The sequence below is a fragment of the Canis lupus genome, chromosome 1 (genome assembly GCF_003254725.2).
Source record: "Canis lupus dingo isolate Sandy chromosome 1, ASM325472v2, whole genome shotgun sequence".
In the NCBI taxonomy this organism is placed as follows: domain Eukaryota; kingdom Metazoa; phylum Chordata; class Mammalia; order Carnivora; family Canidae; genus Canis; species Canis lupus.
In genome coordinates, this window is record NC_064243.1 from 25,660,580 (window position 1) to 25,804,758 (window position 144,179).

At 39.9% G+C, this 144,179-nt stretch overlaps 1 protein-coding gene, 3 non-coding genes and 1 pseudogene across 26 annotated transcripts; 4 read left to right on the forward strand and 1 right to left on the reverse strand.

Moving 5' to 3' along the window:
• The first annotated feature begins 39,746 nt into the window (after window positions 1–39,746).
• LOC112644136 (pantetheinase) lies at window positions 39,747–111,991 on the forward strand. 23 transcript variants are annotated; one of them, XM_049113754.1, is made up of 12 exons: window positions 39,747–39,927; window positions 46,022–46,161; window positions 46,576–46,630; window positions 51,495–51,677; window positions 51,861–51,998; window positions 55,313–55,561; window positions 57,088–57,218; window positions 100,507–100,699; window positions 101,382–101,673; window positions 102,115–102,476; window positions 108,142–108,312; window positions 109,262–111,991. In XM_049113754.1, exons 3-12 carry the CDS (start codon window positions 46,595–46,597, stop codon window positions 109,442–109,444), a joined length of 1,938 nt encoding a protein of 645 aa, XP_048969711.1. In that variant the 5' UTR covers window positions 39,747–39,927; window positions 46,022–46,161; window positions 46,576–46,594; the 3' UTR covers window positions 109,445–111,991. The 23 variants fall into 23 exon arrangements, with proteins under 23 accessions (XP_048969711.1, XP_048969774.1, XP_048969726.1 ...); XM_049113817.1 differs by lacking the exon at window positions 57,088–57,218 and adding an exon at window positions 91,111–91,241 and having other exon boundaries at window positions 51,861–51,950; XM_049113769.1 differs by lacking the exon at window positions 57,088–57,218 and adding an exon at window positions 91,111–91,241 and having other exon boundaries at window positions 39,748–39,927.
• LOC112645663 (U6 spliceosomal RNA) lies at window positions 59,511–59,614 on the forward strand. The gene has a single exon (XR_003127175.3). It is a non-coding gene; the product is annotated as a U6 spliceosomal RNA (small nuclear RNA).
• On the forward strand, window positions 75,756–75,860 carry LOC125752898 (U6 spliceosomal RNA). Its single transcript, XR_007403477.1, has one exon. It is a non-coding gene; the product is annotated as a U6 spliceosomal RNA (small nuclear RNA).
• On the forward strand, window positions 93,531–93,634 carry LOC125752883 (U6 spliceosomal RNA). Its single transcript, XR_007403450.1, has one exon. It is a non-coding gene; the product is annotated as a U6 spliceosomal RNA (small nuclear RNA).
• Window positions 111,992–117,446: 5,455 nt separating the features above from the next.
• On the reverse strand, window positions 117,447–133,661 carry LOC112643442 (vascular non-inflammatory molecule 3-like; annotated as a pseudogene).
• Between the last annotated feature and the right edge of the window lie 10,518 nt (window positions 133,662–144,179).

Consider the following 144,179-nt stretch of genomic DNA (forward strand, 5'->3'; position numbering starts at 1 on the left):
AAAATAGTGAAAGGGAATTAAGGGGAAAGAGAAAATTAGTGGGAAATATCAGAAAGGGAGACAGAACATGAGAGACTCTAACTCTGGGAAATGAACAAGGGGTGGTGGAAAGAGAGGTGGGCAGGGGGTGGGGGTGACTGGTTGACGGGCATTGAGGGGGGCACTTGATGGGATGAGCACTGGGTGATATGCTATATGTTGGCAAATTGAACTCCAATTTAAAAAAATAATTAAAATTTTTTAAAAAATGAATTAAATAAATAAATAAATATTAAAAACAATCAAAAGAAAAAAAAAGAAAAAAAAGGAAAAAGCCCGCATCAGATAAAGGACCACATAAGACCCCATGCCATAGGTTTGGCCAGATCAGACATTGGAGCAAGGAATGTCCAAATAAATGCTCTCTACAAGGACCACATCCAGTCCGTGAGAAAGATCATTGGAAGAGAGACTGTCCTCATCTCCAGAAAAAAAGGAAGAGAGGAACTTACTTCCCCAACTGAGAGCAGGAACCTGAGGAACTGATATGGCAGGCCCTAGGCTGGTCCAACTGCCTTTGATATCAAGATGACTGAGCCCCAAGTTACCCTGGATGTGCAAGGTAAGTTTATCAATTTCCTTATTGATACAGGAACCACTAACTCTGTTTTTTTTTTTTTAAGATTTTATTTATTTATTCATAAGAGACACAGAGAGGGGGGGGTGCAGAGACACAGGCAGAGGGAGAAGTAGGCTCAATGCAGGAAGCTCGACGTGGGACTCAATCCCAGGTCTCCAGGATCAGGCCCTGGGCCGAAGGCGGCACTAAACCACTGAGCCACTCGGGCTGCCCAACACTTTACTCTGTTCTTAGCACTCAGGCCCTTCTTGTCTTTCTAACCATAAAATTGTTGTCATAGAAGGGAAACTAAAACATGCTCTCAGACAGTGCCTCTAACTTGTAAACACAAAAGTCATTTGGTGGGGGTGCCTAGGTGGCTCAGTAGGCTGGGCATCTGCTTTTGGCTTAGGTCATGATCTCAGGGTCCTAGGATTGAGTTCTGTGTCAGTCTCCCTCCTCAGTGGGGAGCCTGCTTCTCACTTTTCTCCTGCCTCATGCTACCTCTCTCATTATCTCTGTCTCCCTCTCTCAAATAGATAAAATATTTTTTTAAAAAATCATTTGGTCACTCTTGTTTTTCTAGTCCCCTCATTGTGAATGAGACTTAATGTATAAACTAGGGAGCAGATTTGCTCTTACCAAAGCGAAGAATGGCTTATTTGCTTTAACACTTGGAGAATTAAAACTGTACCCTGATATCCTTTCCAAAATCTGGAAGGAAGTAAAAACAAAGGACTGGGATTGCAATGTCCCTGGAGGGGCTCTTAAGGCTCAGCCAGTTAAAGTGACTTTAAAGGACCCAACCCATATACTTCAAAAAAACAATATTCCTTAAAACCAGAGGCAAACACTAGGTTAATAATCATGTATTGATAAAATGTCTCAAGAATTCTTTTTTGACTGCTGTGCTCAATGATCCTGCATCAGGGACTGTGGCTTCAAAGTGCACTTCAAATATTGGGAATTATCCCACTTAGAGTAATCATAACTACCTCCCTGATGCATTATATTCTTTCAAAAGCTTTAAGCGCACCAGAACACCAGAAAAGGAACCAAGGATGACTGAGTTAAAGAATGTAAACCTGAATTCATAACCCATAAATGTCACAGAGACAAAGGGAAGAAATCGTGACCTATGAATGCCACACAAGGGATCAACAAAAGCTTCAGAGCAGTAGCTGACAGTGGCATTCATGCCTTACATTTTGATCATATCTCTCAGTTAAGCTAAGAGTCTGACCAAAAGGAGGGAAGTGGTTTTTTTTTCTTTTTAATATTTTACTTATTTATTCTTGAGAGGCACAGAGAGAGGCAGAGACATGGGCAGAGGGAGAAGCAGGCTCCCTACTGAGCAGGAGCGTGATGTGGAACTCGATACCAGGACCCCAGGATCACAAACTGAGCTGAAGGCAGATGCTAAACCACTGAGCCACCCAGGCATCCCAAAGGAGAGGATTCTTAAAAAGAAAACTACAGGCCCCAAATGGCATAATTTAGGTTAACATCCCAAATTAGTAAACCCAAGTTAATATCTAACCTAACTGCAGTTCCAATACCCAGAAATGTGACGTTTAACCAGTCAACATCAAATTTCCTGGTCAATTCTAGAAACTTGAATGATAGTCCCTACTACTCCACTTATTTATTTATTTGCCATAGGACTTAATAAACTTTTATTTTTTTAAAATATTGCCCCTAACCATTACTCTGTGGCTTGAACTAGCTCCCATAAAAAGAAAGTTACTTCTGCTCACCTGTGAAATACGAATTGAAGCCAGAATAATGACTTCCCTCTCCAAAGAAAGACTGCAGATGAGGAAGACACTGAGGATTGCATCTGTCAGAGCTCCTCATTTGTTAAGTCATGGTAAATAAAATTAGAAGGCTGGGGGAGACGGGTGGGCAAGAGATAAAAGAGGTCAAAGAAATAAAAAAGTATATAGTATTAAAAGATAAGGATCAAAACAGCTTCCAGAGAAACAGCTGGATTGTTTAGTCATGGTGACTAGTTACTGAGAAGCCCACAGGACCAGGTGATTGTGTAGTTCCTGGTGCTAGAGAGAGGTTGTTTATGTAGGATACGAGGTGATGAGGGATGGTGAGGAGGTTGAGGCCACCAGGTACTGATGCAGTCACCAGAAAACTGTCTAAGAGAGAGAGGAAAGAAGCCTAGAAAGAACCAGCATAAGACCATTAGGACTGGAGGTGCCCATGTCCCATACAAAGAGAGGAGTCTGCAGCACTGTTATGATCTTTGGATCTGAGTGTCATAGCCCTTAGAGAATCCAGACACGATCGCAGCACAGATAAGGGTACTGTCTGCTGCCCAGATTATCTCCAGCCTCTGGGAACTGTGTTGAATTAAATGGAATGGAAATAAACACCTGGGAAAAGTCTAAGAGGGGAATTGTCATATCTTTTGTGAGAAAAAGGTGTCCTCAATTCAGAGCTATCCTCAGCCACTTCCACATGAACCAGAGATCACCCCTGCTTTCATGTGTGTGTCTTCTCAGAGTTAATCAGTGACCAACAGAGAGAAAAAGAGCAAAGGGCCCCAGAGCTGAGATACCAAAGGTGACTAGGGGAAAGATGACAGGGAGGGCCTTTCTAACGAAGCTCTCAGCACAGACTGCAACAGATCTAAGTATCCAAGGGCCTTAACCATGGCTTGGATAAATTTTGCACAGAATAATTTCAGAAGGAAACAGGGTGTGGTCTGAAGGAGATTTTTTTTTCTTTTTTATTCCCATTCTAAGTATCTAATTTCCATACAAATAGAACCTAAGAGTAGAATAAAGAGATAATGGAACAATTCTAACTAGTTGAAAAGTCATTCCTAATTTTTTTTTTTAATTTTTATTTATTTATGATAGTCACACAGAGAGAAAGAGAGAGAGGCAGAGACACAGGCAGAGGGAGAAGCAGGCTCCATGCACTGGGAGCCCGATGTGGGATTCGATCCCGGGTCTCCAGGATCACGCCCTGGGCCAAAGTCAGGCGCCAAACCGCTGCGCCACCCAGGGATCCCCATTCCTAATTTTTTAAAAAATTGTTCATAATTACTTTGTTTTAGCTTCATGTATCTTAACCAACTAGGATCAACTACCTTCTGCATAGTACTTTCACCCTGTGTATCTCCAGATGACAGAAAAACATTTGTACACATTAGAGTAGTTAACACAGAATGAATTTTCTAACCCCCCCCTCCATTTAAATACATGTTCTACTCTACATACCCATACTGACACATACTTACATTGCATCTACATGGAGAATAAATGCAGGTCCCACAAATCAGTTTCTGCTATCTCAAATACATAAAATGTAAGACATGTAAAACACATCCACTGTTTTTTAAATCTTAAGTTTGTTGTTGCAGCCAATTTGTGACATCTCTTCTAAACAGACATGAAGCATATTTTTTTTCTCCCTTTCTTGCCGTGGCAATCCCGGAAGTGTGCCAGTGGTAGGGGATCATTATGATCTCCCAGGTCTTTACCCTAAATGCAGAGGGTCCTTCTCAAACACTCTTCCATACAGGGCCATAACTAAGACAGGCAGAGAGGCTCTGCTCTCGCTCCTCAGACAGCCATCTCTTGAAACCTGATCAAAGAAAGGAAAGGATTAACTCCAGTGCAGAGCTTTGCTTTCCAGCCCAGAGGCCTTCTCTGACAACCTCGCTCTAAAATAGTAACATGTGTACAGGATTTGGTGTCAGAAGATCCATGTGTCAGATCTAAAGGTCGAATAGGAGAGACATTTGGGTGAGAGTGCAGTGAGTAAACTATGGCACGGGTGGGTAAAACAATGATGTATAAAAACTTCTTTTAACTCATGAAATATTATCATTATTGGTCTTGTCATAACAACTTCTTAAAATAACATACCCACAAAATAAGCTGTAGATGTATTATTTAATATGTTTAATTTAATGTGTTCTACACCATGTAAATAAAGAGAACATCAGTTGCCATCATCCACAATCAGTATTTCTTTTTTAATGTTCCATAACCCTACCATGGCTGACGAAGATAGGTGGAAGACAGGCAGACAAAGGCCCCCCTCCCCAAGAGGAAACCACCCTTAAAAGGAATTTACAGCACCCTGGAAAGAGCCCTCCACCCCTTCCCATGCCATAGATAGATTGCAAAAACCAGACTGGGTGGCAGGCATACAGAGGATTAATCAGATTATTGTATTTATTTATTTATTTATTTATTTATTTATTTATTTATTTGCAGTTCAATTTGCCAACATATAGCATAACACCCAGTGCTCATCCCATCCAGTGCCCCCCTCAGTGCCCATCACCCAGTCCCCTCCACCCCCCGTCCACCTCCCTTTCTACCACCCCTTGTTCGTTTCCCAGAGTTAGGAGTCTCTCAAGTTCTGTCTCCCTTTCTGATATTTCCCACTCATTTTTTCTCCTTTCCCTTTTATTCCCTTTCACTATTTTTTATATTCCCCAAATGAATGAGACCATATAATGTTTGTCCTTCTCTGATTGACTTATTTCACTAGGCATAATACCCTCCAGTTCCATCCATGTCGAAGCAAATGGTGGGTTATTTGTCATTTCTAATGGCTGAGTAATATTCCATTGTATACATAAACCACAGCTTCTTTATCCATTCATCTTTCGATGGACACCGAGGCTCCTTCCACAGTTTGGCTATTGTGGACATAGCTGCTATAAACATTGGGGTGCAAGTGTCCTGGCATTTCAGTGCATCTGTATCTTTGGGGTAAATCCCCAACAGTGCAATTGCTGGGTCGTAGGGCAGATCTATTTTTAACTCTTTGGGAACCTCCACACAGTTTTCCAGAGTGGCTGCACCAGTTCACATTTCCACCAACAGTGTAACAGGGTTCCCCCTTCTCCACATCCTCTTCAACATTTGTTGTTTCCTGTCTTGTTAATTTTCCCCATTCTCACTGGTGTGAGGTGGTATCTCATTGTGGTTTTGATTTGTATTTCCCTGATGGCCAGTGATGCGGAGCATTTTCTCATGTGCATGTTGGCCATGTCTATGTCTTCCTCTGTGAAATTTCTGTTCATGTCTTTTGCCCATTTCATGATTGGATTGTTTCTTTGCTGTTGAGTTTAATAACTTCTTTATAGATCTTGGATACTAGTCTTTATCTGATATGTCATTTGCAAATATCTTCTCCCATTCTGTAGGTTGTCTTTGAGTTTTGTTGACTGTTTCTTTTGCTGTGCAGAAGCTTCTTATCATGATGAAGTCCCAATACTTCATTTTTGCTTTTGTTTCTCTTGCCTTCACGGAAGTATCCTGCAAGAAGTTACTGTAGCCAAGTTGAAAATGGGTGTTGCCTGTGTTATCCTCTAGGATTTTGATGGAATCTTGTCTCACACTTAGATCTTTCATCCATTTTGAGTCTATCTTTGTGTATGGTGCAAGAGAGTGGTCTAGTTTCATTCTTCTGCATGTGGATGTCCAATTTTCTCAGCACCATTTATTAAAGAGACTGTCTTTGTTCCAGCGGATCGTCTTTCCTGCTTTGTCAAATATTAGTTGACCATAGAGTTGAGGGTCCACTTCTGGATCCTCTGTTCTGTTCCATTGATCTATGTGTCTGTTTTTGTGCCAGCACCACACTGTCTTGAGGACCACAGCTTTGTAGTACAACCTGAAATCTGGCATTGTGATGCCCCCAGCTATGGTTTTCTTTTTCAATATTCCCCTGGCTATTCGGGGTCTTTTCTGATTCCACACAAATCTTAAGATGATTTGTTCCAACTCTCTGAAGAAAGTCCATGGTATTTTGATAGGGATTGCATTAAATATGTAAATTGCCCTGGGTAACATTGACATTTTCACGATATTAATTCTTCCAATCCACGAGCATGGAATATTTTTCCATCTCTTTGTGTCTTCCTCAATTTCTTTCAGAAGTGTTCTGTAGTTTTGAGGGTAGAGATCCTTTACCTCTTTGGTTAGGTTTATGCCTAGGTATCTTATGCTTTTGGGTGCAATTGTAAATGGGATTGACTCCTTAATTTCTCTTTCTTCAGTCTCATTGTTAGTGTATAGAAATGCCACTGACTTCTGGGCATTGGTTTTGTATCCTGCCAGACTGCCAAATTGCTGTATGAGTTCCTGTAATCTTGGGGTGGAGGCTTTTGGGTTTTCTATGTATAGTATCATGTCATCTGGGAAGAGGGAGAGTTTGACTTCCTCTTTGCCAATTTGCCTTTTATTTCGTTTTGTTGTCTGATTGCTGAGGCTAGGACTTCTAGTACTCTGTTCAATAGCAGTGGTGAGAGTGGACATCCCTGTCTTGTTCCTGATCTTAGGGGAAAGGCTCCCAGTATTTCCCCATTGAGAATGATATTTGCTGTGGGCTTTTCATAGATGGCTTTTAGGATGCTGAGGAATGTTCCCTCTATCCCTACACTCTGAAGAGTTTTGATCAGGAATGGAGGCTGTATTTTGTCAAATGCTTTCTCTGCATCTATTGAGAGGATCATATGGTTCTTGTTTTTCTCTTGCTGATATGATCAGTCACATGATTCTTTTACCAGTGTTGAACCAGCCTCGTGTCCCGGGGATAAATCCCACTTGGTCATGGTGAATAATCTTCTTAATGTATTGTTGGATCCTATTGGCTAGTATCATGTTGTGAATTTTTTGCCTCCATGTTCATCAGGGATATTGCTCTGTATATCTCCTTTTTGGTGGGGTCTTTGTGTGGTTTTGGAATTAAGGTGAATCTGGCCTCATAGAATGAGTTTGGAAGTATTCCATCTCTATCTTTCTGAGCAGCTTTAGGAGAACAGGTACGGTTTCTTCCTTGAACGTTTGATAGAATTCCCCAGGGAAGCCATCTGGCCCTGGACTCTTGTGTCTTGGGAGGTTTGTGATGACTGCTTCAATTTCCTCCCTGGTTATTGGCCTGTTCAGCTTTTCTATTGCTTCCTGTTCCAGTTTCGGTAGTTTGTGGCTTTCCAGGAATGCGTCCATTTCTTCTAGATTGCCTAATTTATTGGCCTCTAGCTGTTCATAATATGTTTTTAAAATCGTTTGTATTTCCTTGGTGTTGGTAGTGATCTCTCCTTTCTCATTCATGATTTTATTAATTTGAGTCTTCTCTCTCTTCTTTTTAATAAGGCTGGCTAGTGATTTAGCTATCTTATTAATTCTTTCAAAGAACCAACTCCTGGTTTTGTTGATCTGTTCCACAGTTCTTCTGGTCTCGATTTCGTTGAGTTCTGCTCGAATCTTAATTAACTCTCTTCCTCTGCTGGGTGTAGGATATATCTGCTGTTTTTTCTCTAGCTCCTTTATGTGTAAGGTTAGCTTTTGTATTTGAGTTCTTTCCAGTTTTTTATGGATGCTTGTATTGCGATGTATTTCCCCCTCAGGACTGCTTTTGCTGCATCCCAAAGATTTTGAATGGTTGTATCTTCATTCTCATTAGTTTCCATGAATCTTTTTAATTCTTCCTTAATTTCCTGGTTGACCCTTTCATCTTTTAGCAGGATGGTCCTTAACCTCCACGTGTTTGAGGTCCTTCCAAACTTCTTGTTGTGATTTAGTTCTAATTTCAAGGCATTATGGTCTGAGAATATGCAGGGGACGATCCCAATCTTTTGGTATCAGTTCAGACCCGATTTGTGACCCAGTATGTGGTCTATTCTGGAGAAAGTTCCATGTGCACTTGAGAAGAATGTGTATTCAGTTGAGTTTGGATGTAAAGTTCAGTAGAGATCTGTGAAATGCATCTGGACCAGTGTATCATTTAAAGCTCTCGTTTCTTTGGAGATGTTGTACTTAGAAGACCTATCAAGGGTAGAAAGAGCTAGATTGAAGTCACCAAGTATAAGTGTATTATTATCTAAGTATTTCTTCACTTTGCTTATTAATTGGTTTAAATATTTGGCACCTCCCACATTCGGGGCATATATATTGAGGATTGTTAAGCCCTCTTGTTGGATAGATCCTTTGAGTATGAGATAGTGTCCCTCTTCATCTCTCACTACAGTCTTCGGGGTAAATTTTAGTTTATCTGATATAAGGATGGCTACCCCTGCTTTCTTTTGAGGACCATTTGAATGGTAAATGGTTCTCCAACCTTTAATTTTCAGGCTGTAGGTGTCCTTCTGTCTAAAATGAGCCCCTTGTAGACAGCAAATAGATGGGTCCTGCTTTTTTATCCAGTCTGAAACCCTGCGCCTTTTGATGGGGTCATTAAGCCCATTCACGTTCAGAGTTACTATTGAGAGATAGGAGTTTAGTGTCATCATGGTATCTATTCAGTCCTTGTTTTTGTGGATTGTTCCACTGAACTTCTTCTTAAATGGGAATTTTAAGAGTCCCCCTTAAAATTTCTTGCAGAGCTGGTTTGGAGGTCACATATTCTTTCAGTTCCTGCCTGTCTTGGAAGCTCTTTATCTCTCCTTCCATTCTGAATGAGAGCCTTGCTGGATAAAGTTTCTTGGTTGCATGTTCTTCTCATTTAGGACCCTGAATATATCCTGCCAGCCCTTTCTGGCCTGCCAGGTCTCTGTGGAGGGGTCTGCTGTTACCCTAATACTCCTCCCCATAAAAGTCAGGGATTTCTTGTCTCTTGCTGCTTTAAGGATCTTCTCTTTATCTTTGGAATTTGCAAGCTTCACTATTAAATGTCGAGGTGTTGAACGGTTTTTTATTGATTTTAGGGGGGGATCTCTCTATTTCCTGGATCTGAATGCCTGTTTCCCTTCCCAGATTAGGAAAGTTTTCAGCTAGGATTTGTTCAAATACATATTCTGGCCCTCTGGCCCTTTCGGCGCCCTCGGGAACCCCAATTAAGTGTAGGTTTTTCTTCCTCAGGCTGTCGTTTTTTTCCCTTAATCTGTCTTCATGGTCTTTTAATTGTTTGTGTCTTTTTTCCTCAGTTTCCCTCTTTGCCATCAACTTGTCTTCTATGTCACTCACTTGTTCTTCCACCTCGTTAACCCTCGTCGTTAGGACTTCTAGTTTGGATTGCACCTCATTCAACTGATTTTTAATTTCTGCCTGATTGGATCTAAATTCTGCAGTCATGAAGTCTCTTGAGTCCTTCATGCTTTTTTCTAGAGCCACCAGTAGCTGTATAATAGTGCTTCTGAATTGGCTTTCTGACATTGAATTGTAATCCAGATTTTGTAACTCTGTGGGAGAGAGGACTGTTTCTGATTCTTTCTTTTGAGGTGAGGTTTTCCTTCTAGTCATTTTGCTCAGTACACAGTGGCCAAAAACAAGTTGTATTGGGCAAAGGAGAAAAAGAGAGGAGAGAAAGAAGGAAAGAAAAGAGAAAAAGAAAAAAGAAAAAAGGAAGAAAAAAGGAAAAAAGAAGAAAAAGAGAAATAAAAAGAAAGAAAGGGAAAAAAAGGGTGGGGGAAGCAATCAGAAATCAAAAAGAAAAAAAAAAAAACACGGGGGAGTATCTTCTGATTCTGTATACTTTAAGTCCCTTGACTTCCCCTGGAACTTGTCCGTCTAGCTGGTCTTCTGGGGGAGGGGCCTGTTGTGCTGATTTTCAGGTGTTAGCACTTGGGGGAGCTGCTCTCCCCCCTCCTGGTGCAGGGCTCAGTGGGGGTTGTTTACCCCGTGAGGCCCCAGGAGGAACAGCCCCAGTGGCGGGGCCAGCTCTGGAGCCCTGGAGTCAGCCCCCGCAGGAACTCCGGAGCTCTCCGTCTGCAGGGCCTGGAGGCTCCGGGGTGGGGCCGCTGATCTGCTCAGCTGGGGCAGGAGCGTCCTTGCTGTCCTGGGCCCTCCCGGCCTCTGCCTGTCCCCGGGGGAGGCCGGATCCTGGGCTGTGTCCCGGCGCCCTGTGCTCCGGGGCCTGCGCTGTTGGATTCGCGCTCCTGGAGCCGCGCAACCCCCTCCGCGGAGCAGCTGCCCGAGCCACTTCGAGCTGCTCCGGATCCCGCCGTGCGCGCTGCAGCCCTTAGGGAGCTCGGCGCACTCTCCCGGGGCGCAGGTGTCTGTTACTGTCCCGGGGAGCCCGAGGGCATCCCCGCCCTCCTGGGTCCTGCTCCAACTCCCTGCGAGCCCCTTTCCGCCCGGGAAGGTCGGTGCAGCTCCTGCTCCTCCGGGAAGGGGCTCTCCTGTCCTGGGGACACTCGCCCCGGCCTCAGCCCGGCTCCTCGCGGGCCCCTCCCCCTTGGAGGCCTTTGGTTTCTTTATTTCTTTTTCCCCGTCTTCCTACCTGATAGAAGCGCGAACTCTTCTCACTGTAGCGTTTCAGCTGTTCTCTCTTTAAATCTCAGGCCGAATTCGTAGGTTTTCAGGGTGATTTGAAGGTTATCTAGGTAATTTGGTGGGGACAGGTGACTTGGGGACCCTACTCTTCTGCCATCTTTTTTTTTTTTTTTTTTTTTTTTTTAAATTTTTATTTATTTATGATAGTCACACAGAGAGAAAGAGAGAGAGGCAGAGACACAGGCAGAGGGAGAAGCAGGCTCCATGCACCAGGAGCCCGATGTGGGATTCGATCCCAGGTCTCCAGGATCACGCCCTGGGCCAAAGGCAGGCGCCAAACCGCTGCGCCACCCAGGGATCCCCTCTTCTGCCATCTTGCCCCTCTTCCTCAGTCATGCATCTTGATTGCACTGCATTGTGATGTGAAATGAACTTTTTACTCTGGACTCCAGTTGAAGACAGTTTGAAAATAGTTGCTCTAAAGTAACCTGACACAAAACAAGAATGCATGGAAGTTGCAGTCTTTTAAAATTGACTCTGGCTGGCTGAGAACAAATCTATCCAGTTTATATTTTATTTTGCAGCCAAGAAAGCCGATTCTGATCTTGCTAAGACTAAACAAATAAAGCATTCTGGGGGAGATACCTCAGTGATAAATTAAGTGATAAATGAGGCTTTGGAATATTGGTGAGGTCTATAGCCGATGACCAAGAAAAAATGCTGCTGCCCCGCGCTTTAAGGAGTGGCTGATTATATACCTGGGAAGTGGAAGGGTTTTGAGGATAGTGTACTCTCTAAGGAATTTTGGAAGCAAGGTTTCCAGAACTCTGAGGGGGCTGGCTATTATTGGGAAAGGGTCACTTATTACCATCTAATAAAACCTGAGTCATGTGACCTTTCAGATGTATATCAGTGGGCCAGGTGCTTGGGGGATGATTGCCAACATGTATCTTGGGGGTTTATAGATAAAGGGAATTTTTAAAGGAATTTTTATATTTTAAAGTAGACTCACAGGGTCCTGGGGGTTGGACTAATATTGTCTTCTGCCCTTAGCAAAGTATGAACATCAAGGTGGTTGAGTCCTTAGAGGAAGGTCCCTCTGCCTGTTTCAAGGACTTGTCAATGGGCTTTGTCTTCAGTTGGTCCTCTGTTCCCCCATAGTTAATGTTATACCAACTAACTGAATCCAGCACAATTTTTAAAGAAATGCAGTAATGGGGCACCTGGGTGGCTCATGTCATGATCCCAGGATCCTGGGATGGAGCCCTGCATTGGGCTTGCTGCTCAGCTGAAAGCCTGCTTCTCCCTCTCCTACTGCCTCTGCTTGTGTACTCTCTCTCTTTCTCAAATAAAATCTTTATAAAAAATAAAAATAAATGTAGTGATGATCTAGTAAAAAAAAAACTAATTAAAACATCCATCTAATACATTGAAGCATTTTTTGCCTGTATGTAATATTGACCTTCTACTGTGTGCAGTACATCAAAAGCACCTAGGGCATATACTTGATCTGTTCGCTTCTCAGGCATTTTGTAAGTTAAGTGACCCCATAGATCTTTCTGGCAAACTGCATAATTTCCTGTGTTTCTCTTAAGCTCAATGAAGGAGAGTTCATCAAAATAAACCATTCCCAGAAAATTTGACTGCTCAGACAAGGTTGGCTTGACACTGCTGGCATAAGCACTCCAATTAACAACCACAGGATAGGTGGGTTCTCTTCAAGGCTGGGACTTCAATTCTGAGAGCATAAGCTGGCCACTCTCTGATTCCATGTCATAGTGATACACTTTGACCATTTCTAGTGTGCAGATTCCACTCCCTATGGAAGTAAACACAAAGTAACACAAGTATCGGTTCCAAATTTTGCATAATCATAAAACGATGGAATCCCATAAGAAATCCCATCCCCATAAAAATTAAATATAACTTTATCAAAGCATAAACACTTTCAGGACAGTGAAGGAGATAGCTTGTTATACTGGCATGGTTCCAACTTGACTCTGTGTCCTCCATAAGGTACTTGGACTGAAATTAGCAATTGACTTAGGCAGCTTCTCTTTTTTTATATAAGCTCCCCCCTTTTTTAAGGCAACTTAACAACAATGAGAAAATTCCCCAACACAAAGAATAATTTTAGCTTTCTACTGACCTGTCTAATTTATTTGTGCTTAAGTTTCTTCATCTGGATCAATGAATAATCAAGCAGTCAGGAGGGGAGCCTACATTAGCTTGACCATGGATGCTAGGAAGGATAAATTCTAAAGATCTGCTTAAGTCTCAAATGATTTTATCACCTCAAGAACAAGCTGTATTTCAATTTTACTAATGGACATTGGCTGCAAATTCTTTACATCTGGCTTTGGTTTTTGGTGGATTTGTTTTTGTTTATGTGACTTGACTTCTCTTTACCTCCCATTTCCCTCCTGTGAAGTTGAAATAAAAATGTTTTGTGGAGGCCAAGAAAATTAGGGACATTCAAGTTTAAGATTGGCACAAGACAGCCATTTTAGCTTCGGCAGCCATCTCAGGCCATCTGACCAGGCCACTGTGACGAGGTACTGAACTCTACCTTACCCCGGCTACAGAAAAAAACACAAAGCGTGCCCTTATCGGAAGAAGGAAGCAAGATCTTGTGAGACCTCTTTATTGGAGATTCTCACACCCCAACCCTTACTGAAAAACCCCACCTTACCCCTAGACCAGCCCATAAAAACCCAGCTGTAACCCCCCTCGGGGTCTAAGTCCCTGCTCTGCTGTGTCGGGTATACATGGACCCAAGCTCGAGCTTGTTAATAAACCCTCATGGACTTGCATCGGTGTCAGCTCCTTGGTGGTTTTCTCGGATTTGCCATCTTAGGCACAACATTTAGGGGCTCGTCTGGGATCCGAGAGGCCCCCAGGACCCCATCCAGAGGGTTCCATGCCTGGTGAGTACTGAACTGTTCCACCTTTTGCGCGCATATTCTCTGAGAGGTTTTTTTTTTTTTTTTTTTTTTTCTCTGAGAGCTCTAAAGTGTGTTTTTACTTGTAGGAATTCCAATCTGTATTAGGTCGACATTGGCTTAAGGCGGACGCTCTGGCGGGCCATCCACCGGGGGTCTTGGGAGATGGCCCTTGCTCCCGCCTGGAGGACGGGGTCCTCATCTGTAAGGAGGGCCACCTGCCAGCCCTTCGGTTTACTTTGTTTTGTCTCTGTGGCCGCACTGGAACGTTTGTCTGTGTTACTGTGTCTTTGTTAAGTGTCATAACTGTCTGTGCCTTGGTATGAACTAGGGACATAATGGGGCAGACACAAACCACCCCCCTGTCTCTTATGTTCTCCCACTTCTCCGACGTTCGGGAAAGAGCTCACAATCTGAGCACGACATAAGGAGAGGGAAATTTCAGACTTAATGCAAGGTACAATGGCCAACCTTTGATGCAGGATGGCCCCGAGAAAGAACTTTCCACCTACCTATTATCTTACAGGTTAAGGCCGTGATCTTCATGGATAAACCGGATGGCCACTCTGACCAGGTGCCCTACATCCTGGCCTGGCAGGACATGATCGAGAATCCCCCTCCTTGGCTAAAACCATTTTACCCCCCAAAGCAGGACCTACCAATACTCTAGCCCTGCCAAAGGCCGAGAAGGAGACTGACTCTAAGACCAAAAAACCCCTTTATCTGGTCTTGCAGGATTCCTCCCCGAAGGACCTGATTCTCCCACCGCCCTACCCGACACCCCCTTGCCCTCCCCCCCCCCCATCAGAGGCACCGGGGGCTGCAGAAGGGGCGCCACCCCTCCCTGACAAGGGAGTCCCTGTGCACGGGTTGCAGCGAAGACTCGCGGAGGGATCCACCGGACGGCCCCACCCCCTAATGCGGGGCCAGCCAACTCCACCGACCCTCCCCTCCTGCCCATGGGACCCCCGAGGAGACCGGTGGACAGCCAATGTTATATTGGCCGTTCTCCACCAGTGATTTATATAATTGGAAAACCCAGAATGCAAAGTTCTCTGATAACCTGAAAGATCTATCGGGCTTTTAGATACTGTTCTCTTTATCCACCAACCTACAGCTTTTGCAGGTTCTCTTCACCACCGAAGAGAAAGGACGAATTCAGGTGGAAGCCCGGAAGTCTGTCCTGGGAGAGGACAGACAGCCGACTCAAAACCCAGACCTCATAAACTGCTGCCTTCCCCTTATCCCACCCTACCTGGGACCACAACTCGGCTGAAGGTAAGGAGAGACTCCGGGTCCACCACCAGACTCTAGGGGCAGGTCTCCAGGCTGCCGCGCACAAACCGACCAATCTGGCCAAGGTATATGATGTGAGACAAGGTAAGGATGAGAGTCCAGCAGCCTTCTTAGAATCATAGAGGCTTTTAGGCAGTTCACCCCTATGAACACAGAAGCCCCAGAAACAAAGGCCGTGGTTATCGTGGCTTTTGTTAACCAGGCCGCTCCAGACATCAAAAGAAAACAAATGGGATTAAATTCTTTGGACATCTAGGTCTTTTCCAAACAGTAAAAAATGCTGAAACGTGCATTTGAATCTGTTGGTGATCATGCTTTGTACTTAACTGTTTCATAAATTTGCCATCTAAAGAATTCTGGTGTGACAGTTCAAAATCAGTTACTCCTTAGTTTTTACTGGAGACTAAGGTTTCTAAGAATGAAAAACTCTGCTAAAATAAGACTGATGACTGATAAAGGAAGCAACTCTGTATGTAGGAAAGGAGATGTGTAAGAAAGATATAAGGAATGGGAATATATTTTGTTCAAGGCAAAAGAAAGTAATTTTGTCCTAAATGAGACTGACTGAAAGAAATGGCTTGGGACAAATTCTGAATGCAAAGGAAGGTGTAGAAGGTTTGTGAAGGGAAATCCTTGGAAAGGAATTTTAGATATGGTCAGGACAGACTATCAGATATGCGGGGGCAGCGGTAACCACGGAAAGGGAGACCATCTGGTCAGAGCCGCTGGCAGCCGGAACATCAGCTCAACAGGCAGAACTGATCGCACTGGCCAAGGCACTGACCATGGGAGAAGGTAAACGAATAAACATCTACACCGACAGCAGGTACGCCTTCACCACTGCTCATATCCATGGAGCACTTTACAAAGAGAGAAGGCTTCTGACAGCAGAAGGAGAGACTGTTAAAAATAAAACAGAGATCCTTGAACTCCTGAGGGCCCTCTGGCTGTCCAAGGCACCAGCTATCATCCATTGTCCAGGACACCAAAAGGCAGACACACCAGTAGCCAGGGGAAACCGGCTAGCTGATTCGAAAGCAAAGGAGGTGGCCCTTTCGGTGACCCAGGTCTTAACAACCATGCTACCAGATCCAGGGGCACCGACCCTGCCTGACACCCTCAATTATACTGATGCTGACTTACACTGGATCAAACGCTTGCCTATGACCCAATGCTTGCGTGGCTGACGGAGGGCTGCCAGAGGAACTAGGACGACGAGTCTTATCCAAAATGCATCGGAGTACTCACATGGGAACAAGGAAGATGGAAGACCTCATACGACCTGCAAAAATCACTATTAAAGACTCTCGAGCAAGGATGGAGCAGATTGTGGCAAGCTACCATGCATGCCAATTAACTAATGGCACTGCCCATGGATCTAACCCGGGTACCCGGCTCCAGGGGCGAGTGCCCAGGAGCCTACTGGGAAGTGGACTTCACCGAATTAAAACCTGGAAAATACGGATACAGGTATTTACTAGTGTTTGTAGATACTTTTTCAGGATGGACAGAGGCATTTCCCACCAAACATGAAATGGCACAGATCGTGACCAAGAAACTGCTGGAAGACATTGTACCGAGGTATGGTTTTCCCATTAGAATTGGGTCAGACAACGGCCCAGGATTTGTCTCTAAGGTAACACAGGGAGGGGCACTAGAACTTGGGGCAGATTGGAAATTACATTGTGCATATAGGCCCCAGAGCTCAGGACCGGTAGAGAGGATGAACAGAACATTAAAGAAGACCTTAACTAAATTAGCCCCAGAGACTGGTGGGGACTGGGTGAATCTCCTCCCCTTCGCCCTTTATACAGAATGAAACTCCCCACATGGGGGAGGGGCAGGATGGTAGAAGAGTAGGGTCCCCAAATCACCTGTCCCCACGAAATTACCTAGATAACCTTAAAATTATCCTGAAAATCTACGAATTCGTCCTGAATTCCTCTAAGGACTCAACCACCTTGATGTTCATACTTTGCTAAGGGCAGAAGACAATATTAGTCCAACCCCCAGGACCCTGTGAGTCTACTTTAAAATATAAAAATTCCTTTAAAAATTCCCTTTATCTATAAACCCCCAAGATACATGTTGGCAATCATCCCCCAAGCACCTGGCCCACTGATATACATCTGAAAGGTCACATGACTCAGGTTTTATTAGATGGTAATAAGTGACCCTTTCCCAATAATAGCCAGCCCCCTCAGAGTTCTGGAAACCTTGCTTCCAAAATTCCTTAGAGAGTACACTATCCTCAAAACCCTTCCACTTCCCAGGTATATAATCAGCCACTCCTTAAAGCGCGGGGCAGCAGCATTTTTTCTTGGTCATCGGCTATAGACCTCACCAATATTCCAAAGCCTCATTTATCACTTAATTTATCACTGAGGTATCTCCCCCAGAATGCTTTATTTGTTTAGTCTTAGCAAGATCAGAATCGGCTTTCTTGGCTGCAAAATAAAATATAAACTGGATAGATTTGTTCTCAGCCAGCCAGAGTCAATTTTAAAAGACTGCAACTTCCATGCATTCTTGTTTTGTGTCAGGTTACTTTAGAGCAACTATTTTCAAACTGTCTTCAACTGGAGTCCAGAGTAAAAAGTTCATTTCACATCACAATGCAGTGCAATCAAGATGCATGACTGAGGAAGAGGGGCAAGATGGCAGAAGAGGGGATCCCTGGGTGGCGCAGCGGTTTGGCGCCTGCCTTTGGCCCAGGGCGTGATCCTGGAGACCTGGGATCGAATCCCACATCGGGCTCCTGGTGCATGGAGCCTGCTTCTCCCTCTGCCTGTGTCTCTGCCTCTCTCTCTTTCTCTCTGTGTGACTATCATAAATAAATAAAAATTTAAAAAAAAAAAAAAAAAAAAAAAAAAAGATGGCAGAAGAGTAGGGTCCCCAAGTCACCTGTCCCCACCAAATTACCTAGATAACCTTCAAATCACCCTGAAAACCTACGAATTCGGCCTGAGATTTAAAGAGAGAACAGCTGAAACGCTACAGTGAGAAGAGTTCGCGCTTCTATCAGGTAGGAAGACGGGGAAAAAGAAATAAAGAAACCAAAGGCCTCCAAGGGGGAGGGGCCCGCAAGGAGCCGGGCTGAGGCCGGGGCGAGTGTCCCCAGGACAGGAGAGCCCCTTCCCGGAGGAGCAGGAGCTGCACCGACCTTCCCGGGCGGAAAGGGGCTCGCAGGGAGTTGGAGCAGGACCCAGGAGGGCGGGGATGCCCTCGGGCTCCCCGGGACAGTAACAGACACCTGCGCCCCGGGAGAGTGCGCCGAGCTCCCTAAGGGCTGCAGCGCGCACGGCGGGATCCGGAGCAGCTCGAAGTGGCTCGGGCAGCTGCTCCGCGGAGGGGGTTGCGCGGCTCCAGGAGCGCGAATCCAACAGCGCAGGCCCCGGAGCACAGGGCGCCGGGACACAGCCCAGGATCCGGCCTCCCCCGGGGACAGGCAGAGGCCGGGAGGGCCCAGGACAGCAAGGACGCTCCTGCCCCAGCTGAGCAGATCAGCGGCCCCACCCCGGAGCCTCCAGGCCCTGCAGACGGAGAGCTCCGGAGTTCCTGCGGGGGCTGACTCCAGGGCTCCAGAGCTGGCCCCGCCACTGGGGCTGTTCCTCCTGGGGCCTCACGGGGTAAACAACCCCCACTGAGCCCTGCACCAGGCAGGGGGAGAGCAGCTCCCCCAAGTGCTAACACCTGAAAATCAGCACAACAGGCCCCTCCCCCAGAAGACCAGCTAGACGGACAAGTTCCAGGGGAAGTCAAGGGACTTAAAGTATACAGAATCAGAAGATACTCCCCCGTGTTTTTTTTTTTTCTTTTTGATTTCTGATTGCTTCCCCCACCCTTTTTTTCCCTTTCTTTCTTTTTATTTCTCTTTTTCTTCTTTTTTCCTTTTTTCTTCCTTTTTTCTTTTTTCTTTTTCTCTTTTCTTTCCTTCTTTCTCTCCTCTCTTTTTCTCCTTTGCCCAATACAACTTGTTTTTGGCCACTGTGTACTGAGCAAAATGACTAGAAGGAAAACCTCACCTCAAAAGAAAGAATCAGAAACAGTCCTCTCTCCCACAGAGTTACAAAATCTGGATTACAATTCAATGTCAGAAAGCCAATTCAGAAGCACTATTATACAGCTACTGGTGGCTCTAGAAAAAAGCATGAAGGACTCAAGAGACTTCATGACTGCAGAATTTAGATCCAATCAGGCAGAAATTAAAAATCAGTTGAATGAGGTGCAATCCAAACTAGAAGTCCTAACGACGAGGGTTAACGAGGTGGAAGAACAAGTGAGTGACATAGAAGACAAGTTGATGGCAAAGAGGGAAACTGAGGAAAAAAGACACAAACAATTAAAAGACCATGAAGACAGATTAAGGGAAAAAAACGACAGCCTGAGGAAGAAAAACCTACACTTAATTGGGGTTCCCGAGGGCGCGGAAAGGGCCAGAGGGCCAGAATATGTATTTGAACAAATCCTAGCTGAAAACTTTCCTAATCTGGGAAGGGAAACAGGCATTCAGATCCAGGAAATAGAGAGATTCCCCCCCTAAAATCAATAAAAACCGTTCAACACCTCGACATTTAATAGTGAAGCTTGCAAATTCCAAAGATAAAGAGAAGATCCTTAAAGCAGCAAGAGACAAGAAATCCCTGACTTTTATGGGGAGGAGTATTAGGGTAACAGCAGACCCCTCCACAGAGACCTGGCAGGCCAGAAAGGGCTGGCAGGATATATTCAGGGTCCTAAATGAGAAGAACATGCAACCAAGAAACTTTATCCAGCAAGGCTCTCATTCAGAATGGAAGGAGAGATAAAGAGCTTCCAAGACAGGCAGGAACTGAAAGAATATGTGACCTCCAAACCAGCTCTGCAAGAAATTTTAAGGGGGACTCTTAAAATTCCCATTTAAGAAGAAGTTCAGTGGAACAATCCACAAAAACAAGGACTGAATAGATACCATGATGACACTAAACTCCTATCTCTCAATAGTAACTCTGAACGTGAATGGGCTTAATGACCCCATCAAAAGGCGCAGGGTTTCAGACTGGATAAAAAAGCAGGACCCATCTATTTGCTGTCTACAAGGGGCTCATTTTAGACAGAAGGACACCTACAGCCTGAAAATTAAAGGTTGGAGAACCATTTACCATTCAAATGGTCCTCAAAAGAAAGCAGGGGTAGCCATCCTTATATCAGATAAACTAAAATTTACCCCGAAGACTGTAGTGAGAGATGAAGAGGGACACTATCTCATACTCAAAGGATCTATCCAACAAGAGGGCTTAACAATCCTCAATATATATGCCCCGAATGTGGGAGGTGCCAAATATTTAAACCAATTAATAAGCAAAGTGAAGAAATACTTAGATAATAATACACTTATACTTGGTGACTTCAATCTAGCTCTTTCTACCCTTGATAGGTCTTCTAAGTACAACATCTCCAAAGAAACGAGAGCTTTAAATGATACACTGGTCCAGATGGATTTCACAGATCTCTACTGAACTTTACATCCAAACTCAACTGAATACACATTCTTCTCAAGTGCACATGGAACTTTCTCCAGAATAGACCACATACTGGGTCACAAATCGGGTCTGAACTGATACCAAAAGATTGGGATCGTCCCCTGCATATTCTCAGACCATAATGCCTTGAAATTAGAACTAAATCACAACAAGAAGTTTGGAAGGACCTCAAACACGTGGAGGTTAAGGACCATCCTGCTAAAAGATGAAAGGGTCAACCAGGAAATTAAGGAAGAATTAAAAAGATTCATGGAAACTAATGAGAATGAAGATACAACCATTCAAAATCTTTGGGATGCAGCAAAAGCAGTCCTGAGGGGGAAATACATCGCAATACAAGCATCCATAAAAAACTGGAAAGAACTCAAATACAAAAGCTAACCTTACACATAAAGGAGCTAGAGAAAAAACAGCAGATATATCCTACACCCAGCAGAGGAAGAGAGTTAATTAAGATTCGAGCAGAACTCAACGAAATCGAGACCAGAAGAACTGTGGAACAGATCAACAAAACCAGGAGTTGGTTCTTTGAAAGAATTAATAAGATAGCTAAATCACTAGCCAGCCTTATTAAAAAGAAGAGAGAGAAGACTCAAATTAATAAAATCATGAATGAGAAAGGAGAGATCACTACCAACACCAAGGAAATACAAACGATTTTAAAAACATATTATGAACAGCTAGAGGCCAATAAATTAGGCAATCTAGAAGAAATGGACGCATTCCTGGAAAGCCACAAACTACCGAAACTGGAACAGGAAGCAATAGAAAAGCTGAACAGGCCAATAACCAGGGAGGAAATTGAAGCAGTCATCACAAACCTCCCAAGACACAAGAGTCCAGGGCCAGATGGCTTCCCTGGGGAATTCTATCAAACGTTCAAGGAAGAAACCGTACCTGTTCTCCTAAAGCTGCTCAGAAAGATAGAGATGGAATACTTCCAAACTCATTCTATGAGGCCAGATTCACCTTAATTCCAAAACCACACAAAGACCCCACCAAAAAGGAGATATACAGAGCAATATCCCTGATGAACATGGAGGCAAAAAATTCACAACATGATACTAGCCAATAGGATCCAACAATACATTAAGAAGATTATTCACCATGACCAAGTGGGATTTATCCCCGGGACACGAGGCTGGTTCAACACTGGTAAAAGAATCATGTGACTGATCATATCAGCAAGAGAAAAACAAGAACCATATGATCCTCTCAATAGATGCAGAGAAAGCATTTGACAAAATACAGCCTCCATTCCTGATCAAAACTCTTCAGAGTGTAGGGATAGAGGGAACATTCCTCAGCATCCTAAAAGCCATCTATGAAAAGCCCACAGCAAATATCATTCTCAATGGGGAAATACTGGGAGCCTTTCCCCTAAGATCAGGAACAAGACAGGGATGTCCACTCTCACCACTGCTATTGAACAGAGTACTAGAAGTCCTAGCCTCAGCAATCAGACAACAAAACGAAATAAAAGGCAAATTGGCAAAGAGGAAGTCAAACTCTCCCTCTTCCCAGATGACATGATACTATACATAGAAAACCCAAAAGCCTCCACCCCAAGATTACAGGAACTCATACAGCAATTTGGCAGTCTGGCAGGATACAAAACCAATGCCCAGAAGTCAGTGGCATTTCTATACACTAACAATGAGACTGAAGAAAGAGAAATTAAGGAGTCAATCCCATTTACAATTGCACCCAAAAGCATAAGATACCTAGGCATAAACCTAACCAAAGAGGTAAAGGATCTATACCCTCAAAACTACAGAACACTTCTGAAAGAAATTGAGGAAGACACAAAGAGATGGAAAAATATTCCATGCTCGTGGATTGGAAGAATTAATATCGTGAAAATGTCAATGTTACCCAGGGCAATTTACATATTTAATGCAATCCCTATCAAAATACCATGGACTTTCTTCAGAGAGTTGGAACAAATCATCTTAAGATTTGTGTGGAATCAGAAAAGACCCCGAATAGCCAGGGGAATATTGAAAAAGAAAACCATAGCTGGGGGCATCACAATGCCAGATTTCAGGTTGTACTACAAAGCTGTGGTCCTCAAGACAGTGTGGTGCTGGCACAAAAACAGACACATAGATCAATGGAACAGAACAGAGGATCCAGAAGTGGACCCTCAACTCTATGGTCAACTAATATTTGACAAAGCAGGAAAGACGATCCGCTGGAACAAAGTCTCTTTAATAAATGGTGCTGAGAAAATTGGACATCCACATGCAGAAGAATGAAACTAGACCACTCTCTTGCACCATACACAAAGATAGACTCAAAATGGATGAAAGATCTAAGTGTGAGACAAGATTCCATCAAAATCCTAGAGGATAACACAGGCAACACCCATTTTCAACTTGGCTACAGTAACTTCTTGCAGGATACTTCCGTGAAGGCAAGAGAAACAAAAGCAAAAATGAAGTATTGGGACTTCATCATGATAAGAAGCTTCTGCACAGCAAAAGAAACAGTCAACAAAACTCAAAGACAACCTACAGAATGGGAGAAGATATTTGCAAATGACATATCAGATAAAGACTAGTATCCAAGATCTATAAAGAAGTTATTAAACTCAACAGCAAAGAAACAATCCAATCATGAAATGGGCAAAAGACATGAACAGAAATTTCACAGAGGAAGACATAGACATGGCCAACATGCACATGAGAAAATGCTCCGCATCACTGGCCATCAGGGAAATACAAATCAAAACCACAATGAGATACCACCTCACACCAGTGAGAATGGGGAAAATTAACAAGACAGGAAACAACAAATGTTGAAGAGGATGTGGAGAAGGGGGAACCCTGTTACACTGTTGGTGGAAATGTGAACTGGTGCAGCCACTCTGGAAAACTGTGTGGAGGTTCCCAAAGAGTTAAAAATAGATCTGCCCTACGACCCAGCAATTGCACTGTTGGGGATTTACCCCAAAGATACAGATGCACTGAAATGCCAGGACACTTGCACCCCAATGTTTATAGCAGCGATGTCCACAATAGCCAAACTGTGGAAGGAGCCTCGGTGTCCATCGAAAGATGAATGGATAAAGAAGCTGTGGTTTATGTATACAATGGAATATTACTCAGCCATTAGAAATGACAAATAACCCACCATTTGCTTCGACATGGATGGAACTGGAGGGTATTATGCCTAGTGAAATAAGTCAATCAGAGAAGGACAAACATTATATGGTCTCATTCATTTGGGAAATATAAAAAATAGTGAAAGGGAATAAAAGGGAAAGGAGAAAAAATGAGTGGGAAATATCAGAAAGGGAGACAGAACTTGAGAGACTCCTAACTCTGGGAAACGAACAAGGGGTGGTAGAAAGGGAGGTGGACGGGGGGTGGAGGGGACTGGGTGATGGGCACTGAGGGGGGCACTGGATGGGATGAGCACTGGGTGTTATGCTATATGTTGGCAAATTGAACTGTAAATAAATAAATAAATAAATAAATAAATAAATAAATAAATAAAATAATCTGATTAATCCTCTGTATGCCTGCCACCCAGTCTGGTTTTTGCAATCTATCTATGGCATGGGAAGGGGTGGAGGGCTCTTTCCAGGGTGCTGTAAATTCCTTTTAAGGGTGGTTTCCTCTTGGGGAGGGGGGCCTTTGTCTGCCTGTCTTCCACCTATCTTCGTCAGCCATGGTAGGGTTATGGAACATTAAAAAAGAAATACTGATTGTGGATGATGGCAACTGATGTTCTCTTTATTTACATGGTGTAGAACACATTAAATTAAACATATTAAATAATACATCTACAGCTTATTTTGTGGGTATGTTATTTTAAGAAGTTGTTATGACAAGACCAATAATGATAATATTTCATGAGTTAAAAGAAGTTTTTATACATCATTGTTTTACCCACCCGTGCCATAGTTTACTCACTGCACTCTCACCCAAATGTCTCTCCTATTCGACCTTTAGATCTGACACATGGATCTTCTGACACCAAATCCTGTACACATGTTACTATTTTAGAGCGAGGTTGTCAGAGAAGGCCTCTGGGCTGGAAAGCAAAGCTCTGCACTGGAGTTAATCCTTTCCTTTCTTTGATCAGGTTTCAAGAGATGGCTGTCTGAGGAGCGAGAGCAGAGCCTCTCTGCCTGTCTTAGTTATGGCCCTGTATGGAAGAGTGTTTGAGAAGGACCCTCTGCATTTAGGGTAAAGACCTGGGAGATCATAATGATCCCCTACCACTGGCACACCTCCGGGATTGCCACGGCAAGAAAGGGAGAAAAAAAGTATGCTTCATGTCTGTTTAGAAGAGATGTCACAAATTGGCTGCAACAACAAACTTAAGATTTAAAAAACAGTGGATGTGTTTTACATGTCTTACATTTTATGTATTTGAGATAGCAGAAACTGATTTGTGGGACCTGCATTTATTCTCCATGTAGATGCAATGTAAGTATGTGTCAGTATGGGTATGTAGAGTAGAACATGTATTTAAATGGAGGGGGGGGTTAGAAAATTCATTCTGTGTTAACTACTCTAATGTGTACAAATGTTTTTCTGTCATCTGGAGATACACAGGGTGAAAGTACTATGCAGAAGGTAGTTGATCCTAGTTGGTTAAGATACATGAAGCTAAAACAAAGTAATTATGAACAATTTTTTAAAAAATTAGGAATGGGGATCCCTGGGTGGCGCAGCGGTTTGGCGCCTGCCTTTGGCCCAGGGCGTGATCCTGGAGACCCGGGATCGAATCCCACATCGGGCTCCCAGTGCATGGAGCCTGCTTCTCCCTCTGCCTGTGTCTCTGCCTCTCTCTCTTTCTCTCTGTGTGACTATCATAAATAAATAAAAATTAAAAAAAAAATTAGGAATGACTTTTCAACTAGTTAGAATTGTTCCATTATCTCTTTATTCTACTCTTAGGTTCTATTTGTATGGAAATTAGATACTTAGAATGGGAATAAAAAAGAAAAAAAAATCTCCTTCAGACCACACCCTGTTTCCTTCTGAAATTATTCTGTGCAAAATTTATCCAAGCCATGGTTAAGGCCCTTGGATACTTAGATCTGTTGCAGTCTGTGCTGAGAGCTTCGTTAGAAAGGCCCTCCCTGTCATCTTTCCCCTAGTCACCTTTGGTATCTCAGCTCTGGGGCCCTTTGCTCTTTTTCTCTCTGTTGGTCACTGATTAACTCTGAGAAGACACACACATGAAAGCAGGGGTGATCTCTGGTTCATGTGGAAGTGGCTGAGGATAGCTCTGAATTGAGGACACCTTTTTCTCACAAAAGATATGACAATTCCCCTCTTAGACTTTTCCCAGGTGTTTATTTCCATTCCATTTAATTCAACACAGTTCCCAGAGGCTGGAGATAATCTGGGCAGCAGACAGTACCCTTATCTGTGCTGCGATCGTGTCTGGATTCTCTAAGGGCTATGACACTCAGATCCAAAGATCATAACAGTGCTGCAGACTCCTCTCTTTGTATGGGACATGGGCACCTCCAGTCCTAATGGTCTTATGCTGGTTCTTTCTAGGCTTCTTTCCTCTCTCTCTTAGACAGTTTTCTGGTGACTGCATCAGTACCTGGTGGCCTCAACCTCCTCACCATCCCTCATCACCTCGTATCCTACATAAACAACCTCTCTCTAGCACCAGGAACTACACAATCACCTGGTCCTGTGGGCTTCTCAGTAACTAGTCACCATGACTAAACAATCCAGCTGTTTCTCTGGAAGCTGTTTTGATCCTTATCTTTTAATACTATATACTTTTTTATTTCTTTGACCTCTTTTATCTCTTGCCCACCCGTCTCCCCCAGCCTTCTAATTTTATTTACCATGACTTAACAAATGAGGAGCTCTGACAGATGCAATCCTCAGTGTCTTCCTCATCTGCAGTCTTTCTTTGGAGAGGGAAGTCATTATTCTGGCTTCAATTCGTATTTCACAGGTGAGCAGAAGTAACTTTCTTTTTATGGGAGCTAGTTCAAGCCACAGAGTAATGGTTAGGGGCAATATTTAAAAAAAATAAAAGTTTATTAAGTCCTATGGCAAATAAATAAATAAGTGGAGTAGTAGGGACTATCATTCAAGTTTCTAGAATTGACCAGGAAATTTGATGTTGACTGGTTAAACGTCACATTTCTGGGTATTGGAACTGCAGTTAGGTTAGATATTAACTTGGGTTTACTAATTTGGGATGTTAACCTAAATTATGCCATTTGGGGCCTGTAGTTTTCTTTTTAAGAATCCTCTCCTTTGGGATGCCTGGGTGGCTCAGTGGTTTAGCATCTGCCTTCAGCTCAGTTTGTGATCCTGGGGTCCTGGTATCGAGTTCCACATCACGCTCCTGCTCAGTAGGGAGCCTGCTTCTCCCTCTGCCCATGTCTCTGCCTCTCTCTGTGCCTCTCAAGAATAAATAAGTAAAATATTAAAAAAAAAAAAAAAAAAACCACTTCCCTCCTTTTGGTCAGACTCTTAGCTTAACTGAGAGATATGATCAAAATGTAAGGCATGAATGCCACTGTCAGCTACTGCTCTGAAGTTCTTGAAGCTTTTGTTGATCCCTTGTGTGGCATTCATAGGTCACGATTTCTTCCCTTTGTCTCTGTGACATTTATGGGTTATGAATTCAGGTTTACATTCTTTAACTCAGTCATCCTTGGTTCCTTTTCTGGTGTTCTGGTGCGCTTAAAGCTTTTGAAAGAATATAATGCATCAGGGAGGTAGTTATGATTACTCTAAGTGGGATAATTCCCAATATTTGAAGTGCACTTTGAAGCCACAGTCCCTGATGCAGGATCATTGAGCACAGCAGTCAAAAAAGAATTCTTGAGACATTTTATCAATACATGATTATTAACCTAGTGTTTGCCTCTGGTTTTAAGGAATATTGTTTTTTTGAAGTATATGGGTTGGGTCCTTTAAAGTCACTTTAACTGGCTGAGCCTTAAGAGCCCCTCCAGGGACATTGCAATCCCAGTCCTTTGTTTTTACTTCCTTCCAGATTTTGGAAAGGATATCAGGGTACAGTTTTAATTCTCCAAGTGTTAAAGCAAATAAGCCATTCTTCGCTTTGGTAAGAGCAAATCTGCTCCCTAGTTTATACATTAAGTCTCATTCACAATGAGGGGACTAGAAAAACAAGAGTGACCAAATGATTTTTTTAAAAAATATTTTATCTATTTGAGAGAGGGAGACAGAGATAATGAGAGAGGTAGCATGAGGCAGGAGAAAAGTGAGAAGCAGGCTCCCCACTGAGGAGGGAGACTGACACAGAACTCAATCCTAGGACCCTGAGATCATGACCTAAGCCAAAAGCAGATGCCCAGCCTACTGAGCCACCTAGGCACCCCCACCAAATGACTTTTGTGTTTACAAGTTAGAGGCACTGTCTGAGAGCATGTTTTAGTTTCCCTTCTATGACAACAATTTTATGGTTAGAAAGACAAGAAGGGCCTGAGTGCTAAGAACAGAGTAAAGTGTTGGGCAGCCCGAGTGGCTCAGTGGTTTAGTGCCGCCTTCGGCCCAGGGCCTGATCCTGGAGACCTGGGATTGAGTCCCACGTCGAGCTTCCTGCATTGAGCCTACTTCTCCCTCTGCCTGTGTCTCTGCCCTCCCCCTCTCTCTGTGTCTCTTATGAATAAATAAATAAAATCTTAAAAAAAAAAAACAGAGTTAGTGGTTCCTGTATCAATAAGGAAATTGATAAACTTACCTTGCACATCCAGGGTAACTTGGGGCTCAGTCATCTTGATATCAAAGGCAGTTGGACCAGCCTAGGGCCTGCCATATCAGTTCCTCAGGTTCCTGCTCTCAGTTGGGGAAGTAAGTTCCTCTCTTCCTTTTTTTCTGGAGATGAGGACAGTCTCTCTTCCAATGATCTTTCTCACGGACTGGATGTGGTCCTTGTAGAGAGCATTTATTTGGACATTCCTTGCTCCAATGTCTGATCTGGCCAAACCTATGGCATGGGGTCTTATGTGGTCCTTTATCTGATACGGGCTTTTTCCTTTTTTTTCTTTTTTTTTTTTTTTTTGATTGTTTTTAATATTTATTTATTTATTTAATTCATTTTTTAAAAAATTTTAATTATTTTTTTACATTGGAGTTCAATTTGCCAACATATAGCATATCACCCAGTGCTCATCCCATCAAGTGCCCCCCTCAATGCCCGTCAACCAGTCACCCCCACCCCCTGCCCACCTCTCTTTCCACCACCCCTTGTTCATTTCCCAGAGTTAGAGTCTCTCATGTTCTGTCTCCCTTTCTGATATTTCCCACTAATTTTCTCTTTCCCCTTAATTCCCTTTCACTATTTTTTATATTCCCCAAATGAATGAGACCATATAATGTGTGTCCTTCTCCAATTGACTTATTTCACTCAGCATAATATCCTCCAGTTCTATCCACAATGAAGCAAATGGTGGGTATTTGTTGTTTCTAATGGCTGAGTAATATTCCCTTGTATACATAAACCACATCTTCTTTATCCATTCATCTTTTGATGGACACCGAGGCTCCTTCCACAGTTTGACTATTGTGGACATTGCTGCTAGAAACATCGGGGTGCAGGTGTTCTGGCGTTTCACTGCATCTGCATCTTAATTGCTGGGTCATAGGGCAGATCTATTTTTAACACTTTGAGGAACCTCCAGACAGTTTTCCAGAATGGCTGCACCAGTACACATTCCAACTGACACTGCAAGAGTGTTGGCTCCCCTTTCTCCACATCCTCTCCAACATTTGTTGTTTCCTGTCTTGTTAATTTTCCCCATTCTTACTGGTGTGAGGTGGTATCTCATTGTGGTTTTGATTTGTATTTTCCTTTTTTTTTTTGTTTTTGCTTTTGGTTTTCTTTATTTGTATTCTCCTGATGGCAAGTGATGCAGAGCATTTTCTCTTGTGCTTGTTGGCCATGTGTATGTCTTCCTCTGTGAAGTTTCTGTTCATGTCTTTTGCCCATTTCATGATCGGGTTGTTTGTTTCTTTGCTGTTGCATTTAATAAGTTCTTTATAGATCTTGGAAACTAGCCCTTTACCTGATACGTCATTTGCAAATATCTTCTCCCATTCTGTAGGTTGTCTTTTAGTTTTGTTGACTGTATCCATTGCTGTGCAGAAGCTTTATATCATGATGAAGTCCCAATACTTCATTTTTGCTTTTATTTGCTTTGCCTTCATAGATGTATCTCGCAAGAGGTTGCTGTGGTCAAGTTCAAAAAGGGTGTTGCCTGTGTTCTCCTCTAGCATTTTAATGGATTCTTGTCTCACATTTAGATCTTTCATCCATTTTGAGTTTTATCTTTGTGTCTGATGTAAGAGAATGGGCTAGTTTCATTCTTCTGCACGTGGCTGTCCAATTTTCCCAGCACCATTTATTGAAGAAACTGTCCTTTTTCCAGTGGATCGTCTTTCCTGCTTTGTCAAATATTAGTTGACCATAGAGTTGAGGGTCCACTTCTGGATCCTCTGTTCTGTTCCATTGATCTATGTGTCTGTTTTTGTGCCAGCACCACACTGTCTTGAGGACCACAGCTTTGTAGTACAACCTGAAATCTGGCATTGTGATGCCCCCAGCTATGGTTTTCTTTTTCAATATTCCCCTGGCTATTCGGGGTCTTTTCTGATTCCACACAAATCTTAAGATGATTTGTTCCAACTCTCTGAAGAAAGTCCATGGTATTTTGATAGGGATTGCATTAAATATGTAAATTGCCCTGGGTAACATTGACATTTTCACGATATTAATTCTTCCAATCCACGAGCATGGAATATTTTTCCATCTCTTTGTGTCTTCCTCAATTTCTTTCAGAAGTGTTCTGTAGTTTTGAGGGTATAGATCCTTTACCTCTTTGGTTAGGTTTATGCCTAGGTATCTTATGCTTTTGGGTGCAATTGTAAATGGGATTGACTCCTTAATTTCTCTTTCTTCAGTCTCATTGTTAGTGTATAGAAATGCCACTGACTTCTGGGCATTGATTTTGTATCCTGCCACACTGCCGAATTGCTCTATGAGTTCTAGCAATCTTGGGATGGAGTCTTTTGGGTTTTCTATGTATAGTATCATGTCATCTGGGAAGAGGGAGAGTTTGACTTCCTCTTTGCCAATTTGAATGCCTTTTATTTCTTTTTGTCGTCTGATGGCTGAGGCTAGGACTTCTAGTGCATGTTGAATAGCAGTGTCGAGAGTGGACATCCCCGTCGTGTTCCTGATCTTAGGGGAAAGGCTCCCAGTGTTTCCCCATTGAGAATGATGTTTGCTGTGGGATTTTCATAGATGGCTTTTAAGATGCTGAGGAATGTTCCCTCTATCCCTACACTCTGAAGAGTTTTCATCAGAAATGGATGCTATATTTTGTCATATGCTTTCTCTGCATCTACACTTGATCTTAGCCAAAAGGTGGGAAATGATCCTTCTCTGCATCTATTGAGAGGATCATATGGTTCTTATTTTTTCTCTTGTTGCTATGATCTATCACGTTGATTGTTTTACAAGTGTTGAACCAACCTTGCATCCTGGGGATAAATCCCACTTGGTCATGGTGAATAATCTTTGTAATGTATTGTTGGATCCTATTGGCTAGCACCTTGTTGAGAATTTTTGCATCTGTGTTCATCAGGTATATTGGTCTATAATTCTCCTTTTTCATGGAGTCTTTGTCTGGTTTTGGAATTAAGGTGATGCTGGCCTCATAAAACGAGTTTGGAAATATTCCATCCCTTTCTATCTTTTGGAACAGCTTTAGTAGAATAGATATTATTTCTTCTTTAAACATTTGATAGTATTCCCCTGGGAAGCCATCTGGCCCTGGACTCTTGTGTCTTGGGAGGTTTTTGATGACTGCTTCAATTTCCTCCCTGGTTATTGGCCTGTTTAGGTTTTCGATTTCTTCCTGTTCCAGTTTTGGTAGTTTGTGGTTTTCCAGAAATTCGTCCATTTCTTCTAGATTGCCTAATTTATTAGTGTATAGCTGCCAGGTGCCCATCTCAGTGGGAGCTGGTGAGGCCCATGTTCTCTAGCGGCCCCACCCCTCCCAGGCACAGGGTGACACCAGGAGGAACAATAACACTGGCGGCGCCCAGCTCTTCAGCCCTGGAGTCAGCTCCCACAGTAACTCCCGCAGTCTCCCAGTCTGCACTGGCCTGGATGCTCCGGGGGCGGGGAGTGCTGACCTGCACAGCTCAGGGGCTCTCTGTAGCAGGAGAGTCTTGCTGTCCTGTGCCCTCCTGGGCTCCGCCTGTCCTGGGGGAGCACGGGATCCTGGGCTGTGTACCCTGGCGCCCTGCCGCTGGAATCAGGCTCCCGGGCCATGCAGCCCCCTCCGGCCGCACTCCAGCCCTTTATCACACTCGGCCCACAGTCTGTGGAGCGCTGTCCCTGGAATGCACCTCCTCTGTTAGTGACCCTGGAAACCTGGAGGCTCCACTGCCCTTCCTGGGATCCTGACCAAGTTCCCTGCGAGCACCTTTCCATCCAGGAAGATTTTTAAAGTTCCTGCTTCTCTGGGACTGGGCTTTCCTGTCCTGGAGGCTCTCCCTGCCTGGCCTGAGCCTGGCTCCTTGTGTGGCCCCTCCACCACTGGATTCTTTTTTATTTAATTTTTTCCCATCTTCCTACCTTGTTAGAAGTGGGAACGCTTCTCTCTGTAGCATTCCAGCTGTTCTCTTTAAATCTCAGGCCGAATTCATAGGTTTTCAGGATGATTTGAAAGTTACCTAGGTAAGTTGGTGGAGACAGGTGACTTGGGGACTCTACTCTTCCACAATCTTGCCCCCCTTCCCCCTTACTGGCTTTTTCTTTAGCACCAAGTTAGTCTGGCATTGAGGTGAATCCACAATGGCAGCAACCAATATCTGAGCCTGTAATTTAGCTCTCCATGTCTTTTCTTGTCTTAAAACCATCTCTTTTAAAAACTCCAGTAGCTACTACCTCTAGTAGGCACTGGATGGCGGGTTGAGGATCTAAAGTTGTTTTAGTCAATTTTCGGCAGATTTAAGGTGCCGACTGATTTATAAAATGCATGTTTAATATAGCTGTTCCCTCAGGTGAGGCTGGATCCAGATTTATACGCTCAGGGGTAGCTTCTACCAAATGACCCCGAAGTAGAACTGGATTTTCATCAGCTCCCTGAGTAATTTCCTGAATTTTAACAAAGCTTTAGAGAATCCTTTTTGCATTCCTACTATTAAATAAGTGATGGTTTTGAGTTTTCCTTCCCTGCATACCCTCTTGATAATTCCAGTGCAGTTCAGTATTTGGGACAGCAGCGATCCCTACCTTATAACAATCTATCTCTGGCTCTAGTTCATCAGCAAATTCTTGAGCCTCTCTGCCCAGATAAGGTTTTTTTACTCAGGGGTACAACCACGAGTTAATATGATATATATCTATATCTATCTATCTATCTATCTATCTATCTATCTATCTATCTATCATCTATCTATCATCTATCTATCTCTATATATCTATTTATCTATACACACACACATACCTTGCCAGATGAAATCGAACATAATGGATCATTGTTGAAAACCCTGAATAAATTGAGAAGGGTTTTCAGAATATTATCCAAATTGATGTTTTATCTGAGTTAAGTCTGCCGTAGAGAAGGAGACATGGACTCTAATAGTGCCCATTTCTCCATTAGCATCCTCCTTAAGGGGATGTAGTTGAGATTTAGGGGGAGTTCCCAGAAGATAGGGGGTCTTGAGGTTTGTAAGAAGGATGGATATAGTAACAGAGCCAATATCCCCTTTGTTTGAATTGGCCAGTGATTCCTCTGGTAGTCCAGGTTTGTTAGGAGGAGAGGGCCTATTTAGACAATCATTGTCCAATATGTCAAGAGGGGCTTTATTAACATGGGGCGTGGCTAGGCACATTCTGCAAGAAACCCTTAGGTCAAGATCTTGATTTAAGGCCAAGAAGGCCTGGACATAGGGCACTTTAGTCCATTTGCCTTATTTCCTGCAGAAAAGATATAATTAGTATATAATATTGAAGTTTATTATTCCATCATTGGGCCATTTTTCCTGTCTCCTAAGGAGTATTGAGACCATGCATTATTGCAGAAGATGAGTCTTTTCTTTTTCAAATCTTGAAATCCAGATTGTTTCCAATGGGTTAAGAGGTGCCCAAGGGGGAGTCTTTGGGGACTTAAGAGAAATATCTCGTGTTCCTATAAAAATGGAAAAGTCCATTATGGTAATTCCCCCTCCCCCAACTCCTGGGTAGTGTCCCATGTAGGAGAATGTCAAGGGTTCCTAGTTCAATACAACCAGAGGCATTTTGAACACTGACTTATTTACTGGAGTGATAGTGACATCCCTTCGCTTCCCTGTGGTTTTTCCTTGGACACAATAGATGCTGGTAGACCAAGAGAGCTTGTCATTTTAACCCATGAAGTCGTTAAGAATTTGCAGGAGGTATCTCCCCTCTACTTTAAGTAGTCAGTGGGGGACATAGATGAAGAATAATGAAGATAGAAATCCATCATGGTCTAAGGAACATTACAACCATGTAGTCTTTAAATCTGACTTCCCCAGGAAACAGTCTCCAGGAAACAGTCCCTGGTTTAGAAACAATACCTAAATTCATTCAGGTACTGGTTTCAGCCACCTCCAAGCAGAGATATTTTGACCAAAAGTGGCTAGGTCAGACATGTGGAGGGGATCATACTGGACCAATGAAGAGGAAAACTTACATGGGAGTCTTAAAATGGGCAACTGTCTTAGTGACTTACGTGGCAGTCCCGTGCCCAAGAAAGCTTTGTACAAGAATAGGACTAAAGAGAGGGCATAAAGTTTCTGAGTCTTATTACCATTCCCACTAAGGTACTAGCTTCCAGTCATAAGTCAGACTTTTGTTCTTTCCTGAACAGCAGCCACAGGCTAGATGACTGCAGTCTGAGCAATTGATGTGAAAGTAATCCAATAAGACCTTACTCCTTGAAAAGTCCCTGAAATGAATGTAAGAGGTGAAAAGGGAGTAACTCACCAAGTTTGCACCAAGGTTCAAAGTCCGGATGAAGGAAGATGCAGATCCCCACACACCTAGGTGATCAAAATTATGATGTGGGGTCATTGAGTGCAAAGATCAACAAAAAAATTCTTGAGGTGCTTTCGATGCAAAAATGTGCTTTATTAAAGCATGGGGACAGGGCCCATGGGCAGAAAGAATGCACTTGTGATTGTGAAGTGGGACGGATTATGTATTTTGGAGTTGGCTAGGGGGAAGGGAGGGTCAGGTATAGAGATAACTAGAAATCTCTAAAGGGTTTTCTGTATGTTAAAGAAGATTTACAGAATCCTGGAGGTCTGGCTATTGTCATGCTAAGGTTGCTTTTTTTTTTTAATAATAAATTTATTTTTTATTGGTGTTCAGTTTGATGCTAAGGTTGCTTTTAATCTCTGGCAAAGCATTAATACTAAGGCAGCTGTAAATTCACTGAGGAATGTCAGTCTCTGCATGTCTCAGGTATTTATAAATGGGCAAGTTATAAGAAAATTTAATTTTATCTGATTTCCCCTACCTTTCTTCTCCTTATCAGTCCCCAGGATCCAATCCAATCCAATGCAATCAAATAATAAAGACCCCCATGGAAGAAGTCATCTTTTTAAGCCAAATGGCTTGTTTTGTGACTTTATGTAATTGAGTTTTAACTTCACCAGAAGTGGTAATCCAATTATCTATTACAGCCAACAGATAATTGAGGGCTATTCTATTATCAAGAACACCTTTGGCCAGAGCGTCTAAGGATCTTTGGTGGGCAGCTATTGCTTTTGCAATGAATTCTACAACAATTTCAAGAATTAAGGAGAAGTTCCTGATCCCAGCTTCATTCATATTTATCCACGCCCAGAAGTAGGAGCCTGCCAAAAGGAGTGAATCCTGAATCATGAGAGCCTCCTGGTAGACCTTTTCTAACTTGATTATGTAAATTTATACAGGGGAGTCAACCAGTGAGATGTAGCTAGATTTCAGGTTCCAAGCCTGAAAAAAAGGTTGCTCTAAATTCCAGAGGTTACCCATCTTAGCAATGGCCTGGGAGGAAAGATGAGGGTATTTATGAGATAAAGATGAGATGGTCTTTCCAGACCAATGGCAGAGTGAAGGAAGGGAAAAGGAGAAGTGGTTTCATGTTCACTTAGAGTAGGAAGTCTTGATCTGGCCCCTTGGGTAGAAGCAGTCTACCTTAATATCAGCTACTTCTCTTCCCTGGCAGTTTGATTCAGAGGTCTCCAGTGTCTGCATGGGACCAGATTATCAGGTGGAGTCTTCTTTACCTGTGTAATGTTTATCCAAGACTTAATATCTTTAAATTAGTGTCAGTAGTCAGGAATACTTGGTAAGGTTCTTTCCAGTGGGGCTTGAGGTCTTCCTCTGATGATGCTTTCAGATACTTGATCACTAGGCCCTAAACTGTGACCAACAGGAGCCTTTGAATTGGGACCCAGGAAGGCTTCTTTAACCTGTTGATGACAGGCTTGAGCATAACGCATTAGAGACCTACTAGTAGTGATCATACTAGCATGAGACAGGGATCAACAGGAGGTTATATATCGATAGAATTCCAACTCTGCAAGGTTTTCATTAAGACTCATATGATTCAGTGAAGTGGGTGCCTTGATCACTGGAGATTATAGAAGGTATATTTTAAGTGGGAGACACATTTTTTTAGCATGTCCCTCCCACTGTGAGAGCATAGTCTTATGGTGGAGAAAGGCTTCAACCCATTTGGAAAACATGCATACAAAAACGAGGACATATTGATAACCCATACTAAGTGATAACTGAATGAAGTCTAACTGCAAGTGTTCAAAGGGTCTGTAGGAAGGAGGTCTGAGGACATTAGAGACAAAATCAGTTTTTTAGGGTTATGGGTCTGACCAGTTAGATATTATTGGTAGACTGTTTTTGCAATTTTATAGAAATTTCTCCACTAATGTTTATTTATAACTCCAGTCATCTTAAATGCATTAGAGGAAGGAATGCAAAAATCAGAAAATGGGGTTTATCAAGGAGCTGGGAAAAAGCAAGCAGCCATCTCAGGTTTCTCATAGCCCCGACTATTTACTTAATTTATAGCTATTGTTTACTCATCTCAATTTCTCTGATTCAAGAGCAAACTGTTGCCATGTTATAAGGATGTGAGGATGGCAAAAGCCTGGCCATTAGGAGCCATTTTTTGAGGAAGCAGAATGGACCTCATCCAGGTGTGTTACAATCATTATAGATTCTGTTTCTGCTGCCTTTGCATGGCATACCTTCTATAATCTCCAGTGATGGAGGAACTAAGATTTCTAAGATTTAAAAATTCTAATAAATTTAATATATTCAAAGTTTTTTCCAAAGATTCCTTTTACACAAACCTTCTACAACTTTCTTTTTACACTTAGATTTTGTCCTGTTTTCCCTTTTTATTTTTATTTTTCAAAAGATTTTATTTATTTATATATGAAAGACACAGAGAGAAAGAGAGGCAGAGAGGCAGAGAGACAGGAAGAGGGAGAAGCAGGCTCCATGCAGGGAGCCGTGATATGGGACTCGATCCTGGGATTCCAGGATAACACCCTGGGCCGAAGGCAGGCACCAAACCACTGAGCCACCCAGGGATCCCCAAGTTTTCCCTTTTTAAATAACCAGCCTTATTTTAGGACGAAATTACTTTATTTCTCCTCAACAAAAATGTGTCTTTATTCCTCATAATTTTTTCTTACCAAAAGCATGCATTTTCCTCCTAGAAATAGAAATATTATAGAAGCATAGACATAGAAAATATATTTTCCCTTATTATTTCCAGTGGCCTAATATATTAAATTTATTGGAATTTTTAAGCCTTAGAAATCTTAGTTTCTAGTGAAAATTAAATAATAGTGATCTGTCTCTTTTACTACAATTCTTTAGATTTTCAAATTCATAAATATTTCTCATGATTTTTAGAAGTTTATGTGTTTTTGGATTTTCCAGTGTAGCATGAACAGATCCAGATATCTTTTAGCTTCTCTGTAATTAGAAGCCAAAAATAAACCGATACTTGGTAATTAATGTTTTAGTATTTTGTTTTACTTGGAAGTAATCTAAATATTTAACAGATTTAACTTAATTCATCATTTGATCTAACTCGGCAAAACTTTAGGTTTTAGGTTACCAACAAGATTCGGGAAAACAATTTCAACACTTACCTAAAATTTTTCATTTTATTTAGGTCTATTTAATTTACTTGTTCTTAATAATTATGCTTAGATCACTCATAAAAACTTTGTGAGGCATCAAAGTCACTCATTCCATTCATCTTTCGATGGATAAAGAAGATGTGGTTTATGTATACAATGGAATATTACTCAGCCATTAGAAATGACGAATACCATTTGCTTCGACGTGGATGGAACTGGAGGGTATTATGCTGAGTGAAATAAGTCAATCGCAGACGGACAAACATTATAAGGGAGTAGAGGGGAAGAGAGAAGAAATGGGTAGGAAATATCAGAAAGGGAGACAGAACATGGAAGACTCCTAACTCTGGGAAACGAACTAGGGGTGGTGGAAGGGGAGGAGGGCGGAGGGGGGGGGTGACTGGGTGGCGGGCACTGAGGGAGGCACTTGACGGGATGAGCACTGGGTGTTATTCTGTATGCTGGCAAATTGAACACCAATAAAAAATAAATTTATTATTAAAAAAAAGTCACTCATTCTTCCAAGCTACTTTCTTTTAAATATTCTGCAACAGAGATAACATTGACCTATCTGACTTTAAGTAAACCCCAGTAGCCTACAAATCTTAATTTTGTTGCTGATATCTCTAAAGACACGTCTATTTTAATCAAACCAACAATCTTAAACAAGCTCTCATGTGGACATGAACTTGAAAAGACATTTTGGTTAGTTTCTATCTTTTTGATAGGTTTAGAATGATCAATCCTTTTTTGCACTTGTCTTCAAACCACCTAACTAGGGCTCTTTTGGAAATTAATTTTAGCGATGCCATCCAGAGGTATTTATAACATACCCACAAACACATGTGTGCGAAGACTGTGTAGTTACCAATACTTGTGAAGATTTTTAAGATTTGAACTTGTCCGTAGAGTTGAAAGCTGTGCTAGAGTCTGGGCATGAGCCCTTTAGCAGTTTTTTATTTTATTTTATTTTATTTTATTTTATTTTATTTTATTTTATTATTTATTTATTTATTTATCTTTTTTTTTTTTTAGCAGTTTATTTTAAAAATACTTCTCTTTCTCCCCCTTCAGTCCCCGGTAATTGTGAGCTGTGTTTACACTGCAGAGGCATGATAAAGTGTGTAACTTTAAGGGGAAGAAAAAAAAGTAAGTTCTTCCAAGAAGGACTTTGATTTTCTAAGGCCAATAATTTACAGGGCTTTTCAGATAAACAACGGAAGTTCATTTGGTAAAAGAATAGGTAAATATTGAATTACCGGTATACTGATTTTTGTTTTATAAAATAAGGATAGTGTTTTTAATTCCTCAAAGAATTGGACAATAACTTAAATGACATCATATGTTCATTCACCTATCCTACTACATTATCCTCAATTTGTTGTTTTCCCTCTGGGTACATAGTTTTGTTGTTTTTTTAATTCCAGTATAATTAGCATACAATGTTATATTAGTTTCCGGTATGCAGTATGGTGATACAACAATTCTATAGTTGCTTGGTGCTTATCATGATATAAGTGTGCTCTTAATCCCTTTCACCTATTTCACCTATCCTCCCACTCCCCTCCCCTCTGATAACCATCAGTTTATACTCTATATTTAAGAGTGGGGTTTTTTTGTCTCTTTTTTTCTTTGTTCATTTGTTTTGTTTCTTAAATTCCACATGAGTGAAATCACATTGTATTTGTCTTTCTCTGACTGGCTTATTTCACTTCACATTATACTCTCTAGATTTATCCATTTGCTGCAAATGTCAAGATTACATTCGTTTTTATGGGTGAGCAACATTTATTGTATATATACATATATTACTTTTTGTCAATTCATCTATTGACAGACACAGGTTACTTCCATAATTTGGCTATTGTAAATAATGCTGCATGGGTACATAGTTTTAAGTATTTCTGGCAGCGTTGTGTAACCCCTTGGATGTCTGACAGGTCGCCAAAGACAGTCCAAAGGATACTGGATTCCACAAATCTAAAGTCACTCCCATAGGTAGCTAAAAGAAACAATTTGCATATACCAGGCAGGCTGAAAGCCAAGCCTAGTTATCCAAAACAGGACAAGCAAAAAGGCAGTTGCTATACCTAGGAGAGAAAAGAAAAATCCACAATGGGCTTGAATTTGGAAATGAAGGGACAACAGTGAGATTATATTTTCCTTTCCAGACAGAGCACCACAGACAGAGGTTCAGAAGAACTGATTCTGGTAAGAATTTTCATTCTTCACTGGCTTTTGACAGTTTGTCCAGGATCCCATACACAAGCTCTGGTATCCACCAGAGTTTTCCCTTAGCTATTTAAGGGAATAATGTAGCAGTTTACCAGAAAACTCCTCACTTGCAACTCTGGGAGGGGGCCCTCTCTGGGTGCCTTTCTTTGAAGGTAGATATGGGAGTGTCTGTAAAACCATTAACTTAGCAGACTTTTGCTTACAATGATGTAGCCTTTCCAGAGTGAAGAACAATTCAGATAGACAAGTAGTAGAACGAGTACTCAAAGGGAAATTAGAGATGAATTGTAGGAGCTACATCAGTCTAATAATCTTTTGTTGTAGGCATGTTGGGGAGCAAGACTTCCCTGTCCCTTTCAAGGCCCATCTAGGTGGATTGGGAATCAAATTGATTGAGAAGTTAAGGAGAAATCAAATTTAATTTCATACATATGGGGAATTCACATGCATATGGAAATTCCAAAGGCAGGCAAAAATGAGGTACATATGTCATTCTGAAGTAAGAAGAGGAGGGTAAGGGATCTGGGACTTCAAAGGAAAGGAATGTAATTCACAGAAAAAAGTAAACAAATGTTTACTAGGCCACTGGGAGGGGGTGAGAAGGGGCCCTGGGGGACTTTGATCAAACAGGTCTTGTGAGATTCCTCTCTGTCTGCCACACCTTGTTCAAGTCTTCACAAAGTCATAGTTATCTATGGTGATAGCTCTCTTCCTGGAGCAGATCCTCTATCTAAATTCTCCTTAGGCAGTTTTGGGTGAGGTAAAGAGCTGTTACTCAATCTGCTGACTTGATTACTTTTTTAACTCAAACTAACCTTCCTGCCAAGTGGCCCATCCTGGGGCAGCCAACCTTTTGCCCCTACAGTTCCTTCCTCTGAAACTTCTCTGAAGTTTCACACACTGAAATTGAGTTGGTAGATTGTTTCATCTTGTTGTACCAGTCTCTTAGTCCTCACAATCGGTCAGTTTAGTTAAACTCATTTCTAGAGGCAGTGATGCAGGTGTGTTCTCAAGGGTAGGCCTATGGTTCAAGCAATCAGGTAGTAAATAAGAGACATTTTTATGGAAACAGAAGAAAAGCAATGTTAATGATTAGATCAAATTATAAACCAATTTTTGAGTTTTAAGGGTAGCCAGTAGAGAAGATTTCTATATGTCAGGCTATTGTCAGGTTTAATCTGATCGGTAGTGAAATGAAATAGACCAGGCAAAAGTTGGTCGAAACAGATTTTTAATGGGACGCGCTCTCTGGCGAGGTTCTGCGGCCGCAGGGGAGGGAGAGAGTGGGCAAGTCGTGGGCGCAGGGGAGGGCAACGGGCTTTTAAAGAGGGAGGGAGTAAGGGCTTGAGTTCTGTATGGTGTGATAGGTATTAGGCTTATTACTGGTGAAATTGGCCTGGGGCAATAACTGCCCATGCCCTTATATGGGGTCTGGGTAAAGTACCGTTCAGGTTTCCTGCATAGGTCCAGGCTCCCCCTGATGACACGTCCTCGGGAGGTCTGCTGGTGATGGGAAAGTTCTGAGGTGGGGGCAACAAGGTGGGGGGTCCGCCAACATTTTGTTGGTGCTTCCCGATCCCCCTTGATCCCACCGGCCCAACAGCTATCTTACGGAGTGACCCACAGAGCAAGAGGCACAAAGATGGTTTACACCTGAGCTGCTGTGATTTCTCAGAAACTTATATCAAATTGTTTATATTCAGTTTGTAGAGCTTCAGGAGAAAGGGAAGTTTTTGTTTTTAAACGATTCCAAGTCAGAAAAGTGAGAGAACAATTTAACAATGCTAATTTGGATAGTTGTAGCCAGCCATTGGAGGACACTAGAACTCAGGATCTATTCCAACTTTTAATATTCCAGCATTAAAATCTAATATTTATAAAGGTGTGTTGAGGAGGAGAATTTCTTCTGCTATTCAAGTCCTTCAATTTCCTCTAGAAATTGACATGAGACAGATGAACAGGTGAAAATCCAATTTAATTTCATACGTACAGGGATCCACAGGGTCATGAAATTCCAAAGACTTATATGAAGCTTCTGGGAGCTAAGAAGAGGGGGAGGGGCCTGAAGATACAAAAGGGAGAGGGATCATCAGCACGAAGTTGAGATGCTTGGAAAACAACACTTGCCGTTTTATGCAGATAGATTTATTAGGTAAAGAGAAATCTCCATTAATACCTGTTTTCATAGTAGCGGGAGGCAGTTGAGGAAGGAGGGGGAGAGTTTGGATCTGCTGGGTTTTGATTGCTCTTAAGTCAAAATAATGTTCATGCCAAAGTGGTGCATTTTAGGGCAGCCTGCCCTCGGTCCCTACAAGTACCTCAGATATATATTTAATTTTGCACTAGCTTTTTGCAATGGATCTTTCAAAGACAATGTTTTGGAATTTTGAAGCTTTTTGGAGGCTTCTGCTTGCCAATTAAAACAGGTATCCCATTTCATTGACCTTGGCAACCCTTGCTTTCAAGTGCATTCCTTAGAGGACCTTATCTAACTGAAACATTCTCCATTATGGCCATGATAATTCTGTGTTTTTTAGTAAAATTTTTACCATTTCTGTAGACCGTCACAGCTCCTGGCACCGTAGTTTTGTTTTTAGATATGAAAAAGCAAGTGTGCCGGAAGGTGGTTACACTTGACTTCTGATTTTAAGGATCCCATTAGCTGAGCCTTTGTTTACTCAAAACAAGACAAGCTCAATGCAACAGCAGTAACCACAAGTTGTCACTGTGGACTGGCCAAGAGAAGGCTGTGCCCAATACCAGCAATTCCCAGTGTGGGCCAAACCAGCAAAATCCACTACGGAGACTTGCAGACTAGAACTGGGGAAAGGGGGAAACCTGCAAACCACACTGAATGGGGACCACAGGTTGGAAATGAAGAAGAAATTCCAGCATTGAATTGTGGACTGAGCCAAGGGCTAAGGAGTGGCGCTCCCTTAGAATCTCCCGTTAGTGTAGACAGATATGTTAACCCTGGACTAGAAAGCCAATTAGGTCAGGAGCTGGAATGCAAAAAAAGAGCAGAGCTTAACTGAGTGACTTGCCAATGGCTTTTAGAAACAGCCATAAAGACAGTGAACTTAGGTGGTCACAGAGCACCACACTTGTGTTTCTCCCTGTTTCCAAACGCAGTCAGAATCTTGCTTCAGACACTGATGCTGCCATGAAATCGGTTAAAAACGAAATGAAACAAAAGTACCCAAGTAAACTTGAAGGTCTCATTGGCTTTATTAAATGATTCACAAATCAGGCAGCATCTCATCTAGCAAATAGAGGGGAGCTCCCCTGAGCTAAGTAAGAGACAGGTTTTCTAAGTGAACCACTGCAGGTTTGTGCCTTGGTTAGTTAGAAACTGCATCAGGTTGAAATGTCACACAAAGAAAGGTTTCCAGCAAATAAGGAGATGATGAGGGATGGCTTCCAAAGCTGTGACTCTCTGAGCTAAAGGTGAATGGATTCTCCTTACTTAGGGTTAAAATGAATATTTAGAGTAGGAGGCCTGTTCATCTTATGTAAAAGTAGGCATAAGGTAGCACATGTGCCTTAAGGAAACATGCCTATCCATACATTACCTGTTATGTAAATGAGGTTTGTGCTGCTTCTTGAGATTTTAGTATTATAATGAGCAAAGGTAGTTGGTGGCCCATTGAGTCTGGGTCCTGTAGCTGTGAGTCAGGGATTAGGTTCTAACTGGTCTTGTTGGTCTGGGCTGGCTGGAGATCTTCCCAGGGCAGTCACTATTGCCTGAGGGGTAGTTTTGGTTTCTATTTGCCTGAGTTAAGATAAGGTGGAAAGAAGAGCTTAAGGAAGAATGTGGGACAAAGGTTGGCGAATACAAGCAGGTGAGCAATAAAGGTGATGTCCTGAGGCGTAGCTGGTGACAGTTTTTAAAGGCAGAGATATGGCATTAAAAAAAAAGAAAAAAGGAATTTATTAGCGAGGATGCATTGTTTAGGCAAGGTTACCTACCAGTAAATTTTCTAGAATTGACCAGGAATTTTTTTCTTTTTTTAAGATTTTATTTATTTTTTCATGAGAGACAGAGAGAGAGAGAGAGAGAGAGAGAGAGAGGCAGAGACACAAACAGGCCCCATGCAGGGAGCCCAACTCGGGACTCGATAACGGGTCTCCAGGATCCCGCCCTGGGCTGAAGGGGGCGCTAAACCACTCAGCCACCCGGGCTGCCCTTGACCAGGAATTTCTGTGTTGATTGGTAGTGAATTCTTGGGGTGTTGAAATTACAGACAGGTGAGGCATTAAGTCTTGGGGCCCTTTACTGACTTGGGGCCCTAAGTGATGTTATCATGGGCCTATAGTTTTCTTCTTAACATCATTTTAATTAAAAAGAATATAACTCAGGACCAGTCAGATGGAAGGGATGCACAGGGCAAGGGAAGGGGCCCAGAGCCCCATGCCCTCTTCAAGCGCACCACTCTCCCCAGATATCCACTTGTTCGCCAACTCAGAAGTACTCCCAACCCCTTCATCATATAGGCACACTTGATTAAGTTATTGGCCATTGGCTCTTGATTCAATTTCCAGGCCCTGTCTCCTCCCCTGAGGTCAGGGTTGGGACTGAAATTCCAAACCTGTAATTCCATGATTGGTTTTCTGGCACTGACTTCCCTTGAATCAGAGAGCATCAACTGGATCAACTGGGTTAGCTGGATGATTGAGGAGATAAGGGAAGTAAAGTCTCCAAAGTCCTCTGGCAAGTGAGTGGTGTTGTGCCCAAGATTTCGAATCCGAGAAACCACCAAGGAGCCGACACCGATGCAAACACACGAGGGTTTATTTACAAGCTCGAGCTTGGGTCCAAGTGTACCCGACACAGTGGAGCAGGGACTTGGACACCGAGACCTAGAGGCGCAGCAGCTTTATAGGGGCCAGTGGCCAATGGGATACGCAGAAAGTTGCACAGGCATGTCGGTCCCCACGCAGGTGGCCAATTGAATTACACCTTCCCCTATAGTATCCACTTGAGCGGGCCTATTACTCTGGTCAGAATCGGGGCGGAGTTTTGGCAGGGCACAAGGCGGGGTGACATTGTTATGAGCCCATTTCCGATTAGGGTGTGCCCAGCGGCTGGACTGGGGGGGGGCAGCGCCTTAAGCAATAAGCAGGTCATGTGGGGGTCACACAGGAGGTGGCGGGTGCAGCAGAAAATGGAGTTAGTCCTGCTCTGCTTGTCCAGGGGCAGGGGATTTTTGTTAAATTTCCTGGGTCCCACAAGTGGCAGTCCTAGGCAAAATTCCTTAAGTGATGCCTTGGGTCTTTTGAGTACCAGGCACTCTGCTAGGTACTGGGGTCAGAGAAGTGCAAGAGGCAGCACCCATCCTATTTAGTCTTTGTTCTTCCCTATTTCTGGTTCTTTCCCCTGGGGGTGGGGCACAAATCCCTGTGGAGTTCCTTCTGGGGCCTGCTGCCTCTGGGGTGCTATCCGTGAATGTCCCAACACGGTGGGTTTCTTTCCTACTCCGGCAGTGGGATGTCCCCTTCTCCCTCTAGAGAGGCAATCCTCTGCATCCTTGCAGAGTCCGGTGGTATTAATCAAGGCTCCTTTCCACAGAACAGTTTTGTTGGGCTCCAAGGCAGGCCACTCAGAACTGTGCCACTTTGGCATATTGATTATTTTAAATAAAAGTTCCTTAAGAAACAGCCAGTGCAAGAAAACACTGACTTCTCCTTGTCTTCAGAAGACAAGAAATAAATATCTTCTGTAAAAGGTGGCCTCTCTGCACCAGGAGGTAAAGAGATTCTTCTTGTCATGCATGGGAAATTTGTCGTCAAAAAGGCTGTATAAACAACCCTTGTTACCTTTTATTGATTTACTACCAGGCCGAAATTCTGTCCAGAATTCCTTACTAATTGAAGCTCTCCAAGTCGTTTTCTTTGTCCTGTCAATTCTTCACAGATTTATTGCCTCTTTGTCTAAGAAGTATAAAAACTGCCTGCCTTTGGTCATTTAGGTCTCCATGTCATTACTGGACCTCTGTGTGTGTGTCATAAAACTACCCCCCCCCCCCCCCCCCCATTAATCTGGCTCATGTCCCTTACATTCTTCTATCAGCTGGAGATCCTTGACAGCAGAGGAAGTGGTTCCTCCCCTGCAGTTGGGCGTAGCCAGCTGGGTCAGCTTCCGCTGGATATTTGCTCTGAAGGGTCTGCAGTTTTGAGATCTCGGGAAATCTGACGTACAGCCAGCGGAAGGTAAGATTTCTTACCCTTTCAGTCTCCTGGAATCTCTGTCTGTGGGGTCTGGTGGAGGGAGAGTGATGACATTCTTTTTCTCTTTCTCTCAAATTAGCAGGAGAAAATATTTGTAGAACTAATTCCTTAGTTAGCGACTCTTGGTAAAAATTTGGTAGAGTACTGTTTGGTTAGTGATCCATTTCCTCCCAGATGGCTTTTGTTTTCCTTTGTGGTGTCTTTTGTGTTGTTTGTCTTAAAGGGGATTACCATAAATCAGAAGGCAGGCATAGGCCCTCTCAGCTGTTCAAGTGGGCCTCACACAGTGCTGGGTTCATGCTTCTCATCAGGCAGTGTCTGTTTAGACATACTTTGCTGTGGGTCCCTTGTAAAAACTGGATGAAGTTTTTCTTTTTGTCTTGTTCTATGTCCTAGGAACTTGGCTTTGTGACCAATGAGGATATTCTCTTTGGTTTCTGCCATCTGGAGGGTATGTTTACTGGGGTGCATTTACTGGGGTACACTAAGGTAGCCAGTTGAATAGACTGGGGATCGGAGACATCCATTTATAGGCAGCATTTTCTTTGTCCAGTTGTGCCAGCTCTCAGGGGAGTTTGTCCTAAGAGCTCCTAGACTGTAAGAGCCTTTGTCATCTCAACCTTCATTGCTTCATTGCTTGCTTTATCGAGCACTAACAAAGTGCTCGAAAAATCCCATTCCAGTAGCACCTGCCCACTGTCACAGATTGGCGGGTCTGGGACTGGAAGCTTCACCCTTTTATGGGAGACTGGAGACACCTGATACACCACATCATTCTTCCCACCTGGCCCTGAAGGTCTTTGCTTTCTTGGACTATTCTTGGGAGTAGACTTTTGGATCATGGGGTTTTCATCAAACTAGATCCCTCTCTAGGGATGCCCTCTTGTATCTTTGGTCAAAGCATAAAAAGGTTTATTGGTTTGAGTCACTATTAATTGATAATTAAATAGTAAGAACCATGGTAAGATCAATGGCCGAAAGATGAATCCTTTAAATTGGCTAAATTAAAAAAAAGTCTTTATGGTGAGCTTTTAATTGTTTTATTAGTATAAAGCTAGCTTTAAAAGGATTCCTTTGACAAGATAAAGAACAGAAATTAGACTTAAGGCAAAAATTAATGTCTATATCCATTGCAAATTTCCCTTCTTAAAATCTGACCCGATCTGTCAGTTTTAACTTCCCTTTCCTTATAAGATTTATTTTAGACAGCAGTCCAGCTTAATCTCAAGCTCAAAGTATACAGGCTATTCTAAATGCTGGAAGCCAAGAAGTAAATTTGGCAGAAGTACCTGGGACAGGGAGTAGGGCTTGCTTTGCTGTAATCAGGGTCTGCCAGCTTTAGGCATTTCTATGCAATGACCTTGGCAGATGGATCTTAGAACTATGCATCTCCCCCCCCACCTCCCCGCCCGCCACCCCCCCCCCCACAGAATTCATCATGTCTCTTGAACAGCAACAGATCTTTTAAATTATAAAGCCCCTTTTCCTCCACTTTCAAAAGATCCTACCAAATTTAGAGGATTTAGAAATGTTAATGGCTGTTCGAAACCCCAATCACAGAGAACTTGGCTGCTAAGGAAAGTTTCTTTCAGCTCCTGATTATATTATGATTATTAGGCAAACCAGAAGGCCCCCTGGAGCCCAGCCCCCCTTCACAGAGGAAACAGATCACCAAAATTTCTCCTAAGCCCTCTTGCAATTAATCAGTGGAAGGATGATTCTCAGGGCCTAATAATAATAAAAAGCCCAAGGTTAAATTACATACTTAGAAAAAAACTTTTACTAAAATGCTTTATACAGAATTTATGAAGGCATAAAACTTTTGATCTCCATTTTAGTTAAACATCTCATATTAGTAAAAAAGGCAGGTCAATCCCTTGATATTCAGGCTACAATCCAAATCTTTAGGGGGAATTAAAGACAATTGTCTTTGTGTTACAAATCTCTATACAACTAGAAATGCAACTCTAAAAACAAGTCAAAACCCACCTATTTTTACTGATCTCAAAATCTTGCCTATTCCTCTCAATGCTTTATAGACATAAAAGATCAGGATATTGGAACAAAATTGTTCTGTACCTAAGAAAATAAATATTTTTTAAAATCGCAATTATCCCAAATTTCTTAAAACAAAAAACAAAAAACAACTTGCATGCTTTCTCTGTCCTTTCGAGTTATAAGTTTTATCATGTCTTTGACATGTAAACACAATCCACAATTGCTTGAGACTGAAGAAAAAAGGGAGGGGAAGAGGCCTTTTAAAAATATAAATTGCTTTTAGCTAGCTTCCAGACTCTTGATCCTCAGCTTAGGTCTGGATCTCAGGGGTCAGCTTTGGACTCTTGATCTCAGCTCAGGTCTGGATCTCAGGGTTGTGAGTTCAAGCCCTGAGATGGGCTCCACACAGGGCAGGGAACTTACTTAAAAAAAAGATATAAGTTGCTAAAAGGACTTTTATGCCCAGGCTCTAGTATCTCTGCTAAGAGGACAATATGTCCCAAAAGTACAAATTGGAGAAAACTTGGGTACTCTCTTTGTGCCTTTGTGGTATCAATTTTCTCCCCCCTCTTCCCTAGGACCTAAGGGCCATTCTTTGAAATATAAACTTCAAGAAAACGTTTTTCACCAGAAGGAAAAAAGAGAGGAAGAAAAGGTCTATAAAAATCAGGCCTATAATGTTCTCTCCACAAAACAAATTCTGTAAGATCTTTGTTTACATCTGAAGTATGTTTGTATGTATGTTCACATTGTTAAATAACAAAAATCCAACAAAGTAAATTTTAAAGATCTAATTGGCTTTATTAATCAATTTATGAATTGGGCAGCATCTCCTCTATCAATTAGAAAGGAACTCCCAAAGGGCTACAGAAAAGGAACTGTTTTTAAAGGTAGAGATGGAGTGGAAAAAGACAGTTATTAGCAAGGAATCCATTGTTGTAGGCAGTTTGCCCTTCTAAGGGAAATGGAAGGGGTCTATCAATAAACTTTTTGTGTTGACCAGGAAATTTCAACACTTTTTGTGTTGCCAGATTAAAGGTTACATTCTTGGGGAGTTGAAACAGCAGTTAGTTTAGGTACTAAGTCTTGGTTTATTGGCTTGGAGTCTTAACCAAAGTAATGCCATATTGGGCCTGTGGTTTTCTTTTTTAACAATATATATGTTGTAAGTGTGAGATATTTTTATACATCTGGATGGTATTACTAAAATTAATTTGTAAAAGAGCCCTGTTTATGTTTAATTGGTTTAAAAGCGAGCGCTTATTTTCAAGTTCCCATGATCTGGGAAAATATTCAGTGTTTAAGTGAATTTAAGGTGGCTGGTTTCATTAAAATAGGCACATCTTTAAAAGTCAAGCTGATACTATCTCTGTTTTTAAAAAATCTATAATTAGCTTGGGAGGATAACTGATTTTGCTGTCTCATATAGTTTTTGGTAATCTAAGCATAATTGTTAAGAAGTAAATGGAATAGATATAATTTTAAAAAGATTTTTAGAAAAAAAAAAAAGATTTTTAGGTAAACGTTTAAAATAGTTTCCCCAAATCTTTTTGGCAACTTGAAACCTTGAAGGTTTGCTAAGTGATAAGTGATAAGGTTAAGTTCACTGAATATCTAGGTCATTTTCAAATAACATGAAATAATAAACATTAAATGCTGAACATACATTTATCTACTTGTGGTTTCCTTATTACTCTAGAGAAACTAAAAATTTGGGTCTGCTAGTAAAGATGTTCTGTTCTTTTTTAATAAAAGATTGTACTATGAAGAAACACGTTTCTAGAAATTATGAAATATAGTCATAAATTTGCCAATCTAAAAAATGCTGGGAAAACACAATTCACTGTTGCTTACTACTTAGTTTTCACTAGAAATTAAAGTTCCTAAGGATTAAAAGTTGTAATTAACATATTTGACTAAAGCTGCTAAAAATTATAAGGGAAACAACCCTGTGAGATAGATGTTTTTGGTAAGAAACAGTATGACAAATGGCAATACATTTTTGTTGAGGGCAAAAATAATTCTTCCTGAAGTGAATCTAGTTATTTAGAAAGGGAAAACTTAAAAACCAAGTATAAAAAATAAAAAATAAATATTACAACATGATTTATGAAAAAAAACTCCTTTGAAAAAAATTTTATATATAGCTAAGGTTAGGATAAGTATATTTAAGAGTTAGTTTTTTTTTTTTTTTTTAAGATTTTATTTATTTATTCATGAGAGACACAGAGAGAGAGAGAGGCAGAGACACAGGCAGAGGGAGAAGCAGGCTCCACGCAGGGAGCCCGACATGGGACTCGACTTGAGGACTGGATCCTGGGTCTCCAGGAACACGCCCTGGGCCGAAGGCAGGTGCTAAACCGCTGAGCCACCCAGGGATCCCCCCAAGATTTATTTTTAAGTAATCTCCACACCCAACAGTGGGGCTCAAACTGGGAGGACAGGAGTCACATGCTCTACTGACTGAGCCAGCCGGGGTGCTCCTACCCACTGAGACTTTAACAAGCTGTTTCAACCCATCTGGAAATCGTTTTGGTTTTCTGCCATCAGCAGGCATAATTATTTTATTTATTTATTTATTTATTTTAAACTTTCAGACTCACACATTTTTTTTTTTCTTAATAAACTCCACACCCAATGTGAGGCTCACATTCATGAGGCCGAGATCAGGAGTTGTATGATCTACTGATTGAGCCAGCCAAGAGCCTCTGCATTATTATTTTAAAAATGAAATACAGAAACACTACTTCTTAGTCCTTTAAAGTCCTACTGCACATACCATTTCTTCGTGGGGTTATTAGAAAGCTTAGTCCTGAGACATGATATGTAACAGTATCTGCTTTATAGTACCTGCTGCATTCTACTGATTTTGTAAAGATTAAATATTTAAAAGCTTATATAAAGCTTTCAAGAAAAATGTGCCAGGCAATATGCCAAGCAGGAAATAAAACAAAAAATTTAAGGTACGTGCCCTAAAACCAACTGGGTGAGGCAGACAGGTAAACAAATCCCACAATACACTGTTAAGAGTCGCCAGAGGCTTAAGGAACCAGGGCCCAGCCTCTAAACTCAGCGCGGGGTCCACAGAGCCGTTTCCTAACAGCGGATGGTGCTGGGGATGGTGCTGGCCGGCAGAAGAGGAAGGGTGGGCTGCTCACAGGACACAGCTGTCTGCCGAGGCAGGGAGTTCCGAGTGGCAGATCCCAGAGCTGCAAGTGTGTGGCCTGGAGGATGGGTCTTCAGACGCCTCTAAGCCGGTCCACATCAGGCAAGTTCTTGAAGCAAAGGGCCTAATTCTTCTGTTCTCCCTGACTCAGGAACTCAGCATAAATTTCAGAGTTTACCAAGTTGCAGTGCCCCGGCCTCCAGCGCAGACGCAGACGCCTGCGGCCCCAAACCTCAGTGCCCCAGGCCAACTTTTCCTTCACCCACAAGTCACTTCCCAAGTTTCTACTCTGCTCCAAGCACTCACCCAAGGAGGACACTCAGGGTTTACAAAGGTAACCTGCTCATCAAGCTTCCTCAAGTGGAACTCCATCGTTTAGGTCATTTCAGGTTATTTGGTCCTGGCCCGACAGGCAGATTCTGGCCCTCATCTGCCTTTCCTTTTTCTCTTTTCCGTGTGTGTGTGTGTGTGTGTGTGTGTGTGTGTGTGTGTGTGTGTCTTCTGTTTTCTCTTACAGTCGAAACCCGCAACAGCTCCTCCGAGGCAGCATCTTAAAACTGCGACAAGAAACCAGAGTGTTCGCCCCCGCGATCCGCGGACGCCCGGGGTGGGTGTTGGCCCGTCGGCCGAGACCCGGGGCACCAGAGGAGCCTTGGTGAGGCCGGAGGCTTCGCGGCGGTGCCAGCCGGCGGGAGGAGGTGCGGGCGCCGGCCGGGGCGGGGGCGGGGGCGGGGGCGCGCACCCCTCCTCAGCGGACTCACAGGCTTTGAGGCCCCGCCTCCTCCGGGCCCAGCTCGGCTCCGCCCCCGAGGGCCCGGCCCGGCCGCAGGGCCCGCCCCCTCCGCCCCGAGCCCCGGAGAGCCCCGGAGAGCCCCGGAGAGCGCAGCGGCGGCGGGAGGCCAAGAGTTAGTTTGAATATCAAAAGAATATTGCTGGAAAATTAGAATTTGATTTTTCTCTGTTAAAAAAGCTTTCTTAGATGATTGGTTTGCTTTTTATTAGAAATCATAAACAAAATTTTCTTATGTAATCTGCCTAGAAAAAGATTTTATGCTGTTTTCATAATCAAATCTTTGCTCATTCAATAAGATAGTCCTTAATATTAAAAGAGCTAAGATTTTTTACAATTATGTAACCTTCTCTATTTACCTTTAAAATCTTTTATTGTCACTTTGTCTAAATAAATCCATAGTTTTATAATGATCTGTGATCCTTCTTTAATTAAATGCTTGAAGCTTTTGATATTTTTTGACAAATTTCCCAAAATCAAGTTATTATTATTATTTTAAGATTTTATGTTTAAGTAATCTCTACATCCGACGGGGCTTGAATTCATCACCTCAAGATCAAGAGTCAGTCTGACAGAGCCAGCCAAGTGCCCCCCAAAATCAAGTTCTAAAATAACATCTTTTGACTACAGTCTAACATTTCAATGATTTTGTTTCTCATCATGAAACAGAGGCATTAAACTAATTGCACTTATTACATGGGAAGTATTGTCAAGTAATACTAAACATTCCAGGTAAAGAATGCCACTTCTTGGCAGGTACAGGAACCTCAGAATGTTTTGCAGACCTCAACAAGAGAGGAACTCACCCAAATATATAAGTATTACATGCAGTCTGGTGGCAAATATTTGGCTTGGCTTCTGGCCTCAAGAGGCTGTTAAAAGTTCAATGTAGAGATTCCTTGTAAAAAGTTCCAACAAGGCCGATTTAAGAGTCTAAAATGATCAATTGCTATTCTTGCTGAACTCCTATATAGAATCAGGCCAAGGTTGCTCCCCCCACCCCCCGCCATATTTATTTTATAAATTAATCAGTCTTAATTTGGCTACCTTTGGTCATAAAATGAGAGTGTTTATAAAGAGAAAAATTATATTTAAGTAACATACCTTTATGGATATCAGATTCTAGATCTGATGAGACTAGATCCTGTTTTTTCCTAGTTTCCTTCAATGTCTGGTCACAACTCCTAATTAACATTTCCAATTTTTTCCTGTAATTTTGACATGGAATCACTTCATAAGTAAAAATTCCTCTTTCTTGGAGCTCTGCAAACTAAATATACACAGCTTTATGTAAACTTGAGAGAAATCACCATAACAACTCATATATAGATCATCTTCATGCCTGTTGTCACTCAGGTCACCAGACACACTTGACCTACAAACCAAAAGAGTCTGCCGGATTGCCACTGCCTGCCCTCACCCTATTTGAAGATGCTTAGCCTGATAACTAGAAATCTTCTAAACTAGCTACTCTCAGAACTCAGAAACCAGTTTTATAATTTATCTAATCTTAACCATTGCTTTTCTTTTGTTTTCATAAAAATACCTCTTCTTTATTGCATGATTAATTGAACCACAGGCTTAACTTTGAAAATACATAAGCTGGGGCACCTGGATGGCCCTGTCCATTTGTCTTGTCAATTCGTCCCAGATTTATTGGCTCTTTACCTAAAAAGTAGTCTGAACCTTGTTGTTGTCTGAAAATGCCTGCCTTGGTTGTTTCTTTAGGTCTCAATTTCATTTTGGGGCTTCCATGCACACTCAATAAAACTTTATTTTTTTCTCCTGTTAGTATGTCTCATGTCAATTTAATCTCCATACCAGCCGGAAGATGTTGAAAGGGTAGAAGTAAATTGTTTCTTCCCCCCAGAGACAATTTCCCCATGTTTTCTCCTTTGTATGAGCAGAAAGGCCACATTTGGGTAGCTTGGCACTCAGTTGGTGGCTTAGCAAAGCTAATGTAGTGACAGTAGTGATCAGAGGACGCAGCTCAGGCACCAGAGTGGAAGTTGTTGGTCCCCATCCAGTCGCAGTTTCAGCCAATGGCATTCTACCTCAAATCTTGCAGGTGTTCATCTGAAGACCTTCTCTTGACTAGTACATGCTAAGTAGGCCACAATTACAGACTGATGAGATGGTATGACATGTGAGGACAGGAGAAGGGTTATAAAGTCAGTGATTAAGTTTCTATCTTGTCTTGAGCCTGGGCCCCTGTGCTGTAACCTTTGCTAGGGTTTCTCAACTTTTTTCTTTTCCCCTAAGTTGAAACAGGAAGGCTTGGAGGGCTACAGTTGCAGTTTTCCCTTTGCCCAGGCTAATTATGCTTTGGTAAATGGTTTCCCTTGAGGACAGCCTTTGGTTGAGGAGAACAAAATGTTTTGGGCTTATTTCAAAGTTGGGAATATTTTTCTTCCCACTGTAGGAAGTATGAGGCAGAGGGATTTTTGTCTCCATTGTTCTCCCAGAGGATCTGGTGGGGTTCCTAGAGGGAAATCTCACAAAAGTCTGAGGGCCTCTCTGACACTAGGACCTCCCTAAGATTTTAACTCTTAAGCTTGTCCACACAGAGTGTCTTGGCAATTAGTTAATGACAGTTAATATGATCATACCTATTCTGGTTCCAACCACCTGTACCCTTAGAATGTGACCTCACTTGGAAATAAGATTGTTTCAGATAGAAGTTAAAATGAGGTCATTCTGGAGGAAGATAGGCAGTAAATCCAATGACTGGTGTCCTTGTAAGAAGGGGGAATTTGGACTCAGATATGCACACAGTGAGAACACCATGTGCAGACACAGGGAGAAGACAGAGATCTATGCAGAGAGAGGGGGCTTGAAAAGATCCTTCCCTTGCAGTCCCTCAGGAGGAACGACTTCGCCGACACTTTCCTCTGAAACTTCTTGCCTCAAGAACCGTGAGATAATAAATTTCTGTTGTTTAAACTGCCCAGTTTGGGGTACTTTGGGATGACAACCCTAGCAAACTAAAACATACATTTCCTTTTTAGATCCTCATAAATCCCTGCAATAAGGGTCCTTTGTTATATAAGATTTGTTTACATCTATGTCTATCGTGCAAAACCATAAGGCTTGCTTTGAGTAGATTTGATAATTTATTTTAAGGTGCTAACTCTTGGGAATCACATGATTAATTGTGTTTTCTCTCTCTACATATCAAGACTTGCTCTCTTTATCAGCAGTCATCTGACTTCAGCATGATTACCTCTCGGTTACTGGTTTATGTGGCAGTTTTGGTTCTCTGTGTCATAAAAGTCAGCTCCCGGGATACATTTATTGCAGCTGTTTATGAACATGCAGTGAAATTGCCTAATGCCACCCTAGTACCAGTGTCCCATGAAGAGGCATTGGCAGTAATGAACCAAAATCTGGACCTGTTGGAGGCAGCAATCACTTCAGCAGCAAACCAGGTACCTTCTCTCAAGCACTCTGGATTCCACCAAGAGAAAGATGGGGTCTTAGGAGACAGGGTCCCTGTCAAGTTCAATTATACTTTTGGAAAACATGTATGTTACGTAGCCAACAACTTTGTTGTACTCCTACCTCTTACCTCCTTCTCAAAATTGTTACAGCAAGGATACTGTTCTACTTCCCTAATTGTGAGATAAAATTAAGAAAATAATAGCTTCATCATCATTAAGGGGCAGTAGATCTTTGAGGAACTTGCTATATGCTCAGCAGCTCTGCTGCTCTCTTTCACTATACGTAGAGAGTGGAGGATAAGTGGATCAGGACCAGGTACTGTGCAGTGAGTATTAGTAGCCTTGGTATACTTTTGTGCTCTTAGCCTTGTGTGGGTTTTTGGATTAGTTTATAACACCAAAATAAAGTTAAGTTGCAAATTACTTAACAACATGTATTATGTACTTCATATTTCATTCTAATTACAAGATAAACTATATATGTTAATGTGTAGTGAGTTCTTGGGTTGAATGAAGGGTTAAGTATAAAGGTCTGGTTTGAATGGATATGATTTTTTTTTAAGATTTATTCATGAGAGACAGCGAGAGAGAGAGAGAAGAGAGAGAGAGGGGCAGAGACACAGGTAGAGGGAGAAGCAGGCTCCATGCAGGGACCCCGATGGGGTACTCAATCCCAGATCCCAGGATCACGCCCTGAGCTGAAGGCAGATGCTCAACCACTGAGCCACCCAGGCGTCCCTGAATGGATATGATTTAAACAAGATATTTGTAGGTCAGGTATAGAGGGAGATTATGTGAAGTGTGATGAGTCATGAATACATACATGTAACTCCTATCTACCAATATACATTCTTATACAATACAAACATTTTAAATACTATGAAGAATTCTGAGGTCCTTTTTCATCCTTAGTCCAACTATTTTCTTAAAAGCTGCAGCAGCTTTCAGGGTGACTCTCCCATCTGAAGGGGCCCCAGTGAGCTCATGGTGTACCTCTGGGCTTGGCACCCTTTGGGGAATCCGTGTCTGAGTGCTCTCCTTCTGAGAAGCCAGAATCACTTTTACAGAGTGATTTGGAGAGCAGGGAAGGTTGGAGCAGAGGAGGAAGTAAAATGGAGAATTTGAGTATAAATCAATCCTGTAATACAACACCCGACTGAAGTGGGCGGGGGGGGGGGGGGGGAGGGGGAGGGGGGGTTGGGGGGGAATGGGGGGAGCGATTTTGAGAAGAATTGGTTTTATGCTTAACAACCGCAGTGGATAGCAAACCTTTCAATAAGCTATTGATGTTTAAGAAAGAATGAAAATGTTATAGAGAAAAGGTGGTGGGATTAGACTATGCAATTGTGAAAAAAAATTATAAAAATACAGAACACAAAAAATTAAGATTGAAAGAAAGAAAAGGCCTGGATGGCTGTTGCTAATCCATTCAGTTTCTCAGGTTCCTTTACAGACCCTCTCTTGGATTGTTTTCTTACCTGAGAAATATTTTAATTGAGCTACATTTTTAACAGGGTGCACATATTATTGTGACTCCAGAAGATGGTATTTATGGCTGGAACTTTAGCAGGGAAACTATCTACCCATACTTGGAGGATATCCCAGACCCTGGAGTGAACTGGATCCCTTGTAATAATCCTAAAAGGTAAGGAAATAGGTGGTGGACAATTCAATCATGAACATGAACTTCCTTTATCTGGAAGGACTTTGTAGAAGATCACTGTGTAAGATCCACTGTCAACTCTAAGTTCAAGACCATTTTATTATTTTTCATCTCCTGTGGATACATTTATTAGGAAAGTGAATATGAGTTGTGAAATCACAGAAAATCAGTCCAGGAAGGTAACACAGAAATCATCAAATTCAATGTGAATATATTTCCATTGAGAAAAGGAACCTGGAGAGAGAATAGCATAACTTGCTTAGGGATACAGGGGTAGTGGTGAGTCAAAGATGACTAAAGGTGACTAAACAATCAAACTTTAGTTTTCTGACTTCTTACCAGTGAACAGAAAATTGTTGTCCCGTGTTTCCATAATTTGGAAACTGTGTGAGAAAATGGCAAAATAGAGCCACGTGTTAGTTCCGGATTTAAAATTTTCCTTCTTACGTCAATAAGATAGCTGAATGAGGTTAATGTGTATGAAGTCCTAAGAGCTTAAAGTGATGATGTAGCAGAACTGCGGAAGTGGTTTAAGCCAGGTCTAGACTTTATTTTTAAGATCGTATTTATTTATTAATGAGAGACACAGGGAGAGAGGCAGAGACACAGGCAGAGGGAGAAGCAGGTTCCACGCAGGGAGTCCGATGTGGGACTTGATCCCAGGATCCTGGGATCACACCCTGGGCTGAAGGCAGGCGCTAAACCTGAGCCACCCAGGTGTTCCTTTTTTTTTTTTTTTTTTTTAAGATTTTAGGGTGTGTGTTCTAAGAAAGCATTTTGTAGTCTTTATTGGATATAGCAAACAGTCTGAAAGATACAGTTTAAATGTGCATATATTTGGATATATGATGGACTTTCAAGATTAATAGAGACAGAAGGGAAATATGTTATCAGGACTGTTTAAAAAAATCTCAAACACCAGAATTCTATTTAATGTACTTATTCTACCAGTTGTGGTGATCTGAAAAGACTTCGGCTAAATGTTTCAAGTGATGTGATGTATTGTGTTTAATACCTAGGTATTTCAGACATTAATTGAAGCAAACGAGAGAGAAGAATTGTCAAATACTCATTCTTTATATATAATGCATTAAGATAATTTTTTAGATGTGGTTTCTCATCCTTCTTGGTCTTTTTCAAGGATATGTTTTTGTTGATAATTGGTATGGTTTTGCTTATATTAATTGTACCAATTTGTAGATCTATCTAATGGTCTCGGTTTGATACTCAAAGAAAGCTTTTACTACTATTGCCAGGAGATAGCGCTAAATTTCCATTCATTTAACTGTTATTTTACACTTCTCAGCTCTTCTTCAATAACCTACCTCCTATTAACCATCTATTATTTAAAGATTGTGCCAAGAGAGAATAAATATGGCTACATGTTACATGTAGTAGGGTCTCACTTTTGAAGATTGCTTTTTAAATTACTTACTGGGACAACTACTGGTAACCTGATAAGAATAAAGAAATCAGGGGCACCTGGGTGGCTCAGATGGTTAAGCATCTGTCTGCCTTCTGCTCAGGTCATGATCCCAGAGTCCTGGAATTGAGCCCCAAGCTCCCTGCTCATAGGGGTGTCTGCTTTTCCCTATTCCTCTCCACCCTGCTCGTGTGTGTTCTCTCTCTCTCTGTTTCTCTCTCAAATGAGTAAATGAAATCTTTAAAAAAAAAAAAAAAAAAAAGAATAAAGAAAACATTAACAAGCATTCCAGTATTTCCATTTTTCCATACTGTCTGGTAGTGCCCTAGGTCAATCCTTGTTTCCTTTAATCTGAGCTATTGCAACAGCTTTCTAATGATTCCCTGTATTTAGTCTCTTATCATTCTAATACATTCTATACCCTAATGGCCTATTATCTTAAGGAAAATTCAGATCATGTGACTTCTGTCCTCAAAACCTTTTGTCTATTAAATTTGAAGTAAGTTTTTAGCTTTTTGTGCTGAGCTCTTTTATGATCCCAAATGCATCTTTTAAATTCCCCTTTCCCTTTTCTATCCCTAATGATGCCTCTGCTCCAACCAGATTGACTACTTCCCTGAACAAGATTTCCCTTTTCTTAACCTCCAAGGGTCTCTTTTTTCCTAATTTTTTTTTATTGTGGTAAAATATATAGAGCATAAGGTTTACTATCTTAACCATTTAAAATGTACAGTCAGTAGTATTAAGTATATTCGTATTGTTATTCCACCATCACTATCACCCACCTCCAGAACCCTTTTTATCTAGCAAAACTCAAACTCTATACCCATTAAACAATAATTTTGCTTGCGGTCATTTTGGCAGCACCTATACTAAAATTGGAGCAATACAGAGAATATTAGCATGGCTCTTGCACAAGGATGACATGCAAATTCCTGAAGCACTCCATATTTTTAGAAAAGAAAGAGGAGACATTATAGTGATACCACAGAAATACAAAAGATTATGAGAAGAGGCTACTATGAATAAGTATATGACAACAAATTGGACAACGTAAGATAAATCCATGGATTTCTAGAAATAGGGAACCTAACAAGACCAATAATGATTAAGGAGATTGGATCAGTAATCAAAAAATTCCCAGCAAAGGAAAGCTTGAACCAAATGAATTACAGATAAATTCTACAAATATTTAAGGAAGAGTTAATGCCAGTCCCTCTTAAACTCATCTAAAATATTTAAGAGGAGGGAACATTCCCAAATTCACTTAATGGAGCCAGGGTTACCTTGATGCCAGTTAGATAAGGATACCACAAGGTAAAAAAAAAAGAAACCACTACAGGCCAATATCCCTGATGAATACAGACATAGAAGTTCTTAACAAAATACTAGGAAACCAAATTCAATAGCATATTAAAAGGATAAGAGACCATGATTAAATGGAATTTGTCCTGGCATGCAAGAATTTTTCAACATAAGTAATACAAAAATGTGATACACCATATTAATAGAATGAAATATGAAAATCATAAAATCACTTCAATAGATGCAGAAAAAGCATTTGACAAAATTCCACATACTTTCATTATAGAAACGATCAAGAAAGTCAATATAAAAGGGACACATCTCAACATAATGAAGGCCATATATGGCAAGCCTGCAGCTAAAAGCATACTGATAGAAATTTGAAGAATCCCTCTAAGATCAGGGAAAAGACAAGGGTGTCCACTCTCCATACTCCTATTCAATGTACTACTAGAAGTCTTAGCCAGAGCAATTAGTCAAGCGAAGAAATAAATGGCATCCAAATTGGAAAGGAAGAACTAAAATTGTTTCCATTTGCTGCTGCTGTGTCTTGTATAAAGAAAATCCTAAGGACTTCACCAAAAAACTATGAAACCCAAAGCTAAATAACCCAGTTAAGAAATGGGCAGAAGATATGAATAGACATTACTCCACAGAAGACATTCAGATGGCTAACAGACACATGAAAAAATGCTCAACATCACTCATCATCAGGGAAATACAAATCAAAATCATGGTGAGATACCACCTCACACCTGTCAGAATGGCTAAAAAATAATAACACAGGAAGCAACAGATGTTGGTGAGGATGTGGAGACAGGGGAATCCTCTTACACAGTTGGTAAGAATGCAAACTGGTGTAGCCACTCTAGAAAACGGTATGGAAATTCCTCAAAAGCTAAAAATAGAACTACCTTCTAACTCAGGATGTATACTACTAGGTACTTACCCACAGGATACAAAAATACAGATTTGAAGGGGCACATCCATCCCGATATTTATAGCAGCATTATCAACAATAGCTAAGCTATGCAAAGAGCTTAAATGTCCATTCACTAATTGATAAAGGTGTAGTATAGGGATACTTGGGGGGCTCAGTTGGTTAAGCATCTGCCTTCAGCTCAGGTCATGATTTTGAGGTCCTGAGATTGAGCTCCACATTGGGCTCTCTGCTCAGTGGGAAGTCTGCTTCTCCCTCTCCCTCTTTCTCTGTCCTTCCCCCCTCCCTACTCATGCTCTCTCTCTTCTCACAAATAAATTTTTAAAGAAGATGTAGTGTACACACACACACACACACACACACACACACACACGGAATGTTACTCAGCTATCAAAAAGGATGAGCTCTTGCCATGTGCAACAACATGGATGGAGCTAGAGTATATTATGCTAAGTGACATAAGTCAGAGGAAGACAAATCCCATATGATTTCACTCATATGTGGAATTTAAGAAACAAAACAGATGAATATATGGGAAGGAAAAAAAAAGAGGGAGGCAAACCATAAGAGACTCTTAATTCTATAGCTAGAGTTCTCTATAGAACAAAGATTGATGGAGGGAGATGGGTGGGGAAATGGGCTAGATGAATAATGAATATTAATGAGAGCACTTACTGTGATGGGCAGTAGATGTTATTGATAAATGATAAATCACTAAATTCTATACCTGGAGCCAATTAATTAGAATTCAAATAAAAATTGGAAAAAAAAAGTGAATTCAGGAAAGTTGCAGGATACAAAATCAATATATTAAAGTCAGTTCTATTTCTGTATACTAATGATGAACCATTAAAAAATAATCTCATTTACAAAGTACCAAAAATAATAAAATACTTAGGAATAAATTTAACAAAAGAAGGGAAGGGAAAGATCTGTACACCAAAAATAATCAGACATTAAGGGAAGAAATTGAAGAAAACATAAATAAATGAAAAGATCCTGTGTTCTTGGATTGGAAGAGTTAATAGTGTTAAAATATTCATACTACCCAAACCATCTACAGATTCAGTGCTATGCTTATCAAAATTAAAATTGTATCTTCATAGAAATAGAAAAAAAATAGATCCTCAAATTTGTATGGAGCTACTGAAGATTCCAAATAGCCAAAGCAATCTTGAGAAAGAACAAAGCCAGAAGCATCACACTTCCGGATTTCACTCTATATTAGAAAGCTATAGTAATCAAAACTTACTGTGCTATTTTATTGGCATAAAAACAAACACATAGACCAGTAGAACAGACTCCAAAGCCCAGAAGTAAATCATGTGTATATAGTCAACTAATATTTGACAAAGCAGCCTTGAATATACAATGGAAAGAGGATAGTCTCCTCAATAACTGGTATTGGGAAAACTGTATATTCATATGCAAAAGAGCAAAATTGAACCTTTATCTTACACCATTCACAAAAATTAACTCAATGTATTAAAGATTTAAACATAAGACCTGAAAACCGTAAAACAGTTGAAGAAAACAGGGAAACATCTTGACATTGGAGTTGGTAAGGACTTTTTAGATATGACACCAGAAGCATAAAACAAAAAAAGCAAAGATCAACAAATAGAACTACCTCAAGGTAAAAGCTCAGCACAGCCAAGGAACAAATGAAAGGGCAACCTATAGAATGAGAGAAAATATTTGCAAATCTTATATCTGATAAGGGCTTAATATCCAAAGATATGTAAGGAATTCACACAACTCAATAGTTAAAAAGGGAGAGAAAGGGACAATGGATCTAAATAGACATTTCCCCCAAACATTGACTAATCAAGTAAATGCAAGAAAAAGCAAATCAAACCCACTGTATGATATCTCACGCTCACTGGAAATCTCCTGGAATTATCAAAAAGATAAGGGATAACAATTGCTGAAGAGAATACAAAGAAAACCTTTCTACTGTTGGTGGGAATATAAAGGGGTGCAGTCACTGTCGAAAACAGTATGGAGTTTCCTCAAGATATAACTACCGTATGATCCACAAGGAAGTGAAATCGTTATTTCCAAAAGATATCTGCACCTCTATGTTTATTGCAGCATTTTCTACAATAGCCAAGACATAGAAACAATGAAGTGACCTTTAACAGATGAATGGATAAAGAAATGTGTTATATACATATATTCAATGGAATATTATTCAGCCATGAAAAAAAATATTGCCATTTGCAACAACATGGATGAACCCCGAGAACATTCTGCTAAGTGAACTAAGCCAGGCAGAGGACAAAAAACTGCATGATCTCACTTATAAGTAGAGTCTAAAAATGCCAAACTTATAGAAGCAGAGAGAATATAGTTGCTAGGGGCTGATGGTGGGAGAAATGAGACAAAAGTTAGGCAAAGGATACAAACTTCTAGTTATAAGAGGGAATAAGTTCCAGAGATCTAATGTATATCATGGTGACTATAGTTAACAATACTCTATTGTTTGCTTGAAAGTTGCAAGTGGAGTGAATATTAAATGCTCTCACCGTATTAACAATCAAACAGTAATTATACTAAAGAATGTGTTAACCTAATTGTGGTAAACATTAATATATACATGTATCAAATCACATTTTATATTTTGATCTCACACAATGTTAAATATCAACTATATGTCAGTAAAGCTGGAGAAAGAACACAATAACTCCCTATTTCCCCATCTCTGTAGCCCCTGGCAGTCATCACTTTACTTTCTATATTGATGAATTTGGCTACTCTGACTATGCTAGCTACCTATATATTACCTTTTTGTGATTGACTTATTTCACTTAGCACAATGTTTTCAAAGTTCATTCGTGTTATAAGCACGTGTCAGAATTTCCTTCCTTTTTAGGCTGAATATATTCTACTGTGTATGTATAACCACATTTTACTACCTTTCATCCATTGATGGACACTTGAGTTACTTCCACCTTTAGGTATTGTGAATACGTTGCACTGAACATAAGTATACAGATGTATCTTCAAGACCCTGCTCTCAATTTTTTGGAAATTATATCCTGAAGTGTAACTGCCAAATCATATGCTGGTTCTATTTTTAATTTTTTGAGGGACTACCAAACTGGTTTCCTGGCAGTTCTTTTCCTAATCAGTGTCATTTTTACATTTTCACCAACAGCGCCTTTGTGTTCCAATTTCTCCACATCCTCAGAAACCCTTGTTATTTTCCTTTTTTTTTTTTTTTTTTTAAGTAGTAGACATTCTAAAGGGTGTGAGGTGACATTTCATTGTGGTTTTGATTTGCATTTTCCTAGTGATTAGTGAGGTTGAGCATCTTTTCACATGCTTATAGGCCATTTGCATGGCTGGTTCTTTTGTTTGTTTGTTTTTGTTTTTGTTTTTTAAGAAAAGACTATTCAAGTCTTTTGCCCATTTTAAATCAGATTGTTGTTGAATTTTAAGAGTTCTCTTGTATTGTGAATATGAATATAAATTGTTCTTCTTTGTCTCTTGTAATCTTTTTTTTAAAATCTATTTTACCTGATATTAGCATAGAGTGTCTTAATTTCTCCCTCACATTTGAACAGTATTGCTGGATACCAGATTCTTATTTGACATTTTTTTCTTCCAACTCTAAATATATTGGCCCACCTTTCTTCTCTAAAGTGTCTGATCAAAAACTGCTAATAATTTCACTGGGGATTCCTTGTATGTATAATCACTTATGTGGCTTTCAAAATCCTTATTTTGTTTGGCTTCTGACAATTTGATTACAACATGTCTTGGTATGGGTGTCTTTGAGTTCATCCTTCCTGGAGATCATTGAACTTGGTTATTTATATTCATGTCTTTAATTAAATTTGGGAAGTTCTTAGATATGATTTCTTCAAATAATCTCTGTCTCTCTCACTCTTGGACTCATATAATCTGTGTATTAGTCCACTTTGTGGTGTCCCACAGCTCCCTTAGGCCTTGTTCACTTCATTTTTCCCACCTGGCCCTGAAGGTCTTTGCTTCTTGGACTATTCTTGGGAGTAGACTTTGGATCATGGGGTTTTCATCAAACTCAGATCCCTCTCTAGGGATGCCCTCTGTATCTTTTGGTCAAAGCATAAAAAGGTTTATTGGTTTGAGTCACTATTAATTGATAATTAAATAGTAAGAACATGGTAAGATCAATGGCCGAAAGATGAATCCTTTTAAATTGGCTAAATTAAAAAAAGTCTTTATGGTGAGCTTTTAATTGTTTTATTAGTATAAAGCTAGCTTTAAAAGGATTCCTTTGACAAGATAAAGAACAGAAATTAGACTTAAGGCAAAAAATTAATGTCTATATCCATTGCAAATTTCCTTCTTAAAATCTGACCCGATCTGTCAGTTTTAACTTCCCTTTCCTTATAAGATTTATTTTAGACAGCAGTCCAGCTTAATCTCAAAGCTCAAAGTATACAGGCTATTCTAAATGCTGGAAGCCAAGAAGTAAATTTGGCAGAAGTACCTGGGACAGGGAGTAGGGCTTGCTTTGCTGTAATCCGGGTCTGCCAGCTTTAGGCATTTTATGCAATGACCTTGGCAGATGGATCTAGAACTATGCATCTCCCCCCCCCCCACCCCCACAGAATTCATCATGTCTCTTGAACAGCAACAGATCTTTTAAATTATAAAGCCCCTTTTCCTCCACTTTCAAAAGATCCTACAAATTTAGAGGATTTAGAAATGTTAATGGCTGTTCAAACCCCAATCACAGAGAACTTGGCTGCTAGGAAAGTTTCTTTCAGCTCCTGATTATATTATGATTATTAGGCAAACCAGAAGGCCCCCTGGAGCCCAGCCCCCTTCACAGAGGAAACAGATCACCAAAATTTCTCCTAAGCCCTCCTGCAATTAATCAGTGGAAGGATGATTCTCAGGGCCTAATAATAATAAAAAGCCCAAGGTTAAATTACATACTTAGAAAAAAACTTTTACTAAAATGCTTTTATACAGAATTTATGAAGGCATAAAACTTTTGATCTCCATTTTAGTTAAACATCTCCCTATATATATTAGTAAAAAAGGCAGGTCAATCCCTTGATATTCAGGCTACAATCCCAAATCTTTAGGGGGAATTAAAGACAATTGTCTTGTGTTACAAATCTCTATACAACTAGAAATGCAACTCTAAAAACAAGTCAAAACCCACCTATTTTTACTGATCTCAAAATCTTGCCTATTCCTCTCAATGCTTTATAGACATAAAAGATCAGGATATTGGAACAAAATTGTTCTGTACCTAAAATAGTTTCCCAAATCTTTTTGGCAACTTGAAACCTTGAAGGTTTGCTAAGTGATAAGTGATAAGGTTAAGTTCACTGAATATCTAGGTCATTTCAAATAACATGAAATAATAAACATTAAATGCTGAACATACATTTATCTACTGGTGGTTTCCTTATTACTCTAGAGAAACTAAAAATTTGGGTCTGCTAGTAAAGATGTTCTGTTCTTTTTAATAAAAGATTGTACTATGAAGAAACACATGTTTCTAGAAATTATGAAATATAGTCATAAATTTGCCAATCTAAAAAATGCTGGGAAAACAGACAATTCACTGTTGCTTACTACTTAGTTTTCACTAGAAATTAAAATTTCTAAGGATTAAAAAGTTGTAATTAACATATTTGACTAAAGCTGCTAAAAATTATAAGGGAAACAACCCTGTGAGATAGAGTTTTTGGTAAGAAACAGTATGACGAATGGCAATACATTTTTGTTGAGGGCAAAAATAATTCTTCCTGAAGTGAATCTAGTTATTTAGAAAGGGAAAACTTAAAAACCAAGTAAAAAATAAAAAAATAAATATTACAAACATGATTTATGAAAAAAAACTCCTTTGAAAAAAATTTTATATATAGCTAAGGTTAGGATAAGTATATTTAAGAGTTAGTTTTTTGTTTTTTTTTTTAAGATTTTATTTATTTATTCAGAGAGACACAAGAGAGAGAGAGAGAGGCAGAGACACAGGCAGAGGGAGAAGCAGGCTCCACGCAGGGAGCCCGACATGGGACTCGACTTGAGGACTCGATCCCGGGTCTCCAGGAACACGCCCTGGGCCGAAGGCAGGTGCTAAACCGCTGAGCCACCCAGGGATCCCCCCAAGATTTATTTTAAGTAATCTCCACACCCAACAGTGGGGCTCAAACTGGGAGGACAGAGTCACATGCTCTACTGACTAGCCAGCCGGGTGCTCCTACCCACTGAGACTTTAACAAGCTGTTTCAACCATCTGGAAATCGTTTTGGTTTTCTGCCATCAGCAGGCATTATATTATTTTATTTATTTATTTATTTATTTATTTTAAACTTTCAGACTCACACATTTTTTTTTCTTAATAAACTCCACACCCAATGTGAGGCTCACATTCATGAGGCCGAGATCAGGAGTTGTATGATCTACTGATTGAGCCAGCCAAGAGCCTCTGCATTATTTTAAAAATGAAATACAGAAACACTACTTCTTAGTCCTTTAAAGTCCTACTGCACATACCATTTCTTCGTGGGGTTATTAGAAAGCTTAGTCCTGAGACATGATATGTAACAGTATCTGCTTTATAGTACCTGCTGCATCTACTGATTTGTAAAGATTGAATATTTAAAAGCTTTATAAAGCTTTCAAGAAAAATGTGCCAGGCAATATGCCAAGCAGGAAAAAAAACAAAAAATTTAAGGTACGTGCCCTAAAACCAACTGGGTGAGGCAGACAGGTAAACAAATCCCACAATACACTGTTAAGAGTCGCCAGAGGCTTAAGGAACCAGGGCCCAGCCTCTAAACTCAGCGGGGTCCACAGAGCCGTTTCCTAACAGCGGATGGTGCTGGGGATGGTGCTGGCCGGCAGAAGAGGAAGGGTGGGCTGCTCACAGGACACAGCTGTCTGCCGAGGCAGGGAGTTCCAGGCAGATCCCAGAGCTGCAAGTGTGTGGCCTGGAGGATGGGTCTTCAGACGCCTCTAAGCCGGTCCACATCAGGCAAGTTCTGAAGCAAAGGGCCTAATTCTTCTGTTCTCCCTGACTCAGGAATCAGCATAAATTTCAGAGTTTACCAAGTTGCAGTGCCCCGCCTCCAGCGCAGACGCAGACGCCTGCGGCCCCAAACCTCAGTGCCCCAGGCCAACTTTTCCTTCACCCACAAGTCACTTCCGTTTCTCTGCTCCAAGCACTCACCCAAGGAGGACACTCAGGGTTTACAAAGGTAACTGTCATCAAGCTTCCTCAAGTGGAACTCCATCGTTTAGGTCATTTCAGGTTATTTGGTCCTGGCCCGACAGGCAGATTCTGGCCCTCATCTGCCTTTCCTTTTTCTCTTTTCCGTGTGTGTGTGTGTGTGTGTGTGTGTGTGTGTGTGTGTGTGTGTGTTCTGTTTTCTCTACAGTCGAAACCCGCAACAGCTCCTCCGAGGCAGCATCTTAAAACTGCGACAAGAAACAGAGTGTTGCCCCCGCGATCCGCGGACGCCCGGGGTGGTGTTGGCCCGTCGGCCGAGACCCGGCACCAGAGGAGCCTTGTGAGGCCGAGGCTTCGCGGCGTGCCGCCGGAAGCCGGCGGGGGAGGTGGGCGGGCGCCGGCGGGGCGGGGCGGGGGCGGGGGCGCGCACCCCTCCTCGGCGGACTCACAGGCTTTGAGGCCCCGCCTCCTCCGGGCCCAGCTCGGCTCCGCCCCGAGGGGGCCGGCCTGCCAGGGCCCTCTCCCCCCCGAGCCCGGAGAGCCGGAGACAGCGGCGGCGGAGGCCAAGAGTTAGTTTGAATATCAAAAGAATATTGCTGGAAAATTAGAATGATTTTTCTCTGTTAAAGCTTTTTTAGATGATTGGTTTGCTTTTATTAGAAATTATAAACAAAATTTTCTTATGTAATCTGCCTAGAAAAAGATTTTATGCTGTTTTCATCAAATCTTTGCTCATTCAAAAGATAGTCCTTAATATTAAAAGAGCTAAGATTTTTACAATTATGTAACTCTTCTCATTTACCTTTAAAATCTTTTATTGTCACTTTGTCTAAATAAATCCATAGTTTTATAATGATCTGTGATCCTTCTTTAATTAAATGCTTGAAGCTTTTGATATTTTTTGACAAATTTCCCAAAATCAAATTATTATTATTATTTTAAGATTTTATGTTTAAGTAATCTCTAACCCGACGGGCTTGAATTCACACCTCAAGATCAAAGAGTCAGTCTGACAGAGCCAGCCAAGTGCCCCCAAAATCAAGTTCTAAAATAACATCTTTGACTACAGTCTAACATTCAATGATTTTGTTTCTCATCATGAAACAGAGGATTAAACTAATTGCACTTATTACATGGGAAGTATTGTCAAGTAATACTAAACATTCCAGGTAAAGAATGCCACTTCTTGGCAGGTACAGGAACCTCAGAATGTTTTGCAGACTCAACAAGAGAGGAACTCACCCAAATATATAAGTATTACATGCAGTCTGGTGGCAAATATTTGGCTTGGCTTCTGGCCTCAAGAGGCTGTTAAAAGTTCAATGTAGAGATTCCTTATAAAAGTTCCAACAAGGCCGATTTAAGAGTCTAAAATGATCAATTGCTATTCTTGCTGAACTCTATATAGAATCAGGCCAAGGTTGCCCCCACACGCCATATTTATTTTATAAATTAATCAGTCTTAATTTGGCTACCTTTGGTCATAAAATGAGAGTGTTTATAAAGAGAAAAATTATATTTAAGTAACATACCTTTATGGATATCAGATTCAGATCTGATGAGACTAGATCCTGTTTTTTTCTAGTTTCCTTCAATGTCTGGTCACAACTCCTAATTAACATTTCCAATTTTTTCTGTAATTTTGACATGGAATCACTTTCAAGTAAAAATTCCTCTTTTCTTGGAGCTCTGCAAACTAAATATACACAGCTTTATGTAAACTTGAGAGAAATCACCATAACAACTCATATATAGATCATCTTCATGCCTGTTGTCACTCGGTCACCAGACACACTTGACCTACAAACCAAAAGAGTCTGCCGGATGCACACTGCCTGCCCTCACCCTATTTGAAGATGCTTAGCCTGATAACTAGAAATCTTCTAAACTAGCTACTCTCAGAACTCAGAAACCAGTTTTATAATTTATCTAATCTTAACCATTGCTTTTCTTTTGTTTTCATAAAAATACCTCTTCTTTATTGCATGATTAATTGAACCACAGGCTTAACTTTGAAAATACATAAGCTGGGGCACCTGGATGGCCCTGTCCATTTGTCTTGTTAATTCGTCCCCAGATTTATTGGCTCTTTACCTAAAAAGTAGTCTGAACCTTGTTGTTGTCTGAAAATGCCTGCCTTGGTTGTTTCTTTAGGTCTCAATTCATTTTGGGGCTTCCATGCACACTACTAAAACTTTATTTTTTCTCCTGTTAGTATGTCTCATGTCAATTTAATCTCCATACCAGCCGGAAGATGTTGAAAGGGTAGAAGTAAATTGTTTCTTCCCCCAGAGACAATTTCCCCATGTTTTCTCCTTTGTATGAGCAGAAAGGCACATTTGGGTAGCTTATCAGTTGGTGGCTTAGCAAAGCTAATGTAGTGACAGTAGTGATCAGAGGACGCAGCTCAGGCACCAGAGTGGAAGTTGTTGGTCCCCATCCGTCGCAGTTTCAGCCAATGGCATTCTACCTCAAATCTTGCAGGTGTTCATCTGAAGACCTCTCTCTTGACTAGTACATGCTAAGTAGGCCACAATTACAGACTGATGAGATGGTATGACATGTGAGGACAGGAGAAGGGTTATAAAGTCAGTGATTAAGTTCTATCTTGTCTTGAGCCTGGGCCCCTGTGCTGTAACCTTTGCTAGGGTTTCTCAACTTTTTCTTTTCCTAAGTTGAAACAGGAAGGCTTGGAGGGCTACAGTGCAGTTTTCCCTTTGCCCAGGCTAATTATGCTTTGGTAAATGGTTTCCCTTGAGGACAGCCTTTGGTTGAGGAGAACAAAATGTTTTGGGCTTATTTCAAAGTTGGGAATATTTTTCTTCCCACTGTAGGAAGTATGAGGCAGAGGGATTTTTGTCTCCATTGTTCTCCCAGAGGATCTGGTGGGGTTCCTAGAGGGAAATCTCACAAAAGTCTGAGGGCCTCTCTGACACTAGGACCTCCCTAAGATTTTAACTCTTAAGCTTGTCCACACAGAGTGTCTTGGCAATTAGTTAATGACAGTTAATATGATCATACCTATTCTGGTTCCAACCACCTGTACCCTTAGAATGTGACCTCACTTGGAAATAAGATTGTTTCAGATAGAAGTTAAAATGAGGTCATTCTGGAGGAAGATAGGCAGTAAATCCAATGACTGGTGTCCTTGTAAGAAGGGGGAATTTGGACTCAGATATGCACACAGTGAGAACACCATGTGCAGACACAGGGAGAAGACAGAGATCTATGCAGAGAGAGGGGGCTTGAAAAGATCCTTCCCTTGCAGTCCCTCAGAGGAACGACTCGCCGACACTTTCCTCTGAAACTTCTTGCCTCAAGAACCGTGAGATAATAAATTTCTGTTGTTTAAACTGCCCAGTTTGGGGTACTTTGGAAGACAACCTAGCAAACTAAAACATACATTTCCTTTTAGATCCTCATAAATCCCTGCAATAAGGGTCCTTTGTTATATAAGATTTGTTTAATCTATGTCTATCGTGCAAAACCATAAGGCTTGCTTTGAGTAGATTTGATAATTTATTTTAAGGTGCTAACTCTTGGGAATCACATGATTAATTGTGTTTTCCTCTCTACATATCAAGACTTGCTCTCTTTATCAGCAGTCATCTGACTTCAGCATGATTACCTCGTTACTGGTTTATGTGGCAGTTTTGGTTCTCTGTGTCATAAAAGTCAGCTCCCGGATACATTTATTGCAGCTGTTTATGAACATGCAGTGAAATTGCCTAATGCCACCCTAGTACCAGTGTCCCATGAAGAGGCATTGGCAGTAATGAACCAAAATCTGGACCTGTTGGAGGCAGAATCACTTCAGCAGCAAACCAGGTATTCTCTCTCAAGCACTCTGGATTCCACAAGAGAAAGATGGGGTCTTAGGAGACAGGGTCCCTGTCAAGTTCAATTATACTTTTGGAAAACATGTATGTTAGGTAGCCAACAACTTTGTTGTACTTCTCCTCTTACCTCCTTCTCAAAATTGTTACAGCAAGGATACTGTTCTACTTCCCTAATTGTGAGATAAAATTAAGAAAATAATAGCTTCATCATCATTAAGGGGCAGTAGATCTTTGAGAACTTGCTATATGCTCAGCAGCTCTGCTGCTCTTTCACTATATAGAGAGTGGAGGATAAGGGGATCAGGACCAGGTACTGTGCAGTGAGTATTAGTAGCCTTGGTATACTTTTGTGCTCTTAGCCTTGTGTGGGTTTTTGGATTAGTTTATAACACCAAAATAAAGTTAAGTTGCAAATTACTTAACAATATGTATTATGTACTTATATTTCATTCTAATTACAAGATAAACTATATATGTTAATGTGTAGTGAGTTCTGGGTTGAATGAAGGGTTAAGTATAAAGGTCTGGTTTGAATGGATATGATTTTTTTAAAGATTTATTCATGAGAGACAGCGAGAGAGAGAGAGAGAAGAGAGAGAGAGGGGCAGAGACACAGGTAGAGGGAGAAGCAGGCTCATGCAGGGACCCCGATGGGGTACTCAATCCCAGATCCCAGGATCACGCCCTGAGCTGAAGGCAGATGCTCAACCACTGAGCCACCCAGGCGTCCCTGAATGGATATGATTTAAACAAGATATTTGTAGGTCAGGTATAGAGGGAGATTATGTGAAGTGTGATGAGTCATGAATACATACATGTAACTCCCATCTACCAATATACATTCTTATACAATACAAACATTTTAAATACTATGAAGAATTCTGAGGTCCTTTTTCATCCTTAGTCCAGTATTTTCTAAAAGCTGCAGCAGCTTTCAGGGTGACTCTCCCATCTGAAGGGGCCCCAGTGAGCTCATGGTGTACCTCTGGGCTTGGCACCCTTTGGGGAATCTGTCTGAGTGCTCTCCTTCTGAGAAGCCAGAATCACTTTTACAGAGTGATTTGGAGAGCAGGGAAGGTTGGAGCAGAGGAGGAAGTAAAATGGAGAATTTGAGTATAAATCAATCCTGTAATACAAACCCGACTGGTGGGGGGGGGCGATTTTGAGAAGAATTGGTTTTATGCTTAACAACCGCAGTGGATAGCAAACCTTTCAATAAGCTATTGATGTTTAAGAAAGAATGAAAATGTTATAGAGAAAAGGTGGTGGGATTAGACTTGCAATTGTGAAAAAATTATAAAAATACAGAACACAAAAAATTAAGATTGAAAGAAAGAAAAGGCCTGGATGGCTGTTGCTAATCCATTCAGTTTCTCAGGTTCCTTTACAGACCCTCTCTTGGATTGTTTTCTTACCTGAGAAATATTTTAATTGAGCTACATTTTTAACAGGGTGCACATATTATTGTGACTCCAGAAGATGAGATGGCTGGAACTTTAGCAGGGAAACTATCTACCCATACTTGGAGGATATCCCAGACCCTGGAGTGAACTGGATCCCTTGTAATAATCCTAAAAGGTAAGGAAATAGGTGGTGGACAATTCAATCATGAACATGAACTTCCTTTATCTGGAAGGACTTTGTAGAAGATCACGTGTAAGATCCACTGTCACTCTCAAGTCAACCATTTTATTATTTTTCATCTCCTGTGGATACATTTATTAGGAAAGTGAATATGAGTTGTGAAATCACAGAAAATCAGTCCAGGAAGGTAACACAGAAATCATCAAATTCAATGTGAATATATTTCCATTGAGAAAAGGAACCTGGAGAGAGAATAGCATAACTTGCTTAGGGATACAGGGGTAGTGGTGAGTCAAAGATGACTAAAGGTGACTAAACAATCAAACTTTAGTTTTCTGACTTCTACCAGTGAACAGAAAATTGTTGTCCCGTGTTTCCATAATTTGGAAACTGTGTGAGAAAATGGCAAAATAGAGCCACGTGTTAGTTCGGATTTAAAATTTTCCTTTTTAGTCAATAAGATAGCTGAATGAGGTTAATGTGTATGAAGTCCTAAGAGCTTAAAGTGATGATGTAGCAGAACTGCGGAAGTGGTTTAAGCCAGGTCTAGACTTTATTTTTAAGATCGTATTTATTTAGAGAGCACAGGGAGAGAGGCAGAGACACAGGCAGAGGGAGAAGCAGGTTCCACGCAGGGAGTCCGATGTGGGACTTGATCCCAGGATCCTGGGATCACACCCTGGGCTGAAGGCAGGCGCTAAACCTGAGCCACCCAGGTGTTCCTTTTTTTTTTTTTTTTTTAAGATTTTAGGGTGTGTGTTCTAAGAAAGCATTTTGTAGTCTTTATTGGATATAGCAAACAGTCTGAAAGATACAGTTTAAATGTGCATATATTTGGATATATGATGGACTTTCAAGATTAATAGAGACAGAAGGGAAATATGTTATCAGGACTGTTTAAAAAAATCCCACAGAATTCTATTAAGTGTACTTATTCTACCAGTTGTGGTGATCTGAAAAGACTTCGCTAAATGTTTCAAGTGATGTGATGTATTGTGTTTAATACCTAGGTATTTCAGACATTAATTGAAGCAAACGAGAGAGAAGAATTGTCAAATACTCATTCTTTATATATAATGCATTAAGATAATTTTTAGATGTGGTTTCTCATCCTTCTTGGTCTTTTTCAAGGATATGTTTTTGTTGATAATTGGTATGGTTTTGCTTATATTAATTGTACCAATTTGTAGATCTATCTAATGGTCTCGGTTTGATACTCAAAGAAAGCTTTTACTACTATTGCCAGGAGATAGCGCTAAATTTCCATTCATTTAACTGTTATTTTACACTTCTAGCTCTTCTTCAATAACCTACCTCCTATTAACCATCTATTATTTAAAGATTGTGCCAAGAGAGAATAAATATGGCTACATGTTACATGTAGTAGGGTCTCACTTTGAAGATTGCTTTTAAATTACTTACTGGGACAACTACTGTAACCTGATAAAGAATAAAGAAATCAGGCACCTGGGTGGCTCAGATGGTTAAGCATCTGTCTGCCTTCTGCTCAGGTCATGATCCCAGAGTCCTGGAATTGAGCCCCAAGCTCCCTGCTCATAGGGGTGTCTGCTTTTCCCTATTCCTCTCCACCCTGCTCGTGTGTTCTTCTCTCTCTGTTTCTCTCTCAAATGAGTAAATGAAATCTTTAAAAAAAAAAAAAAGAATAAAGAAAACATTAACAAGCATTCCAGTATTTCCATTTTTCCATACTGTCTGGTAGTGCCCTAGGTCAAGTCACTCCTTGTTTCCTTTAATCTGAGCTATTGCAACAGCTTTCTAATGATTCCCTGTATTTAGTCTCTTATCATTCTAATACATTCTATACCCTAATGGCCTATTATCTTAAGGAAAATTCAGATCATGTGACTTCTGTCCTCAAAACCTTTTGTCTATTAAATTTGAAGTAAGTTTTTAGCTTTTGTGCTGAGCTCTTTATGATCCCAAATGCATCTTTAAATTCCTTTCCTTTTCTATCCCTAATGATGCCTCTGCTCCAACCAGATTGACTATTCCCTGAACAAGATTTCCCTTTTCTTAACCTCCAGGGTCTCTTTTTTTCCTAATTTTTTTTTATTGTGGTAAAATATATATAGAACATAAGGTTTACTATCTTAACCATTTAAAATGTACAGTCAGTAGTATTAAGTATATTTGTATTGTTATTCCACCATCACTATCACCCACCTCCAGAACCCTTTTATCTAGCAAAACTCAAACTCTATACCCATTAAACAATAATTTTGCTTGCGGTCATTTTGGCAGCACCTATACTAAATTGGAGCAATACAGAATATTAGCATGGCTCTTGCACAAGGATGACATGCAAATTCCTGAAGCACTCATATTTTAGAAAAGAAAGAGGAGACATTATAGTGATACCACAGAAATACAAAAGATTATGAGAAGAGGCTACTAAGAATAAGATATGACAACAAATTGACAACGTAAGATAAATCCATGGATTTCTAGAAATAGGGAACCTAACAAGACCAATAATGATTAAGGAGATTGGATCAGTAATCAAAAAATTCCCAGCAAAGGAAAGCTTGAACCAAATGAATTACAGATAAATTCTACAAATATTTAAGGAAGAGTTAATGCCAGTCCCTCTTAAACTCATCTAAAATATTTAAGAGGAGGGAACATTCCCAATTCACTTAATGGAGCCAGGGTTACCTTGATGCCAGTTAGATAAGGATACCACAAGGTAAAAAAAAAAACCACTACAGCCAATATCCCTGATGAATACAGACATAGAAGTTCTTAACAAAATACTAGGAAACCAAATTCATATATTAAAAGGATAAGAGACCATGATTAAATGGAATTTGTCCTGGCATGCAAGAATTTTTCAACATAAGTAATACAAAATGTGATACACCATATTAATAGAATGAAATATGAAAATCATAAAATCACTTCAATAGATGCAGAAAAGCATTTGACAAAATTCCACATACTTTCATTATAGAAACGATCAAGAAAGTCAATATAAAAGGGACACATCTCAACATAATGAAGGCCATATATGGCAAGCCTGCAGCTAAAAGCATACTGATAGAAATTTGAAGAATCCTCTAAGATCAGGGAAAAGACAAGGTGTCCACTCTCCATACTCCTATTCAATGTACTACTAGAAGTCTTAGCCAGAGCAATTAGTCAAGCGAAGAAATAAATGGCATCCAAATTGGAAAGGAAGAACTAAAATTGTTTCATTGCTGCTGCTGTGTCTTGTATAAGAAAATCCTAAGGACTTCACCAAAAACTATGAAACCAAAGCTAAATAACCAGTTAAGAAATGGGCAGAAGATATGAATAGACATTACCCACAGACATTCAGATGGCTAAAGACACATGAAAAAATGCTCACCATCACTCATCAGGGAAATACAAATCAAAATCATGGTGAGATACCACCTCACACCTGTCAGAATGGCTAAAAATAATAACACAGGAAGCAACAGATGTTGGTGAGGATGTGGAGACAGGGGAATCTCTTACACAGGTGGTAAGAATGCAAACCGGTGTAGCCACTCTAGAAAACGGTATGGAAATTCTCAAAAAGCTAAAAATAGAACTACCTTTCTAACTCAGGATGTATACTACTAGGTACTTACCCACAGGATACAAAAATACAGATTTGAAGGGGCACATCCATCCCGATATTTATAGCAGCATTATCAACAATAGCTGCTATGCAAAGAGCTTAAATGTCCATTCACTAATTGATAAAGGTGTAGTATAGGGATACTTGGGGGCCAGTTGGTTAAGCATCTGCCTTCAGCTCAGGTCATGATTTTGAGGTCCTGAGATTGAGCTCCACATTGGGCTCTCTGCTCAGTGGGAAGTCTGCTTCTCCCTCTCCTCTTTCTCTGTCCTTCCCCTCCCTACTCATGCTCTCTCTCTTCTCACAAATAAATTTTTAAAGAAGATGTAGTGTACACACACACACACACACACACACACACACGGAATGTTACTCAGCTATCAAAAAGGATGAGCTCTTGCCATGTGCAACAACATGGATGGAGCTAGAGTATATTATGCTAAGTGACATAAGTCAGAGGAAGACAAATCCATATGATTTCACTCATATGTGGAATTTAAGAAACAAAACAGATGAAATATGGGAAGGAAAAAGAGGGAGGAACCATAAGAGACTCTAATTCTATAGCTAGAGTTCTCTATAGAACAAAGATTGATGGAGGGAGATGGGTGGGGAAATGGCTCAGATGAATAATGAATATTAATGAGAGCACTTACTGTGATGGGCAGTAGATGTTATTGTAAATGATAAATCACTAAATTCTATACCTGGAGCAATTAATTAGAATTCAAATAAAAATTGGAAAAAAAAGTGAATTCAGGAAAGTTGCAGGATACAAAATCAATATATTAAAGTCAGTTCTATTTCTGTATACTAATGATGAACCATTAAAAAATAATCTCATTTACAAAGTACCAAAAATAATAAAATACTTAGGAATAAATTTAAAAAGAAGGGAAGGGAAAGATCTGTACACCAAAAATAATCAGACATTAAGGGAAGAAATTGAAGAAAACATAAATAAATGAAAAGATCCTGTGTTCTTTGATGAAGAGTTAATAGTGTTAAAATATTCATACTACCCAAACCATCTACAGATTCAGTGCTATGCTTATCAAAATTAAAATTGTATCTTCATAGAAATAGAAAAAAATAGATCCTCAAATTTGTATGGAGCTACTGAAGATTCCAAATAGCCAAAGCAATCTTGAGAAAAGAACAAGCCAGAAGCATCACACTTCCGGATTTCACCTATATTAGAAAGCTATAGTAATCAAAACTTACTGTGCTATTTTATTGGCATAAAAACAAACACATAGACCAGTAGACAGACTCCAAAGCCAGAAGTAAATCATGTGTATATAGTCAACTAATATTTGACAAAGAGCCTTGAATATACAATGGAAAGAGGATAGTCTCCTCAATAACTGGTATTGGGAAAACTGTATATTCATATGCAAAAGAGCAAAATTGAACCTTTATCTTACATACTCCCAACCCCTTCATCATATAGGCACACTTGATTAAGTTATTGGCCATTGGCTCTTGATTCAATTTCCAGGCCCTGTCTCCTCCCCTGAGGTCAGGGTTGGGACTGAAATTCCAAACCTGTAATTCCATGATTGGTTTCTGGCACTGACTTCCCTTGAATCAGAGAGCATCAACTGGATCAACTGGGTTAGCTGGATGATTGAGGAGATAAGGGAAGTAAAGTCTCCAAAGTCCTCTGGCAAGTGAGTGGTGTTGTGCCCAAGATTTCGAATCCGAGAAACCACCAAGGAGCCGACACCGATGCAAACACACGAGGGTTTATTTACAAGCTCGAGCTTGGGTCCAAGTGTACCCGACACAGGGGAGCAGGGACTTGGACACCGAGACCTAGAGGCGCAGCAGCTTTATAGGGGCCAGTGGCCAATGGGATACGCAGAAAGTTGCACAGGCATGTCGGTCCCCACGCAGGTGGCCAATTGCATTACACCTTTCCCTATATATCCACTTGAGCGGGCCTATTACTCTGGTCAGAATCGGGCGGAGTTTTGGCAGGCACAAGGCGGGGTGACATTGTTATGAGCCCATTTCCGATTAGGGTGTGCCCAGCGGCTGGACTGGGGGCAGCGCCTTAAGCAATAAGCAGGTCATGGGGGTCACACAGGAGGTGGCGGGTGCAGCACAAAATGGAGTTAGTCCTGCTCTGCTTGTCCAGGGGCAGGGGATTTTTGTTAAATTTCCTGGGTCCCACAAGTGGCAGTCCTAGGCAAAATTCCTTAAGTGATGCCTTGGGTCTTTTGAGTACCAGGCACTCTGCTAGGTACTGGGGTCAGAGAAGTGCAAGAGGCAGCACCCATCCTATTTAGTCTTTGTTCTTCCCTATTTCTGGTTCTTTCCCTGGGGGTGGGGCACAAATCCCTGTGGAGTTCCTTCTGGGGCCTGCTGCCTCTGGGGTGCTATCCGTGAATGTCCCAACACGGTGGGTTTCTTTCCTACTCCGGCAGTGGGATGTCCCCTTCTCCCTCTAGAGAGGCAATCCTCTGCATCCTTGCAGAGTCCGGTGGTATTAATCAAGGCTCCTTTCCACAGAACAGTTTTGTTGGGCTCCAAGGCAGGCCACTCAGAACTGTGCCACTTTGGCATATTGATTATTTTAAATAAAAGTTCCTTAAGAAACAGCCAGTGCAAGAAAACACTGACTTCTCCTTGTCTTCAGAAGACAAGAAATAAATATCTTCTGTAAAAGGTGGCCTCTCTGCACCAGGAGGTAAAGAGATTCTTCTTGTCAGGCACGGGAAATTTGTCGTCAAAAAGGCTGTATAAACAACCCTTGTTACCTTTTATTGATTTACTACCAGGCCGAAATTCTGTCCAGAATTCCTTACTAATTGAAGCTCTCCAAGTCGTTTTCTTTGTCCTGTCAATTCTTCACAGATTTATTGCCTCTTTGTCTAAGAAGTATAAAAACTGCCTGCCTTTGGTCATTTAGGTCTCCATGTCATTACTGGACCTCTGTGTGTGTAAACCATAAAACCCCCCCCCATTAATCTGGCTCATGTCCCTTACCTTCTTCTATCAGCTGGAGATCCTTGACAGCAGAGGAAGTGGTTCCTCCCCTGCAGTTGGGCGTAGCCAGCTGGGTCAGCTTCCGCTGGATATTTGCTCTGAAGGGTCTGCAGTTTTGAGATCTCGGGAAATCTGACGTACAGCCAGCAGAGGGTAAGATTTCTTACCCTTTCAGTCTCCTGGAATCTCTGTCTGTGGGGTCTGGTGGAGGGAGAGTGATGACATTCTTTTTCTCTTTCTCTCAAATTAGCAGGAGAAAATATTTGTAGAACTAATTCCTTGAGCGACTCTTGGTAAAAATTTGGTAGAGTACTGTTTGGTTAGTGATCCATTTCCTCCCAGATGGCTTTTGTTTTCCTTTGTGGTGTCTTTTGTGTTGTTTGTCTTAAAGGGGATTACCATAAATCAGAAGGCAGGCATAGGCCCTCTCAGCTGTTCAAGTGGGCCTCACAGTGCTGGGTTCATGCTTCTCATCAGGCAGTGTCTGTTTAGACATACTTTGCTGTGGGTCCCTTGTAAAAACTGGATGAAGTTTTCTTTTTGTCTTGTTCTATGTCCTAGGAACTTGGCTTTGTGACCAATGAGGATATTCTCTTTGGTTTCTGCCATCTGGAGGGTATGTTTACTGGGGTGCATTTACTGGGGTACACTAAGGTAGCCAGTTGAATAGACTGGGGATCGGAGACATCCATTTATAGGCAGCATTTTCTTTGTCCAGTTGTGCCAGCTCTCAGGGGAGTTTGTCCTAAGAGCTCCTAGACTGTAAGAGCCTTTGTCATCTCAACCTTCATTGCTTCATTGCTTGCTTTATCGAGCACTAACAAAGTGCTCGAAAATCCCATTCCAGTAGCACCTGCCCACTGTCACAGATTGGCGGGTCTGGGACTGGAAGCTTCACCCTTTTATGGGAGACTGGAGACACCTGATACACCACATCATTCTTCCCACCTGGCCCTGAAGGTCTTTGCTTCTTGGACTATTCTTGGGAGTAGACTTTTGGATCATGGGGTTTTCATCAAACTAGATCCCTCTCTAGGGATGCCCTCTTGTATCTTTGGTCAAAGCATAAAAAGGTTTATTGGTTTGAGTCACTATTAATTGATAATTAAATAGTAAGAACCATGGTAAGATCAATGGCCGAAAGATGAATCCTTTAAATTGGCTAAATTAAAAAAAGTCTTTATGGTGAGCTTTTAATTGTTTTATTAGTATAAAGCTAGCTTTAAAAGATTCCTTTGACAAGATAAAGAACAGAAATTAGACTTAAGGCAAAAATTAATGTCTATATCCATTGCAAATTTCCCTTCTTAAAATCTGACCCGATCTGTCAGTTTTAACTTCCCTTTCCTTATAAGATTTATTTTAGACAGCAGTCCAGCTTAATCTCAAGCTCAAAGTATACAGGCTATTCTTCTAAATGCTGGAAGCCAAGAAGTAAATTTGGCAGAAGTACCTGGGACAGGGAGTAGGGCTTGCTTTGCTGTAATCAGGGTCTGCCAGCTTTAGGCATTTCTATGCAATGACCTTGGCAGATGGATCTTAGAACTATGCATCTCCCCCACCTCCCCGCCCGCCACCCCCCACAGAATTCATCATGTCTCTTGAACAGCAACAGATCTTTTAAATTATAAAGCCCCTTCCTCCACTTTCAAAAGATCCTACCAAATTTAGAGGATTTAGAAATGTTAATGGCTGTTCGAAACCCCAATCACAGAGAACTTGGCTGCTAAGGAAAGTTTCTTTCAGCTCCTGATTATATTATGATTATTAGGCAAACCAGAAGGCCCCCTGGAGCCCAGCCCCCTTCACAGAGGAAACAGATCACCAAAATTTCTCCTAAGCCCCTCTTGCAATTAATCAGTGGAAGGATGATTCTCAGGGCCTAATAATAATAAAAGCCCAAGGTTAAATTACATACTTAGAAAAAACTTTTACTAAAATGCTTTATACAGAATTTATGAAGGCATAAAACTTTTGATCTCCATTTTAGTTAAACATCTCATATTAGTAAAAAGGCAGGTCAATCCCTTGATATTCAGGCTACAATCCAAATCTTTAGGGGGAATTAAAGACAATTGTCTTTGTGTTACAAATCTCTATACAACTAGAAATGCAACTCTAAAAACAAGTCAAAACCCACCTATTTTTACTGATCTCAAAATCTTGCCTATTCCTCTCAATGCTTTATAGACATAAAAGATCAGGATATTGGAACAAAATTGTTCTGTACCTAAGAAAATAAATATTTTTAAAATCGCAATTATCCCAAATTTCTTAAAACAAAAAACAAAAAACAACTTGCATGCTTTCTCTGTCCTTTCGAGTTATAAGTTTTATCATGTCTTTACATGTAAACACAATCCACAATTGCTTGAGACTGAAGAAAAAAGGAGGGAAGAGGCCTTTTAAAAATATAAATTGCTTTTAGCTAGCTTCAGACTCTTGATCCTCAGCTTAGGTCTGGATCTCAGGGGTCATTGGACTCTTGATCTCAGCTCAGGTCTGATCTCAGGGTTGTGAGTTCAAGCCCTGAGATGGGCTCCACACAGGCAGGAATTACTTAAAAAAAGATATAAGTTGCTAAAAGGACTTTTATGCCCAGGCTCTAGTATCTCTGCTAAGAGGACAATATGTCCCAAAAGTACAAATTGGAGAAAACTTGGGTACTTTGTGCCTTTGTGGTATCAATTTTCTCCCCTCTTCCCTAGGACCTAAGGGCCATTCTGAGATATAAACTTCAAGAAAACGTTTTTCACCAGAAGGAAAAAGAGAGGAAGAAAAGGTCTATAAAATCAGGCCTATAATGTTCTCTCCACAAAACAAATTCTGTAAGATTTTGTTTACATCTGAAGTATGTTTGTATGTATGTTCACATTGTTAAATAACAAAAATCCAACAAAGTAAATTTTAAAGATCTAATTGGCTTTATTAATCAATTTATGAATTGGGCAGCATCTCCTCTATCAATTAGAAAGGAACTCCCAAAGGGCTACAGAAAAGGAACTGTTTTTAAAGGTAGAGATGGAGTGGAAAAGACAGTTATTAGCAAGGAATCCATTGTTGTAGGCAGTTTGCCCTTCTAAGGGAAATGGAAGGGGTCTATCAATAAACTTTGTGTTGACCAGGAAATTTCAACACTTTTTGTGTTGCCAGATTAAAGGTTACATTCTTGGGGAGTTGAAACAGCAGTTAGTTTAGGTACTAAGTCTTGGTTTATTGGCTTGGAGTCTTAACCAAAGTAATGCCATATTGGGCCTGTGGTTTTTTAACAATATATATGTTGTAAGTGTGAGATATTTTTATACATCTGGATGGTATTACTAAAATTAATTTGTAAAAGAGCCCTGTTTATGTTTAATTGGTTTAAAAGCGGCTTATTTTCAAGTTCCCATGATCTGGGAAAATATTCAGTGTTTAAGTGAATTTAAGGTGGCTGGTTTATTAAAATAGGCACATCTTTAAAAGTCAAGCTGATACTATCTCTGTTTTTAAAAAATCTATAATTAGCTTGGGAGGATAACTGATTTTGCTGTCTCATATAGTTTTTGGTAATCTAAGCATAATTGTAAGAAGTAAATGGAATATATAATTTTAAAAGATTTTTAGAAAAAAGATTTTTGTAAACGTTTAAAATAGTTTCCCCAAATCTTTTTGGCAACTTGAAACCTTGAAGGTTTGCTAAGTGATAAGTGATAAGGTTAAGTTCACTGAATATCTAGGTCATTTTCAAATAACATGAAATAATAAACATTAAATGCTGAACATACATTTATCTACTTGTGGTTTCCTTATTACTCTAGAGAAACTAAAAATTTGGGTCTGCTAGTAAAGATGTTCTGTTCTTTTTTAATAAAAGATTGTACTATGAAGAAACACGTTTCTAGAAATTATGAAATATAGTCATAAATTTGCCAATCTAAAAATGCTGGGAAAACACAATTCACTGTTGCTTACTACTTAGTTTTCACTAGAAATTAAAGTTCCTAAGGATTAAAAGTTGTAATTAACATATTTGACTAAAGCTGCTAAAAATTATAAGGGAAACAACCCTGTGAGATAGATGTTTTGGTAAGAAACAGTATGACAAATGGCAATACATTTTTGTTGAGGGCAAAAATAATTCTTCCTGAAGTGAATCTAGTTATTTAGAAAGGGAAAACTTAAAAACCAAGTATAAAAATAAAAAATAAATATTACAACATGATTTATGAAAAAAAACCTTTGAAAAAAATTTTATATATAGCTAAGGTTAGGATAAGTATATTTAAGAGTTAGTTTTTTTTTTTTTAAGATTTTATTTATTTATTCATGAGAGACACAGAGAGAGAGAGAGGCAGAGACACAGGCAGAGGGAGAAGCAGGCTCCACGCAGGGAGCCCGACATGGGACTCGACTTGAGGACTCGATCCCGGGTCTCCAGGAACACGCCCTGGGCCGAAGGCAGGTGCTAAACCGCTGAGCCACCCAGGGATCCCCCAAGATTTATTTTTAAGTAATCTCCACACCCAACAGTGGGGCTCAAACTGGGAGGACAGGAGTCACATGCTCTACTGACTGAGCCAGCCGGGTGCTCCTACCCACTGAGACTTTAACAAGCTGTTTCAACCCATCTGGAAATCGTTTTGGTTTTCTGCCATCAGCAGGCATAATTATTTTATTTATTTATTTATTTATTTTAAACTTTCAGACTCACACATTTTTTTTTTTCTTAATAAACTCCACACCCAATGTGAGGCTCACATTCATGAGGCCGAGATCAGGAGTTGTATGATCTACTGATTGAGCCAGCCAAGAGCCTCTGCATTATTATTTTAAAATGAAATACAGAAACACTACTTCTTAGTCCTTTAAAGTCCTACTGCACATACCATTTCTTCGTGGGGTTATTAGAAAGCTTAGTCCTGAGACATGATATGTAACAGTATCTGCTTTATAGTACCTGCTGCATTCTACTGATTTTGTAAAGATTGAATATTTAAAAGCTTATATAAAGCTTTCAAGAAAAATGTGCCAGGCAATATGCCAAGCAGGAAATAAAACAAAAATTTAAGGTACGTGCCCTAAAACCAACTGGGTGAGGCAGACAGGTAAACAAATCCCACAATACACTGTTAAGAGTCGCCAGAGGCTTAAGGAACCAGGGCCCAGCCTCTAAACTCAGCGCGGGGTCCACAGAGCCGTTTCCTAACAGCGGATGGTGCTGGGGATGGTGCTGGCCGGCAGAAGAGGAAGGGGTGGGCTGCTCACAGGACACAGCTGTCTGCCGAGGCAGGGAGTTCCGAGTGGCAGATCCCAGAGCTGCAAGTGTGTGGCCTGGAGGATGGGTCTTCAGACGCCTCTAAGCCGGTCCACATCAGGCAAGTTCTTGAAGCAAAGGGCCTAATTCTTCTGTTCTCCCTGACTCAGGAACTCAGCATAAATTTCAGAGTTTACCAAGTTGCAGTGCCCCGGCCTCCAGCGCAGACGCAGACGCCTGCGGCCCCAAACCTCAGTGCCCCCAGGCCAACTTTTCCTTCACCCACAAGTCACTTCCCAAGTTTCTACTCTGCTCCAAGCACTCACCCAAGGAGGACACTCAGGGTTTACAAAGGTAACCTGCTCATCAAGCTTCCTCAAGTGGAACTCCATCGTTTAGGTCATTTCAGGTTATTTGGTCCTGGCCCGACAGGCAGATTTCTGGCCCTCATCTGCCTTTCCTTTTTCTCTTTTCCGTGTGTGTGTGTGTGTGTGTGTGTGTGTGTGTGTGTGTGTGTGTCTTCTGTTTTCTCTTACAGTCGAAACCCGCAACAGCTCCTCCGAGGCAGCATCTTAAAACTGCGACAAGAAACCAGAGTGTTCGCCCCCGCGATCCGCGGACGCCCGGGGTGGGTGTTGGCCCGTCGGCCGAGACCCGGGGCACCAGAGGAGCCTTGGTGAGGCCGGAGGCTTCGCGGCGGGTTTTGCCAGCCGGCGGAGGAGGGTGCGGGCGCCGGCCGGGGCGGGGGCGGGGGCGGGGGCGCGCACCCCTCCTCAGCGGACTCACAGGCTTTGAGGCCCCGCCTCCTCCGGGCCCAGCTCGGCTCCGCCCCCGAGGGCCCGGCCCGGCCGCAGGGCCCGCCCCCTCCGCCCCGAGCCCCGGAGAGCCCCGGAGAGCCCCGGAGAGCGCAGCGGCGCGGGAGGCCAAGAGTTAGTTTGAATATCAAAAGAATATTGCTGGAAAATTAGAATTTGATTTTTCTCTGTTAAAAAAAGCTTTCTTAGATGATTGGTTTGCTTTTTATTAGAAATCATAAACAAAATTTTCTTATGTAATCTGCCTAGAAAAAGATTTTATGCTGTTTTCATAATCAAATCTTTGCTCATTCAATAAGATAGTCCTTAATATTAAAAGAGCTAAGATTTTTTACAATTATGTAACCTTCTCTATTTACCTTTAAAATCTTTTATTGTCACTTTGTCTAAATAAATCCATAGTTTTATAATGATCTGTGATCCTTCTTTAATTAAATGCTTGAAGCTTTTGATATTTTTTGACAAATTTCCCAAAATCAAGTTATTATTATTATTTTAAGATTTTATGTTTAAGTAATCTCTACATCCGACGGGGCTTGAATTCATCACCTCAAGATCAAGAGTCAGTCTGACAGAGCCAGCCAAGTGCCCCCCAAAATCAAGTTCTAAAATAACATCTTTTGACTACAGTCTAACATTTCAATGATTTTGTTTCTCATCATGAAACAGAGGCATTAAACTAATTGCACTTATTACATGGGAAGTATTGTCAAGTAATACTAAACATTCCAGGTAAAGAATGCCACTTCTTGGCAGGTACAGGAACCTCAGAATGTTTTGCAGACCTCAACAAGAGAGGAACTCACCCAAATATATAAGTATTACATGCAGTCTGGTGGCAAATATTTGGCTTGGCTTCTGGCCTCAAGAGGCTGTTAAAAGTTCAATGTAGAGATTCCTTGTAAAAGTTCCAACAAGGCCGATTTAAGAGTCTAAAATGATCAATTGCTATTCTTGCTGAACTCCTATATAGAATCAGGCCAAGGTTGCTCCCCCCACCCCCCGCCATATTTATTTTATAAATTAATCAGTCTTAATTTGGCTACCTTTGGTCATAAAATGAGAGTGTTTATAAAGAGAAAAATTATATTTAAGTAACATACCTTTATGGATATCAGATTCTAGATCTGATGAGACTAGATCCTGTTTTTTCCTAGTTTCCTTCAATGTCTGGTCACAACTCCTAATTAACATTTCCAATTTTTTCCTGTAATTTTGACATGGAATCACTTCATAAGTAAAAATTCCTCTTTTCTTGGAGCTCTGCAAACTAAATATACACAGCTTTATGTAAACTTGAGAGAAATCACCATAACAACTCATATATAGATCATCTTCATGCCTGTTGTCACTCAGGTCACCAGACACACTTGACCTACAAACCAAAAGAGTCTGCCGGATTGCCACTGCCTGCCCTCACCCTATTTGAAGATGCTTAGCCTGATAACTAGAAATCTTCTAAACTAGCTACTCTCAGAACTCAGAAACCAGTTTTATAATTTATCTAATCTTAACCATTGCTTTTCTTTTGTTTCATAAAAATACCTCTTCTTTATTGCATGATTAATTGAACCACAGGCTTAACTTTGAAAATACATAAGCTGGGGCACCTGGATGGCCCTGTCCATTTGTCTTGTCAATTCGTCCCAGATTTATTGGCTCTTTACCTAAAAAGTAGTCTGAACCTTGTTGTTGTCTGAAAATGCCTGCCTTGGTTGTTTCTTTAGGTCTCAATTTCATTTTGGGGCTTCCATGCACACTCAATAAAACTTTATTTTTTTCTCCTGTTAGTATGTCTCATGTCAATTTAATCTCCATACCAGCCGGAAGATGTTGAAAGGGTAGAAGTAAATTGTTTCTTCCCCCCAGAGACAATTTCCCCATGTTTTCTCCTTTGTATGAGCAGAAAGGCCACATTTGGGTAGCTTGGCACTCAGTTGGTGGCTTAGCAAAGCTAATGTAGTGACAGTAGTGATCAGAGGACGCAGCTCAGGCACCAGAGTGGAAGTTGTTGGTCCCCATCCAGTCGCAGTTTCAGCCAATGGCATTCTACCTCAAATCTTGCAGGTGTTCATCTGAAGACCTTCTCTTGACTAGTACATGCTAAGTAGGCCACAATTACAGACTGATGAGATGGTATGACATGTGAGGACAGGAGAAGGGTTATAAAGTCAGTGATTAAGTTTCTATCTTGTCTTGAGCCTGGGCCCCTGTGCTGTAACCTTTGCTAGGGTTTCTCAACTTTTTTCTTTTCCCCTAAGTTGAAACAGGAAGGCTTGGAGGGCTACAGTTGCAGTTTTCCCTTTGCCCAGGCTAATTATGCTTTGGTAAATGGTTTCCCTTGAGGACAGCCTTTGGTTGAGGAGAACAAAATGTTTTGGGCTTATTTCAAAGTTGGGAATATTTTTCTTCCCACTGTAGGAAGTATGAGGCAGAGGGATTTTTGTCTCCATTGTTCTCCCAGAGGATCTGGTGGGGTTCCTAGAGGGAAATCTCACAAAAGTCTGAGGGCCTCTCTGACACTAGGACCTCCCTAAGATTTTAACTCTTAAGCTTGTCCACACAGAGTGTCTTGGCAATTAGTTAATGACAGTTAATATGATCATACCTATTCTGGTTCCAACCACCTGTACCCTTAGAATGTGACCTCACTTGGAAATAAGATTGTTTCAGATAGAAGTTAAAATGAGGTCATTCTGGAGGAAGATAGGCAGTAAATCCAATGACTGGTGTCCTTGTAAGAAGGGGGAATTTGGACTCAGATATGCACACAGTGAGAACACCATGTGCAGACACAGGGAGAAGACAGAGATCTATGCAGAGAGAGGGGGCTTGAAAAGATCCTTCCCTTGCAGTCCCTCAGGAGGAACGACTTCGCCGACACTTTCCTCTGAAACTTCTTGCCTCAAGAACCGTGAGATAATAAATTTCTGTTGTTTAAACTGCCCAGTTTGGGGTACTTTGGGATGACAACCCTAGCAAACTAAAACATACATTTCCTTTTTAGATCCTCATAAATCCCTGCAATAAGGGTCCTTTGTTATATAAGATTTGTTTACATCTATGTCTATCGTGCAAAACCATAAGGCTTGCTTTGAGTAGATTTGATAATTTATTTTAAGGTGCTAACTCTTGGGAATCACATGATTAATTGTGTTTTCTCTCTCTACGTATCAAGACTTGCTCTCTTTATCAGCAGTCATCTGACTTCAGCATGATTACCTCTCGGTTACTGGTTTATGTGGCAGTTTTGGTTCTCTGTGTCATAAAAGTCAGCTCCCGGGATACATTTATTGCAGCTGTTTATGAACATGCAGTGAAATTGCCTAATGCCACCCTAGTACCAGTGTCCCATGAAGAGGCATTGGCAGTAATGAACCAAAATCTGGACCTGTTGGAGGCAGCAATCACTTCAGCAGCAAACCAGGTACCTTCTCTCAAGCACTCTGGATTCCACCAAGAGAAAGATGGGGTCTTAGGAGACAGGGTCCCTGTCAAGTTCAATTATACTTTTGGAAAACATGTATGTTAGGTAGCCAACAACTTTGTTGTACTCCTACCTCTTACCTCCTTCTCAAAATTGTTACAGCAAGGATACTGTTCTACTTCCCTAATTGTGAGATAAAATTAAGAAAATAATAGCTTCATCATCATTAAGGGGCAGTAGATCTTTGAGGAACTTGCTATATGCTCAGCAGCTCTGCTGCTCTCTTTCACTATACGTAGAGAGTGGAGGATAAGTGGATCAGGACCAGGTACTGTGCAGTGAGTATTAGTAGCCTTGGTATACTTTTGTGCTCTTAGCCTTGTGTGGGTTTTTGGATTAGTTTATAACACCAAAATAAAGTTAAGTTGCAAATTACTTAACAATATGTATTATGTACTTCATATTTCATTCTAATTACAAGATAAACTATATATGTTAATGTGTAGTGAGTTCTTGGGTTGAATGAAGGGTTAAGTATAAAGGTCTGGTTTGAATGGATATGATTTTTTTTAAAGATTTATTCATGAGAGACAGCGAGAGAGAGAGAGAGAAGAGAGAGAGAGGGGCAGAGACACAGGTAGAGGGAGAAGCAGGCTCCATGCAGGGACCCCGATGGGGTACTCAATCCCAGATCCCAGGATCACGCCCTGAGCTGAAGGCAGATGCTCAACCACTGAGCCACCCAGGCGTCCCTGAATGGATATGATTTAAACAAGATATTTGTAGGTCAGGTATAGAGGGAGATTATGTGAAGTGTGATGAGTCATGAATACATACATGTAACTCCTATCTACCAATATACATTCTTATACAATACAAACATTTTAAATACTATGAAGAATTCTGAGGTCCTTTTTCATCCTTAGTCCAACTATTTTCTTAAAAGCTGCAGCAGCTTTCAGGGTGACTCTCCCATCTGAAGGGGCCCCAGTGAGCTCATGGTGTACCTCTGGGCTTGGCACCCTTTGGGGAATCCGTGTCTGAGTGCTCTCCTTCTGAGAAGCCAGAATCACTTTTACAGAGTGATTTGGAGAGCAGGGAAGGTTGGAGCAGAGGAGGAAGTAAAATGGAGAATTTGAGTATAAATCAATCCTGTAATACAACACCCGACTGAAGTGGGCGGGGGGGGGGGGGGGGGAGGGGGGGTTGGGGGGAATGGGGGAGCGATTTTGAGAAGAATTGGTTTTATGCTTAACAACCGCAGTGGATAGCAAACCTTTCAATAAGCTATTGATGTTTAAGAAAGAATGAAAATGTTATAGAGAAAAGGTGGTGGGATTAGACTATGCAATTGTGAAAAAAAATTATAAAAATACAGAACACAAAAAATTAAGATTGAAAGAAAGAAAAGGCCTGGATGGCTGTTGCTAATCCATTCAGTTTCTCAGGTTCCTTTACAGACCCTCTCTTGGATTGTTTTCTTACCTGAGAAATATTTTAATTGAGCTACATTTTTAACAGGGTGCACATATTATTGTGACTCCAGAAGATGGTATTTATGGCTGGAACTTTAGCAGGGAAACTATCTACCCATACTTGGAGGATATCCCAGACCCTGGAGTGAACTGGATCCCTTGTAATAATCCTAAAAGGTAAGGAAATAGGTGGTGGACAATTCAATCATGAACATGAACTTCCTTTATCTGGAAGGACTTTGTAGAAGATCACTGTGTAAGATCCACTGTCAACTCTAAGTTCAAGACCATTTTATTATTTTTCATCTCCTGTGGATACATTTATTAGGAAAGTGAATATGAGTTGTGAAATCACAGAAAATCAGTCCAGGAAGGTAACACAGAAATCATCAAATTCAATGTGAATATATTTCCATTGAGAAAAGGAACCTGGAGAGAGAATAGCATAACTTGCTTAGGGATACAGGGGTAGTGGTGAGTCAAAGATGACTAAAGGTGACTAAACAATCAAACTTTAGTTTTCTGACTTCTTACCAGTGAACAGAAAATTGTTGTCCCGTGTTTCCATAATTTGGAAACTGTGTGAGAAAATGGCAAAATAGAGCCACGTGTTAGTTCCGGATTTAAAATTTTCCTTTTTACGTCAATAAGATAGCTGAATGAGGTTAATGTGTATGAAGTCCTAAGAGCTTAAAGTGATGATGTAGCAGAACTGCGGAAGTGGTTTAAGCCAGGTCTAGACTTTATTTTTAAGATCGTATTTATTTATTAATGAGAGACACAGGGAGAGAGGCAGAGACACAGGCAGAGGGAGAAGCAGGTTCCACGCAGGGAGTCCGATGTGGGACTTGATCCCAGGATCCTGGGATCACACCCTGGGCTGAAGGCAGGCGCTAAACCTGAGCCACCCAGGTGTTCCTTTTTTTTTTTTTTTTTTAAGATTTTAGGGTGTGTGTTCTAAGAAGCATTTTGTAGTCTTTATTGGATATAGCAAACAGTCTGAAAGATACAGTTTAAATGTGCATATATTTGGATATATGATGGACTTTCAAGATTAATAGAGACAGAAGGGAAATATGTTATCAGGACTGTTTAAAAAAATCTCAAACACCAGAATTCTATTTAATGTACTTATTCTACCAGTTGTGGTGATCTGAAAAGACTTCGGCTAAATGTTTCAAGTGATGTGATGTATTGTGTTTAATACCTAGGTATTTCAGACATTAATTGAAGCAAACGAGAGAGAAGAATTGTCAAATACTCATTCTTTATATAAATGCATTAAGATAATTTTTTAGATGTGGTTTCTCATCCTTCTTGGTCTTTTTCAAGGATATGTTTTTGTTGATAATTGGTATGGTTTTGCTTATATTAATTGTACCAATTTGTAGATCTATCTAATGGTCTCGGTTTGATACTCAAAGAAAGCTTTTACTACTATTGCCAGGAGATAGCGCTAAATTTCCATTCATTTAACTGTTATTTTACACTTCTCAGCTCTTCTTCAATAACCTACCTCCTATTAACCATCTATTATTTAAAGATTGTGCCAAGAGAGAATAAATATGGCTACATGTTACATGTAGTAGGGTCTCACTTTTGAAGATTGCTTTTTAAATTACTTACTGGGACAACTACTGGTAACCTGATAAAGAATAAAGAAATCAGGGGCACCTGGGTGGCTCAGATGGTTAAGCATCTGTCTGCCTTCTGCTCAGGTCATGATCCCAGAGTCCTGGAATTGAGCCCCAAGCTCCCTGCTCATAGGGGTGTCTGCTTTTCCCTATTCCTCTCCACCCTGCTCGTGTGTGTTCTCTCTCTCTCTGTTTCTCTCTCAAATGAGTAAATGAAATCTTTAAAAAAAAAAAAAAAAAAAGAATAAAGAAAACATTAACAAGCATTCCAGTATTTCCATTTTTCCATACTGTCTGGTAGTGCCCTAGGTCAATCCTTGTTTCCTTTAATCTGAGCTATTGCAACAGCTTTCTAATGATTCCCTGTATTTAGTCTCTTATCATTCTAATACATTCTATACCCTAATGGCCTATTATCTTAAGGAAAATTCAGATCATGTGACTTCTGTCCTCAAAACCTTTTGTCTATTAAATTTGAAGTAAGTTTTTAGCTTTTTGTGCTGAGCTCTTTTATGATCCCAAATGCATCTTTTAAATTCCCCTTTCCCTTTTCTATCCCTAATGATGCCTCTGCTCCAACCAGATTGACTACTTCCCTGAACAAGATTTCCCTTTTCTTAACCTCCAAGGGTCTCTTTTTTCCTAATTTTTTTTTTATTGTGGTAAAATATATAGAGCATAAGGTTTACTATCTTAACCATTTAAAATGTACAGTCAGTAGTATTAAGTATATTCGTATTGTTATTCCACCATCACTATCACCCACCTCCAGAACCCTTTTTATCTAGCAAAACTCAAACTCTATACCCATTAAACAATAATTTTGCTTGCGGTCATTTTGGCAGCACCTATACTAAAATTGGAGCAATACAGAGAATATTAGCATGGCTCTTGCACAAGGATGACATGCAAATTCCTGAAGCACTCCATATTTTTAGAAAAGAAAGAGGAGACATTATAGTGATACCACAGAAATACAAAAGATTATGAGAAGAGGCTACTATGAATAAGTATATGACAACAAATTGGACAACGTAAGATAAATCCATGGATTTCTAGAAATAGGGAACCTAACAAGACCAATAATGATTAAGGAGATTGGATCAGTAATCAAAAAATTCCCAGCAAAGGAAAGCTTGAACCAAATGAATTACAGATAAATTCTACAAATATTTAAGGAAGAGTTAATGCCAGTCCCTCTTAAACTCATCTAAAATATTTAAGAGGAGGGAACATTCCCAAATTCACTTAATGGAGCCAGGGTTACCTTGATGCCAGTTAGATAAGGATACCACAAGGTAAAAAAAAAAAAACCACTACAGGCCAATATCCCTGATGAATACAGACATAGAAGTTCTTAACAAAATACTAGGAAACCAAATTCAATAGCATATTAAAAGGATAAGAGACCATGATTAAATGGAATTTGTCCTGGCATGCAAGAATTTTTCAACATAAGTAATACAAAAATGTGATACACCATATTAATAGAATGAAATATGAAAATCATAAAATCACTTCAATAGATGCAGAAAAAGCATTTGACAAAATTCCACATACTTTCATTATAGAAACGATCAAGAAAGTCAATATAAAAGGGACACATCTCAACATAATGAAGGCCATATATGGCAAGCCTGCAGCTAAAAGCATACTGATAGAAATTTGAAGAATCCCTCTAAGATCAGGGAAAAGACAAGGGTGTCCACTCTCCATACTCCTATTCAATGTACTACTAGAAGTCTTAGCCAGAGCAATTAGTCAAGCGAAGAAATAAATGGCATCCAAATTGGAAAGGAAGAACTAAAATTGTTTCCATTTGCTGCTGCTGTGTCTTGTATAAAGAAAATCCTAAGGACTTCACCAAAAAACTATGAAACCCAAAGCTAAATAACCCAGTTAAGAAATGGGCAGAAGATATGAATAGACATTACTCCACAGAAGACATTCAGATGGCTAACAGACACATGAAAAAATGCTCAACATCACTCATCATCAGGGAAATACAAATCAAAATCATGGTGAGATACCACCTCACACCTGTCAGAATGGCTAAAAATAATAACACAGGAAGCAACAGATGTTGGTGAGGATGTGGAGACAGGGGAATCCTCTTACACAGTTGGTAAGAATGCAAACTGGTGTAGCCACTCTAGAAAACGGTATGGAAATTCCTCAAAAAGCTAAAAATAGAACTACCTTCTAACTCAGGATGTATACTACTAGGTACTTACCCACAGGATACAAAAATACAGATTTGAAGGGGCACATCCATCCCGATATTTATAGCAGCATTATCAACAATAGCTAAGCTATGCAAAGAGCTTAAATGTCCATTCACTAATTGATAAAGGTGTAGTATAGGGATACTTGGGGGGCTCAGTTGGTTAAGCATCTGCCTTCAGCTCAGGTCATGATTTTGAGGTCCTGAGATTGAGCTCCACATTGGGCTCTCTGCTCAGTGGGAAGTCTGCTTCTCCCTCTCCTCTTTCTCTGTCCTTCCCCCCTCCCTACTCATGCTCTCTCTCTTCTCACAAATAAATTTTTAAAGAAGATGTAGTGTACACACACACACACACACACACACACACACACACGGAATGTTACTCAGCTATCAAAAAGGATGAGCTCTTGCCATGTGCAACAACATGGATGGAGCTAGAGTATATTATGCTAAGTGACATAAGTCAGAGGAAGACAAATCCCATATGATTTCACTCATATGTGGAATTTAAGAAACAAAACAGATGAATATATGGGAAGGAAAAAAAAGAGGGAGGCAAACCATAAGAGACTCTTAATTCTATAGCTAGAGTTCTCTATAGAACAAAGATTGATGGAGGGAGATGGGTGGGGAAATGGGCTAGATGAATAATGAATATTAATGAGAGCACTTACTGTGATGGGCAGTAGATGTTATTGTAAATGATAAATCACTAAATTCTATACCTGGAGCCAATTAATTAGAATTCAAATAAAAATTGGAAAAAATAAGTGAATTCAGGAAAGTTGCAGGATACAAAATCAATATATTAAAGTCAGTTCTATTTCTGTATACTAATGATGAACCATTAAAAAATAATCTCATTTACAAAGTACCAAAAATAATAAAATACTTAGGAATAAATTTAACAAAAGAAGGGAAGGGAAAGATCTGTACACCAAAAATAATCAGACATTAAGGGAAGAAATTGAAGAAAACATAAATAAATGAAAAGATCCTGTGTTCTTGGATTGGAAGAGTTAATAGTGTTAAAATATTCATACTACCCAAACCATCTACAGATTCAGTGCTATGCTTATCAAAATTAAAATTGTATCTTCATAGAAATAGAAAAAAAATAGATCCTCAAATTTGTATGGAGCTACTGAAGATTCCAAATAGCCAAAGCAATCTTGAGAAAGAACAAAGCCAGAAGCATCACACTTCCGGATTTCACACTATATTAGAAAGCTATAGTAATCAAAACTTACTGTGCTATTTTATTGGCATAAAAACAAACACATAGACGAGTAGAACAGACTCCAAAGCCCAGAAGTAAATCATGTGTATATAGTCAACTAATATTTGACAAAGCAGCCTTGAATATACAATGGAAAGAGGATAGTCTCCTCAATAACTGGTATTGGGAAAACTGTATATTCATATGCAAAAGAGCAAAATTGAACCTTTATCTTACACCATTCACAAAAATTAACTCAAATGTATTAAAGATTTAAACATAAGACCTGAAACCGTAAAACAGTTGAAGAAAACAGGGAAACATCTTGACATTGGAGTTGGTAAGGACTTTTTAGATATGACACCAGAAGCATAAACAAAAAAAGCAAAGATCAACAAATAGAACTACCTCAAGGTAAAAAGCTCAGCACAGCCAAGGAACAAAATGAAAGGGCAACCTATAGAATGAGAGAAAATATTTGCAAATCTTATATCTGATAAGGGCTTAATATCCAAAGATATGTAAGGAATTCACACAACTCAATAGTTAAAAAGGGAGAGAAAGGGACAATGGATCTAAATAGACATTTCCCCCAAACATGACTAATCAAGTAAATGCAAGAAAAAGCAAATCAAACCCACTGTATGATATCTCACGCTCACTGGAAATCTCCTGGAATTATCAAAAAGATAAGGGATAACAATTGCTGAAGAGAATACAAAGAAAACCTTTTCTACTGTTGGTGGGAATATAAAGGGGTGCAGTCACTGTCGAAAACAGTATGGAGTTTCCTCAAGATATAACTACCGTATGATCCACAAGGAAGTGAAATCGTTATTTCCAAAAGATATCTGCACCTCTATGTTTATTGCAGCATTTTCTACAATAGCCAAGACATAGAAACAATGAAGTGACCTTTAACAGATGAATGGATAAAGAAATGTGTTATATACATATATTCAATGGAATATTATTCAGCCATGAAAAAGAAATATTGCCATTTGCAACAACATGGATGAACCCCGAGAACATTCTGCTAAGTGAACTAAGCCAGGCAGAGGACAAAAACTGCATGATCTCACTTATAAGTAGAGTCTAAAAATGCCAAACTTATAGAAGCAGAGAGAATAATAGTTGCTAGGGGCTGATGGTGGGAGAAATGAGACAAAAGTTAGGCAAAGGATACAAACTTCTAGTTATAAGAGGGAATAAGTTCCAGAGATCTAATGTATATCATGGTGACTATAGTTAACAATACTCTATTGTTTGCTTGAAAGTTGCAATGGGAGTGAATATTAAATGCTCTCACCGTATTAACAATCAAACAGTAATTATACTAAAGAATGTGTTAACCTAATTGTGGTAAACATTAATATATACATGGATCAAATCACATTTTATATTTTGATCTCACACAATGTTAAATATCAACTATATTTCAGTAAAGCTGGAGAAAGAACACAATAACTCCCTATTTCCCCATCTCTGTAGCCCCTGGCAGTCATCACTTTACTTTCTATATTGATGAATTTGGCTACTCTTGACTATGCTAGCTACCTATATATTACCTTTTTGTGATTGACTTATTTCACTTAGCACAATGTTTTCAAAGTTCATTCGTGTTATAGCACGTGTCAGAATTTCCTTCCTTTTTAGGCTGAATAATATTCTACTGTGTATGTATAACCACATTTTACTACCTTTCATCCATTGATGGACACTTGAGTTACTTCCACCTTTAGGTATTGTGAATAACGTTGCCATGAACATAAGTATACAGATGTATCTTCAAGACCCTGCTCTCAATTTTTTGGAAATCTATCCTGAAGTGTAACTGCCAAATCATATGCTGGTTCTATTTTTAATTTTTTGAGGGACTACCAAACTGGTTTCCTGGCAGTTCTTTTCCTAATCATGTCATTTTTACATTTTCACCAACAGCGCCTTTGTGTTCCAATTTCTCCACATCCTCAGAAACCCTTGTTATTTTCCTTTTTTTTTTTTTTTTTTTTAAGTAGTAGACATTCTAAAGGGTGTGAGGTGACATTTCATTGTGGTTTTGATTTGCATTTTCCTAGTGATTAGTGAGGTTGAGCATCTTTTCACATGCTTATAGGCCATTTGCATGGCTGGTTCTTTTTTGTTTGTTTGTTTTTGTTTTTGTTTTTTTAAGAAAAGACTATTCAAGTCTTTTGCCCATTTTAAAATCAGATTGTTGTTGAATTTTAAGAGTTCTCTTGTATTGTGAATATGAATATAAATTGTCCTTCTTTGTCTCTTGTAATCTTTTTTTAATTTAAAATCTATTTTACCTGATATTAGCATAGAGTGTCTTAATTTCTCCCTCACATTTGAACAGTATTGCTGGATACCAGATTCTTAGTTGACATTTTTTTTCTTCCAGCACTCTAAATATATTGGCCCACTGCTTTCTGGTCTCTAAAGTGTCTGATCAAAAACTGCTAATAATTTCACTGGGGATTCCTTGTATGTTATGAATCACTTATCTCTTGTGGCTTTCAAAATCCTTATTTTGTGTTTGGCTTCTGACAATTTGATTACAACATGTCTTGGTATGGGTGTCTTTGAGTTCATCCTTCCTGGAGATCATTGAACTTCTTGGTTATTTATATTCATGTCTTTAATTAAATTTGGGAAGTTCTTAGATATGATTTCTTCAAATAATCTCTCTGTCTCTTTATCTCACTCTTCTTGGACTCATATAATCTGTGTATTAGTCCACTTTGTGGTGTCCCACAGCTCCCTTAGGCCTTGTTCACTTCAATCTTTTTGTCTTTCCATTATTTTGACTTGATTATTTCAGTTGGCTTACCTTTAAATTTATTGATTCTTTCAGCTAAAATTCATCTTTGAATACCATTTGTAAATTTTTTATTTTAGTCATTGTAATTTTCAGCTCCAGAATTTCTTTTTGGTTCCTCTTAGGTTTTCCATCTCCCTACTGATATTTCCATTTTGTTAATATGTTATCTTCTTGACTTTTTCTACACTTGCTTTTAATTCTTGAGCATCTTTAAGACAGTTGTTTTAGTCTTTGTCCAGTAGGTTTGCCCTGTGGTCTTTCCGTAGGATGATTTCTGTAGGTTTATTAGTTTATTCTTTTTTTTTTTTTTTTCCTTTGAATGGGCCATACTTTCTTGTTTATTTGCATGCCTGTGATTTTTTTGTTGATAAATTGATATTTGAATCTTAAATATGATCATTCTGGACATCAAATTCTTCCCCTTCCTCAGGGTTTAGTGCCTTTTGTTAGTTTGCTTGTTTTGATTCTTGTAGGCTGTTTCTGTTCTAGGCATAAGCTTGAGGTGTAAAATTAAGATCTTTTGAGGGCTTTTCTTAGCCTGTGTCTTTCCCTGACCACATGTGTTGACTTTCTAAATTCTCCTATGTATATTATTGCTTTTTTATGTCCTAGTCTTTAAATGTCTGACTCCCAAAAGAGAAAAAGGACAAAATTACGGAAGGGAGAGAGAAGACAACCATGGCTCTTTAAATCCTCTAGAAATTACTTGAGCTAGTAGGGGAAGGACTTGCAATAATATGGTAGTTGTGGTGGTAATGGGGTACAAAAATGGCTACCTACCCTTGTGTCTGTACCTCCATGATCAGAAGCTCTTATCAGTGATCAGAACACAGATCCCTGATATTTGGAGGACAGGGTTTTTATTGTCCAACCTGGTCCCAATAAGCTGCCTGCATGGTGCTCCAGGCACCTGCATGGATGTGGGGTAAAGCATGGGTAGCCATTGCTGAGCTAAGAGCTGAAATTGACTGCAGTTGCTACAATTTGCCTTCCAAGCCTTCCCTTGGAATTTACAAGCCTTGGGGTAGACTTCAGAATTTCAAAATAGTTGCATAGGTTAGATTCTGCTGATACAAATATTATCTAGGTGGAGGGATGTATTCCTGGTCCTTCCTACTCTGCCATCTGGAATTGTAAATTCCAAGTTTTCATTCTTTCACTTGAAATATTTTTTTATTCCTCTTTTCTGCCAGGGTTAGTGAACAGAAGATGTGTATCATTGCTCCCAAATATCCATGAGATGTGACACACATCTTAAGACAAACACATAATGAATACATGATTATTATATATGATGACAAATGCTCTGATGAAAAAAATTCATGGCCTATAATCTTGTCCTAGAAGAGTTTCCTACAACCAAATTCTCACAAGCATGTACTTCCTCTGAAATCTATTCTTGTTTTAATCCTTCCCTTCTATGATTTTATTTAGAATTTATTTTCACATATATAACATAATAGGTTTAGACAACATAATTCTGAATTTTATTAAAAGATAAGTTTCATTTTTGTTTTCTTTTTCCAATAAACACATATCAGGTTTGGCTACACCCCAGTGCAAGAAAGACTCAGCTGCCTGGCCAAGGACAACTCTATCTACGTTGTAGCTAATATTGGAGATAAGAAGCCATGCAATGCCAGTGACTCTCAGTGTCCCCTCGATGGTCGTTATCAATACAACACTGATGTGGTGTTTGATTCTCAGGGAAAACTGGTGGCACGCTACCATAAGGTAAAATTAATTTGCAAACAGTTCAGTTACTAAGTATTTAACAAAATAAAGTGGACAAGAAAGAAAAATAATTAGTGTTGGTAAAAAGTATACTTCAGAAGCAGACTAGAGACAAAGCATAGTAAGTAATGATTAGGTGTGGTAAGCTCCTATGAAGAGGCTCAGGAGGCTTCCTATGCATTTAGGAACACAGGAATATATCTGTGGAAGTGTATGAAAATCAGCAGGAGGTACCTGCATTGACGTATAATGTTGCCTTTTAGACTTTGTCCTTTTAAAGACATGCCTTGGCATTGGGTCAAGACTAGAAGGAAAAACTACCTACCAGATAGACTTGGTTTTGAAGAGAAAGAAGCAAAGAAAGTTCTTTCTCCACAGAAAAGAGTTAAGTGTTCTTGGCAAATAGAAGTTATCTATTTCACTCCTATGTCTTTCTAAGATTCAAGAGGGCCTTAATAGTTAAGGATTTCCTTCTACATATCTATAAAATGTGGATATTGAACCAAAGGCTCCTATCAGTTGTAGTAATCTCTGATTCTCTTACACTTTTTCCCTGTGAAGACAGTGGTCATGGATTAAATTGGCACTAAGAGATGTTGGCTTGCACATTTTCAGGCACAGTAACACCCAGGCCAACTTCTGAAAAGAGACTTTTACCCACTTCATCTTCCGTTTCTTACAGCACAACCTTTTCATGGGTGAAAATCAATTCAATGTACCCAAGAAACCTGAGATTGTGACTTTTGACACCATCTTTGGAAGATTTGGCGTTTTCACATGCTTTGATATACTCTTCTATGATCCTGCTGTTACTCTGGTGAAAGATTTCCATGTGGATACCATAGTCTTCCCAACAGCATGGATGAATGTTTTGCCACATTTATCAGCTATTCAATTCCACTCAGCTTGGGCAATGGGCATGGGAGTCAACTTCCTTGCATCCAATATACATCACCCCTCAAAAAGAATGACAGGTAATGTGTAAGCTCTAAAATTTACAAACTTTTGTAATCAAAAAAGTACAAGAAAAAATATTTTTTCTAGCTAACATGTATACTCCTTAATATAATATTTTCTTAATTTTTGCATATCTAGCTGGTGACATACTGTAGAATCAGTCTCAATCCAAATTGTTTTGTAGATTTATTTAGGTTTGTTTTTTTTTTCCATTTATATGTATACTTTTTTTTCCCCTTCAAAAATTCACCACTTCTTACATGAAAGTTTCTCTTATTGGCCTCTTAGTATCATACTTTGATTTCTTCTCACTTGATGTCCTTTTCAATATATTTTACTATAATTAATGATGCATATAACTTAGAGTAAATGGTAATGTGAGTTTAAAATAACAATAACAACTATGCAATTCCATTTCACTTCTCTATTTTAAATGCTATTTCCAACATCACTTTCAGGAAGTGGCATCTATGCACCCGATTCTCCAAGAGCATTTCATTATGATATGAAGACAAAAGAGGGAAAACTTCTCCTCTCACAACTGGATTCTTATACACATCACCCTATCGTGGTGAATTGGACTTCTTATGCCAGTAGTATAAAAGCATTCCCAACAGAAAATCAGGAATTTACAGGTACTGCTTTTTTTGATGAATTCACCTTCTTGGAGCTCACAAGAGTCACAGGAAATTACACAGTTTGTCAGAAAAAACTCTGCTGTCATCTAAGCTACAAGATGTCTGAAAAGAGAACAGATGAAGTTTATGCCCTAGGGGCGTTTGATGGACTACATGTTGTCGAAGGGAGGTATTATTTACAGGTAATTATTGTTTTGGTCACAGGAAGTTAACCAGATATAATACAGGACCCCCAGTTGAATTTGAATTACAGATAAACAATGAATTATTTTTATTATAAGTATGCCTCAATTTTTTGGATACATGTGCACTAAAAATTTTATTTGAATTTGAGTTTAGTTGGGCATCTTGAATTTATATGTGCTAAAACTTGAAATCCTAGTTGTCAGTCTGATTTGAAACTGGCTAGAGAAAAGGCAGAAGATTTATTTACAGTACCTGTATTTAAAATGATATAATAATTAAGTTACAGATGACTTTAATGGTTGTTAACCTCTCCTATTTCCTTCCTGAATAAATTTATCCTTTTTTTTTTTTTTTTGATATGTCCACTAAAGCTTATCATTGCATGTTTCATTAAGAGCTTGACACTAAGTATGTCCTGGAGACATTGACAGTTGACCTCTGAGATATGTAGTAGATAGTTCACTTCCCTCAACATTAAAGGGGGAACTATTATAGCCTGGTGAGGTGTGACCCCTATGAGCAAACAACTTTCATATTCCTCTCATTCTGTTCTCCTCTTCCCTAAACTGGCTCCCATCCTATTTCAAGGCTTCCTGTTGACATTTCAGCCCCATCCAATCCATTTCCTGTACTCTAGTTACAAAAATTACTAAAAGCCATTTCTGATTATTTTATTCTCTTGCTTAAAATTCCTCACTGTCTTCTAGTGGGCAAATCAAATTCCTTAACAAAACATACTCAAATTCTTGACATGTGCCATTTCCTAGTCTCCATTGTCTTCTCTCACTTCTCTCACATGTGCCCTCGGCTTCTCTCATATTGAGACCTTTCCTCTTCCCCATTGTGTGGGCATCTGCAGACCCTATGCATGTGTGCACAGGTGGTTTCCTTTATCTATGATGGCCCCACCTATTCACCATTCACAGTGCTTTTCAAGTGTTGTCTTCACCAAGAAGGCTGCCCTGGCACTTTCTGTAGCACCACTCCCACCTCCCTACCTGGTCTAGGTACTTCAGACATCCATGCTCAGCTTTATCAAGGACATATTATGTGAAATTATCCACATACTCATTTAAGACTGAAAACTATTGAGTGCTGGACCTAAGCCCATTGTACAATATTCTGTTTGCTATATGACAAACACTTTACCAATGCTTGCTCATTTGGACATTTATTTTAGTGCCTACTGCATAGTAGGTATATATTCAGTGCTACTGGATATGAAGATGAATAAGTAAAGGCCCTTCTCTTGAAGAATTTAGTAGCAGGGATAGACATATGAATAAATAAGGTCAATACAGGTGGCATGTAATAGAACTTAGAATCCACATTTTGTTGTAGGAATACGAACAAGCTCTACCTGGCCTAATCTGGAGATTCAGGGAAGTTTCCAGAGACATGATATATAGACTTATGCTTTTATCCAAATGAAAAGAGTGGAAGGAAATTCTAGACAGAATGGAATTTGAGCAAGTGTGTGGATGTGTCAAGAAGTAGGGTATGCAGGTCATTGTTATTAAGGCATAATGTAAGAAACAAGGGTTGGTGGAAGATGAACCTAGAGGCAGGATCACATTTGACAGAATCTTACCAGTCATTCCTAAAGTTTGGACTTTATTTTCTGGGTGACAGTCTTCTGTTGGAAGGTGTTCAGCAAGGGAATGATGTTATCAGATCTGCTGTTGAGTAGATCACTGTGGCATGATGAAACTAGGGCAAAAAGGCTACTTAGATTACTAGCATAGTCCTATCAGGACCTGTACCAAGATTATGTTGGAATAAGAGCAGGGTTTGGAGTCAAGCAATATTTAGAAAACTTAACTTAGTAGTTAATTTGATACAGAATAGGACAGCAGAATGAGGCAACCGGAGTGTGCCAGGTTTCTGGCAAGAGTAGCTGGGTGAATATAATGCTCTGACAGATCAGAATGCTAGAGTGGGAGCAGATTGAGTGGCAGTGGGGAGATGCTCAGATCATTTTGGATGTTGGTTTGAAGTATTCATGGAACATTCACCTGGAGCCATGGTACCCAATATCACCAGCAGAATCTGGGGCAGCACCCCAAATCAAACATGTTAATATGACTGATGGAAAACATGGGACTATTTACCCTAAATAGCTTAACTAAAAACATAATAGCCTTATATTAGTTCAAATTAGGTCACAATGTCAAATGCTACAAAGCCTTTATTTTTAGAGAAGTCTGATCTTGGGATTGAGGATGAGGGATTTTGGTATTATGTTCATAATCTTTTATAGTCTAACTGTGATGATAATTAATGCTAGAAAAATCTCTAACACCGAAATCTATTTCTTAACTGAGAGAAGAGAAATTAAAGGAAATAAGGATACAATAACTCCACATCTTGCCACAAAGATTTTCCAAGTATTCTAGAGTGAATTTTAAGGACGTGGGTAAAGAAGGTGCTTGTATCATTTTTTAGAGTAGAAGATGGTAAAATATTGGATAAAGATTTACAGCAGTTGTTAAGGGAGAGTGGGAGAAGGAGCAGCCTACATCTGACACCATCTACCTGGAGCCAGTGCAGAGTCCACAGAGTAAGGACTTGGTCTCACAAGTCTGGTCCCCTCTCCGCTTGAGACTTGTGGCAAGTCTAGGTGCTTTCTGACCTGACTGTAAATCAGGGGTTCCCATATCCCTGCCTTGGATTTGCTAATGTTCTGGAATGGCTCATCGAACCCAGGAAAGTGCTTTATGTACTACTAACCATTTATTACAGAGGACATTTTAAAGAATACATACGAACAATCGAGCACATGATACATAGGGCAAGATCTGGAAGTGTCCCAAGCATAAGAGTTTCTGTCCCCATGGAGATTTTGGCTTGTGCCACCTTCCTGGCATGTAAATATGGCATTCTTGTTTGCCAGCCTGAAATCTCTCTAAACCCCATACTTTAGTAGTAACTATGGAGGCTTAATTTCATGGACACAATTGATTCAATCATTGATCATTGGTGATTAATTTAACCTCCAGCTCCTCTCTCCTCCCCAGAGATGGGGGTGTAAATGATGAGGCTTACATTTCCAACTCTCTTACCAGATGGTAACCATTTCCATTCTGTGGTTATTAAAGGCTTTCCAAAAATCTCATCATTAACATGCACTCAGGTGTGGTGGAAAGAGGCTCATTATGAATAAAAAAAGTGCCTCCTTTCACATTTCCCCTCTTATCACTAAGGAAATTCCAAGGATTTTAGGGCCTTCTCTGTCAGGAACTAGAAAAAGACCGAATATATATTTCTTACTATAAATCACAATACCACACACTTCCTTTGTTCTAAGTTCTGGGAAGAGAGTGAGTGGGCGATGAAATGTTTTCAACTTAAAAGACTGAAAATGCCTTTCTTTTCATATTTAATGGAGTATATCCCTAGGTATGGAAATCAAGGTCATTGTATTGCTACAATGAGAATTCTTGAGTTATTTTGATTCCTGATCCTTTGTATATGTATCTCTCTTCCTCCTGGTTTCTCAGAAATCTTTTAGAATTTCCTCCCCTCCATTTCTTCTTTTGGAACTCCTGTTATCGGGGACTGTGTCTTTTAGATTGGTCTTCTAATTTTTTAAACTTTTCTTTGCTATTTCTTTTCATTTTCTCCATTTGCTTTCTGAGAGTTTTTCTCCTCTTGATCTTCCAAGGCTTGCATTGAGTCTTTTATTTTTGCTGACATGTTTTTATTTTTGAAGAATTACTTTTTCCTTTATGAGTTTTTGTTTGTATTTTTTTTTGCTGATGTTTTCTGGATACAGTATTTAACTCTCTGAGGCTATTAAGGAAATCTTTTTTTCCTTGGAGTTTCTTCCCCTTAAATACTTTCTTTTCCCCTCAAATTTCCTTTATCTACTTGTTTTGCTCTCCCTTTCATGTTAGAAGCTTTCCTCATAGATAGGGTTACCCTTTAACATTACCAAAAACTGACTGAAAAGTTGAGCATAGGAGTGATACTTGCCAATTTTAAGCTTCACTGGAGAATAACTAGCCAGGCCCTTTGTTAAAGAAATCCCTGAGTTAAGTATATTTGGAGACTTCCTCTTGAGATGGGTCAGGTTACTCAGGTTTTAAAATTCTTCTAATTCCCTTCCTTAATAGTGTTGCTTAATTTTGCAAACTAAAATACAAGATGGCTTGGTAAATTCAAAGTTTGGGTAAACAACAAATATTTTAAAAGATACAAGTATGTTCCATGCAATATTTGGGACATACTTAAACTGAAAACTATTTTTGGTAGTTTAGTTTATCTAAACTTCAAATTTAACAAGACTCCTTTCCTGTATTTATCTGGCAATTTTATTTCTAAAGGATTAATTATTTGCTGGCAGCATTTAGAGAGCCAGGTGGGAGCAATGACCTTGCCGGATGTGGCCCTGGGGGAAGGAGATGGTCACAACATTTACTAGGTTTCATTCATGAATCCCCTTCAACTAGGTTATTTAAAACCTCCACTAAACATAATCTGCTTTACCCTTTCTGGAAATAAATGCTCCACCTTTTATGGGAGGAAGGTAAGGACAGTTGCACATCCATGATGGGGGACTCAGTATCTGAGGCATCCTTAACTTCCCACAAATTTTCCTTACTTTAGCCAGTACTTTACTGGCTCCTGGGGCACTTAGTGCTTCCAGTAATGGAATCTTCTGAGTATTCTGCAGTGTAGATAGGGTTGATTCTTGGCTCTCCCATTGCCAGTTTAGGACTCGGTTTTCTATTTAGGTCTGCTAAATCATTTGCCTCTTCTGCATCAACCACCCCAGCTTCCAACGTTGTACCATGATCTATCCTCCCATTCTGTCCTTGTGAGTTTATGTCTTAAAAAAACAAGCAAACAAAAACCTAATGTTGGTTTCAGTAAGATGTCAAGAAAATAAAATAGGAGCATATATTCATTTTACCTTAACCTGAAATCTAATTGTATCCCATCTAACACATTTGCTCTAAAGCATTTATTCTCCAACTTCAAAAGTAGAAGCAGGGGGACCGCTTTAGTCAGGCAGGAGGTGAAGGTGGTTTGAAATAAGACTTGGAAGATGCAGCAAGATAGAGTTAAATAAATAGGATCTTCCTTTTGAGGACTTTGCATCTGCACAGAGAGATGACTCAATACTTAAAGTTTACATTCAATAAGTATGTAGCAGGCCAGTGTAGTTAGTATAACTATGTAGTACAGTGAGAACTGTGTCAGTTCTTACTTAGATATAACGTATATGACTTTTCCAATTCACAGGGATTGCCTCTAGATCAACTCTAGGGTTCATTACAACTTTAAAGTTCTTTTATTGTGTCAAATAGGCAAAAATGTAGAGATTATAGTGTCTAGATATATCCTTTAAAAAATAGAATATTTGATTATAAAAGCATTGCTAGCTTGAGAATGATGAGGGTACAGCTGTTCACAGCTAAAGATGAGGTGTCTGATCATTTCTTTAAGAAATTTAATCTGTTTGACTGTGAGTTGCAGAAAGCACTAGGTAGGGTCTGAAGTCCTTTATTTTTATTACTAGCTGAAGTAGCTATGTATCAATGAACTGGATTAATGTAATGGAAAAAAAGTATTTTATCAAACAAAGGGGCATAGATATGATTTCTAGTTCTGGAGGGTATATGCTTAAGGCTTACTGGTTTGCATTTACTTTCCTAGATTTGTACTCTGCTGAAGTGTAAAACAGCACATGTACATACTTGTGGTGGTGCAGTTGAAACTGCTTCTACCAGGTTTGACATGTTTTCCCTCAGTGGTACTTTTGGAACCCAGTATGTTTTCCCTGAGGTGTTGCTAAGTGAAACTCAGCTTGCACCCGGAGAATTTCAGGTAAGAACTTTTGCTTAATATTGACAATTCATTTTATGTAAGAGGAAACACTTTTTGAGTACAAAACCTTCTTAAGTGTTTACAAATATCACACTATATATATATATATATATATATATATATATATATATATATATATAAATTAAATAATATATTTATATATTATTGTGGAGACTATTGGAAAGAGGCTGAGCTGTTTGGGATCTGTTGAATAGGAAGAAGATTCAAGCAGGGTTTCAGGATTGGCCCCACCAGAGGGAAACTCTTCAGCTTTTGGGCAGTGATAGCTTAGCAAAGTTAAAGAGAATTCCTCTCATTGTGCGGGGAAGGCCTTCTGTGATTCATGAGTGAAAAAGAAAGAAGGAACAGCTGAGGAGAGAGAATCTGACAATGGCTGAAATAGGCAAGAAAGCTATCACTTTTTTGAAAGTCCAGAAATATTTCCTTAACATACAAGCTCTGCCCAGCCATATTCTTCCCTTGACATTCCTGTGGGTTCTGCTTTTATTCCCCCTTCCTTGTAGGAACAGCTACTGTGGGGCACTAGGGACAATGAACAGGTTGGGAGACTGTGGTGAGTGAGTGGCAGAGATGGCAGAGGCTCAGCTCAAATCCCCTCAATCAATCCCCTCTGTCCACTTGGAGGAGCCTATTATGTCTGAGAGGACTAGACCAGATTTCTCTTAGATACTCACAAACCCATTGCTTTAGGCTTGTCGACTCATGGAATACTTCTTCAAATAAGTAAATGATAAGATATTGATTATAGCCATTTCAATAATAAATGAATCAGTGCTGATTCCATGGCTCTGATTCTTCTTATACTCTATACCATTTCAACAACATTATTTTTATTGTTTCTTCACCTAGTTGTACTGAATTTTAGAAGCTGTTTTGGGGTGGTATAACTTACAGGGAGACTCAGTCAACTCCTCTGTGTTTTAATTAGGTGTCAAGTGACGGACGGTTGTTTAGCATGAAGCCGCTATCTGGACCCCTCTTGACCGTGACTCTGTTTGGGAGAATATATGAGAAGGACCAGACATTAAAGGCTTCATCAGATCCCAGGTCACAAGTACCAGGAGTAATGCTCTTAGTCATAATACCAATTGTGTGCTCATTAAGTTGGTAGAATATTTTCATTTGTTCTCTTTTATTTTGTGTAATTTAAAAAATGATGGATGAGAAAAGAATGAAGACCATAACAGTGGTCATGGTCTCTTGTACAAGCAAATACAAGTATATTTTCATATATAGTTCACTGTTTTTTAGACACACACACACACACACCCCCCAGATAATAGATGCCGGATAAACTGTGACATAATTTTGAAAGTAAAATCTATAAAATGAGAGTAACAGTTTTACCCATATTTTACAGGATTTCTTGGGGTGAGAATTAAATAATTGAATACATTTAAAGTCCTTAGGCAAGTTTCTGGGTCTGGTATGTGTGCTAGCTATTATAACTGTGTGACTATCACAATAAAAGCACGTGTGATATATTTATTGCTAAAGTTATATTACTTCTGATTGTCTAAAGTGTAAACATTTTCTCATGGCTTAGCCACCATGCATATTTCAGTTAGAAAATCAGTGAACTCAACCTTAGCAAATTGGTTTTGGCTCCATACCTAGCAATAATGTACTCTAGAAGGCAACTAGGCTTGCACCTAGGAATCTATTAGCACTTCTTCACATTTTTGCACATTTTTCAGTATGTCTGTAGTGTTTTGCCTATTTTATCAGCCTACGAGCATATTAATAGGGTGGTTCTAAACCAAGCACTTACTGAATTTGATTTTGTGAAGCCTGTGAGCTAAGAAAGTTTCTAAGTGGTTGAAAACCAAAGAAGAGTAAAATGAAGAATAATATTTCGTGACACATGAAAATGATCTGAAACTCAAGTTTCAGTCTCCATACCTAAAGCTTGATTGAACACACCGCATTCTTTAAGTATTGTTGATGGCTGTTCCTATGCTATGGTGCTGAAGTTGGGTTGTTATGACACAGACCCTATGGCCAGAAAAGCTGCAAATATTTACTGCCTGGCCTTTAATAGAAACAGTTTGTTGACTCCTGCTCTGAAGTGTTAAGTAACAATGGAGTTTAGTATTGAAAACCTTTAAAACATCTCAGTGGGCAAATTGCCTTAAGTGTCTGTCTTGTAATTCTTTCATAAAAGGAGGAATAAGATAGTTTTATTTGCTTTGTATGATATGCCATCACAGATACACATACACACAAAAGATTACCCTGATTAACTTACAACCAAATGTGCTAAGTAGATTAATGCCCCAAATAAGTGAAGATAATTTTTGAACATGATTGATATTTATTTACTATAAGATACACAAAAGTCTTTGTTTTTTTTTGCATTTAATATGTTCTAAAATTCTGAGAGAATGCATATTAGTTTTTATTTTCAAAATTTTCCTGGAAATCAACTGAGAACTACTGATATGAACATACTATCTGATAATTTCCCCTGTGGCAAACTTACTAGCCTGTTTCAAAGTGATTTTTCTTAAAGTTAAATGTTACAAGTAGTGAATCTATTTTTTTCAAAATGGTATTTACTACATCTGTACCCAGCTCTGATTACTTGTTCATTCTGGATTTCTTTAAGCCATATGTATGTATTTTATGATAGTTTTGATATGCTTTTTAACTGTAATTTTTATTTCCTCTGCATAATTCATGATGCTCTTTTAATACACACATGGAATCATGGAAATTCTCCATGATTAACTGTTTTGTTGCTATTGATTCTTGAATCCTTCTTTCTTCTTTCTTTCTTTCTTTCTTTCTTTCTTTCTTTCTTTCTTTCTTTCTTTCTTTCTTTCTTTCTTTCTTTTTCTTTCTTTCTTCCTTCCTTCCTTCCTTCCTTCCTTCCTTCCTCCTTCCCTCCTCCCTCCCTCCCTCCCTCCCTCCCTGCCTCCCTCCCTCCCTCCCTCCTTCCCTTCTCCCTTCCCTTCCCCTCTCTCCTTCTCTCTCTCTCTCTCTGTCTTTCTGAGAGAGAGCACATGAGTGGGAGGGAGGAGCAGAGGGAGAGAATCTTAAGCATTCTCCTCACCTGGTGCAGAATCCGATGTGGGGCTTAATTTCATGACCCTGAGATCATGATCTGAGCCGAAATCAAGAATTGGACGGTTAACTGACTGAGCCACCTGGGTGCCCCTGATTCTTGTATTATTTCTTATACAATTTCTGAGCCTTGTCACTTATAAATTTGAATCCATTCCCACTTGTACTGTAACATATCTCTTATTCAGCTCTGCTTTAAGTCTTCCAATGATTTTACTTATTTGCTCTTTTAGTTTATCCAAACAATATATTTCAAGTCTCATAGACTGAATTTTGTGCCCTCTCAAATTCATATATTGAAGTTGAACTTCACACCTCAGACTGTGACTATATTTGAAGATAGGGTCTTTAAAGAGGTAAAATGACAGCATTAGGGTGGACCCTAAACCAATATCACTGGTGTTCTTGTAAGAAGAGAGGACTAGGACATAGACATGCACAGAGTGGAAACTATATGAAGACACAAAGGAAGACGGACATCTACAAGGCAAGGATAGAGGCCCTCAGAAGAATCAACCCTGCTGATACCAATTTGATTTATATTTCTAGCCTCCAGAATCTTGAAACAATAAATTTTTGTTGTTTAAGCTAATCCATGGTACTTTATTATGGCAGCCCTAGCAAACGAATACAAATTCCAATCCCCTTCTTTTGTATTTCCACCACAAATTGAATCTTATACAAAATGGTTACCTGGTTAAGGATATCTAGCTAGCCAGGTTCCCCAAGACTCAACTAGATCCTCTTAGAGAAGCACTGGTGATGAACTGATAGTGAAACCATCAGACATTGAAAATCTTCTGGAGTTTGGAAATCAGAAAATCACATTGATGAAATCATGTAATTAATCTGACCTTAAGTGTTCTTTTTCAGTAAGAGCAGAATCTGTTGACATTATACAATTTAGTGAAATGAAGAACACTTTTTAATTCAAAGCATCTCTCAACTGGTAGACAATCCACATAGCCCTGAAATTGCCCAATGCTGTACAAAACATGCCCTTCTGGAAAAGAGAGCGGGGATCCATACCAGCAATACAGCATTTTGAAATAAACATTTTTGTGGCAGGTGTTTTTCTTAAAAAATACTATAATAAATATATGAGTAAAATTCATCTGGTGATTTTTGGGTGACATTAACTGACTTCCAAAAAGGAAGTCCTAAATGAGAAGAACATGTAGCCGTGAATACTTTATCTAGCAAGGCTCTCATTCAGAATGGAAGGAGAGATAAAGAGCTTCCAAGACAGGCATGGAACTGAAAGAATATGTGACCTCCAAACCAGCTCTGCAAGAAATTTTAAGGGGGACTCTTAAAATTCCCCTTTAAGAAGTTCAGTGGAACAATCCACAAAAACAAGGGTGAATAGATATCATGATGACACTAAACTCATATCTCTCAATAGTAACTCTGAACGTGAACGGGCTTAATGACCCCATCAAAAGGCGCAGGGTTTCAGACTGGATAAAAAAGCAGGACCCATCTGTTTGCTGTCTACAAGGGACTCATTTTAGACAGAAGGACCCCTACAGCCTGAAAATTAAAGGTTGGAGAACCATTTACCATTCAAATGGTCCTCAAAAGAAAGCAGGGGTAGCCATCCTTATATCAGATAAACTAAAATTTACCCCGAAGACTGTAGTGAGAGATGAAGAGGGACACTATATCATACTTAAAGGATCTATCCAACAAGAGGACGTAGCAATCCTCAATATATATGCCCCGAATGTGGGAGGTGCCAAATATTTAAACCAATTAATAAGCAAAGTGAAGAAATACTTAGATGATAATACACTTATACTTGGTGACTTCAATCTAGCTCTTTCTACCCTTGATAGGTCTTCTAAGCACAACATCTCCAAAGAACCGAGAGCTTTAAATGATACACTGGTCCAGATGGATTTCACAGATCTCTAGAGAACTTTACATCCAAACTCAACTGAATACACATTCTTCTCAAGTGCACATGGAACTTTCTCCAGAATAGACCACATACTGGGTCACAAATCGGGTCTGAACTGATACCAAAAGATTGGGATCGTCCCCTGCATATTCTCAGACCATAATGCCTTGAAATGAGAACTACATCACAACAAGAAGTTTGGAAGGACCTCAAACACGTGGAGGTTAAGGACCATCCTGCTAAAAGATGAAAGGGTCAACCAGGAAATTAAGGAAGAATTAAAAAGATTCATGGAAACTAATGAGAATGAAGATACAACCATTCAAAATCTTTGGGATGCAGCAAAAGCAGTCCTAAGGGGGAATACATCGCAATACAAGCATCCATAAAAAACTGGAAAGAACTCAAATACAAAAGCTAACCTTACACATAAAGCAGCTAGAGAAAAAACAGGAAATAGATCCTACACCCAGCAGAAGAAGAGAGTTAATAAATATTTGAGCAGAACTCAACGAAATCGAGACCAGAAGAACTGTGGAAGGGATCAACAGAACCAGGAGTTGGTTCTTTGAAAGAATTAATAAGATAGATAAACCATTAGCCAGCCTTATTAAAAAGAAGAGAGAGAAGACTCAAATTAATAAAATCATGAATGAGAAAGGAGAGATCACTACCAACACCAAGGAAATACAAACGATTTTAAAAACATATTATGAACAGCTAGAGGCCAATAAATTAGGCAATCTAGAAGAAATGGACGCATTCCTGGAAAGCCACAAACTACCAAAACTGGAACAGGAAGAAATAGAAAACCTGAACAGGCCAATAACCAGGGAGGAAATTGAAGCAGTCATCAAAAACCTCCTAAGACACAAGAGTCCAGGGCCAGATGGCTTCCCATGGGAATTCTATCAAACGTTTAAAGAAGAAACCATACCTATTCTACTAAAGCTGTTCGGAAAGATAGAAAGAGATGGAGTACTTCCAAATTCATTCTATGAGGCCAGCATCATCTTAATTCCAAAACCAGACAAAGACCCCACCAAAAAGGAGAATTAGAGAGCAATATCCCTGATGAACATGGATGCAAAAAATTCTCAACAAGATACTAGCCAATAGGATCCAAGAGTACATTAAGAAAATTATTCACCATGACCAAGTAGGATTTATCCCCGGGACACAAGGCTGGTTCAACACTCGTAAAACCATCAGTGAGATTCATCATATCAGCAAGAGAAAAAACAAGAACCATATGATCCTCTCAATAGATTCAGAGAAAGCATTTGACAAAATACAGCATCCATTCCTGATCAAAACTCTTCAGAGTGTAGGGATAGAGGGAACATTCCTCGACATCTTAAAAGCCATCTATGAAAATCCCACAGCAAATATCATTCTCAATGGGGAAGCACTGGGAGCCTTTCCCCTAAGATCAGGAACAAGACAGGGATGTCCACTCTCACCATTGCTATTCAACATAGTACTGGAAGTCCTAGCCTCAGCAATCAGACAACAAAAAGACATTAAAGGCATTCAAATTGGCAAAGAAGAAGTCAAACTCTCCCTCTTCACCAATGACATGATACTCTACATAGAAAACCCAAAAGCCTCCACCCCAAGATTGCTAGAACTCATACAGCAATTTGGTAGTGTGGCAGAATACAAAATCAATGCCCAGAAATCAATGGCATTTCTATACACTAAGACTGAAGAATGAGAAATTAAGGAGTCAATCCCATTTATAATTGCACCCAAAAGCATAAGATACCTAGGAATAAACCTAACCAAAGAGGTAAAGGATCTATACCCTAAAAACTATAGAACACTTCTGAGAGAAATTGAGGAAGACACAAAGAGATGGAAAAATATTCCATGCTCGTGGATTGGCAGAATTAATATTGTGAAAATGTCAATGTTACCCAGGGCAATTTACACGTTTAATGCAATCCCTATCAAAATACCATGGACTTTCTTCAGAGAGTTAGAACAAATTATTTTAAGATTTGTGTGGAATCAGAAAAGACCCCGAATAGCCAGGGGAATTTTAAAAAAGAAAACCATATCTGGGGGCATCACAATGCCAGATTTCAGGTTGTACTACAAAGCTGTGGTCATCAAGACAGTGTGGTACTGGCACAGAAAGAAACACATAGATCAATGGAACAGAATAGAGAATCCAGAAGTGGACCCTTAACTTTATTGTCAATTAATATTCGATAAAGGAGGAAAGAGTATCCATTAGAAGAAAGACAGTCTCTTCAATAAATGGTGCTGGGAAAATTGGACATCCACATGCAGAAGAATGAAACTAGACCACTCTCTTTCACCATATACAAAGATAAACTCAAAATGGATGAAAGATCTAAATGTGAGACAAGATTCCATCAAAATCCTAGAGGAGAACACAGGCAACACCCTTTTTGAACTCGGCCACAGTAACTTCTTGCAAGATACATCCACGAAGGCAAAAGACACAAAAGCAAAAATGAACTATTGGGACTTCATCAAGATAAGAAGCTTTTGCACAGCAAAGGATACAGTCAACAAAACTAAAAGACAACCTACAGAATGGGAGAAGATATTTGCAAATGACGTATCAGATAAAGGGATAATTTCCAAGATCTATAAAGAACTTCTTAAACTCAACAGCACAGAAACAAACAATCCAATCATGAAATGGGCAAAAGACATGAAGAGAAATCTCACAGAGGAAGACATAGACATGGCCAACATGCACATGAGAAAATGCTCTGCATCACTTGCCATCAGGGAAATACAAATCAAAACCACAATGAGATACCACCTCACACCAGTGAGAATGGGGAAAATTAACAGGGCAGGGAACCACAAATGTTGGAGAGGATGCGGAGAAAAGGGAACCCTCTTACACTGTTGGTGGGAATGTGAACTGGTACAGCCGCTCTGGAAAACTGTGTGGAGGTTCCTCAAAGAGTTAAAAAGAGACCTGCCCTACAACCAAGCAATTGCACTGTTGGGGATTTACCCCAAAGATACAGATGCAGTGAAATGCCAGGACACTTGCACCCCAATGTTTATAGCATGCAATGTCCACGATAGCCAAACTGTGGAAGGAGCCTCGGTGTCCATTGAAAGATGAATGGTGGAGAAGATGTGGTCTGTGTATACAATGGAATATTCCTCAGCCATTAGAAACGACAAATACCCACCATTTGCTTCAACATGTATGGAACTGGAAGGTATTATGCTGAGTGAAGTAAGTCAATCGGAGAAGGACAAGCATTATATGGTCTCATTCATTTGGGGAATATAAATAATAGTGAAAGGCAATATAAGGGAAGGGAGAAGAAATGTGTGGGAAATATCAGAAAGGGAGACAGAACATAAAGACTCCTAACTCTGGGAAACGAACTAGGGGTGGTCATGGGGAGGAGAGTGGGGGGTGGGGGTGAATGGGTGACGGGCACTGAGGGGGGCAGTTGACGGGATAAGCACTGGGTGTTATTCTGTATGTTGGTAAGTGAACACTAATAAAAAATAAATTTATTTAAAAAAAGAAACTCCCCACATAAGATGGGACTGAACCCCTACGAGATCATGTTCGGTCTTCCTCCACTTATTATCCCCAATTTAAAACCTGAGGTGCTTGCTGAGTTTGATGATCACCAACTCCTTTTCTCCCTCCAAATGTTACAATGAGGGCAGCCCAGGTGGCTCAGCTGTTTAGCGTCCGCCTTCAGCCCAGGGCGTGATCCTGGAGACCCAGGATCAAGTCCCACGTTGGGCTCCCTGCATAGAGCCTGCTTCTCCTTCTGCCTGTGTCTCTGCTTCTCTCTCAATCTCTGTCTCTCATGACTAAATACATAAAATCTTTAAAAAAAATGTTACAATGAGCCCATGAGCAGGAATGGCCTAAGCTGAGGGACTCTATGAGACTGGGCCACCTTCGAACCCCCATCAATGTCGACCGGGTGACTGGGTGTACGTCTGGAGATTCCAACACCAGACACTTCAACCATGCTGGAAGGGACCTTACATCATGAACCTGACCACTCCCACCACTCTCAAGGTCGATAGGATTACTCCCTGGGTCCACTACACCCATGTCCGGCCAGCTGAATCCTGGTTCAATCGTTCCCCCTGGCTCACTACCTTGTTATCCACCCTACCCGGACCCCTCATTATCGTCTTCCTCCTTACCTTTGGAACCTGCATTATCAACAGATTAGTTACTTTTGTCAAAGACAGAATCAGTACAGTCCAACTTATGGTACTTAGACAATAATACCAACCACTAGACCTTGTTACTGAGACCAACCTGGACCCATAATTGGCTCCTTCTTTAGGTTCCACTGAGGGGGGAAATGTGGAGGCCGAGAAAATGAGGGCCATTCAAGTTTAACATTGGCGCAAGACAGCCATTTTAGCTTCGGCAGCCATCTCAGGCCATCTGACCAGGCCACTGTGACGAGGTACTGAACTCTACCTTACCCCGGCTACAGAAAAAAACACAAAGCGTGCCCTTATCGGAATAAAGAAGCAAGATCTTGTGAGACCTCTTTCTTGGAGATTCTCACACCCCAACCCTTACTGAAAAACCCCACCTTACCCCTAGACCAGCCCATAAAAACCCAGCTGTAACCCCCCTCAGGGTCCAAATCCCTGCTCTGCTGTGTCGGGTATACATGGACCCAAGCTCGAGCTTATTAATAAACCCTCATCGGTGTCAGCTCCTTGGTGGTTTTCTTGGATTCACAATCTTGGGCACAACAGTTTACCTCCTTCTGTACTCATAGGAATAATGTTCCTAAAGTAATGTATAGAAACCCATGCTATTATTAATTTCGTGAGTTAATGAAAGAATTATTGGAGAACAGTGAGTCTTAAAAATCAATGAACACTTTTGAGACTGTCGTGGCCAGTTGGTAGAGGACAGATGTGAAATACCTGTCATGTGCGTGCTGATGTTGTGGGTATTTGCAGCAAGAAGATTCACTCTCATGGCTCTGGCCCACACGGAGTGGAAAGGACAGCCAAGAGAAGGGGCAGCTTGTTGTGTACCATGCCATAGGATAGAGAACACTGTCAACGTGAAGATCATCCACCCCCACCACAGCTGGGTCATGAGAAAAAAATGTCAAAGCAAGTGAAAATGCCAAACTTTCCAAAGGGAGTGTCAAAAGTCACAAATTCTGACTCCTTGTGAAAATCAAATTGAATTTCAGGTGCAAAAAGATTGTACTGTTAACAAAAAGCAAAGCAGGGGAATATTAGTAAGAAAACTGCCAAATAGAGGTGCTCTATATCCATAAAATCTTTTCCCCTTCATGTTGATGTGCATATTTAAAACTATTACATACAAATTTGTATAAATCCCTTCCACTATGCCACTGTGAGTTTTACTACTACAACATTATCAAAAAACTTCATTTTTCCACAACTAATAAATGAAAGAATATCTACAAATGATATTCAAAAGGTGAATATTTCTGTCTTAACATTACAGGTTGAAATTTTGAACCTTATAAATTTCAGATTATCACTGAATTCTTTATTTTTAAAGATTTTATGGGATCCCTGGGTGGTGCAGCGGTTTGGTGCCTGCCTTTGGCCCAGGGCGCGATCCTGGAAACCCGGGATTGAATCCCACGTCGGGCTCCCGGTGCATGGAGCCTGCTTCTCCCTCTGCCTGTGTCTCTGCGCCTCTCTCTCTCTCTGTGACTATCATTCATAAATAAATAAATAAATAAATAAATAAATAAATAAATAAATAAAAGATTTTATTTATTTATTCATGAGAAACAGAGAGAGAGAGAGAGAGTAGAGACACAGGCAGAGGGACAAGCAGGCTCCATGCAGGGAGCCCAATGTAGAACTTGATCCTGGGTCTCCAGGATCATGCCCTGGGTGGAAGGTGGCACTAAACCTCTGAGCCAGGGGATCCCTGGGTGGCGCAGCGGTTTGGCGCCTGCCTTTGACCCAGGGCGCGATCCTGGAGACCCGAGATAGAATCCTATGTCGGGCTCCGGGTGCATGGAGCCTGCTTCTCCCTCTGCCTGTGTCTCTGCCTCTCTCTCTCTCTCTCTCTCTCTCTCTGTGTGACTATCATAAATAAATAAATAAAATAAAATAAAATAAAATAAAATAAAATAAAATAAAATAAAATAAAATAAATAAAATAAAATAAAATAAAATAAACCGCTGAGCCATCCAGGCTGCCCACACTGAATTCTTTATCAACAGCACTGCCGGTATGAACAATAACACATTAAGAAAACTAACTTTGCCATATCTCCCTATGATACTGCTAGGTCTATATAAATTAAGTATATTTAAAGTGAATTTAGACAATGTAATAACTAAACCTTGTTAATCTGTAAGCATTAATGATTTTTCCAGTTGGATTATTGCTTCCAAACTCCACTTCGCCTGGGCTCAGGAGTACTTGCTCAGGTTTTTATTAGGCTTGATGTGTACCTATGTGTATTCTAGCAAGACCCCCCTCCCCTTCAGTGAAGATCACTTGCTCCTCCACACCCTACTCTCAGATGGTAGCTTATCCTTTCTCCTGCAGTGATCAACTCAAGGAATGCATGTAGCCTAAGTGGCCTCAAGGCATGATGAGGCTTTTCTAGGAGTAAAAACTGAACTCTTCCTTTGGATCTTGCTGCTATAGAATGAGAGCTTTATGTTGGGCATTACATGACCCCTAAAAGGACAATCTGAGTAAAAGCAGGAACAAGATCTAAGAGAAGTAGAGGAATGGCTGACATCTTTAAAGCCTCTGAGGGATAGAACTACATCTGAAACTAGAACTACTCTTCCTGTGATTTATAGTTTTTCAGATACATAAGGAAATTCCATGGGGGAGGTGTTAAGTAGATTTCATTTGGGGTTTTCCACCATTGCAATCAAAACAATTCTAATGGAGAGTGCGTGGCTGGCTCAGTTAGTAAAACATGCAATTCTTGATCTCAGGGTCATGAGTTCAAGTCCCATGTTGGGCATAGAGCTTACTTAAAAAAAAAAAAGATAAGTCTTGATAGAATGAATGACTAAACTTAGTATAAAATGTTAATGGGGCAGCCGGGTGGCTCAGTGGTTGAGCGCCTGCCTTCAGCTCAGGGCGTGACCCTGGGGTCCTAGGATCGAGTCCCACATCTGGCTCCCCACAAGGACCCTGCTTCTCCCTCTGCCTGTGTCTCTGCGCCTCTCTCTCTCTCTCTCTCTCTCTCTCTGTCTCTCATGGATAAATAAATAAAATCGTTAAATAAATAAATAAATAAATAAATAAATAAATAAATAAATAAATAAAATGTCAGTGAATTGAGCCAAAAAATTAACCCTGCTATTAAATCATGGATAAAATAGCATTTCACCTTCTTTCTCAGAGACTTTTAAAATCTTTGTGAGGCTGTTATCACATTGTTTCAATATTCTGCCATATTCTATGTTACGATTAATTCAAACTCAGAATCCTTATATATGACCAAAGTAAATGAAACCCCCTTTTCAACTAAAACATAATAATTAAGAAATGCAAGAGCACCTGGTGGCTCAGTCAGGTACGTGTCTGCCTTTGGCTCATGTCATGATCCCAGGGTCTTGGGATCGAGTCCTGCTCAGTGGGGAGCCTGCTTCTCCCTCTCCCTCTATCCTTCCCCCCAGCTCATTTTGTCTCTCTCTGTCTCAAATAAATACAAATTTTTTTAAAAAATGAAATAACTAAGAAATACACTCATAACAACAAATGAGTGTACATACTTATCACAAACAAATGAAGAAACTCTCACCTTATGGTAGCATGCCATCAGCCTACCCTTAGAATCAGATACCACACCAGAGTTGTCTTGGTAATGACTACTGGGATGGGGGGGGACTCTGAGGGTCACTGGCATTGCATGGCTTCTTGTCCCCAATATTCACCACAATGTAGATAGAGTTGTCCTTGGCCAGGCCGCGGAGTCTTTGTTGCACCACAGTGTAGCCAAACGTAGTTTAATAGACATTGCCTCAAACTTACTATATTTCAGTGATTTCTAATCTTCCAAAATGATACTTTATTTGTCAATTACTTAGAACACAAGATCTAGGTTAAGAATCAAATCAGAAAAGATTTAAATTTCACACGCAATATAATCTTCATCTTTCTCAAAGTAGTGCCAAATCCATCCACATTGCAAGCATTATCCCAGAAATAAGAAGGGATTGAGGTGATGAGATAGGTGGAATGATAGTTGGTTTCAAATATCTGAAAGGCTCTAATGTGAAGGTGGTGAGTCATACATATGAATATATAATAAAGGCAGTACAAAGACTAAAGTTATAGAGAGACAGCAGAAAAGATAAAAATCTTAGCAACCAGAATATTTTCAAAGGAGTAGATTCACCATCACTGGTAATTTCAAATATAATATGGTGCATCCAGGTATTGAGACTCTATTCAGTTAGCAAGGCTCAAATGGAAATTAATGTCTGTGTTTGAATTCCCGCCATGCTAACATCCAATATGAAACCTTAAGCCTCCTTTTTTCCCTGATATTTAAAATGTAAATAGTTATACCTGCTACATAAATTGAATGAGATAATATGTATACTGTACCAGGCACAGTTCCTCGAACCAAATAGATGCTCAATAAAGAAATAATGGCCAATACGGATTTTGTAGCTACAAGAAGACAACCCAAGAAATTGATGGATTTACTGCTTTTAGAGGCCATTGGATTCTCTCCATCATCTCTCCTTTACCGCTGATGAGCTAATCTTTGATTAGAAAGAACAGATTTATGACTATTGCTTCAAAACCTTTGTGATAATATTTTGCCCTCAGGAAAAACAGGGCAATATTGTTAACACTGATATTCAATTCACTAAGACCTTCAATAAAACTATCACATATTTTCTTTTCTTTCTCTCTCTCTCTTATCTTTTTCTAAATAATTAATGTATTATAATGTCTTTTGTTAGTTCTTCATGGGTAAAACCCAAGGAAATATGGGATGTGTTATATTCTAAATGATAGTATTTAAATACATAGAGATGACCATGTAGCCCTCTATTATCCCCTTTAGGGATAAATATTACTAGGGAAGAAATGCTGGTTTTCTTTTAAACCAATATTGCCATTATATTAAATATTGGATTTCTCCTTTTATAACTCAGAGCTGAAAGCTTACCATTTGAAAAAATTCAAGACTCCAATAAGCTAAAATTTAATTGGTCACCTACCTTCCCGGTTTAAAATAATTCATCTGAGATTGATGATTATCAGGCTTCAGGATACATTTCCCTTAAGAAAATCAGTTTTATCAGCCCAGACAAATAGAGTAAATTTTAGTATCAGCCTCTTGAATTATTGCAAATTTGAGTCCTTCCTGCCCTGGAAAAAAACCCTTAATCAAGTAAACATTGAATTATAGTTATGTGGTTACTGTAAACATGGACCATGCAAAACTCAGACAATATTGTTTTTAAGGTGAAAATCCTGAGGTGGGACTGACTCACATCCTAGGTTGCAGCGTTGGATTCGACTAACCAATCAATTTCAAATGTCAAAATGATTAAAGGTATTCCCTTTTTTTGTGCAATATAGTTCTGAACAGATGCATGTAAGTTTTAAATTAGCAAAATTTAAATTACTTTTTAATGCATAGATTTTGCCTTTTAAAGGAACTACATATAAACTATTTTAAAAAGTAAATACACCTAAAATAACTTCATAAACCTTTCCTAAGTTTTATCCAGATTTTCCCCTAAGAAAGCTATGATTGAACTACAGCTAATTATTACTTAAATTTCTCAGACAAGAAAACAAAGAAGTTCAGATTCAGTTTTAAAAAGTAATAGTGATAGCACAACAGTGTTTAGATTCTACGTGTATTACTTCACTTGAAATTCTTACCTACTGTGTAAAGAAAGTAGGACAGTAAATTTTATTATCTCTGTATTATGGATTAAGAAACAGAGATGTCAAGCGTATAGGTTATCTGCCACATGATACTCAGCTAGGAGGTAGTAGGCTGTGCTCTCAGAAATAACACTTTCAAATCCCACACAATTTCCATTCACCATAATGATCACAATGCAAATGATAGTCAAAGCTCTTTGGAAACAGAAGTTCATTTATCTTTTTACTGTTCCTACAAAGGAGGTAGGTATTCACGAATGGGCTTCCTTTATGTGGGAACGGAGGTACCAGATATTACAACTTTTTCGCTTCGTTAAAACCCAATTAAGCATATTTATTATAAAAACTATATATACACATACCATTCATTAATGAAAACTACGATAAATAACCAACCAAGCATCATCAGCTCAAGTCATGCCAGATGGTACATGTTATGAGGCATTAGAGGCTTGTGAGTCCAGAACAGTAGATTGGTTGCCAGCAAGAATACTAGGCAAGTTTAATGGATTTGCTATTTGTATTTTACAGTATCACAGTTTTTTTGTTCAGAAATCAAAGGGTAGGGCAGCCTGGGTGGCTCAGCAGTTTAGCGTTGCCTTCAGCCCAGGGCCAGGTCCTGGAGACCTGGGATCAAGTCCACGTCAGGCTCCCTGCATGGAGCCTATTCTCCCTCTGTGTCTCTGCATCTCTCTCTCTCTCTCTGTGTCTCTCATGAATAAATAAACAAACAAACAAACAAACAAACAAATAAATAAATAAATCTAAAAAAAGAAAAAAGAGAAATCAAAGGGTAATAACATTAACTCTGTGGATCTCTACATGAAATCCAGTTTGCGTCAGGGTCTGGGATATCTTCCAGATAGGGGCAAATGGTCTCCGTTGTGAAGACCCAGCCATAAATTCCATCTTCTGGGGTAACAATGATATGTGTGCCCTGTTCAAAATAAATGGGTGCAAAAAAGTTTTTCATAAATTCTAAATACCCACATTCTTTCCAAGTTTCAAATTTCCTTTACAGTATCCCAGCCAGCATAAGGAAGCTCAATACCTGCCCGGCAGCCAGTTTAACTGCTTTCTCCAAAACACCTATGCACTTATTCACCAGGAGCAAAGCTTCTTCTTTTGGGACTGGTGTTTCTGTTCTCTTTGATAATATAATAGCATGTTCATATACTGCAGCAATAAAAGTGTCCAGGGCACTGACACTCAGAACAAAGAGGGCAAATATTGTCACATTTTGGAAAATACAACATAATCACCACTAAAATTTAGTGATCTTCGATAAATTCAGTCTTGTATCTGGTATCCCTGGAAAAACTGTTATGATAAGGCCCTGCTTGCTACCACCTATTTATATTTTCTCACAAATACATTACACAACACATTTAGAAAGGATGTTGTGCAAGAAAATGAACAGCCAAAAGTACATAATTAGATTGACTCAGGTATGCAATGCTGTTGTTGACGCTGGTTCAGAGGTTTATTCAACACTAAAAGTGAAATTAATGAACTGATCATATGAGTCCACCCCAATCCAAAAATCTCTTGGGCTCTTTTTCTAAATAAAATCTATTTTCCTGGTAATTCGATGTTTCCATTAATAGAGCCAATACTCAACTCTTCTAGAAGGCAGCCATCATAACATTGATTTGTTGTGAACTTATTTATGTGGCTGCAACAGAAACAGAACAGAGTGTCAGGTGAGCTCCAGCTTTAACAGAGTTCACAAAATGCTGAGGGAGAATAAATATACATGCTTATTATTGAGTTCACTTGTTGATGACCGGTGGCCCTCAACTTTTGTATTATAAAGGATTTCAGCAGGAACCACAGTTGCTGGTCTCTCTTGCAAAGACTGTCAAATAGTCTGAAATGTGGGAACCTTTTCTGAACATTTTGTAAAACACAGATTTTAACATGGTCAGTAATAATGAGTGTCCACTGAGTTGAGTCTCTGGGCCTGTCCAGCACTTGACTGATGCTGTAGGGTTCATGTGCTAAAAACCAAGAAGCTAGGCTTTGGGTCATACAGTTTCTTCATCTTTATAAAATCTGCCCATTTTTTAAGTGAAGTCCTCTTCCCTAAATTCTTGTATTAATACATCATCCAAAATCTCATTTTTAGGAGATGGTTTCCTTGTGCCTCTAAAAAACTAAACATTTTAAAGATATAGATAGAGTTGTCATTTATTTAACTCGAGTCTCTGACATGGTCCTCTGCTTTTCTCCCACATCTAATGTATTATAAAGTTTCTTTTAAACATCTCTTCCTGTTCTCATTTATTATGCTAAGCCAGATTCTGCCTTTTAATTCATCTCCCTACCTGCCACAATGCCCAAAGTTGTTCATTCCATCCATAGCCATCAGAGAAATTTTCTCTGAAGTCTTAGCTTTTGTTATGTCACTTAGACTCCAAAGGAGTCAGTGTTTTTCTATTCTTTAAAACAGTAATTCTACAGATATGGTCTTTGCTTCATGAGGGATAAGCAAGTTGATTTTGCAAGATATACTGATAAATACTTTTGATAGTTACAGATTGGGGCACCTGGGTGGCTCAGGCAGTTAGGCTTCCAACTCTTGATTTCGGTTTAGGTCAGGATCCCAGCCTCATGAGATCCAGCCTTGTTGGGCTCATGCTCAGCACAGGGTCTGCTCTGCTCCTCCCCCTGCTCATTCTCTGTTTCTCTCTCAATCTCTCTCTCTAAAATAATAAATAAAATAAAATATATTTAAAAATAGCTACAGACTACCATGTTTATTAGAAAATTTATGATTCATAAATCAAATCTTTAAAAAACAATAAAAAGAGGGCACCTCAGTGGCTCAGTTAGTTAAGTCTCTGCCTTCAGCTCAGGTCATAATCTCAGGATCCTGGGAACCACTCCTGCTTCTGGTTCCTGCTCACTGGGAGTCTGCTTCTCCTTCTGCTCCCCCCTCCTCATGCTCTCTCCCTCTCTCTCAAATAAATAAAATATTTTTTAAAAGAAAATTTATGACTCATAAACCCATAGACAAGTAGAGGTTAGGATGAGGCAACATGAAAAATGTCCATCAATCTCAAAAGAATACTAAGTAATAGATGGTGTATAGTTAATGCAAAAATCATGAAAATAATGGCATAATGACAGGATTAGCTGAAATTTGGGAAAAGCTGGCATTGTTCAAGTTCTACAACCTGGATATATTTCTACAACTTGATTATATGAACTCTTCATTCAGTGATGTCAAATCATTCCCTGAACTATGCACTATTCTACTTAGATGATTCTATGTCTATTTCTCCCTGAAATGTCCTTGCCCACCATCTAAGTTCCAAACCCATGCAGAAGTCTCTCAAACCATCCCCAGTCCTAATATTTCTAAAGTCTCAGAGCATATTTTTCTTGTCCTGGTGAATGTCTGTCACTGTTTACTATTGTCCTGACCTTTAATTTAAATGTAATACTGAGTGATGCCTGGGTGGCCCAGTGGTTGAGTTTCTGCCTTTGGCTCAAGTCGTGATCCTGGGGTCACAGGATCAAGTCCCACATCGGCTCCCCAAAGGGAGCCTGCTTCTCCCTCTGCCTGTGTCTCTGCCTCTCTCTGTGTCTCTCATGAATACATAAATAAAATCTTTAAAAATAAATAAATAAATTTAATATTGATATTTTGTTTTGTATATGTATGTCTTGTCTTCTTAAATATGCTAAAAACTAATTTTGATGTATCTTTTCAGAGCATCCATGTCAAATAATTATCTAGATATAATGCATCCCAAGGTTGTGACCCCTGAAGGGTAAGAAAGTGTCTTGCTGACTGCTAAACCTCATCATGCCAGCACATAAGTGACTGGTGAGGGAGCTCAAATACATGGATGAATCTTGAATGAGGTCTTCTACCCAAAAATCCATGTTTGCACATTGCAGATTTTTGGAAAACTCTTGTGTTGAGATGAGGTTTACTTCATTTATCTTCTACAGTTCAGAAGGGTAAATCCAACTCTGATTCTTGCTTCTTGCCTCCAGACTATTGGTTAATTCAAGGAGAGTTCTAAATTCTCTCTTAATTCTTATATTTTTCTGATGCATCATCCTCATAAATTCCTTAAGAATAGGGGTCATGTTATGATTCTCTCTGCTGCTTTTGTAGAATTTTGTACCATGCTAAGCTCTGTAAATGTTTTCTGATTTGTTAAATTCAATTTCCTGGCCTAGATTTGGAATAGACCCCCTTGTTTGAATGTGAGTTCATTTAAAACATAGAGTTTCTTTTAAGGTTTACCTCTCTCATTCTAGAGTCATTAATACTAGTGCCCTCTTATTTGGGATCCTTTCTGATCCTCACCTGACATAGGGAAACCAGAAGGTTTGGAAATCGGAGATTTATATCTTCGGTTTGGTTGGTTTGGTTCTAGAATTTAAAAACCTTCTTTTTTTTTTTTAATTTTTTATTCATTTATGATAGTCACAGAGAGAGAGCAAGAGAGAGAGAGAGAGAGGCAGAGAGAGAAGCAGGCTCCATGCACCGGGAGCCTGATGTGGGATTCGATCCCGGATCTCCAGGATTGCGCCCTGGGCCAAAGGCAGGTGCCAAACCGCTGTGCCACCCAGGGATCCCAAACCCTTCTATTCCAATAAACGTTTTCTATATCTGAATATTCCTTCCTTCTCCCAGCCACCCCTCTACCCCCCACCGTTGCTGGCCATGTGGCCTTATGTCCTGAAATAATGTCCTTCAGATACAAATTAATTTCAGAAAAAATTATCTGAGGGTGACATAGAAATTGTAAAACTGCTAGATCGTTTAGTAATGAGAAGAAGGAAACTATTTTCGTATTTCAGTTTGAAATTCTCAATCTTGTCTTGGTTCACCTGACTGTGTGAATAGAATCAAAAGAAAATATGGAAATTCTCCTCTACTCTCCCAGTTACCAATTCCAGGAAATGTACCAAGTTTTTATTATGTTGAAATCCACAGAGACCTGGATTAAGTGTTACCAAATGTGATTAGTAATGCCTTTGCCTCATATGTGTCTAAGGAATAAGGATTGTGGGTGTAAGTTATTTAAGCAAGGTATTTGTACATGATCTGAATGACAGTTTGAAATTACTGTGAGGTTAAGGAGAGTTTTGTATTAAATATAATTCTGCTTTAAAATATGCAAGACATATTCCCATTTTTTAAAGAGGAAAGCACTCTAGAATAAAATCTCTAAGAATTTGTTGGCCCTCCCCAAGTCTTTATTTCCAATATCCATTGTTAATCCTCCTCTCCATTTGTGTTATCAAGGTCCTGACTCTGGCCAAGAACTCCTTTTATAGGCTCTCCATCAGTCTCCTGATTCCACTCCTAACACCTTAACCTTCAGTCAATACTGTAAACCATTAAAGTTCCCTTAACCATTGCTCTCATTGACTAAAATGCTTCCCATATATATATCAAATCAAGGCAATCAGAGCTTTCTTCCACTTTCTCCCATTTTCGTTCTCCTGTTCTTAGCTTAGACTACTCAGATTACTATACTTTAATATACTCACTACTGCTCTGATCCTGGAATGATTTCTCAATAAATCCTGTCCCTTTACCTCAAATCTTTCCAGTCTTTCTTGCTCTTCTCTTCTCTGAACTTTTAAATGTACTTATGTCAGTAGCCGTATTGTTGATAAGATATGGTATTTTCATTCCTTATTGTACTGTTTCTCCCCCCTCACAGATGTATTCTCTGCTTCAAACCTTTCAGCTACCTGCTATGAACTGATAACTACATGTCTCTATCTTTAGCTCAAACTTCTCTCCTGAACTCCAGGGCTGTTTATTCAACTAGAAAGAGACTTTTGCGAGCTTCCAGCAGCATCAACCCACTTGCCAGCATCCGTGCCTATCAATTCTGCTTCCCCTCCTCTCTCTTTAAATGACTGCCATGTCCCTCTCTACCCTTGTACCCTGGATCCCAAAGACATTGCTGTAAGGATTCTGCTCCCTTACTCCATAAATTTTTGTCTTTTGGATTATTATCATCAGCACACAAATATCGTATTATATCTCCTATCTTAAAAAGAAATTGTCTTGATCTGACACCCCCTTGCAGTTCCTGCTCCATTTCTCTGCTCCATTTTACAAAACTCCTTTTATAGGGTTATGTACATTCTCTGTTTTAATTCCTTCCTTCCCATCAAGATTTTGCCCCCACGATTTCACTCTTATCAAGAGCACTGTTGATATCCACCTGACTAAATCCACTGGTTAATTTTCAATCTTGTCTTCCTTGACATGTTGGCACAGCTGTACCTCATTCTCAATTGTTTTCTTCCCCTGCAATCTCCTTGTTTTTCTCCTTCCTCCTTCCTGGTTTCTGTACTTGTTTATTTTGGATTTCTTTCTTTCTTTCTTCTTTCTTTCTTTCTTTCTTTCTTTCTTTCTTTCTTTCTTTCTTTCTTTCTTTCTTTCTTTCTTTCTTCTTTCTTTCTTTCTTTCTTTCTTTCTTTCTTTCTTTCTTTCTTTCTTTTTTTTTATGGGCTCCTTCTTATCATCTCTGACCTCTTAACATTACTGTATCCCGGATCTCAATTTTTGGAAATCTTTTGTTCCAAGCTGCACTCACTGCCTGGGTGATCTCATCCATTTCGTGGCCGTAAGTACCATCTCTATGGTAGTGACTCACAGCTTTATGTTTGTAGCTCAGACCTCTTCCCTGAACTCCAGATGCCTGTGTCCAACAAGGTCTCCTCAAAACCTGCATTCGGCTCAATAAAGACATATCAGATCAACATAAACAAAACTGAGCTTTTAACCTTCCCCTCCCAACACTTCTGCAGTCTTTCAGATCTCAATTAATGGCTTTTAGTCCTCTAGTTTTTCAGGCCAAAGCCCTTGGAGTTATCCTACTTCTTCCTTTGTCTCTCCCTCTACATACTTTCAATCAGAAGATCTTTTGCTACTGCAATCCCAGGCCAAGCCACCATCATCTCTGGCCTGAATTACCCCAATTCCCTCCTACTTGGCTTTGGTACCACTATTTCTACTTTTGCCCAACAGCAATCAGAAGGATCCTATTAAAATATAAAACTAACTGTGTCACTCCTTTGCTCAAAATCCTTCAATGGCATACCTTTCAATGAGTAAAAAGCCATGTTGTTGAAATGCCTGCAAGTCTCACTATGATCCAGCTTCCCGTTATTTCTAACATCAATTCCTAGTAATTTCCCCCATGTTCATGTGGCTCCAGTTGTACTGGTCTCCTTAGGGTTGCTCAAGCATGTCCTCGGGGGCATTTCTGCCACCACTATCCTCAAGAGTACTGTCTCCTATATGGCCACTCTGCATTTGGAATTTCCCTTTCCACTCCCATCTGCTCCATCCTCCAAAACACTAAAGTTATTTTTTAAAGTTATTTTAAAAAACTATTTAATTCATGGTAATATTCTACTCTAAACTCCTTCAATGCATCCTTCTGTTAGTTTCAGGATAAAGTCTAGACATCCTTTGTGCTTCAATGATCTGGCCCTCACCTCCTATTTTTATTGTTTCTCCTTCCTCTTCCTGCTTTCCTTCTCCCCTGCCCTTATCTACTGGACTCTTTATAGCATGCCATTCTTCCGTGTCTTTGCACACATGACAAAGTCTACCTAGAATGCCCTGACTGGTTTGCCCCAGCTGACCTTTGAGATCTTTGTTGTCTTCCAAGGTAAAATGGACCCACTCCTGGCCCTTATACTTATCACAGCATTATCATTCTATGACTTTTATTATACTGTTAAATGAGATGCTTGAAAATGCTTAGCACAGTGTGAGACATTTTCTAAGTGTTCAAATTTGATTACTATGGTTATGAATAATGGTGATGATAGTGATGCTCTGTCTCCTCTTCTAGACTGTGATCCTTAAGAAGCAGAACTTTCATGTTCTTCCTTATCACCATCCTGCACAAGGCCTGCCTGACATCTAGTAGACATCCAAGAAATTCTTTGACTTAAGATCAGAAAGACATCTTCAAGGATGTTCAGAGAAACACCCTTTATTTATAATAGGAATTAATAGTAATAATAATTGTAATAAATAAATAATCAAAAATTAGAAATCCTAATCATCTGTTGAACAGGCTAAACCACAGAAACAGGTCCAGGGACAAAGACAGTTGAAAATGATGACTCCAAGTCAGCTAATGTTGCTTCTTTGTTCAGCCCTGTAGTGAGAAATCATATAGACACCTGCTTACATGTGGGCACAAAGCCTGTATTGTGACAGATGTGCATCCAAAGTTCATGGTTCCCACAATCCTTGTGAAGTAAAGAATATGGCAGGTCAGAGGAAGTCAGACAATGGACCTTTTGCTTTTCTGCTGTTAGTGGTTAGGAGAGGCCCTGACAGCATGCCTGGGACCACCATGCCTCCCACCTCTCCACATTTTGTTTAGGACTACATCATGGAGTTTACCCAGGATTTCAGGGCAGCCAGCCTGGCCATGCTCACCATATTCATCAAGAGGAGAGAGGACACACAAATATTGTCTTCACCAATATACCAGATGAGATGCAACCAGGAAAACAGAATCCACATCAATTATTTCAAGATAATTTAAAAGAGGGATTTGGTTAAAGAGATATTTGATGAATGAAGGACATGGAAGGAACTGTTGGCTAACAAAGAGGGCAACTGCAGAAAGCAGCTATCACTCCTGGTGTTGGTAAACAGAGGGAAGAGGGGGTGCTAGGTGCTAGAAGCTTCCCAGAGGAGCCTGTGGAGATGAGGCTCCGACCCTGAAGGAGGGTGTGCCCTCTAGCTGGAGCTGAGGAGCTAGGTCCTGAGAGGAGGGCCTCCAGGGAGCTGTAGGACTCAAATCTCTGGAGGAGGCAATGGCTGGTGATGGGAGTTTTTGAAGAAAGGCAATGACCCTGGGTCTTTAAGAATGGGAAAGAACTGAAAATTAGAAGCATCTCCTACCTGAGCAAACTACAGCTGCCAGGTGGATGGGATAATTCCGATTAGGTAAATGAACAGAAAGTCTTGCCCTCCCCCCTTCCAACCTTCTGTATAACTCTAGGCCCCCTATCATCAGAGTCTAAGAGGGAGCCAGGTGGCAAAAAAGAAATAGGTTTGCCTAGTCCTACCTAGCACACCATCACGAATAATGTAGAAAGGTGGGTTTGGAGCTGAGCGACAATAGCTTAATAACTAGTACATGCATATAACTGCACACCATCCAGCAGTGAAAAATGTGTGAAATTAGAGCAGTGCTTATTTACCTGGATTAAGCTCACAATTTCTTATATAGAAATAAGAAACACAGTGTATTTTTATGTGATAAATATGCATATATGCAAAGTTTAAAAAGTTGCAAAACAATAATAAGTAGGAATATATGCATATTTAATAAACTACCAAGAAGTCATGGGAATGATCTAGAAAAATCTTAGGATAGCGATTTCCTCCAGAGAAGTGACCAGGGAAAGGAGGAGAATGTGATTGGAAGGGGATACAGGGGGAATCTGCTTCATTTCATAAACTGGCCAGTGGGTACACAGGTGATTGTTATGCAGTCCTTTATAATTTCTGTGTATCTGAAATATTTTCATAATAATTTTTTTGAGAGAGAGAATGTGTGCTCACCTGCATGAGAAAGCAGTGTGGGGAGTGTGGGGGCAGAGGGAAAGGGAGGGAGAGAATCTTAGCAGACTCCCCTCTGAGTGCAGAGCGCTGGATCCTGCAACCTTGAACTGAAATCAAGAGTCAGAAGCTTGGGATCCCTGGGTGGCTCAGCCGTTTAGCGCCTGCCTTCTGCACAGGGTGTGATCCTGGAGTCCCAGGATCGAGTCCCACAGTGGGCTCCCTGCATGGAGTCTGCTTCTCCCTCTGCCTGTGTCTCTGCCTCAATCTCTCTCTGTGTCTCTCATGAATAAATAAAATCTTAAAAAAAAAAAAAAGAGTCAGAGGCTTAACCCACTGAGCCACCCCCATGCCCCATAGTAATTTTTTAAATAACTTGGAATATGCATTTGTTTTTTAATAAGTGAATGTATCATAAGGAAATTCAAACAGGGCTTTGATATTTCTAAGTTCCAAGTAGGCTCTTTAGCCCAGTGTGGCTTCCTGTCTCTCTTATCTTCCACAGGACTAAAGCCAAACACTGTCTTCTATGGAGCTCCTGCTACCCACTGTGTTTTGAGGTTATTATATCCAAGACCAGCAGAAGAATAGTACCATTGCACAGGGTTTTTGCATTTAGACGTTTTGCATAACTCATTATGCAGAGTTAAAGTCACAAAAATTAGTTGATAGTAATCCAATTGATTAGATTATCTGATCCAGTTGATAGTAATCCAAGTCCAAACACTGAACAAAAAAGAAGAGACACTATTTGGCTCACGTACTGGAAGGTCTAGTGGAATATTGGTTTCACCCGGCTGTATGGCTCGATACCGGTGCTTAAATGATGTCTTCATAGTTCTCTGGTTTAGCTCTTCCTTGTCCTCATCCTTGGAAATGTTCTTCATTTGCAGAGAAGATGGTTCCCAGGTTCATATGTTCTTTGTGCCCCTGATCATGGAAGAGAGTGCTTCCTTTCCAGCCATTCTATCAAAAGTCCTAGGGACCACACTCATAATCCTGGCTTTAATCATGTGCTCAGCCCTATATAGCCTCCTAGTGCAGTGGATGGAGTCTGTGACTGTCTAGGCCTGGGTGATATACTGTACACCTTGGAGCTAAGGTAATCTCCAACCCAAACTACATGTAAAAAGTTCCTTTTAAAAAAACAAACAGGGAAGAAAAAAAAACACAAACAACAATAATCACAACAAAACCAGGGGAGACATGAGGTCTGACAGAAATATTCACCCTAGGAAACAAAAAACTTCTGAGGATAATGCCTGATTCCCTTGATTATGTTAGGCTCCTCTCTCTGGGTGAATCCAAGCCTCAGACTGCAATGAAAGCAGAACAAGTGGCACTTCTGAAGGCCCACAAGCTCCCTGGCATCTATTTCACTTATGCCTTTTTCATTCCTTCTTAGACATTTTACCCTCCCACTGAACTTCTTATACTATCACTTTGTCATCATTTCCAATACATTTGGATTCCTTTCAAATCCGTGAGATGTTCAAATGACGAATAGTCTCCTAGCCATGAAGCACGAGTTAGGACTTGACAGCAAGGCACACTGCTGCTCTCCAACCTCATGCTTCCTGCTGGTATTTTCACTAGTCGAGGGGATATTTATATCACCTGCCTCCCAGCAGGGGTCAATTATAAGCAATTGCTTTTACGTCATCTCCAATGATGGTGCACTCACTAATTCACTAATATGTTCTATACATTGCTAAAATTCTTAAATCTCAACTCAGATATGGCTGTATTGGAGGTGTGATCTGATCCATGAAATATTTTCATTAGGATCCATAGATCGATTGGGTCCCAAATACAGAGAATTGTGGGCATTCATTCTCTCTGTTCTTAGAGATTTTGCAATTCATTCAGCTTCTTTGTTCTAGGCACTGTGCTACAGTAGAAATACATACGGGATGAGTAAGCATGATTTCTGTCCTGAGAAGCTCATTTTAGTGGTAAGTATATCAAATGTGATGGTTTTTATAATATGAGGTGGTATTCCACAGGAGTAAAAAGTTAGCTGTTTTCCACTTTTCTATAAGCAGTACTTTGTCTTGGATAAGGGTCAAGTTTTTTGAGTCAGCTGGACTGGGGGCAAATAATTAGCTAATCGGGAGTTCTCTATTAATTGTATCAACTTTGAAGAACTTATCTAACTCCTGAACTTCTGTGTCCCTATCTGTAAAATGACATTATTATACTTACCAATATCATAAGGGCTATACGAATTTATAATGGATATAAATAAAGTCTTGTAGGTATAAACAATTTTAGGTCTCACATTCTTTTCTTTAAAATTTATCACTTCCAAAAGGAGGATATTTCCCAGCTCTGTTTCCATATCATAAGGGTAAATTTTGGGAGAGTGTGGTGCATAGATACTGCTGCCAGTGAATAGAAGTCTTTTAAAAATAAAACCAAAACCAGTACTGCCATTTTCCCAACAGAATTGAGTATGTGGTTATGTCACCATATTAGTCACATTGAGAAAGTAGGTAAGCTTCTAATTACACCGAACACTTAAGTACTTTTCCTATGCTCTACTGGAGAAAATTAAAACAGATGTTTAATGGTCTCATTTCAAATAAACTGAATATAATAGAATTATTTGTTAGCATTATGAATAATTAAACAAAATATAAAAATCTTTATATTTGGTAGTTCTTGAAAAGTAGGCTGACATGATTTTTATTGGACACATTCCTACAGCCCAAGCCAAATGAATTCAATAGATTTCAAAAGGAACAAGCCATTTATCCGAGCTATGGAAAACAGTATGGTATCCACAAGAAAATTTTCCACCAGAGTCACAGCAGAATCATGGAAGAGGCATGTGAAAATACCAACCTTCCAAAGACAGTTTTGAAAGTCAATAACTCTGGCTTTTCAGGGGCATTCATCAAACTGAGGTTCAGAACAGAGGTGGTACTGTAACAAATGCATAGGATAAAATCAGAAAAGTTTTGTTTATTGAAGACATAACTCATAGAAGCCCTCCAAAGTTAGTAGTAGATTTGGCTGTAGTTAACAGCAGGAACTCTACAGGAAGTATATGAATCTGGTAATTGGAAGTAAATTTCCAAGGAAAACATGGAATAATGTTGGATGTCTAAAGGGCAGCTTACACTAAAGATGCACAAAATTGGTTTCCTAATTTGCATCCCAGACTCGCTATTCCTTCAGTGCTCTCTGCAATTTCATGTCTCCAGTTGCTCAGGCCAAAAACAGGAGTCAGTCCTGATGCTTGTCTTTCTCTCATACTCCCACAATCTGGCAACAAATCTTGTCACCTTAACATCTAAAACATATCTATTCGGATCACCGTACAACATTCTATATAAGTGGGTTTATTTACCTCTATCTTCTCTCACTAAATATTCATAAGCCATGGGGGGGGTGCATAAACTTCATTTTATTAAGCATATATCTCCTATTTCTAGAATAGTATCTGGCACATTATAGGTGCTTAATAAATAATGGCTGAATGAATGAAAAGGTAAGTGAATTAAATGTGACTATCTTGGGTGATGATATAAATTTATTTTCTGTCAAAATTCATTCCTTCTACTATAGGACTGTGACGGAGCTCTTTACTAACCATATGTAAAAACCTGTCCCTAGGGCAGCCCAGGTTGCTCAGTGGTTTGGCACCACTTTCAGCCCAGGGCCTGATCCTGTCTTTGCCTTCTGTGTCTTTCATGAATAAATAAATAAAATCTTAAAAAAAAAAAAAACCCTGTCCCTCAACCTTCACTAGTTTCCATAGCTACTGTGACCTTTCACTAGTCCATAAATTTATAACATATGTTGTTTTTTGGTTTTTTTTTAAATATTTTTTTAAATTATTTTTTTATGATAGTCACAGAGAGAGAGAGAGAGAGAGAGGCAGAGACACAGGCAGAGGGAGAAGCAGGCTCCATGCACCAGGAGCCCGACGTGGGATTCGATTCCGGGTCTCCAGGATCGCGCCCTGGGCCAAAGGTAGGCGCTAAACCACTGCACCACCCAGGGATCCCAACATATGTTGTTTTTAATCAGAAATTCCGAACTCAATCCTACCATAAGTTGAAAAACAAATGAGTTGTCCCAATTCTCAAAACTTCTATGAGGAAGACTATCCAGCTATTGACCTCTTTTCTGGCACAAAAGAAAATTTACAAACACCATAGAAAGCATCAACTCGGGACAAGAACGATGGGAAAATTAGCTGTCTACTATCACATCACCCAATGTTTTCCTCTTTGTGTCTCTCCAGAGCTAAGAAAAGCTGTTTTCTGATAACCCTTATATAAATGTCAGAATAACCAGGTATGCCATAAAAAATATGGTATTCATAGTCCTCTAACAAAACAGAAAGAACATGGTAAAAGAATGAGAGAAAGTATGAGAGAGTAAGAAAGGATTTGACAGTAGAGAGAGCATGCCGATATGCACTTAAATATATTAAATATTTTGTATTAGAAAGTTTCTAGATTATTTTTCCTCAGGAAAATTACCTTTACAAGCCAAGGAAGACACAAAATTTCAAAGCATGAGGTCTTATGCTTTACAAGAATGTCTTTCTCCCTAGGAGGTAGATTCTGGAACAGAGAGACTCCATGAGGTTGAAGTGTGGTACCATCAGTGGAAACCTTGGAATATTTTCCAGACACAACTCACTGTCCATCCACTTCAGAAATTAATTTATTACTTAACTCCATGAGATTCTCTTCTCCTTAGCTTCTAATCCTAGCCTCACATATCTTGTTCACATATGTTCTCCAAATTTAATAAAAATTTTCAATTATAAATTATTGTTAAATGGTATCAAAGCACAAATCTTTTCCACAAATGCCAAATATATATAACAATATTATATGCCGCATATGAGATAATTCAGCTTTCATCATCTTGCTGTGGTGAACATGCACATTTTAGAGAACTATAGCATTTTTGAACAAACAACGAGGATAGTTAACATATCTGTGAGGTCCCGACATGGAATCCAATTCACCTGAGGGTCTGGGATATCCTCCAGATTAGGAAAAAGGATTTGTTTCCCTGGTAAATTTCCATCCATAAAGTACATCTTCCAGAATCACAATAATTTGAGCATTCTATTCAAAACAAGTGAAATCAATCACTTGTGGTGAAATCAAAATTATTTCTTCATATGTAACATAGACAATTCAACATTCCATATTTCTGCTAGTTCTCCTTTCCATCCCATGAATTATGATTAGCAGGAAAAAAAAAGAATACCTGTCAAGCTACCTGCTTAATCACTCTCTTTAGAAATCTATATTCTTTGGGACACCTGAGTGGCTCAGCGGTTTAGCATCTGCCTTTGGGTCAGGGCATGATCCCAGGGTCCTGGGATCCAGTCCCACTTCAGGCTCCTTGCAGGCAGCCTGCTTCTCCCTCTGCCTGTGTCTCTGCCTCTCTCTATGTGTCTCTCATGAATACATAAATAAAATCTTTAAAAAAAAAAAAGGAAATCCATATTCTTCTTTATAAAGAACAGGAAATTGTCCTGAAAAAGAAGTGTTTCTGTGTTGTTGTTTAGATTTTATTTATTTATTTAGAGAGAGAGAGAGAGAGAGTGCGTGCACAGCAGGACAGATAGTTTGCAGAGGCAGAGGGGAGAGAGAGAATCTCAAGCAGATTCCCCACTCAGCACGGAGCCAAGGCAGGGCTCCATCTCATGATCTGAGCCAAAATTAAGAGACACTCAACCGACTGAAGCACCCAAGCACCCCATAAGTGTTTCTGTTTTATTTGGCAATACAACAGCATGTTCATATACTGCAGCCATAAAAGTATCCAGAGCACTGACATGCAGAGTGATTAGGGCAAAACTTGGCCCAAAGATTTGGAGAGAGAAAGTGATCATGGCCAAAGTCTGAATTTTGAAAGTGAACGTACATTAATTTAGTATTTCTAGAGCAGGAAGCATTTATATAACATAAAACTAGCTGCCAGCCAACAGGCTTTTATTTTATAATCTTATGCATATTATGTCTGAGCACTATTGTGGAAAAGAATGTTGCAGTTCAATGAACACAATCAGAAAGTATTATGAGGATTGTACTACACGTACTATTGATAAGATTTGATCAAATTCCAAAAAAAACAAAAATTCAAATATGATGCAATTGTACCCTTCTACTGATAGAAAGAAAATAAATTAACTCTGAGGAACATCATAATACAATAAGCATTTCATTTATTAAGTTACCATAACTAAGTAACAAATTTTTTTCTATTCTATTAAATGATTTACATCATGTTTATTTTTAGAAAAGAACGATTTTATAATATCTGCTACTAGGAAAATACACTACAATATAATATCCGGAACAAAATTCACCCAAATTGATGCTCCAACTTAGCTAATAAAGACTAAGAACATGTGCTCCATAGAAGCATGATTTTGTGTTTAGTTTATTCACTGCTGAATCCTTAGCACCCAACGCACAGATTGTGCAGGTGCTGCTCTCTGGTGGTAGGCCACAGGAGGCATCAAGGCCGTGGCTTAGCCAGCCCCAGCCCTCAGGGAACTAGACTACTTCTTCCTCCTTACCTCCCGCCCCTCCCCGCAAGCCTGCCTTTCTTTCTCTTCTTTCTTTCCCAAGCAGATACAAGGAAGAAGTATGTCAGGCTAATGATCATAAAGATAACCTCTGTTATAACCCAGATAAGATATAATTTTCATTTTGTTAAAGGCAAATTCATCACATAAAACTGTTTGAAGAATACACATACATTATGTGACCTCAGATACCTTCCTAGGACATCCATATTGTCCCTTCCCTGATTCCAATCCTACAATGGAAGAGATTTTTCTAGTTGCTTTTCAGGTTGTGGGTTGTTGTTGTTTTTGTTGTTGTTGTTGTTTTAATTTGGGCCTTTTAGTAAAAGTCATTCAAATACTTTTTAGAGAGCACAGTAGAGTAACAACAAGTAAATAAAATTATTCCGTGCTTTCCGTCACACTGAGATAAAGTTTTTGGTAAAGGTAAGGATTATAAACAGGTCTACTCGTATTTTTCTGCTTTGACTAGGATTTTCCATTTAAGAAATAACTTCTTACCTCTATAATATAGAACAGTAAAAATAATTTTGAGAAAAATGGTCAAGCCCTTTAGTGAAAAACATAAGGGAATAGATATTTTTATGAATTTTTAGCAGATGGTACAATAGATTATTAGTATGTGATTATATATTATATATAGTTATTATATTAATATAGGTCATTGGTATAATCTATTCCTATATAGCAGATTATGAATGCCTTTAGAGTTTAGAGAGCCTATAAATAAGATGCCCACACTTTAAAAGACAGGAACCTGAGGTAATTAGTGAATGGTGTGCAACTTCTCACTCCTGATTCCAGAATCTCTCCTTTATATCCAAGCTATCATGCATGTGTCTGTGCTCTGATTCAATGTCTGCATCCAAGTGTCTGGACGTGGAGTCTTTTAAAGAACACAATTTACAGTGACCACCTTAGGGCACCTGGGTGGCTCAGTCAATCATTGGACTCTCGATTTTAGCTCAGGTTATGATCTCATGGTCATGGGATAGAGCCCTGAGTTGGGCTTCATATTCACTAGGGAGTCTGCTTGATATTCTCTCTTTCCTTCTCTCTCTGCTCCCTTTCCCCCCAAAATAAATAAACATATCTTTAAAAAAATAGAGTAAAATGACCACCCTAAGGACTCTCAAGTTCTTCCATCTCTCCAAACATTATTTGGATCATGACCTACTTCCATGTGACTTAACTCATCAATTAATAATACTTCTTGGAATACTGCTTGGAAACAGTCAGGTAAGATGGTGAAGATGAGCTACAGTCTTTTCTTTTTGAAGGTAGGAGCAGAAACAGTCATATTTGTCTTTCATGTCTTAGCATTCCCAAATTTCCTGGATGATTTTCCTCTCTTTGTGGCTATAAAAGAGAGAAATTATGTTAAATAGGGTTTTTTGACTGCAGGGAGAAAAAGGCAATGGCTTTTGATGTGAAGTCAAAATGATGACCCCTTCTCTGCAGCATTTCAAAATTGTCTCATTGAAATTGAGACATGAGTAACAAAAATAAAAGCATGGAAAACAGTAACTTAAATATAGAAAGATCCTTGAAATATAAAGATAAAGGGAATCATCTTTACAAACATTTGCTATAGAGGCAGTTGAGAGTGTTTTAAATCTTTAGAAGTAAAAGATTCAATTCAAGAACTAGAACTTCCAGACAGCTGTTCCTTCCATGGGTCCTGTCCCAGTGCTTTTTTTCTTTGCACAAAAACAAAAAAACAACCTTAGAACTTCCAGAGTTTACATTTTCATGTTCATAAAAGTGGTTGATTAAGTAAGCGTTAACTGCTTTAGTTTAGCTCGGTTATAAAACATTGCCTTGTCACAAGGAACATTGATTAATCATAATTCACTGCAAATAGTGCCTACTTTCTAGTTTACCATTTTGTGGTTAAGGGATTTTGTTACGAGGGTGAAACTTACAAATGATTGATAATTATTTGGTCAAATATTCACTATAAAAAATGGTCATACCTCAAATGTTTGTGCATCTGATGGTCTCTTAGAACAGTGTTCAACTGGGATAGGTTTTACCTCGGTAATAAGGAAGAAGAATAGAAGGGTAGTTTTTGCTTTGCACTCTCCTTCTTTGAGCCCCGATTTCTCACCTAAGAGCTCAGGTAATCATGCCTGTTCTATCGCCTTCACAAAGTTACTCTGAAAGGCAAAGACAAATCAAAGTCCTCGGTAAGATTACGACGGGATCACAGTAGTTACACAAAGAGGCAACAACTGAGTAATGTAATGATCCTGACTGCTTAATGTTATTTGATAAGCTCGCAAAACCACTCTTGTTCGGTTAAACAAACCTAGTCCGCTTGGGGTACTGTGCTGGAGAACTGATGGGGAAGGAATGAACAGGATGGCATGCCAAGCCCCCCGGCAGGTGCACATTCACGAGGCGGTGGAGGTACAGCAAAGGTACAGCAAAGGAACTCAGCCACAGGAAGGCAAGGAGCAGCTCCAGGCTCTGACACAAGCTGCAGGACCTCTGCGTCTGGTCTCTCTCCCAAGTATGAAATGATAATAAAAGAGTTCAGAAATAAAGTGTTAGAAATAGCATGTATGCTTATTGCCAGCATTTCCTCATAGGCAGCAAGGATGACCCATCAAAATAAAAAGAAGAAACAGAAAAATCAGGCCCTTCTGTTTGTTTGTTTTTTAAGATTTATTTATTTATTTATTCATGATAGATATAAAGAGAGAAAGAGGCAGAGACACAGACAGAGGGAGAAGCAGGCTCCATGCCGGGAGCCCGATGCAGGACTCGATCCCGGGACCCCAGGATCACACCCTGGGCCAAAGGCAGGCGCCATACCGCTGAGCCACCCAGAGATCTCCAGGCCCTTCTTTTAAAACTGTTTCTCTTGATACTGTGTGCCAGAAAAAAGAAGATACTGTACCCCCGAAAAAGGGCATGGTGATAAAGAACGTTTCTGTCCTGCACCCACACCAGATTTTTGCGTGTGTCCTTTTGCAAGCCTCTGTGAAAGGAAATGTCTGTGTGAGCAGAGCCAGTCTGAACTTCAACCAGTGCATCTCTGGCTCTGGACGTGTGTGAGCATTCACCTCTTCAGAGCGATAATGCAACCGAAGTCAAGAGAGGATCAGATCATAATGACCCATGTTGGCCCAGGGCTCCTCGAATGCCTGCTGGACGGACAGAGCTATGCCACAGGAAGTTGCTACTAGCTAGCTGCTTTTGGCCATTTCATTTGGCTCAATCTGCCCTGGTGCTTCCTGCGCTCAGAAGTTTAGGCCCATGGGATGCTGCTGCACTGCCAGGAGCAGGGAGCATGCTCCCACACCAAGGGCCCCCACTTGCACAAAGGAAAAGCAGAAATGGGCTCTCTTATTGATTTCATCTGCAAATTGTTAACTTTCATTCTGATCCAACTCTGCCAAAAATTCATTGCATCCACCAACAGGATCTTTTAAATATTCTTTCGGTTGGTGCTAAGGACAGAACATCTGTGTACTCCTCCCCCCCAAATCATATGCAGAACCTTGATTCCTAGTATGATGATATTTGGAAGTGAAGCCTTTGGGAGGTGATTAAGTCCGGAGGGTGCAGTCCTGACCAATGGGACGCCTGCGCTTATAATAGACCCCAAAGAGCTCCCTTGTCCCTTCTGCCTGGTGAGGGCAAACTGACAACTTGGCAGTTTGCAGCCAGGTTCTCACTGGACATAGAATCTGCAGGGGCCCTCTTCTTGGACTTCCTAGCCTCCAGAACTATGAGCAATAAATTTCTATTGCTTCTATGCCATCTAGTCTATGGCATTCTGTTACAGCAGCCTGAATGGACCAACACAATTGGATTCAAACTCAGGATGACTGCCACGACTAAAACAAATCCAAAAGCAATGGATCAAAATCAGTTGTTTAATTCATGAGGCAGTTGAAGAAACGTCCATTTGAAAGGATATGATACAAAAATGAAACTGAAAGCTCAGAAACTTACAGAGGATAAAGAAAAAAATAGAAGTGTCAAGCTATGGCGCACCTACTGTTTTGTTGAGCAATATGAAGGTGGCACAAGAACTCACCATAATTCACCTTGTTTGTTTTCAGTGAGCAGGGACATAGAAAAGCATGTCTGAGGCCTAAGGCCATACGTTCTAAGTGAAGCCCTCCATTCTCCTGGATCCCATCTGCTGTTTTTTTGTCAAAGCCTGAGGTTCCTCCAGTCACCCTCGACTTACAGTTTCGTTTTACTTTTTCTGTGAGCAGCAGCTGGGCAGAGAATTCTTCTCCCTTAGTCAAGCACCAGGAAAAGGAGTATTTGTTTTATCTTCACCAGACAAATCTGACTTCTGGAGTTTTCTTTCAAGCAGTCATAGAAGCTGGGTTGACACTGGCAGGGTGAGATTGCATGGTTTCTACTGAATGATGACCAAATAGCCAGAAGTCACAGAGCAGTGGAAGCTGGGTGTTTTCTATTTCTCAAGGCCTAAATTCAAGGAATCTTAAATTCATGTAGTCTTCCTATTTAGTACATTTTTTTTATTGTTACATAGATCTACTCTAGAACTTTCCTCAAGGGAGAAATAACTAAGTTCTCTACGGTCCTGCCTCTAATTAATGTTAAGTGACATGAGTTTTTTCTCACTATAGTTATGAGTCATGATGGTTTGGGGTCATGGTTAAGGACATAGACCCTGAAGCCAGAATGTCTGGGTTTGAGCAACCTTCCATCTGTGCGACTGTGAGCAGGTTATGTGCTGGTTTTCCTCACCTGCCAAATGGGGATAATGTGTGCTGATTTTTGCTCTATTATTATTGCCTCAGGTCCACAAGACAGAGACCCCATTATGAAGGAAATGCCCAGT

Excerpts from the sequence above, each read along its gene's own strand:
- LOC112644136 (XM_049113754.1), top strand. The coding sequence starts at position 46,595 with ATGAGGATATTCTCTTTGGTTTCTGCCATCTGGAGG. Across the intron at positions 100,700-101,381 it reads TGGTGGCACGCTACCATAAG|CACAACCTTTTCATGGGTGA; the intron begins GTAAAATTAATT and ends CGTTTCTTACAG. Across the intron at positions 102,477-108,141 it reads AAGGGAGGTATTATTTACAG|ATTTGTACTCTGCTGAAGTG; the intron begins GTAATTATTGTT and ends TTACTTTCCTAG.